Here is a 144,179-nt window from a genome sequence, read left to right as displayed (position 1 = left end):
GGGTATTTACATATTTTATTTTTTTGGTGATGTCGCCCAATCAGATACACATGTCTTTATATGCGTTTGTTTGCTCCTGAATTTAGTGCGTACTTGAACCCCAACACTTGATGACACTTGAGAGGAAATACCTGAACTACTCTCCTGGTCATCCTCTGACTCAGCTTCACGTTCACATAGTTTGTCAGCTTCATTGCCACTGGATCCTGTGCTCAATTATTTATATATATGAATTGAAAAATGCAAGTATCAAAGCTCCATGCACACGTACTTAAACCGGTAGAAAAATGCTCAGCAAGGTCAAGCCGAAAACCTTGCTGCGCATGCTGCACCACCCCGCGAAAGTCTCCATCAACACGGTAGAAAAATCTTATAATAATACTTTTCTTGAAATATAATAACACTTTTTCCGTTCATAATTAAGTTTTTCCTTTGATGTGATTGTTTGTAACTTTTCAATTTATATTACGTGGCAATAACATCCTTTGGCTCAATTCAATCTTTTTTAAGTTTAAAAATTTTAACTCACAAAAATAAGATTTGCAACCTTACTGGCACGTACGCTGAAATGATCCTCACAACAGAAAGCTGTTGATAATTTCGAGATAGAATTTACATCTCTTCTGCAGGCTCTCAACCATTTTAATCTCTTCTTCGAATCTTTTGGGACATAAATGAAAACCTTCTTCGGCGTGGAATTTGAGGTATTTGAGCAACAGGGCACGACACAAGATTTGTAAAACTTTCTCTCTTTTTTCTCGTTTACATCCATTATGCTTGTTATGCTTGAATGAAATAATCAATTAAGATTAGTGAAAATCACTAATTAAGAAGCAAAAGCAATAATTTACTCGAAATGCCGTTCCATCATTCATCCACTTACTTTCTTGTCAAAATATAAACAATGGTCTCTAGCGATATCGTTCTGTGACGTCACGCGTCCATTGCCCCATGACGCAGTGTTTTCAGGCTGCCGAGAAAGAATTATTTTTAAAGAGTGATATCCCAGTAAAAAACCGCAGGTCACCTGTGAAATTTTTACCAAATCCATTTTAGATAGTGGTCTTCCGATTCATCTGGTTATAAAAAATTGTGCATGTTCCCCATTGTTAAGAGTTTTTGTACTCGAGTCCCTATACTTACACCCATGCTTGCGACCGCCCCTGCCGCGAGATCGGAATCTGGATTAAGAGAGGGAGTAAAATCCTAAATTTTCCCGCCAACGTACGAGAAAAAAGAAATTCCGGCCGGAAACAATGAAAAGGAAGCGGGAAGGAAATGACTATGGGGAATGTGGCGGGGAGACAGACCCTTTCTTCGAGTCGAGTTTGCTCCAGTAGCGAACGGAACGGGAAAAATTCTTCGATGAAGGGGGGTAGGAACGAGGAAAGAAATGATAAATCACCCGCAACGAAATTTGGGAAGCGTGCGACGAGGGGAGGGAAGATGAAAAATAAAAAAAGACGATCGCATTCCGAACACCGGAATGTGAACTGCACTTCAAATGAGGATTTTTTCTCTATACCCCCGTACGTCGCTGAACAGGATTGAGGGGGGGGAAGTTGACTCCACTGGGAAGGGCATGCATGTATTGGGTAGGGAGCGTTGGAGGGAAGATGTTCTTACATACAAAAGGATGCCCCTTTTCGCAAGGGGATATAAGGCATTCAAAAGAGTCCACAAACTCCTCCACAACTCCCATCACTAGATATTCGCGTTCGAAGCTGAAGAGGACAATCGGTGATTTTTCCTCTCACATACCTGCATCAACTTGTGCACGAAAGAGGAGAAAATATAAACAGTAGACTCAGTTTTTATTAGGCGAAATTTGTCCGTCGTGATGATATAAGAAAACATTAATTGCTGTAATTTTCCACGCTTGAATCAAACAAACACCGACTTGCGTTTCAAAGGGTAACCGCCATTCTCATGGCAGATAATATCGGTTACTCGTTCAGAATTACGAGAAAAGAAGAAGAAAATAATTATAGAATAATGTCATAATAGATAATAAAGAACTGAAAGGTATGAATGAAATTTTATTTGGAAAACAACAGATATCAACAGAAATACGTAGGTACCAACGCTGCAGCCGCAGGCAAAACAAGTTTTGGAACGACTTTTCGCCTCCTGTTAATTCACATCGCCAAAAAGTTAATTTTATTAGCAAATAATTCATGGAAAACAATTAAAAATTAAATATTATCGAAAATACATTCTACGAATATCAAAAATTCTGCTTCGAGGCCTTACTGACTTTTCATTGGCTCTATATCTACTTTATATTCACATTTAGCTGACAAAAAATTAGTTTTACAATAAAAGTTATGACAACATTACCCAGCTCATACACCCATGGCTCATAGCCCTCACCGACCCATACCGACATTCGGGTTAAATCACTGATTGTGAGTGAAGTAATATTCATCAGCAGTTGCCCGTCAATTAGATTTTGCTCTACCCGCAACATTTCGGTAAACATTTTGAAAAAATTTCCAATGACAATCATTGCCGGTGCGCACAAAACATAACACCTGTTCCCCATGCATTACATGAGGTAGCCGCCAGGAAACAACCCTAGTATCAACACCCAGGCAACCAATACGGCAAGGACTAATGTAGCTAGTCGACAAGGGCGCGTGGCACAGCGCCAAAATACCACTTCGATCCTCCTCTCTTACGGAACAACCCCATTCCCATCTCAAGAAAAGGATCTCATCTATTGGTACATGTACCACATCAGTGCGGGGGGGGGGGGGGGCAGAACAATAAAACTCGTCAAGCACACACAACCAAGTGGTACAGAAAGAAAACCTCGCCGAATTAAACCTCAGGAATAGAGGTAGATTAAAACATACTCGCAATTTCCCGTAGATACTTTGATTTCACTCCACTACGGGTTTCAATAAAATACAGATATAAGATAAAAATGCATTGAAACCGCCCTCGAAGTTAAAGTATCAGTGGAAATAATAGCCAGTGGCTATTAATTTTCTAATATATCAAAATTCCATCAGATTAAGTATGAAAAAACTTTCTCAAGAACAGAGTATCGATTGCTACGAATCTGCGTCTGGTACTTATTCCATCCTCTCAGCTTCATTACCATATGTTTTACACCGTTATTCTAATAAAATATCCGCCTATGTAAACATGGCGAGGAATTATGCTCATCAGGATGATTTTTTTTAGCCAATCCATACTTTTAACAAAATGGCAAGGGTAAGTTCAACAGATTCAGGCTTCAATTGGTGGAAGTTAGACATATTTAAGTAAATGAAAGATCTTTCATTTACTTAAAAAAATGGCAAGGGTTCGGCTACTCCAACCACTGGGCAGTTCTGGCAAAATTTACAACTAACACAGGTATACAAATAATAAGAAACACGGACAGGTAAGTTAAAAATGATAATAAGCTCTTATAAACCAAGCGACGAAATTTGAATATGATTTTTTTTCACATAGGTTTAGGGGTAGGAAGTAGTGAATTCATCTCCCACATTATCGACAATTCATACACAACTCCATCATTCACCATGGTATACGTGTGAACTCTCTCTCCACATACAATTCATGAAAATTGGAACTGATAAAATGGCAAAAAATACAATGTGGAAAAAAATTAATCGTAAAAATTGGTGGAGTGCAAGAATAAAATTTGAAAATAAATTATATTTACACTCGTACTTCAATCCTGAACGAAAAATTACACAATAATAATACTGAAATGAAAAGAAAGCTTTTCCTGGTACAATGCCATGATCACTGATAGGAGTGCTAGTCATGCAATGCGACATTATGTTAATAAAAAAATTAATTTATGGTAGAACTTATTGCGAAATAAACTCTCGACGCGACTCAATTATTCCATTTGGTCAACTCGATTACTGTCAATTTTACCTGGGGAAATGTTAAAGTGTTATACAAAAATTCTTCCTAAATATAATAATAAACAAAATGTTTGAAACAGATAATAGGTTATTAAAAAACTGCAAGTGAAAAATTTCTGAGCATCCCAATCATTGCCAGAAAAACCACTCATGCAATCCGACATTATATTAATGAACAAAAAGAAATTTAAGTTATAACTTACAGCTAAATAGACATACAGTCAACTCGATTATTGGCGATTTCTAATATTCACATAACAGTTTCAATAATTTCATTTATTTTTATTGGAACAATTTCTGTGTCACATAGAAATTGTTCCAACAACAATACCGTGTTACAATTTCTGTGTAACAATTTTTGAGTTACACATAAATTATTCCAATAACAATAAATTAAATGATTGAAACTGTAAAGAAAATATTAGAAATATAAAAGTGGATTATTAATGAGAATTTCAATCCTTGCCACTATGACACAAGGTCAGTCAAAAATAAGGGAGGGTCATGAAAGCACGAGGCTAGGAATTGCAGGGGCATTTGAGGGAAACATGGAAACGAGACATAAATCACTTTCTCTTTAAACATCTCCCTTGCACTTCATCTGCCTTCCACACCCAAACAAGTCCTTCCCCCTCCCATTGTGTACCATCCTCCCCCTCTCCCCTCGGTCGGAAACTCATGAAGACACCCCTTCCACCCTTGCCCCCCGGCGCCAAAACCAACCCTTATGCGCGATCCCCCGGCCGCACTTTTCACCCCGACTGTATCTCACCACTCTTCTTCCTACCCCTCTGCCTCGCAAGTGGAAAGAAGGGTGCAAAGTTTCACCGCCAACCCCCGGGGGGCGAAGCAAGAGGTAGACTGCTGGGGAGATAGGGAAAAAGGAGACGCGATTCAAAAACCCCATTGACTTCCCTCTCTCTTTTTCAACCCCCTCATATCCCTTATCTCTGTTTCCTGATGGGTGGCATGGAATGAGACAAAGCAGGACAAGGGCGAGACGGTGAGGATTATTATGTTTGAAAACATCACCGAAGCACGCGAACCGATAAGTGAACGGTAGCCGTGAAGCGATACAGTTTTCAAAATATAAAATAATCTCCTGTTGGCGCAGTTCGTAACAGACTGCTCGATTCGTTAAGTATCGTTCGACACGACACTCGTCCGTGAATTGAAAATCGAGCCGATTTCGGAATTATTCTAAAAAAAAGAAAGGTCAGAAAGCCTGAAACGCTCAATCGTCGCAGCGTCAAGGACCTTTAAGATTCCAATTCAAAGGAGTGAAAAGGGGTATTACAAAAGTACTTATTTCTCACCCAATTCGACCAATTGTGTACGAGTGAATCATTTTGGGAAAATAATAGCGGTAGAGCCATAATCATGAACGATTTTCGTGGACACACGAATATTGACATCTGAAAAATCGGGTTATGAAATAAAATAACGACGGAAGCGTAACTGAATCTAGTGGATGGGAGGAATGATAGGAAGCAGTCAACCAGTCGGAACGCTTGCTATGCAGATTATACACCATCCTACCAATACAATACGTGATAAACCCGTGCTATCAGTCGTAAATTCGAATCCTTTTATATAATTTTAAGGTGCCGATTTTAATTTTCAATAAAATACAATTCTCTACTTCATTGGAGTTTGGCATGAACTGCCAACAGTGGACAAAGGAAACGAAGTCATCCGACCTTGGGAGGTTAGACCTCAGGGGTCGGGTTTAAAAATCACTCACCTTCTCAACCTGTCCCCAGCATGGGCTGGATTCTGAGATTTATGCATTAAAAGAGAGTATCATCTGATGTGATCGCATAACTAGAATGGGTTTGGAAGATTATGGATCGGAAATTCTCGCACCGCCATCGAGGCGAGTAGAGCTAGTAGTGAAGCCTAGAATTTACTGAACGCGAGATAAAATACAGATTTCCCACAAGTGAAGAATAGATCATCCATTTTTTTCTCGATAGAAAAACCACCAAGTTGGCACAGGCAATAGTTCACTTGACCCAAATTCGCTAACAGAATCAGAAAAAATGAGAAAAGATCTTTCGAGTCTCTAAAACGCCGCTGGTCATTCGCTTGCAGAAGTATCATGGAGTTCAGTCCACATGAAAATTGCAAAAGAGAATACAGTCGGCATATGCTTGCTTGTCACCCACCGCGCATTTAAATGGGTTGCAAAATTCGCCACTCACGTCGCTGACGGACAATGTGATCCGATTTCACGGAGAAATTAGCCACAAATAGAGCTGTCTTAATTAAGAACCGAGCCGAAGGAAGATGTCAGTTTTTACGACAATCCAATGCTATTCCTTACGATTTCAAATATTATGGAGCAGGAGCAAATATAATATAATCCAGCTACATGAGATGCACAAAATAGTGATAGAGGAAAAAGCATGGGATGAATTTGGGAAGGACATAATGAAACCATATTTTGTGGGAAAAAACGATCATCAGTTGAATTTAAAAGGACGATGACAGAGGACAAATGTAAAGCAGTGCCTACTCCTTGAACAGGACCATACTGGACTGGTACGAACTACCAGCAAAAATATTTGAGCCTTTCTTGAAAAAACTCGGTATTTTTAAATTGGCTAAAGAAGTAGGGTTTTTTAGAACGTTTTCAATCGTTTTGCTCGCAAGTTCATATTATCACCAGGCCAATGGCCCACTAGTAACAATTTAACTACAATAATTATAAATAGAAAATGTAGAGAATCGAGGGATCGCAATCGATTCATCGTCGTGCCGCGGAAAGTTTTGAAAATCAATTAGAATGCCCTCAAAGTGACAGGTTTGTTATAGCGATGTCATCGGCGGATCTAAGGGGGGTCACGGTGGCACATGCCCCCCCCCAGACTCTTAAAAAATATGCAAGATTTTTAATATGGTCTCGTTATCATTGCGTTCGTTTTGTATTATGGGGTATCCTAGTGTCCCCCCAGAAAGAAATCCTGGGTCCGCCCCTGAGCGATGTCAATAGTTTTAGTCGAAAATTCATAATTAATTTTTTTCCTTCTTATCTTGACCTCGTTTAATTCATGGTAAAAAATAAAATAAATATGTACAAAGCTAAGCCCTGATGATAGTTTAAAATAAACAGAAACGTTGGCTGAAACTTTTTTGCATCACATACATTGACCTATACTCCGAGAACTATTTTTACCTCGAAAATTCATGTTGCCACCAGTCCAGAGGCCCACTCGTAACAATTGAACTATAATAATTGCAGAGCAAATGTAGAAAAAGAAGGGGTCGCAGTCATTTCACTATCGCGCCGCGGACATATTTGAAAACCAATTAAAATGCCTCCGAAGTGGGGGGCATAAATTAAGCTCAACGAGAAGAACTGGGGCCTCCTCTGCGTAGACCCCCCTTGCCATTTGCACTCACGAAGCTAAAGAACAAGCTGGAGTAGTAGCTACAGGGAACCGTCTTGCTGTGTTTTCCTATCCGAAGAGTGGGGTGGCGGGCGATAGTAATCACTGCAGGTTTGTTTGCAGACGCACCTGTCAAGGACAGTCGGTTCGAGAGAGAGAGAAGGTTTATTGCACCGACGACGAAGGGAGGCGTCGCACTGAAGGCTCGAATGACGCCGACGACTTTCAAGATGCCCGGAGAAGTGGGATCCGACTCCGGAACTCCTACCAGATCCCCTCGACCTTCCCGTGCGGTAATATTTACCGACTCTGCCGTCGACTGACGAAACTTACTCGACTTCCTCGCAGGAAAATCTCGAGGGAACTTCGGCAAAGGTGGGAATGTGGTGCGTCGCCTGACTTCGAGAAGAGTCTTCGCGAGGAAACCACGAGGATTCTCTCCGACTCCCTCCCTCCGTCGAGAAGTTCACTCCATTCCCTCATCCACACAGGTCACAATATATACTGTAAAACCCACTTCCTTCCAGTGACTAAGTGACTGACTGATTCACACAAATGTTTGGGTTGAACGAGACGAGATACGACAAAAAGTCATTGAATGAGCCCCCTCCAAAATCGGCTGCAACCCTGGGAAAAATTTTCGGACACTAAATTTTCTATCAATTACAGTGTTGCCAAATGCCTATATGCTTCTCCCTTTTGGGGATCGAAATATTTCAAAAATGCCATTTTTTCGATTCTTGACAACGTGATATGTCGAAAAACAAATTTTCAGACCGATCGGAGTACTTATAATTTTGGACAAATCGTTCAACTCCACTATTTAGTGAATTATTATCTCAACAACAACGTACGGTGTTGTGTCAATAGGTTAAATAAAAATTGTAAAAACTAGCAGAGTGACCAAAAAAGGCTACAGATCTTTTATCTAGTAAATTTTCATCCATTTCAGACTTGTTAAAAGTTTCTGCTTACTAAGTGAGGTTATTCGTTTACAGGTCTCGCTTGCATAGAGCGATGAATACTTGGTGGGATCTCACACCACCTTCATGAACTTGCACGTATCCTTTTTATCATCATGTTAGCTTTTTTTTTAATGACCGTGCTGTGTGCATGCGTATATCCTGTTGCATGCTGCATGATGGTAATTATTCACCCCCTGCTAGACACCACAGCGGCGGCTTGCACAGTATAATGTAAATGTAGATTCCGGCGTGATTGATGCAGTGGAGGATACCTATAGAAATTCATGATAGAAGTAAATTTCCAACGTAATATGACATTTACGAAATTAGATCCGCTTTTGGCGTAAGAAAAAACTGTGGTTAAATAGTGGACTTGAATGATTAACACTTATTGATATGGAATGCGTTATCCTGAGAATACTTTCCTCTCGGTTAAGGGACTAACTAGAAACTTTAAAGTGTTGATATAACTCACGTTTGAGCGTTTAGGTTTATGCGGAAGTTCAAGAATATTAGCATAAAAATTAAATGCTTTACCGTGAGAATGATGACTAAAAATTATACTTTCTAAGAAGATTGGGAGAAAGGAAATTCTTCTGAGAACCCGAAGAAAAAAGGGGAGCAAAAGGATAATCCATATCATAAGACACGCCCGTCTTACGATGATAATCTTCGACGGAAAGAATGAAAAAGGATGGCTTCGTATGAGAAACATAGGCAAGTAATGAAGGATAAAAAGAAAAACGAACAATACATAGGGCAAATAGTCATGGAAAGATTAGATGAGAGAAGAGTTTAATAAGGTGACTTTTATTACACTTCCAGCAAATTTACCAAATATAATGAATTGAAATACAAATGGTTTTTCCGATGCCCTGTTTGACCCTGTCCAGTGGCGTAGCCATGGGGAGTCCGGGGGGTCCTGACCCATCCCCCCCATCCCCCGAAATATAAAAAAACAATTAGTTTCCTTCATAAAGGAAAACAAAATATTGAAAAATCCTGAATTAACAAAATATTTTTTTAACAAATGAAGTTTTTCGATTATGAAAAGTGTTAAAATTAGTTACTTAGTACCCTGTTTTAAGAAAATTTCCCCCTTATTTTGGATCCACCCCGCGAACGAAATTCCTGGCTACACCACTGCCCCTGTCCAGGTTCCGAACGTAGATCATACCCTGTAAGAGGCTGCTGTATTTTGTGGAAGTCACAAGTGAGTGGGAAGGTAGCGTGCGGGTGGATTACTGGAGGAGTGGTTTAAGAGTAGAGATGGTGCATATGCACACACACATACGAGCACAACATGGATTCGTCGGAGAGAGGCAACGTGCCCACTGGCGATGGCTCCGCTGTGGCGTGAAACCCATCGCCGCAGCGCGCGGAACGTCCGGCATCATCTCGCACCGTGAGACCGCGGCTATTCCACGAGTGGTTCACGAGCTGCACATTCCAAACCGCGCCAAACTCTGCACATTCCTGGGGATTCACCCTCGCGGAGAAGAGGGAAAATTCGGTGAAAAGCAACGCAAGCGCGGAATCCAGGCTGGAGAAGTACTCTGTCGTGTCTTCAATTCTTAGAAAACTTCTATTCCCGCAAGCAGATTTATGAAACCTTTGACGAATCATTGCAATTTAATAAGATTTTCTTAGGTGAAAAAAAATTTATAAGACAAAATAAATTCTACTAAAATTGACTACTGTTCTATATCGCACTAAAGCCATTTCCGCCTGAATTTTAAGGTTAAGCCTGAATAATACTTTCATTTATTCTGTTCCTCTGAGGGATAGCTTCAGGGATAGCTTTTTAGGGACAAATGAAGTGATCACTCGACCTACTTATCATTATCCGAATCACACGGAAAATAGTAATAACAATATGCTATGAAAGTTGCAATGGTTTTTCTGATAGGTTAAAGAATTTAATGACAATTTAAATTAAATTAAAGAACACAAGCGAATTACTCCGAATATAATCTAATTATATAAAGTTACACATCATAAGATATTTTATAGCATCACTCAACTGCAATATTACAGTATATTGTTTACACAAATTAAGCCGAGAAATGCTCAATGAGGTGGGCTAAATTTGTATGCACATTTCCTTTGGTAGGCACCCGACTTGCATTATGAGAAAGCTAATCGTGCTGATTTCTCATAAAACGGACCACGGGTGTGTCCCAAAGGAAATAATATATGGCCCACCCCATTTAACACTGCATAATATAATTGACAAAAACCATTAACAAAGAACCGCAAGGATCATTACGTTCACGACCATAGATAAATTTACATTTTTTTAGGCATCCGCAAGCGAGTCGCTGGGACAAAAAAAAAGAACAATGATACAAAAACGTCCCCATGACGGAAAAGGCGTAGGAAGAAAAACAAATGAAATCCACCAAAACTCGTCCCAAAAAAAAATTAAAATCCCTCGTTATAACCCGTAAGAAGGGAGAATTCGTCACAGTGCCCATGAGCCACACGATTCCAACCATTGAGGGACGAAACACACAACTTCCCCAACCAGCCCCAATCACATCTCCCACCCCTCTCTTCCCCCCACCCCCGTCTCCCGATACCCAACCTTCCAAGTGAGCAAGAAGGGAAGTTTTTTATCGTCACCCTCCCCCTCCTACTACTACGGCAGCCACCGAAGCCTGAGACCTCGCCCTTTTTTTTAATGGCTTCGACAAAGATGAATGCATCCCTTGAGGGGAAGTCACGCGGTCGCAGGCGGAAGGGGAGGGGGATGGAATGGGAGGGAGGAGAGGGGAAAAGGGGTGGAGGAGCACAAGGGAAGAAAACGAACTTTGGTGGTGCTTTTGGGGGCGAATCTCCCAAGGCGGTGAGAAGATAGGAGACCTAGGACCAAAACATGGACGCACTGTGCGATGATGAGAGTCTAAGGATGGTCCAAAGAGCCTACAGAGCAGACGTAAAGGTAATAGACAAGGGGATTGCATAAAGGAGGCCCAAATCCACCACGTAGAAGGCTGATTTTGTTACCACTTCGAATGCATTTGAATCGGCTTTCAAAAATGTCCGCGGCGCGGTGATGAGCGCAATGCGATCCACTTTTTTCCAATATTTTCCTTTAGAATGTTTTTAATTACGAGGAAAAGCATTGACATTTTATGAAATTGATTGATCACATCATCATGTTTTTATATTACGCTTAAAACCGCTAATTCTACCGGTTCTACCTGATTTCACCGTGACGCACGGATCATTTTGTCCGTCAGCGACGCGAGTGGCGGCTTTTGTAAACCCATTTAAATGCGTGGTGGTTGACAACACATTTAGAGGCCGACTTTAAAATCCTCTTCTGTAATATTTGAGGTAATAGAATTTGTGGGTTATATAGAATGGTTAAAAACGAAACAACAAGGGGGGAGCTGCGAAAAGAACTCGACGGGACATCTTTCATCAGCAAAAATGTCTGTATCTTCAACATGACTCAGAATCCCTCAAAAAATGCCGAAAAATTTTCATTCCACAACAGGACGATTATCGAAAGGAACCAGTTACCTGCAGATTTGTATACATTTGTACTAAAAATGCATTTTAAAATATGATAAATAGATCCACAGTAGTAGACACTGATGATTAACATTTACGCAATTTTATCGGAGATAAAAACATCTATGTTTAGGTTTCTCGGTGTTCTTCATTTCCAATGATTGTGTTTATGCACAAAACGACTTTTAAATTTGAGATGAAAAGAAAGAAAAAAAACTGATTTTGTTTATTACACAACTCAAATGGTATCTGCGGAGGTAACCGTATATTGCCACTTAACTCAAATCAAAAAATCTGGCCAAAACTCGAAAACTCCTTCCTTCAGTCTCACCTTTATGAAACCTGGCACCTTACGCATTATTAGATGCACATCGAGCGCGTTTTTCTTTCGTTTGATTCGTGTTATAAATGATAAGCAGTGACTAAAATCAGAACGCATTATATTAAAATCTTACGTTACCGATTTTTTGTCAAATGCTCGAAGTTCAAACGCGGTGACCGTAATTTTCATCGAAGCTTAATAAAGGAAATGCAAACAAATATTTTTACACGGCATAAATTTGATTCCATAGTAATTGACAAAAATATGTACCCTTGACGCAAATTGATGGGACGCGTAACAAGTGGTGTGGTTTTCAGAGATCCTGGGTATGAGGGCCATTACTCTGTCCATCTCCTCATGGTGTGACGCTATTCCTCATACATATTTTGCTCTAACAGCGCACGCAACCTTGAATACTCGAAGATAAAGTCAAAATCTATCGCACGGCCCTTTTTTTTTCTTAAGAGACGCTAAGATCAATCCGGCGAGTTCACTCCTTCGAGAATTCGATACATGTATTAATTGCAAGAGCATCAATACTTTTATTTTGACATTCGATGATGAACATTATAACAAACTGATGAATGTAAACTTATGGTTGACGATAGCTTCAGTAGCTCCAAAGATAGACAAGTTATTTCTAATAAGGGTAGGGTGAGAGAGACTTGATTTCTTGTGGCGTAATTCGGACTGGCAACATTTTTTAGTAAAACACGCTTCTAAGAAAACAAAGAAAGGCGAGCACATTTCGAACTAACTGGAAGAACCTAAGAGTTTTTCTCATAAAATCTTGACCCTCAATGTTTCAGAATAGCAATTTCCATTAATTAATAAAAATATCGACATTTTGACCAAATCCAAAGATTTCGTGACCTGCGATATTAATGACCATCGAAAGTAGACGAGATTCACTAAATTCCTGGTCACCCATCATCGAACACTGTGCTCTTCCACTGATTTCCACCGTCGAAAGTCGAAATCACCGATCGAAAAAAAGCCAACAGAAAATTATTCGCTGACGAACCCACCAAACGCGTTTGCAACTGCAGTATTCGAGGAATAGACGGACTATAGGGGATTGAAATAAAAAAAGTGAGAAGACGGTTGAATCAAAGAGAGATAGGTGGCGATAGACTTAAAGGGAGATGAAACTCCTTTCATCCCGGATCCCTTTTGGCTCCAGGATTTTCTGAAGGATTTATCTCTTCCCGTCTGCCCTTCCCCTTGAAGAATAAGAAAAAAATTAACGAGGCCTCCCCGTCTGGGGTTTCTCCAGACGACGCACGTGACCTACCACAGTCTTCGCGAATACTTTTTTAAGCGCATGCACAAGAAAAAATTACACACGCCATTCCCACGCACTATATATCTGAAGAATCCTTTCTGATATGGGTAACTCTGCGAGGTGAACTTACTTAAAAGAAATAAAACAAAAAGTCTTCAATCAAAATAAAAGTACACCAAGGAGCTCACTGCGAAAAAAATCCTTGACCTGATTAAGATCAGTATCAATACCTCTAGAACTTCGTGCAAACTGTACGTATTATTAGGTCCTAGCAGTCAGTTTCGATACGAACATCGGCACGCTCATAAAATCAAGAATTTTAAACATTGCATGAGGCTGTACATTTTTTTCCCTCCACATTACTCTACTGTAGCAGGCCTTAAACATATATTTGTTATGTTATGATCATAATGAGTCAAAGCTATTTTTACTAAAAAATACACCACGCATATATTTCTCAAGAAGTGATTAGGATACAGAATGCAGAAAACAGTCACAGGAAAGAAAAAAAATGCTACATAGGAGCGGAAATATGTCATGTCACTTCCATTTCTGCAATGGACCTAAAACGGCGATCATGTCGTAGATAACTTCGGCGATACCCTATCAGCAGCTAATAAATCTTGCAAGTACTTCTCCACCGCCAAATATTCACAGCAAACAAAAATTTATTGTCTTTTGGGGTTCATGGAGTGATGAGTACGTACTGAAGGCATAGAAAAATGCTAAATATCTATGCCTGCACAGTGCAGCATTAGGTGTAATAAATCATACGAAAATAGCAAACTACACGCTATGCATCATCCTTTAAGCCCAGTGACGTGTCATTAGTACCGTTTTATTATAAGCGGGGACCTACATAGTCTTCTAGTATACACATCATCAGTCTTCTCCTCATAGAACCGTGAAATAAAATCTACTTTTCATCCTTATACTCCTTATAATCGTAGTGGACTAAAAGAGCAAAAAATATCGCGAAATTATTCGCGAAAATTGTTCCCGGTTGTGGATCAAATTCACTTTCCGCCCCTACTGACAAGAAAGAACACGGGAAAGATATTTTTGGCACAAAGAATTCAATAATGACTCGGATTTCACCTAATTATCCCTTTCAGCGCTTCAGTAAGAGGGTAATGAATGAATGAATGATGATTCATCACCGTACCCTCACCAATACAACACACTCAGGGCAGCAGAGTACTTTGAAAGCCTTAACGCAACGTCTCGCAGAGAAAAAGGAAAGATGGAGCAGATGAATAGCGACCGCGTCAGGGCTCACAAGACAAATGGTAACGAAAGACACGAGCTCGTGGGTAAAGGGAGGAGAAGGCCGAAGATCCGCTCAATGGAGATCAATGGGGCAGAGAGGGAGTGAACGGTAAGGAGAATTATGTGAATGAACACCCACGAGGGAGATAATGAGGTCTACACATTTAGTACGCTCATCGCCCGTGTCCTTCACAAATGATGGCATTTCAACGAAATTTTATCAAACGAACGGAAAATTAAATCAAAAACGTAGCTACCGCAAATGCTGGGATAGCACTGGTTCCCAAGTTTGGACAATGACTAGCGGTAAGTTTAGTAAAAATGAAGCCGAGTCAAAAAAAAAGTACATTTTTACAACGATTTATGACATTCTAAGAAGAAAAATATGAAAAAAAAACGCCCGAATAAAATTTCATAGCCATAATTACATAGGAAACCGATAAGAAATCAATTATTGTTTAATACATCGATTAGTGTACGAAAGGTATGATATAAGTAGGTAGTTTCCTCCCAGGACCAATTTAAAAAACAAAGTAGTGAAATGACATATCTATTAAAATACTGACGCACGAAGAATCTCATATAATCGAAAAATGTGACTTGGCAGTTGGCACTTAAAGCAGTCGTCATAGTTTCATGTAAAATAACTCCGATAACCTTACCAAAATGATTAACAAGCCAAAATGATAAAAAAATTAAATGAAACTTCATTCTTTGATGAAAAGATGCATATATATTTGTCTTAGCAATATAAAAACGACGTTGTAACCGCATGCGCAGTAGATCGACAAAAAAATATAAACCGGATATAATAATATTCACCACACACACAGACTAGGTGAGACAAATATTCATTAATTGGCGTGAAATGGGATGGGTGAAAGGAAAAAATGTTGAGATGACGGATTAAATGCATTAAAAGGGTGGAATAATTGTCACTGATCACGATGAATGGTATCCAAAGGCTTTTTCATTAATGAGTAGGGCTTTATTTTCGATAATGCGTATTTCCGCGATATCATTATTGCTATAATTTTTTGAACGCAATGGCCAGGTCCAGTGACGCCATGGCAAGGTAACCATAACCGGAACGCACTTTCCTTAACTTTTTTTATAAGTGAAATTACACAGTCTGTCTTTTTTATTACAAGTTATTATTTACATTTTATTTAAAAAAATTTGTTTTGGTTACGAATGTATTTCTTTGAAATTTTGAGGCAACAAATATGATAAAAGTGTTATTTGACCATAATGTCTTTTGCTGACCAGTACCGGAGCGGCATTCCGGCACCATGACACCACTAGTCAGGTCTCATCATCATCCAAAATCGTGTACAAAATCGCAAATAACGCCAAGAACACAAAAAGCCGCGCAAAAAAATACGTAAGTAACTGCGAACATTTTTATTCGCGAAAATCAAAGATCCCTAATAATCAGTTGTAAATCTAAAACTACGGTAAGATTCTAAAAATACAACGAACAAAACAGTGATTTTCTTTCGTAGTTTTTCGCGGTGATACTCGTGATGACAGCAAGATTTCGGGGCCTCCTGCCGCGTGAGTGTGTTTTTCCAAACTGTGGTCCACTAGACTAACATATGCGGCTAGAGAACCCGGAATCTAGCAGAAACCGTGATTCCTCCCAAATCTAAAGTATGGAACTTATATCAAGCACATCGATGCTAAAATGCTCCAATAATGACTCGTAAATGAGATAACAAGATTTCAACTTTAATGCGAATATATAAATGGATATATTTAGGCGGAATATTTCCCCATTCAGGCAAGGGAATAAGGTCAATTTATTAAAACAAATTCTTTGGCGGTACATCACGTCTTTTTTCCTCAACCGACTAAACTTTTCTTCTGACAATGGGTATGCAAAGACGTGAACTTGGATGCATTTAGGCAAGCGAATAAATCTAAACAACTTTAAGCTTTGTGACTTCGACGTAAAATTTATTCTCTAGAGCTATGGTTACGACGTCAGGTCATCATGATCAAGGGCTTAACACAGAAATTGTGCGTGTAAACAAAGTGATTTCTTTCGCACTCTACGTAAACAAACATGATTTCAGCACGTATAAAATCGTTTCACGCTTGACTTGGTGGAAATGCGATATATCCATGATAAAATATGAGCAGCAAAATGGTATTTTTCACACTTGAATATAAAACTACACTGCCGACCGTGGTCTCCACATTCTTTGACATTTTCAATTAAGAACGTTGACTCGCATGAAAAAGTATGATGGTAAATTTCTACGGCGAAAGATATTTTTCAGCAGTTGTACGAGAAAGAAACAAAGGATACAGAGTCACTTTAAAAATGACATCGAATGTCGAAACCATAGTCGGTAGTGGTGTTTTATACTAAAGTTTGGAAATTGCCATTCGTAGTTTTTACCATGGATGATTTCAGCTATTCGAATTTCATAGTATGTACTTATTTTTGCTATGTTATCATAGGCGTACCCAGCGGGGGGAAGGGGGGGGACTGTCCTACCCACCTAATAGCGAAAATAAATTTAGTTCAAAACAAAAGTTATGAACAACTTTTATTTTGAAGTTAAATGATATTAGTATGAGATATGGAACTAAAATAAAAATCATTACTTGTTCAAGGAAATAATTATAAAAACTAATAATGCAGTCATAATTTCCTTAAAATTTTTGTTCCATTAACCTTTTCTGTGCAAAGAAGTTCAAACTTGAACGACCACAGCTAGTTTTGATTCTGGGTACGCCCATGTGTGTTATGCCTCTGATAATGATGACATGACGTCGAAACCATGTTCCTAGAGCAATAAATTTTATGTTTGAATTACAAAGCTTGAAGAAAAACAAATGAAAATTACGTAAATAATGTCACATTGCATATGAAAACCTCTCCCAAGTACCTACTGCGTGGAAGAGGGTCCATCCACTAAACTCGTCACGATGTTTTAAAACCCCAAAATTAAAGCATCCATTCGAGCTCAAAGTTTGCAGCGAGAATGATTCCGGAGGGTGCACACGTAAGCCCCCCCCCCTCGCCCCCTCCCCGTGTTATAATCCGTGCACGCGTGAGCGACTCCTCTCTCTCTCTTCAACCCCATCCGTGAATTGGCTGCCTGCGTCGCGTGCTCCAATTCGCCCTCCCGACCGAAGCGCCCGTGTTTGCATTCCCTGGGCAAACAGGGCGCTCCCAGAGAGAGAGAGCACTTCGGGAGCGCAATCCTTCTTTTTATTTAATTTTAATCACTTTAAGAGGGGGGGACACCACCCACGGCGAGCGTCCCGGCTTCTCTACAGGGGTCACGTGCCTCTCTGATACAGCAGGGAATGTGCCTCCGTCGTAAACACAACAACAAAAACGACAACTAAGCCCAGCGATATCGATCTCGAATACGCAGGTAGTCCCACTGTTGCAATCAATCCATTTCATTCATCAGCACCCTCGGAGTTCAATTTGAGCCTATACCTTGCATGGAAGATAACAGGAAGTCGCACTACGGCAATGGAAGCGGGTCACACGCACAATCTAACTCATGCATTAACTTAAATTTTCGGAGCTGATATTATACGTTTAGGGTAAGTATTAAAATAAAATAGAGATGGCACTTTTCCACAGGTTTATTTAAAGTACGATGCGTTTCAACCGTTACGATGGTATCATTGTACTTGATAATGACCTAACGGTTGAAACGCGTCGTACTTAAAATAAACCTGTTGAAAAGTGCCATCTTTATTTTCTTTTAATACATATAGGATGTCATTCCACTACACTTCGCCTGCTTCTGTTACTTTTATGTCTCGGGTATCCTGCCGGGTAGGTTTATTGTGTCTATTTTGGTTGATGACAGTTTCGCGAACACTGCTGCTCGTATCTACCGTTCGAAGACGAATGTATATCATATTAGTACACCTCTAGACCTGAAGACGCGAGTAGCAGTGCTCGCGGAACTGTCATCAACTTAAAAAAGCAACGCGGAAGTAAACCCAAAAATGGAGTCGGTAATCGGGCTCCATGAAAGCCTCCACTCTTTTGCCAATTTCAGTGATTTTTTAAACCCCTATCCCAACCCCACGTTCATCGAAAACCGGGCCTCATCCTCTCCAACATGAGACTTCGCCCATACGAATTAAACTTTTTCAAATTTAACCTTATATCATCCTGAATGAGAATTGCTGAGGGAGTTTACTTTCACGAATAGGTAGAGATAAGATAATTAAAACAACCGAAACAGACTATTACATTATAAATATAATCTGAGGTTTCAGGCGGGATGGAGTGGAAACGGAACATAATGAAGAAGCAGGAGCAATTTCCACAATTTTAAATTTATTGGTTACTATCGGTATCGCTTACAGCATCATCAGGTGACAAGCGAAACCGGTAGTACCAAAAAATTTAAAATTGGAAATTGCTCCTGCTTCTTTATTATTACATTATAATGGGAACAATAAATATATTTTTACATTGTATACACCAAACATAAATCACTGAGCGTTAAAGAAATATGCAATCATTTCTGACGGTTTTAGAGACATTAGTTTTGAATAATTACGTGAAAGTGGGAGCTAAAGGTCAAACAAGCACCAAAGTTTATCTAATTATGCAGTAATGTCAACGCGATTTTGTGTATAAACTAAGGCTAATTTCCAGAATTTCAATGGCAATGCTGAACTAAAGAAGAGTAGATAGAGAAGTCCAGTGAACTTCGGTGACGAGTGTATCTTTGGTGCGATGATTAAATATTTTAAGTTGCAACCAGGATAGTGGGGTCCTCAATTCTCCATGTAACTACATGTGATAAAAATATTTATTTCACATCTTTAAATTACCGCCTACTTCCCAAAACCGAAAAAAATCCTCGACTCCATTCCGAAAACGCAAAAATCGTCACCTTATCAGCAAAACTGTACCAATTACTCAAGCCATCAATTTCGCACTACCATGATAATTGAATTCGGCATCAATAAAATGGAGGATTTTTTTTTTAATCGTTCCGAAGAGAAGAAAAATTCGTGCCTACCCTTTTCACACTATGTTGTCTTTTTTTCCGTACAACCCTTTTCGCACCCCACAGCAATCTCTCCGCTAGCGATCACGTGATGATGCTTATCACCAGGGCTACAGTTTTTAGGAACAAAATAGTATCATAAAAATCTTTATACTTCAAATGGGGACTTATCGGGGTAACCAAGAATGATGTAAGTGATGGATGAAACGAGTAAGAACGCTTAATCCAACCTCCTCAACACCCTATACCAAATGAAATATCTTCGAAGCAAACAACTCGATTGATAGGTACCTACTAATAGGAAGGAACAACGTAACAGGATATATTTACTTTCTGATGAGCCTCCTTCAAACAGGAAAAACGCCTATTTTACCAGCAGACGAAAAATAATGATGTCAAAACATGCAAAATCAAAACAAGACGTATTCGAATTCGTATTGACCGCTGTGGGAGGCAAGATGACTGATATGAAACAATCGATGTTCAACATAATAAAAATAATTTTAAGATATATTCTCTATTCAAAAGTTAAAATAATTATTTTTGATTGTATACTCGTTTTAAAATGGTCCAAATTTCATTCATAGATGACCAAGTGTACCTTCAAAATCGATGTTTACTTGAGCTTGCAAGTTTCGAACGTATTCACGGCAATACAACTACTGAACGTCAAGTGGAAATTAAGGTCATTGTCTCTCATAGATTCAGATCCCAGGCATGGAAAGGAGAGACCGAGATTTTGACAATACTTAATTTAATATTATACAAAAAAAACATTCCATCTAGTTAGCGTTAGGCAGATTTGAGTGACGCCCACCCGTGCAAGCCAACGGACCCCAAAATCAAAACAAGGCTCGTAGCACCCATTTCCTCCGACAAGATCTTTGCGGTACGGTTACCATAATCATAGAAATAATGGTATGACCCTAAAATGGTTATGATAGCCAGCAATCCGCCTCATATATATGCGAAATGAAGGGATCGCCAACGTTGAAACCCCCTGTCGGCAGTGAGGAATTGGTGCCTCAGCCGTATCTCGTGGAGAGCGAAGCCGATATAACAGCATCCGATTTCACTTTCTTCCGAAAACAAGGCGGAGCAAGCAAACGATTCGGATGGAGATAAAAAGGGAATCGTCTGCCTACCTTTTGAGCCTTGCACATGGCGTTGATGGCCTGGACATCGTGACTCGTGTGGCGGCTTTCATGCTGACACAGGGGGCAGACTGCCGTCTTGCACACCATGCAGTAGAGGGACAGCGGTTCGTCGGCATGCTCCGAGCACCGCGGCTCCTTTGACCCTCCGCCGCCCCCACTAGCGCCGGCGGCGGCCGCCGAAGCGCCGCCCGCCGAAGGACTACCACAGGGCCCGCCCCCGTTGCGGGACTTGCCCTTGGCTCCCGCCTGCCCATGTCGGGGGTCGACCAACGCGTGCTGGGCCAGGGGACCCCTAGCGGGATGCCACCTCTCACGGCAGGCCTCGCAATAGAACACCTCGCACTGCTCGCAGAGGACAACGGCGGGTCGGGGTGGAGCGTCCCCTTCGCATAGCTGACACCTCGGGGGCAACCTCCTGCCCTCGCCGTACTTCTCGACGATCACCTGCATTGCACGGTATTTGGGAAGGTTAGATCTGGCCCCGCCCTCGTCGAAGTACACCACCTTCATGCAAGCAGGGCATGCCAGGGAGAGAACGACTCCGCCTCCGGGCTGAAGTAATGGCGGTGGAAAAGCCAGAAGGCCCTGCATATTCGGTGTGCCGACATAGCTATTGGGTCTGCTGTTGCAAACGACGCCAGAGTCGGTCTCCGAGAGGATGGAAAGCTTGTCGACGTCTGGGAAATCTGCGGAGGCCTCGCCGAGGGAGTCCCCCGCGGCAGCCTCCGACGAGGAGCAGGATGAAGTTGAGGGTGCAGCGGGTGTGGGAGGAGGCGGAGGCGGTGGCGGAGGGGGCGGCGGCTGTGTAGAGGCCGGCTGCTGCAGTTGCACCGCACAATTGAGACACAACGCGTGATAACACGGTAATAACACTGGGTTGTTGTAAAACTGCTTACACGCAGGACAACGCAACTCTTCCTCCATCGTCGCTCACTCCTCGGAGTACACTGAGGTTTGTTTGGGATTCCGTCGACCGCTGGCGCGGCTGGCGCTTTCAGCGGAGAAACTCGCATCTAGCCTCACACGACGGGAGTAGCGACGGTAATTCTGTATTCAATGCCAATTCTTTATTTTAGATCACTTTGAGGTTTATCAAAAAATTATCATTTCCCCTAAAGTATTTTAATATCATTTTTATAACGGGTTAATTCATTAAATATGTTTATATAAGGATGATATATAACAATTTACGGCATTTCATTGCTTTTTTGTCTTTTAGCCGAAAGTTGTCGAGCCTATCCTAATTTGCTACTGCTATGATTTGTTTACATAATAAAACAGACAGGTTTTCAGCTGGATGAGGGTCTATGGCAACGTGTGACTCAAATTTATCGAAATATGAGCCGTAAGAGTCTATTTGGAAACCATATCACCCAATCAGGCTCATCATTTTCCATGATACCTAGTAGTTACGAATAGATTAGCTATGTATTCCTTCTTACGAAAAAGTATAAATTGCCTATGTTGCCTCTTAGTTCAATTCCACTGTCCTGAAATTCTTTCACTGTATAATATAAAAGATACCATACTTAAAGAGATATAATTAGGTCGCCGCTCTAACCGCGATTACGCAGAGCAAAGGTTGCTTGAGAGTCCTTCTTTTGTTTCCCAAAACGTGATGGTCCAGCTGGTTCAGATGCTACATTAGGAGATTTGGACCCTGGCATGGCAACTACTGGTTATTTTGTTCAGTCGTTTCGGTCGGCGTATAAATCTCATGGACGCATTCTTGATACCATTAGGGTGACGAAGAAGTTCACAGTTCGCAACTTATCCTCAGTGTAAGTACTATCTGAAACGCCTCGAGAATTTTGGGGATTTGCTGTTTGACCTTCAAAACACCTGTTACGTAACCTTCCTAAGTACTTGGGGTTTTGTATCAATGTTAAGTACTATTTTTAAGCCGGGTAGTGTGATAACTATTTCATTTGCAGTAAAAATGAAGCCTGCTATGACATCGTTGTTGTTGGAGGAGGAATCGTCGGTATGGCCACTGCAAGGGAACTTAAAATTCGATATCCCTCTTTCAAAATGGCAGTTGTTGAAAAGGAGAAAGAGCTAGGTGATACTAATGAATTAATGCTTGAACGATTCTCCTGATAATCTTTTAGCAATCATAGTTCACTTCTAATAAACAGTGGTAATGTATATCTTTCAATAAACTCCATGCAGGTGTTCATCAAAGTGGACACAACAGTGGTGTTATACATGCTGGTATATATTACAAGCCTGGTTCCCTCAAAGCGAAACTGTGTGTTGAGGGTCTACATCTAGCCTACAAATTTCTGGACGAAAAGGGTATTCCATACAAGAAGTGTGGAAAGTTAATTGTGGCCACCAATGAATTGGAAGTTAGTAGACTAATGGATCTCTATGACCGTGCACAGAAGAATAATTGCCCCGATGTAAAACTCATTGAGGGGAAGGACATAAAGAAACATGAGCCACATTGTGAAGTATGTAACCAAATTGAGAAACTTGAGTCCATTGAGTTCATATTGAGATAAACTTTTACGATAATCGCTATTTCCTTGTACAAAAACAATATCGTACAATCTGTGGGTTTATTCAGTACTACTTTAATCATTATGCAATGATTTTATAGGGCATTAAAGCTATCTGGTCTCCACACACTGGTATTGTGGATTGGGGTCTAGTCACTCAAGAATATGGAAAAGATTTCCAGGAAAGAGGTGGAGCAATCCACACTTCTTTTCCAGTTGATAATTTCTTGGAAGATTCGGGTGCATCTAGTGACAATGAGTATCCTATCCGTGTGATAGGGAATAATAATCAGGTAGGTGGAGATTATCTGTGAATCATTTTGTAGCCCCTCATTCACTGTTTCGTCAATGATCCTATTCATTTATTTTCAGTCTGTGAGAGCCAAATATGTTCTTACATGTGGAGGACTACACGCCGACCGACTGGCGGAGAAATGTGGTTGCAGCAAGGACCCAAGGATTATTCCATTTCGGGGAGAATATTTACTCTTGAATCCTGAGAAGTGCAATTTGATTAATGGAAATATATATCCTGTAAGGACATTTTTGTTTTCGGAGTGTTGTTCTAGAACTTAGCTGCTGTTCGATTTGTAATTACTTTTTGATCATCGACTTAAAAATCAATTGCTCTTAATGGTCAAGTTGAGTTTCAACGTGTATGCATATTATGCCAATCATGCTGTGGTAAACATAGTTCATTTTTACTTCTGTCACCTTATATCTATGGCCACACCACCATTGGAAGCATTTGTTATGATGATGAATATTCTGTATGGATGATCTGTGCATTCTATTCGGGTTTTCACCGCGTCCGTTGTGTTTTGATGACAAGTTTCGCTGACTGCAATGTCAGCGAATGATGATGTCTGACTGCAATGTCAGCGAAACTGTTGTCGTCAAAACACAACGGACGGGGTGAAAACCCGAATAGAATGCAGAGATCATCTAATCAACGCCGCGAAAATCTTCGAACCTACATTCTGTATGGATATATTGATCTTATTATGAATTTTATGTAGATGGAATTTTGTTATGAACAATATTTCTAATTGGTGAAGATAATTTTGCAAAAGTTTGGGTGAATTCAATCTGTAACATCCATTCAGGGGTGGTTCAGCATCAAAATTGGGGGGGGGGGTCATGATCTGGGTCCAGGGAGTAAGGGATACTCCCCAGGAGAGGGTTCTCCTTTGAAATTTTTTGTATAGAGAGCTAAGTAAACTCTTTGATAAATACAACTCAAACTTCTCCCACGTCTCTAGTAGCCGTATATTTGCGCACACACTACCTTTACAAGGTTACAAAAATTGTTAAACTTATAAAACTTGAAAGTACCTCTTAAAATATGGGGGAGTCATGACACCCCCATAAGCCCTCCCCTGCATCCATTAAGACTGTTATCCTCTAATACCTGTGGTTTATCTGATACCGTTATAGGTCCCAGATCCACGATTCCCATTTTTGGGAGTGCACTTCACACCCAGGATGGATGGCAGTGTCTGGCTGGGCCCTAATGCAATTCTTGCATTCAAAAGAGAAGGTTACAGGTATGTGCATGTTAGAGTGTTTCTTAACCACACTAGCTAAAATTCCACAGAGAAAAAGACAGGATTCGAACCAGGATCTCCCAATTTCTGGCAATTGCTTTAGCCAGTTTAGAGCTATTAAGCCCCCCTCTGTAGAAATTTGTGGAAATGTGTGTACAGTCCATAAATTTCCACGGAGGGAAAAGATGCCTCGAAAGCTTTTCTGGCTGAACCACACGATAAGAAATCAGGAGATCTGGGTTCGAATCCTGGTCTAGGCAAATGATTTTTTCTCAGAGGAATTTTTCCATAGTTTGGGCATTTCGGATGACTCCATAAAGTTTTCGCTGTGGCTAGACCTGATGTACTTAAATTAGTGACTTACTAGTTGACATATGAATTTAAATGACGATAGAGTGGTTATGTTGTTCATCTTTGATTAACGGGAAAGTAATTTGTTACATACATATTTGTTACATTTCGATAAAGAATTAATCATTCCATCATTACTCTCTCGTCTCTGGATTAAAATTATGTCAAAAATCTCTCCCATCTGTGATTTCTTGCCAGGTTTGGGTGGTGTATAGTCTTCATTGATATGCATCTCTTCATAACAATTCCATAATTATTTATCTATTAAACAACAGGTCCACTGTCAGTTATTCAAAACTCTAGAGACAACTTGTGTGTTGAGTTTCAGAAGAGAGGTGGCTCCTCACGAGCAACATTGCTAAATAAAAAGTTGTGTCGCCTTGTTAAAGAACCTTGCTTTAAGCTCAAAATGTATGCATCTATCTATCATGGGAGATTTTGTTGGAAGTGAAGCCCCACGGAATGGACCACCTTGCCCAGAAAGGTATTCTCTTCCCAAATGGACCTGAAATTTCCTTCTGGCTATCGTCTTACTATCAAAAACAAATCAGTTTATTGCCAATATTGATGGAAAGAAGTATATATTTAATGGTTTGTGAGTTTACTTTATGGAAACTTGAGTTAATGGATTAATATGTAGAAAAGCTTAGTAAGGTTACAAACTTTTTACTGGTTCACCGTAACTGGTTTCAACACAATGGTATTAAAGGAAAAATTAACAGGATGAGGGATTTCCCTTGATGATGACATGGGTGTGTTGAAACTGGTTAGAAATGTATCAATATAGTTGTATGGAATTTTACTAAGTTCACACGTTTCCTGCTGCTGATTTTTAGAAGAATTCACCCATTGTTCCAAAGTGTCTTTTTCCTTTTGCTTTAAATCTGGGATCCTTTCCATTTGAGTTTTTGTGTGCATTTGGCTTCATGCACCATGTGGGTTACATCATATACATGCCACTGAAGTAGCTGTGACCAACAGTGTGCTATCTGAAGTCAAAAAAGCGACTCTTTCTTTGGTCATTATGACCGAAGCAGCAGTGAACGTATTAATCATGAAAAAAAATTAGATTTACTTTAATTTCTTATAAGGGAGTGAAGAAATTTGACAAGAAACCCTGATGGTACCTTGAGCTAATACTACTCATCTAACTTAAACTTCACATTTATCTTTTCCAGGTATAGGGACATTGATTTCTCCGATCTCTTTGATGCCTTGAAGTATCCAGGTTTCCAAAAGCTAGCGGTCAAATATGCTGTATTTGGATCAGGGGAGATCATAAGGTCTGCATTTATCAGTCTACAGCTCAAAGAACTGAGGAAATATATTCCTAACATCTCTGCCAAAGACATCAAAAGGCAAGTTTTAATCGAATTTTTGAATGATGAAAATTGAATGAAGGAAAAGTAATCAGCAATAATCTGCTTTCCCTTTCAATGAGACTAAAAGCTATCAGGATAGCCTTTGGACCAGGAACTGAATAGTAGGTGATGTTTCATTCACCCTGAAGACTGGTTTTTGTGAAATATCGTAATGTCAGCTACTGTTAATTTACTGACCCAATGGCAATTCAGAGAGCTTCTTACCATACAAAATAATTACTTAACCATTACAGTTCAATCATCAAGACTAATAATTTATTTCTAAAATATATAAAAGCTAGGAGATTGGTGAAAATTAACTAAATTTGTAGGTCTTATGATATTTTGTGCATTTTATTGACCAAAGAGCCATTGACAATGTAACCATTTCACGATCAATTCTTGTCATGAGGGGGATCATAAATGAGTGGCCCAATTTCCGAGGAGTGGTACTTAGGTCTTGCTAAGCTGGGTTTTAGGCAGGTCCTGAATACCTCGGACCATTGCTACCTCAGCGGTCACATCCTTTCCCCCGCATCAGCTCTCGCCTACATCTGTTTGTGTTAAAAATCCACACTTGTGCTAGCCGACATTGATTTTTTTTTTAGTTAAAAACCCACGCTGGCTAGAGCCGACACTACCTAATTCTTTTGCATATGAAAATGCTCGTCGGCCACATCCGACTTTCATCACGAAATGGTTAAGACTTGACTGTATCACCCTTGTAATCATTTATGCTATCACTCCCAGGATTTCTAATAAGGAACGGGATATGGAGAAAGTAACCTCTTTCCAGCAAGTTTTTCACCTGTGACGGTTCCTTTCCTTGATTGCAGGGGGCCTTCTGGAGTCCGTGCTCAAGCTGTGGCAGCAGATGGTACTCTTGTCGATGACTTTGTATTTGATGCTGGTGGAAAAGGTCTTCTTTCAAAGAGGGTCCTTCACTGTCGCAATGCTCCATCCCCAGGTGCTACGTCGTCTCTTTCAATAGCAAAAATGATATCTGACAAAATGGCTAAGCAAATGAATTTGTGAGCATGTAAATCGATTTTGCTATGATAGTGCTGGCACATATCTTCACATCACAATCCTACCCATATTTCTTGTAGGAGAAATGTAAAGGCATTCCATAGTCCTCATTTGGAGTGTAGAGAATAATGTTCTATATCATACCAATCCCAGAAAATTTAGCCAACTTGAAAAGTGGTAATGGTGCTCTTAATATTAAGGTTAGCTTCCAGAAGCAAGTTATTTGTTGTAAATATGTTATATGTTTTGACAGAGTTTTATCTATCTCGTATAAATACTGGCTTGTTGATTATATGACTGTTTTCGTTGGAGTGAAAATTTTTATCATGTTTATATGCACCTATTGAAAAATTTTATAGAGGATCTTTGACGATATTGTATGTTATTACAAATGCTTTGTACTAATCTACCTCAATGGCACTTACTCTTAGTACAAAAAAGTGTTCTCTTAGTTTTGGTGTGGATGCTGCCCCATTGTGTAACTAAAACGATCTCATCTTTAAGCAAAATTTCATCATTCCATTCTTTGCTTCTTTTTGTATTACAGTCACAGAGTACATACATTTGTTACTTTTGAAGTGCCCTCAACAAATGACAGTTTGTAGCTGTGAATCCTTCCTCAGGGAGCTAGGTTAATATTTTATATCATCTGATAAAAACTTGTAATTATGTGACTGGTAGTTAATTTTGTCATTTAAATATCTTTAATATAAAACATCTCTCATTTTTTAATGCCCTAGCCTTGTAAATCAAGCAAATAATTATTGGATTAGATACTTCAATCGTAACAACAGCCATTCCTTTGTGTTCATTTTCATTGCTATGTAATTTTTTAGAGAACTGTCCATTTTAAATCAACTTATTTTCCTACCTTGCGAGGCTTAATTTTGATAACTTTTTAACACACATCAATATAATGCAGCAAGCACTGGTCACTAAGTTTTGCAATTTGCGCTGTGGAAAACTTATTCATAACAAATGTTTAAAACAATTAGTGGGGTGGTATATGGACAATAAATTGTAGCAACTCATCTGTAATAATTGATACTGAGTGTGTAGAAGCTCTCGAAGGATGAATGTGCTTGAGATATTATTGCTCACAGCTCAAATAAAAAGAAGTTAACTATTTTCTGATTGTTCATTTTGATTAATAATTACGTATATATATATATATTGTTACATAAATACCTTCCTCAATGCAAAATGCTTTGATGTGGATGAAAGACCAACACATTTCAATGACTCCTTATGTAATAAAAACTTGTGCAGTCATAATTCCCCCTTACTCAGGAGCATATACCAGATGATGCTGCCATCATCTAAAGAAATCCAGAGGTAAGCATTGATGAGGGAAAAGTCAAGATAAAGAAAAAAAATGGTGATGAAACCAAGGATTTGAAATGGGAAATTGATGAAGGGAGAGAGGTATTTACTATGCAGCATATATGAAAAACATCGAAAGTAGGCACTGTGCTAAGTGAAGGGGAATGAGAGATAATAATTGGAGACATTTAAGCAGTTATTTTTCCATGGCAGTAGCAACATTAACCTTTTAACGCCCGGGGTGCCCATATGGGCGCAGGAAAAAGCTCCACTTGGTGCCTGCAGTGCCCGTACCGGCACTTGAAGGGCAAATTAATCTGGCAGTGAATGCCAACAACTAGGAATTGAAATCCAGCAGCTGAAGGTTACGGGAAGCAAAAGCAGAAGGTAACTAAATTAGGCACATGATACAATTATGCAGTCAAGTTGAAAGCAATTGCAGCAAATTCCCATGAGCTCTCAAAGGAAGGTATTAAAAAAATGAAGTGTAGTACCTATCTTAGTGGTGACAATCTCAAAGACTGCAGCCTAATGTATTTCATGACCTACGAAACACCTACTTAATACGAAACAAAGTAGTTTTTACAAAGAAGGAAGAGGTTCATCCACAAAAACATACCTAATAAGTTTTCATTTTTAGCACAATTAACAACTTGATACAACCTGTGCCATTACTTTCAAATTATTGGCTATGACTAGTTAATACTTGGGTGACAGTCAACTTTAAAATTAGAATGTTAATTGTTGATAACTTTCCTACTCTAAGTACTCACAGGATATGTTGAATTCGTGCCAGTCTATCGGTTGGTATTTCTGAATTTTTCTCCTGGAGCTGTCTCCTGAGGGTAACTGAAAAAAATGTTTTCAACCGTTTACAATCACTAAGTTTCCAAACACATCTCATTTTAACCACCATAAATGCTTGTGTCACAGTCTATGACACACATTAAACTAAAGTCATATTTTATACATGAATTGTGCATCAGTATATTGACAGTAAAACCATAAAATCTATTTTTGAAACAGACATTTCAAGCATATTTATCTCCCCCTCCTCAATTATTAGATTTTTTGTGCTACTAATGGTCAGGCCAATCAAGTTATAATTTGATTACTTATGTTGCTGTTTTCCAATTCAAATATCTAGGATTCCCTGAAGTCCATAATCCATGGAGGTGATGCCAGAAAAAATAGAATAACAAAAAATCAGTCAGCATTCACCCACGAGAATGAAAAATGGACCTGCAATAATTATCTAATGGAAGAGAATCCTAGCGAAATATGACATTAGTGTAAATAAGAGAATAGAAAAATATCTTATATGGGGAGACCACCTACCTTGCTCTGCCTTTTTCAATGCCGTATTTTTTATGGCATTCGGAATTCCAAACACATCTCGGAACTTGTAATGGTTCCATTGAATGGCCCTTAGTTTGGATGTAATTATTGAATTTTCATGGGGTACTTTTAACAAACCTTATATAATTCCAAAATAAGTCGCCTACATGCAGACCGGTCAATTGGTGCCGTGGATAGCGTATTTGACCCTCACCACGAGGGCCAGGGTTCGGGACTTCATCATGGCAGTACATTTTGCAGTCTTCATTTTGATCATATGGCGACTAGTTTATAATTACTTTTATTTTCAGAAAATATGGGCATGTCATTACGTATTTAGGCAGTGTCATTTCGAACGCAGAGATATGAAGACTACCCTTGCTACCCTCCTCAATAACATGACGAAAGATATACGGGCAGCAATAACAGGGGCTTTTTTTTCAAAGAAATGACACTTGGCTCTCTGGTTATTATGCACGAAGGGGTACGGAAGATTTAGGGAAGCAGCGAGCACAAGACACATTTGGCGTAATTGTTGATTTTGAATGATCAGCTTTTATTTCATTATATTTTTTAATTGAAATAATATTTTGGAATGGTTCCTTAAGGACATGATAGGCACTTTGTAAGTACACTCCCTTTGGAGTAATGTGAATTACAAGTGTTCGAGAGGTATGGCAATTTATATTCGTTAGGTACTCTTCTTAATTACATCTGCACGGATATTGCTGCTTGCCGCAAGCCTTAACCCTTAGAGGACCAAGGGAGGGCTAAAAAATGTCCACCTTTTTATTTTTTCAATATTTTAAGTACTCATTCACCCAATAAAGATCTATAACTTCGTTATATTGTCAAATATAGGTTTAAAAAGATAAATACATCTTGATGTATATGGAAAATTTTGTTCATACATCGTTATGAGAGCGTAAATACGCGGTGGACACAAAGTAACCCTCCCTTGGTCCAACCTGTGACATATTTTTCGACCGGATGGAATCGTGTAATGGGATAAATAGTTTTGTTTGGGACTATCATTTATAACTTAATTAGTTTAAATTAAGTATTAACGTTTATTGTAATTCAAAAATAGGCTCCATATTGAATTTATGTATTTCACTATAGGATGTAATTACTTTGATTTTATTTCACAAATTTTTACTTTACATAGTTTCAATTATTTTTCTATTCTAAGAAATCAGAATTCGTAAAAATAGTTTTCAACGTATTTATCTTACATATTGATTAATTTTCTTTAAAAATTTTGAACTGTATGTTTAAAATAAATACTCTCTGTTTATATTCACTTTGCTTACTCTTATAGGATCTGCTTGACAGAATTATAAACTGATACATTATATAAAAAAAAAGCTTCTGAATACCCTTCTGAAATTTTGAATATTGAAGTCATTCCCTCTATAACACTTTCACAAGAACCTTTTTACTGTATTTATTTTATTCACTCATGAACAGGAAAGGGCGCAAAGAGCTCTATACAGCCATTCATGAAGCATCTTTTACAAAATGAATTTTTGCATACCCCCGAAACACTTTGGTTACCTATCTAATCAGACTCGCAAGAATTTGAAGTATTTTACCTTCATGTCAAACTGGAATGCCATTGATACGAAAATATGAGTGCAACAAGAACTAGCCCACTTTCTTACCGTGATATTAGTGTTTTTAAATTTATGACACACCGGCTAATTTACTCAATACCTTCACCCTCACCCTCAGCTGCTGCGTGATTTGAACTCTCGCCATTCAAGATGCAATCTGTATACAATATAATGCAATTTATACAATCAGGATACAATCCCAAAATTACCTATCATACGGTGAGCATTTACGATGCATGGCATGCTGTCGGCAAAGCTCCTGTGAAATTTTGGTCCTCATGTTGACATCTAGAGCTAATATGCGGTGGCTTTTGAGTGAAAAGGTTTATATCTTTGAAAAGTTTTCCTATCTGCTTATCTACTTGACTGAGAGTGACGTGTAATGAGAATTGGAAATTACAAGTGACACAGAATAAATCAGTAATGAAGAATTGAGTGAAACTGTAGTCCATGTTAGTGAAATCAGTTCAAATAATGAAGTAAGGCAGGTGAAGGAAGTGGCTTTTGTAGGAAAAAAGGCAGCTAGGAAAATATCGAGTACGTTGCAAAAATGGCAAGGAAAAACCTGAGTGATCCTCCTCGCGTGACTAGGCGAACCATTCAAAATATATTGCGGAAAAAGCAATGTTTACTACCTGCTGGTAAGGAATAGAATATGCGCAAGGCATTTGAAAAAATTTCAACCCTGAAATTCTTGACATGATTTTACGGCATACAAATGAAGAAGCAGAACGAGCTCGAAGTCTAAAAATGATACGGTAAAACTAAAATCCTTCGTAGGAGTTTTGATATTGTTCGGTGCAAACAGTGATAGCAAGTTAGAATTGCATGATTCGTGGTTACATAGATTTGGAAGATCCTCCTATATTGCTGCAAAGAGTTGAAACTGATTTCAGGAACTATTGCCTTATTTGATGAAAAGTCTACTCGGCGAAAGACAAAGATGAAAAGACAAAGTTGCGCTTATTTTTCGGTATTCCAAATGGTCAATGGGATATCAACCAAATATTACATTTGTGAACCCGATATGTTATGTGATGAAATGTTATCATTGTTTAGGGGAAGGTATAGATTTATGGTATCCATGAAACAATAACCAGGGTAGTATGGGATACTTATAAGAATGTTCACCAACTGTTATGAGAGGTATGTGCTCAACATGGAAATTGTTGCCTCAGAAAATAATGAACCATCAACAAGCAGAGGTTCAAACGTGTGAACGCCTGGTGGTCCCAATCAAGAATTACGGGAGAAATATGTCAATGGGTAGATACTATAATTCTGTGGAGCCAGCACAAGAACTTTATGGATTGACTATGGTTGGAAATATGCAGGATAACACAAAACGTATTCCTGAACAATCGAAGGGAACAGCTAGTCAGAAGATTTTTTCAAGTTTGTTTGAATTTACAGACCCGAGATCTGGGAGTCCACCGGTGACTCTTATCATTCATCACCAAAGAGAAGCATAAGAAATATATCGTTTCTCTATCCATACAGCATATAGAAATCTATTCATATCCGATATAAATGTCAGTAATTGTTTCAAAAATAAATGTGACGTTTTGCTCTACTACAACACCAAAGGAGGAGTTGATGTTATTGATCAGATGCTATGCAAGTATTCCACCAAAAGATCTACAAGAAGTTGGCCAATCTGTCTTCTTTGCACTAATCGACATTGCTGCCCTAAATGGATTCTCTCTTTTTATACTCATTTTCCATTCATTATACTCATAACCACATTTTATTGATGATGGAAGGGGTCGCGGATAGAAAAATACAGCCGTCATATGTTCATGTCAAAGTAATTGGCACAGGAAGTTTCCACGTGTGCAGCAACGCACTCACATCAAAAAGAGAGAAACCAAACAAATTATAAAAAAAACTATGATTATATGTACTATATGTAACAGTTATATTTTCGGTAAACATGGCATAAAAACTAACGTATACAATACAGGCAATAATGCTGCCTTATCAGAAGATTCGAGTTGATTATTCATTAGTGATTGCTAATGTTCATAATTTTATAACTTTATCGGAATGATATGATTATTGATAAATAAATGCTACGAACAATATAGAACATATTTTTTTAAATTAGGAGACGTATTATGATTTATCATGTACTTTTAAATTAGGTATTAACTGAAAACGGAGTGGAAAATTTTAGGTTTATTTTAAATAATTATAAAATTGTTTCCCTGGAGTACGGTTGCTGAAAATTGACTTAAATTTGAAATACTATGCCTTATTGTTATTTTAGATGCACAGTTATCGGTGATTTTGAAACTTAATTTTCAAATAAGAGCATGAAATCCGGAACCTCTGTGAAGAAGTTTTATCATAATTTCGTTTATGATCAGTTTAAAAAGATTAGAAAATTTCAATATTGTTATTGCGATTTTATGACTTTCAGCTGGATAAAAAACTTTGAAAATGTTTTAACAACGTAAAAACACAATTGTTGAAGATATATTCTGTTTCATGATTAGTTAAAACGAAAAAATGTAAGTGGACATTTTTTGACCCTCCCTTGGGCCACGGTGTAACCGGAAAAAGGTTGGTCCTTTAAGGGTTAATGCCATGTTCTCTCGCAAGAAATGGTTTTTATTTTTAATTTGGAAGTTGTTCAGTATAAGCAATACAAAAAATTAACATTTTAGTGCACACCAACCCACATAGCTGTCATTATGCCCTTATGATGATAAAAAAGTCTTCTCATGCCTATACTACTTGCTGAAAACAAAATTAATTATTAATTTGTCACCAAATGATAAAAATGAAGACTACAAATATAATAAATAAACAAAATATACTGTCGTGACGGAACCCCGGCACCCTAGGAGAGAGTCGAACACAATAGTTTTTCAAAGGAATGAATGCTACAGATGCAGAGAAAGCATGAAAAGGCAGGATTGGATGCTTTCTCAGTGAGCAATGGTTTCTCCTTTGGGCTTACGACTGGGTTAGGCTTTGCATGTCTGCACATTTCAATGGCACACTTCTCCATCAGAATCAATATTGGCCTTAAGCCAATAATTAAACCCTAAGAAGAAGACAGAACAACTTAATCAGCCACATGAGGAGGAATGATGGGCTGATGAAGACAGTTGTTCAAGGACAAGAAGGCAGAGGATGGCCCCAAATTAACTACCTACATAGCACAAGCTAACAAGGGTGTAGAAGGGAAGAAACAAGGAAATGTGTTCAGCTGAACAGAGAGCAAATTAGAGGGCAGTATCTAAACTATACACAATCATTGACTTGTGATATTGATTTGTGAATGAGAAACTTTGCTGTTTCTACAATTTGGAACTTTATTTTCCTGACTAGTTTCGATACACTGTCAGTGACTAAAGACTTTTAGAGTGACAAAAGATTTCTAATTAGCCAGGAAAATAAAGTTCCAAATTGTAGAAACAGCAAAGTTTTTCATTCACAAATCAGTAAGATGGATTTCTACAACGTGAAGGCCTCTACTATTCAGTGCATTGTGATATTGACTTGGTATCATCCTAACAGCTGCTTGAAGCTGGGTGTTCACTTGACTAGTTAAGCTGTATACAATCACAGGTGGTAGTGGTTGGTGGAGCAAAATGGATTATGGAAGGAGAATTATCTTTATGGACATCACCAATCACAGCCAACTAAGATAGTATTTAAACCCGACACATGAACACGTGGAGTCAGCAAGCCCAGAGGACAACAGAGAAATATTCCATTGAGAGATGGCAGTCACCAAGAGAACCCAGATGGAAACCATAAAAGATTTCATTGTATGACAAGGAGAGCAAAATTAGGATAACTTAGGGAAAAAATCCCGTATTCACTTCAAGTATCTGACAGATATTCTCACAAAGGCAAAAAGAAAATATATGAGACTAAAGGTGCTAAAAGAGGTAAAATCTTGGACACTGCATTCAGCACAACTCAAGACTCCCTGCAATTACAAAAAAAATCTGGAGAGAGGTCAACCATTTAGTGTATCCATTAAAAAAAATAATTTATTTTTTACTCTAACAGAGCACAACTTCTCCATAGCAGAAATTTTCATACAGCACACATTGCACTTGTTAAAGTGGTCATACAGCATCAACTTTTAACACCAAACTGATTGTGTTAACAAAGAAATACAATTTAAAATCAATTTGAAAAACATAAAGTTATGATTTTGACTTTCTTAAATACTTCAAGGCCAACACTCTTTTAAGTAATGGGGTCTTTTAATACTTATGGACCAGTCCTCCAAAGCAAAATGCTACGAAAACCTCTCAGGTACACAGCTAGTTCTTTTATACGCAGTAACTATGGGAAAGCTGATATTTGGTATGTTCAGAAGATGAATGTATAGCCAAAAATACATAAAAATGGTCAGAAAATAAGAATTTAAAAGAACAGTACATAAACCAATTCCATTTCAAAGTAACAGTTACTTTTTAATTAAATATTTAAAAATCAAATTCTCCAAAAAATATCACCCACATTTGGAAAACTTGATAAACTGCTTGTTAAAAATTTAATGAAAACTAATTTAATAAATAGCAGTTAACAATCATAGATATATATATTAGAAAATTATACAAAAATGAACTATGTACAAAATGACAATTTGCAATGACTAAAAAAATAACAGTAAGTAAACTAAACCTATTCAGGATTGAATATAATGAACAAACAATTTTAACAGTTGAAATGTGCAAAAAGATGGTTCATGATTATAAAAATAAATGGTACCATATTTTATGGCTCATGAGAAACATTTCTCCCTTAAAATATCCATAAAAATTACCTTAACTATTTTAGTTTGCATTTGGCTTTATTACAACCAGCAATTGCCCTTTGGAAAAGTGCAGCTGTTAAAAAACTTTAATTTACATTAGAAATTAAAATCAATTATTCTCCAGGAATTAGGTGCTGAGACTGACACTTCAATCTATTCAAAAACAAAATCTACCTGTTAACTTGAAATCATTATTTGATGAGAACGGAATAATATGTAGATGACAAAGTCACATCTTTAATAAAAGCAGACAACTGACTTTCCATAAACAATTCTAAAGATAATTAAGAGTACCTTTATTTAAAAAACAACCCCAAAAGTTCTGAAGAGTTTAGGAATGCAACTCCATGAATCTTACAAGCCGAAAAATATGGTAACTATAATTCAGTCAAGCCTTCGAAAACAGTATACAAAACAGCAAACTAATAATATTGCTGTGCTTAAATAATTTAACATCTAACCACGATCAAGGAAGACAAAAGAGGAATGATTCATCACCGACACATTGACATCTCACAAGCTTATCAAGCACATTAATGCGCGATTTGTGTGATGCGTCCACTCCGAATGCTCAAAACCATTTGCTGACTCATATTAACATTTAAGTACATTGTATACACAACTTATACAAAGCTGCGGAAATGCATGAAAACAAATTATAACGTTGAATATCACAGGCTGCTTGCAAAACTTACTCTATAAGAGCAATACTGGTATTCACACAATGTAAGAAATGAGCTTCTCAAAAAATTAATCAGCTCGGAGGACTGCTGAACAAATATGTATACAATTCGGGCTCACTCATTTTAATCATATATTTTTGGGTCATCTCCTGTATCTTCAGCCTTCTTCTCACGTGAGGTGGGTGATACCTGACAACATGATAATAAAAACAAAATAAATATTCATTAGGGATAAAACCATTACATTCAAAAGCAATTTTATGATACAGTATTTAAACAGCTATTTAGACAATGGGAATTGACTAACGGGAGAATAGGAACACTCAGGGATTTCAATGCCTATATGAATAAGGTTTTTCAGATAATTTGCAAGAATGCAGCGCATACTTAAATATTTAAATGCTAAACAATACCTGTTTTATACACAGATGATTTCACATAGTTCATGATTTCAAAATAAAGAACTTTTGAAATAGGGAAATGATATAAATAATTTTTCTTTAAATATCCATCAGAGAAGTTATATGCAACAATATTTCACCACATGAAGAATTCACTTGGCAGTAGGCTATTCTGTAGAATATAATCTTTGACTTGCAACCAGAGTGCTACGAATAACAAGCAACTTAGTGCGTTATAATGCACATGAAAACTTATTTGCACCCAGGAAGAAATCCACCACAACAAAATCATTCCAATTATTCCATACATATCCTCCAGGATGAATTTTATTCATAGGTTACACCATAATTGTTAGCCAGACACCAGAGGAAAAAATGTTTCAAACTTTAGAGATAGACAATTATTAATAATAATTGACTTACGCGTCATTCTCCAAACGTCGCCTTCTGCACATATTTAAAGAAGTCTGCCTCACCAATGTACCCAAAACTCTTCTACTAACTACCATGCCATCTACCAGAGGAGTGGCAAGTGTCATCCTGTTTCATGAAAGAAAGTAAGCATGACGTGAAAACCAGCAAAACAAACATCAATGAAAATATATTACATATGTATCACTTGAGGCTCAACTTGGCGGAAGTTGCAAATGCTCATATGTGGTGAAGTTATGCATAACCCAATAATGAAATTATGAATCTTACTTTTTTAGTATTATTATTATTATGAAAATCTACTTTTTAAATCCACAATTCGTTTTCAAAACTACTGTTTTAACCCTTTTATTGCCACCAGGCCGAGATATTACCCCTCGCTGGTTGAGCGAAAAATGCCTTTTTCACTTTATTTTCGTTATTTCTTTCACTTTTTCACAATTATTTCACTTTTTTTTTTCGTGATTGTGGCCTTTTCAACGGCTGTAATTTATGTAAACCCCCATAATCTATATAGGGTCATAAGATGTAAATTTATCTTAAGAATTGGGAAAAAAATCTAGACATATTTCAAAATATTAAGTAGCTGAAAAATTTTTAAATCTGAAACGTTGCCAATTCCAGAAAATAGCCTTGGCAGTCTTCGTACATCCCACCTGAAATGGGCTGGTAGTAAAAGGGTTAATCCACACTTATAATTTTCAAAACCAACTCAGGATTCAACACAGTTGTGTGACATCCTCTGAGTAACATTTTTGTGTGATTATGTGATGGATGTGACCTGAATGGTTGATTTCTTCTTGTTGGGTTTGGCATCACCCAAAACGCATGCACTACATCTATCCTACTCTCAGCACATATCTTCCTTTCATTTCATTTCCTCTTCTGCTTGGTGGCAGGAACCATGGCCTGTGCCCTCTCTTGACCAACTCATTGGGTTACGTGTGGTGGGAATAGGTTGCTTAAATCCCCTGCCAAAAACACTGGTAATTACAGTAACTTCGGTAGACTAGCAGGTATGCTACTTACTTACTTACAAAAAATATTGGGAGGGGCCCGAACTGGGGATCTTGCCCAGAGAAATTTTATAGGTAGTGAGTTTTAAGTTTTTGAAGCATTTTAGAAGAGTCATACGATCAACATTAGAACCTTGATATCTCGAATCTTGATACATATCTGGACACTCCGGGGAAAATCGACAAGCCTGGCACATTTTATCCTCACACCCATAATGAATTTTTGAGGGGGCTTAGGCCCCCTCAGGTCCCATGGAGTCGGTGCCACTATAGCCTAGTAGTCAGAGCTCAGAAAGCATAAGGTCCATAGTCACACTAACAAAGAGACATCGAAAAATCCGGGATCTGAATGCCAATGTAATTGTCTGAAACTATATTGTTAAGGTAGAAAAAGTGTCATGACTTTCTTTCTTCCACATAGGCCAGGGTTTGAGAGGCATTTGCATGTAAAGATTAGATTTCCCACATATATTTCCTCCACAAACCACTCACTGTCTTCCCAACAAATCTTGATCCTCACAACGTAATGGAGACATGGTGAATGGAATGATATTTTTTTCCCAGTTCCATCCCAACAACCCTCCCTCCACAGCTGACCCTCGCTAATTCCTGAATGAGACAACAAAGCCCAACTGTGTGTAAGTGGGTGCGAAAGATAGACAAAGAAGCCTTTGAGAATGGCTAGAGTAGGCTGCTGGAACACAGGGTCATTGTACTTGACGGGTCAAAAAGGGCAGGAGGGGAAACTCGCTAGGGTCAGTAACAGAATGTGAGGATAGCCAATGGTGTTCATTTGGTGAGAAGAAAGAGTTGAGATTATAAAGATATGAAGAGGCTACGGGAGCAATGGCTGGGGCAAGGATGAGCACAAAACCCGGAAATTCACGTGCAAGTACTTCCTCAAATTCACATGGTAAGGCACAATTTGGAGTTCCGTTTAAAATCCATAAACTAATATGAAAATAAAAAATCGTAACTAAATAACTAAATCAAGTCGTATATAACTAAATCGTAACTAAGTAACTAAATTAAACAAATGGGGATGAGTTGTAAGAGTGATTTCTAAAATTATATAAGAGAAAAAAAAATTAGTCTACACTGGGACTCTAACCCGGGACACGCACGGCAAGAGACACCAGAAGAGCGCCTCTATCCACTCAGACACCGCAGTGGATGAGAGGGAGTGATTACTTAAGGGAAGTCATGGTGCGCAAAATCATTACAAGCGAATATCCCTCGAACAAAGGCCTATGTGGAAGAAAACCATGACACTTTTTCTACCTTACCTATATAGTTTCAGAAAATTACATCGGCTTTCAGATCCCGAACATCACTCTAGCAATGTCTCCTAGTAAGACAGGAAATCCAAATGCCAATTAAAGTTTGAAGGAAAGTATCTCTGAAACAGGTTTTTTGATTGTCTTAGGCACTCATAAACAGGAAGGAGAACAAGAGGTAATAGTGTTAAAAATGTTCTACTCTCTCTTGGCCTAGAACTAGGAAGGTTAACACCTATTCTTCTCTCCATTAGTGATTCCCTAAGACTATTGAAAAACCAGTTTTCAAGATATTATTCCTCAATTTAATTGTCATTTGGATATCCAATCTTCAGACTTCTTCAAAAAGGAAAAATAAATAAATCTCGTTACTGATACAAATGCTAACTAGATGATAACACTACTGTTTGAAACCCAGGTCAGTTTTGAAAATTACAAGTTTTGCTTTTGAACAAATTTTATTCCATAATGAATCTATAAAATATGTAATTAAAACAGAAGACCAAATACTTCTCAAGCATACTCACCGCCCAGAAGGACCTTGAAGTTTAACTCTAAGAAGGCCAGTCTGCAACGCATGAAGGAATATCACAAAAGACTCTCGTTCACTGGGCCGGGTCCCACCCTCCAGCCCTGTGGCCATCGAGTTCAGCAAATCACCTACATAAACAAATGTATTTGTTAGAAGCTAGAGAGCCAAAAGTTAGGCAACCGGTACCATCAAAATTATGCTAAGACAATACATAACTATTACACTAGCCTAATTTTTCATGTACGCAATGCATGCTTTTGCATATTTCATCACCATAATTACTTACAATGGAAAAACAAAAAAAGTTTGATAAAAGAAAACGCAAAAGTAACTGCCCACTTTTCATGAGTATGTGATGTCATTAGAGTCCTACTTCGTAAACTTGTTCAGGGAGAATCACTCACAACAGTGTAAACAACAATGGACCACAAGCAACCGATTTGCTAGGCCAAGCAGTAGCTAGGCATGACGCGATAAACTTTAATATGAAAGCCTCAAGGTTCGGTATGAATAGCTTAAGAAGTAAACAACTGATTGAGAAACGTAAAAATATGGTAGTTTTTATTTTTCAAACTGTCACAATCCACAATTTAAATAAATTGATGAACGAGCCTATAGCAGTGAGATGTGCCAATTTCTTTGTTTGTTTGAGTCAAAACTGTTGATCAAAACCAGAATAGACAGCCCAAATAAAAACGTAGTCAACGATGGGAAAACCTCAATTTCAACTGCAAGATGGTGGATAAAAAGACTATCAATAAGTATCATACCAATTGGAACATTAATCCAGTCTTCAAAACTCTCCAGCCAAACCACCAGAACCTTGGTGTCACCCCCAGATGAGTGGAGCGAACCAGGCCCTTGCCGCCCCAGCCTCTTCTGACGAGTCGGAGGTGGTGGTGCAGGGGGCATGATTTCATTGGCCATGTTCGAAGAACTGGCACCTGCAGACCCATCCTGCTGAGCAAGTTGTTGCTGCCTCTCCAAATCGAGTGAAAATGTCCTCATGGGCTTTTCAGGAGGCACAGGAGTCGGAGGTAAGTACCCCCTGTCTGAGAAACTTCGATCAAATGATGCTGTGAACAAAAAGAAATAGGATAAGATTGCATATCAAAATTATTTACATTTACAATTGATTTGGGAAATCATTTTTTATAAGTTAGCACCAAAACATTTTTTTCCTTGGTCAAAGGCTTACGTTTGTTACCATTTGAATTTGAGACCTACCCAATTGTTTTTTTTTTTCATTTAGGACCTCCAGAAAAATAAATTTCACCTCAACATCAATATTTGAACATTACTTAACGGAATATTTACAGCAAAGAACAGCATTTAAAGTCTAATATTCTTGAATTCATATACATATTACTACTTTTTTTACTACTTTTCAATAAGCAGTCCTTTTTTTTCCTTTAGTACAGTGACTCCTCGTTTAACGTCACTTACCGTTCCTGAAAAATGTGACGATAAACGAAATAACGTTAATCGAAACACAATATCCCATAAGAAACAATGTAAAAAGTGAATATCGGCTCCTAGACCTCACAATTCCTACGCAAAAAAATTTTAGCGTATCATATCTGGGGCATTTTTTACGATGGGAATGCCAAGCTATGGCATAAGTACGAGTTCCTGTCTTCATCGGCGACAATAGCAGCACTGACGTAAATCCTTCTCCATTTTTGTATCTTCCCGCATTTGCTTTTCGGCTTCGCTATGGTGGTCGCCCGGGCGAGCGTCGCATGGGCATCATCATCGCTTATACATCGTCGCAGTTACAGGAACCAAAATTATTGTGAACACGGCGAAAAAAGTGACGACAAAAGCTCCGAGTTCTACACGGAAAAATTCCTTGAAATCACTTTTTAGGTTCCTGAAAACCATTATATCAAGTAAAACCTTGCGCACCTACCTAAGAATTAATTTTGCAGAAAATTTGCTTAAACCGTAATCACAATTAACAATAAACACACCGTTTTACACTTCGTTTAGACTGACTGTATTACCGCCCACAAAACGAACAACCCGCAACGCCCACCGCTTCGCGTTTTTTTCTCGCGCGAAATTTAAAAGCCTTGACGTTATCGCGAAGCAAAGGTGCGATAAACGAGTAACGGTCTCAAAATTTTCGTGATGTTATCGCGAAATGACGATAAACGGGGTGACGTAGAACGAGGACTCACTGTATAGTCTAGTATTCGGAGGAGGTGACCGATGGCTGAGGTCATTTGCACCAGGATGGAAGGGTATGGAAGGAAGGGTGGAGAGAAACTCGGCATGGAATTAGCTTGTTCTTAAAGAAAGGGACCAAGGTGACCACGGCTTAACGTTCCATCTGACAGACTGGGTGTTGCACTTGAAATGTCTTCCACAAAACACTCATGCAGGGATCAACCGTTCTCAGTAAATTCTCAGCCACCATTGGGATTTGAAATTCAGGAAAGCAGAATAATGCTTCAAAGTGCACTTGAACTTTCAAATGGAAACTCACCAGGACCGGATGAGAGTTCTCCACTCGTCAAAGAACCATCAGTAGAAATTGTATCCATAAACTTCTGAGATTTCAAGGTAGGTACAACAAATGCAATTTCCGAGTTGACATCTGCCCAGTACAGCACCTTATTTTCACCATTGTATAAAGACCCACCATGGTCAGAGACTGGTAAGTCAACTGTAAAAAGAAACAATATTAGTCCTGAGTGAAAAGACTTCAAGCAAAATCATTATGAAAAAACTTCAATTGATGAATTGTAAATGAAAAATAGATTTACATAAAAATAGCCATTCATTGTGCAACACAGCATGAACTTCGTATAATGTAATAACCTATTTTGAAGGTCTAAAATGCTGAAAACAAACTTGGACAAAACTTCACATTTTCACCGAAGAAGTGCACGATAAAAATTGATCCCCATAAAAAAATGATAATTATGTTCACTTACAGCCAGATGAAGATTCAGTCACCCTCCAACTAGTAGATACATGGCCACTCCAACCAGGGTGTTTATGTACACTAACAGGCCATCCCAAGGAAGAAAGAAACTCAAGGAAATGAGGATTTACAGTGGATGATGAGTTCTGCCAAAAGAAAAAAATGATAAATTAAATCAAGATTTTTCTCTGATAACAGTCGATTTTGAAGTGCCTTACTTAAAGTTCACTTACCACATTTGATAAAATTTCATCAGCAGTTTTCTGTCTTGCCCTGACATAAAACAGATGAACCGTGTCACATGTTCTACAGCTTATTCCATCCAAAGTTTCGAGATCATGGCTGAATCCTGGCTGGTTAATATCTAACGCCATCAACGGTGCAATTGGTGAATTTAATGGTTCCTAAAATGATGATCAAAGGCAAAAAAATGAAAATAAGTTCATACATAGTGAGTCAATAGCAGAACCACAGAGAAAAATGTTGAAATACACAGAAAAGCACAAATGTGCAAGAAGAACTGGATTAATGGTGGTTTTCCAAGACTGTACATTCAGCCGATGGAAAACTAATGGCAAACTATTGCAACATCACCTCTGGTAAACACTGAATCATCAATTAAAAAATTGAACTATGCAACCACTTACGTTTTTAGTAATTGAATAGCTACAATACTTCAGAAAGTTCAACCTTCTTCCTCTTGAGAATCCCAGCAAAGATGGAAACATCATTTTCGAACTAGATTAAATGTATCAGAGCTCAATTTAATAAATTCAGCGAAATGCCATCAAGAGGCTTTGGTGATTTTTTTTTTTTTTAAACTGACCAATTTTCAAAAATTTTAAAATTTAAAGTTAAGTATTATCACTAACAGCATCAGTAAAATTTTCATTATTACATATTATTATAATTATACCTTGAGAGATTCCGAGGAGAGGAAGCCAAAATGAGAAAGGAAGAGGCGAGCTGTTTGGAACTCGTGGCACACTGGCGGAGGCGTGCATTCCACTTGACCTCCAGAATCCCGAATCTGTTCCAACAAGGCTTTCGACTTTTGCATGGCAGCTGCCTCAGCTGCAACCTGACGCTCCATGAGTCTAGCCAAATGTGCATGCTCCATGCTTGACTTCTCATCTTCAACAAACGTTGATTCCAAAGAAGGGATGGAATGATCACTGAAATATGCAATGTCATTACCTCAATGATTTACTGTAACAATGAAAATTTTTACAACACCAATCTTCAAGCCATGGAATCTAGACTCCTACAAACCACAAATATAAATTTAAAGATAAAGATTTCAGTATCTAAGAATCATTGGCTATTAAACTAACTACAGTGGAACTTGCTTAGTACCTTCTTCTTTAGCACATTTTCCTCCTTAACAAGGCGATTTGTCCTGGTACCATCCAATCACAGGTAAAACTATTTGGTTAGTACATTGTAAATAATGGTGATTTCCTGGGTAGTATGCTCAATTACTTTCCATGATGCAACCCACAAGTCATTTTTGGTAAGATAATTGAAAAAGTCATTAAATTTCAGCTCTACAATCATTTTCACGATAATAATCTATTTACACCCTCTCAATATGGCTTTCGTCAAGGTCGTTCTACATCTTCTGCCATCAAATATGTGGTCGATAACTTACTGGAAGCTTTTGAAAATAGATCCTCTCTTGTTCTAACAGCTTGTGACCTTTCTAAAGCTTTTGATTGTGTTCCCATCCACTACTCCTTCGAAAATTACAATATTATGGTATCAATAATACTGAATTAAAACTCATGGAGTCCTACATAACAAACCGCTCGCAATGTGTTCAAGTGAATAATTCACTGTCTGCCCCTCTTAACGTAACACATGGTGTACCACAAGGATCAGTCCTCGGTCCTCTTTTATTTTTAATTTTGATAAATGATCTCCCACACCATCTTCCTTGCACGTCAGTTTTATATGCTGACGACACTACTCTGATACATGATCTAAATGACCCCACCTATCCTTCGGATGTTATCCTTTCAGTGGCCGAAGAATGGTTCTCAGCAAACAGCTCACTTTGCATATTCAACCACTTACCTCAAGAGGCAAGAAATTGTACTTTAAGAAAGTTTAAAGGTGTTCTTCACTCGTGGATAGTGACTCAAGCTTTCTATTCACTCAAAGAATTTCTGGAGAGCAATACTCTAGTATAATTGTATATTCTAGCTTTAGTTTTTCTTTGACGAAGACTATTACATTGTATTATGTTTAATGTTGAATAAATTATGATTATGATTTCCTAGTATCTTCTGAAGGTGTTTAAACCATCGAATTCATCAGTTGTATTACTTTTATCAGCCATTGGCCTTCTTACTTTCATTCCACACCTGTCTTTCTACAACCCTAATGCATCCAATTGGATTTCTCAATACGAGGGGTACGTGCCTCATTACTATACAAGTGTCGCGGGAGCAGATGATGCGTTAGATCTCCACGTAAAGCCTAATGCAAAAATACTTGATCTCGGCACAAGAAATAGAATTAGACTATATTGGACAATTTTTTAAAAGTGAATTTAAACTGTAAAATATAAAAATGCGCTTCTATTAATCTTTAAGTGTGTTATTAATCGTCATATCAATATAGTTTCATTCCAAGTAAGGCGGCTGCCAGGAGTTATGGTAAATTAAGTTTTGCCAATATTTATGATGTTTTAAAACAACCATATGATATGCTCGTCAGTTATTGTCATATTTTCCGGGTAAGCTCTGAGAAAGAAGAAATAACTAAGCTTAACTTATCCTCTTAAAACATAAAAATGACAAATCACGGGAGAATAATGCCAGTTTTACATAATTGTTTCAGGGAAATCTATAAAACATTGTGATTTTTATTCACATGGTACTGTTTTTGCAATGCAGTGCTCATTTTCATGATTTTCAATGTGGAAAGAGTTCAGGAAGGTGATCCTACGAGAACTTCCAAAAGTAATAATAATTATGACGACTTTTCCATGGAGTGCAATTAGCCCGATTGCTATTATCTACTTGCCAGGTTAGCACGTTTTCCTGGATACCACGTTCTTTTTTGTGGTCCCGTCAGAAACGTACTAAACAAGTTCTACTGCATTAGTAGTTTATCTTTTTCATTATTATTCAAATTGTCATCATACCACACACTGAATGTATCAATCATGTAATTTTTATTCATATTATCTGTTAAGGAATACCTAGTTCAAGCAATTCAATTTATTGCAACAGAATGAGATTAATTCATAAATTGTGGCTATCTTTTCTTGCAAAATTCAATTTCAATTATTTAAATCACCAAATTCCATGCATGGCGAAATTTCCCAAAACATGTTTCAGGGAACCAGTCAACAATATTTTTTTAATGAAAGGCACATAACTTACCAAATTTTTATGTACCTAAGGAAGATTCACCAGACTACTAGGCCAATCCAAGAAAATTACACCATTAATATATTCACTGCTTTTATAGTGAAAGATGTTGACCACCTTTAAATTACACCATTCACTCATAACCAAAAATTATAAAATTAAATAAAAGCAACAACACTTACACTTTGCAAAGAGGAATTCGGTCCACACTTTCAGGAAAGTATCGGGGCTTAAAATCGGGTCGAACAGACGTCTCTCCCATTGGAATAGGTCTGCCAGGATTTGGAGCATGATATTTGCTCCCAGACTTGTGTCGAGGGAGATGTCTGAGCTGCATTGACCACGCATGACGTCCAAAAGGACCTCTAATGAGTAAGGTCACCGTAGGCTGAGAATCTGAGAAGAAAATTCAAAGGCTTGGTAACAGTTATGCATACAGAGTATACACATGGGATGATCCCTAAACATTTACATATTTTCAAAAGAAAGAACTATTCCTACTTTACTGAAAAAAGGACCTAGTTTACTACACTAGCTATAACTACTTCAAGCAAATCCATTGACAAGTCAATTCAGAAAACATCTGATGTCTCACACTCATACTTTATCGTGAACATTTGTATAAACAAGGTTTGGTCAATGGCAAACGTTAATATGCCCATTATCTCAATATCCTCAACGGAAGCAAGTTGACTCAGTGGGTAGAGCATTTGGCTTAAAATTGATGGGTTCTAGATTCAGTTTTCGGGTAAAGCCATAGAAAAAAATCACACCGATACTTCACTTAGGGAAAGGAACAGGTCTCCCTAACACTGAATTAGTAAAACTCATGCACCTATGACTTAGGCTAGGCTGAGCTCTATCCAAACCAACTTTCATTAATATAAGACACGGTCTCCGGCATTATTTTGTGGAACTGCTTCATCATACGATAAAAATACTTTGTTCTACAACTTTCATTACTTTCAACGACTTTGGGGAATGTGTTTACAACATATAATTTTTAACGGCATAATCTTATTAAAGTATTGTTGCCACTCATAATTTTCTGACAGAAATGGTAGTAGAATGATTACTTTAGCTTCCGGAAAATCACAGTTCTATACAGTGGGTGATTTCTCACAGCTTTCTCTCTATAGAGATTCTACTGTATTCCTATGGGATAACATTACATGCCGGAGTTTAAGAAAACTGATAACCCATCATTAAATTTTATAAATTCTAATCATTTTAAGGGCATAATAATTGACTAATTGGCACATAATGAGAAAGATGATAACTGCTAATGCACAAAGAATGCATGATGAGAATAAAATAAAGCCTTTCAGCAAAATGATTAACTCACCTTGTTCATCAGACACGCCTAACGGCTCTTCCAGAAGAGCCAACATGGTTGAATTCTCAATGACGAAATAACGAAAATGGTGGAGGGGAGATGACCCTTTGTACTGCTCACTATAAAAGGAATTACTACAATTTCGATGGAATGGTGGAGTCAATGATGACGGAGATCGACAATGTCGGAGCAAGGCAGCTTCATCCAATAATGATGATAGAGACTCAGCTCCACAAGGTGATGGAAAATACCCAACCTACAAAACATAGAAATAATTTCATAAATATGAGGCCCAATCACACCTTACAGAAATTGGGTAATCAAAAATCATTGCAAGTGACTAGGATAAGACCTAAACCATTTAAACCACTAACTGTTTGTACTTCATTACCCATTACACGATGTAAAACAATGTTGGAACCACCACTGAAAAAAGGAGACAAAAAACTCAAAACTGTAACATCAATCACATGTAACAGCCTTTCAACAATTTTTTTGTTCCTTTAATAAGTAAAACAGAATTATTTTCCTCAAGAGTAGCCCTCCATCTCTTTCAAACAATTCCCTCCGCCAAATTAAACAAAACCTTGGCAACACAGCATACACAAGTAGCATGCATGCCTTCAAATGCAACCCCACCAATACCTCGAGCACATCAACTTAACACATTGACCATCATGCAGTCATAGTGACCAGAAATGAAACTGTCCACCTCGCCATGCTGGTCATAGAGACTGGCCACAAAGCGACTGAATACTAGAGTACTTCTTACGCCAAGAGTTGCACGCATTAACATTATTTTGGCATGGACCGTATCTGAAGTGGTCATTATGGCCCAATTACCTCAAAATAAAGTAAAATTAATTTTAGATTCATAACAATGATATATCTATGAGCCATTTCTTATTTATTTACTCCTGTGAGCTATTATTGTAGTGAATGAGTTGAAACTCTCACGCAGTAAAAAAAATTAGGTGGGGCTGCTAATAGGCTGAAATGAAAATTTAGAAGTGTATGCCCTAAAGCATATTAAAATAGTCATTTCTTTATTCCTTTACCATCGAAGACAGCACCAATGGTCTTTTACTCAAGGGTTTTTAACTCATCAATCAAACGTACACAAGCAACCATGCCCTGGATGATATGGGTTACCCGTGAGCTCTTATGTGGCAGGCAAGGGCTTAATCCCGCCGCTGCCACCGAGGCTGGCATAAATCAATAATATGTTATTGATGAAAAAAAAACTGATGGCATCACAGGAAATATACACTAAAGCACTATGGCGGGCAGCATGTTAAAAGAGCATTTAGTAGACAATAAAAAATAAATTATAATTCCATAAGAAAGTTGAAGCAGACCTACGTCACCGGAAAAATATTTGAAATACCAATAAATGATTTCAGGTGTTCCCAGTGAATTAAAGGCAAAAAGATTTATCAGGCTTCACATAGGGTGATGTTTTACAATGATGCTGGCATTTCAACAAATGACTTTTCCATTTTAGCAATAACGCTTCATGTCTTGCAAATAAGGAGCCCTTCCACCATGTTCAAGCTTCTAGTTTCAATTTGACTTGTCTATCATCTTCCAGATTTGTAATATTTCGAAGCCTGTCATATGAATGGCTGTGAAATATACATCAATTGCCGTGATCAAAACTTCCCCTGGATTGGGAATCACACCAAGGACCTTTGGCTTTCTGGGCCATTGTGCAGACCACTGAGCTAACCACGTTCCTCAATTCCCAAATGCAATTGTATTTCCTGAATTTCCATCCTCCAGATGTTTTGTCATTGCTGTGTCATAATTCACACCTTATCCAGTCATCAAAAAAACATTATTCAACACCAAACCCAGGAAAATTTTTGTTTTAAACATTATCATAATGTTTAAAAATTTATACCAGAGGATAACAGATTTCACCTCAGCATCACACACTGAAGACTTAATTTCTACGCACTTCATTTCCAACTTCGTTCCTACACTTACTTGTTCAAGAATCACAGTTAGCAATGCCTCAGCTGCATCCCTCACTCTCATCGATGCAGGCTTCAGCTCCTTCTCCTCCTTCATTTTGATTGGTTCACCAGGCTTACCCTGAAAATTACCAGATTTAAGAGATAATTTAGAAAGACAGTCATTTTTTGCTCTACAAATCTTTCAATTGATTATGCATCCATGCATTTTCCATTTATTCACCATTCACCACCATTTCACTCCCTCCTGATTATACCCACTCCCTGAAGAGAGATTTAAAGCTTTCCTAGCAAATTGACTGCGTGAGGAGTTCTCGGCATTGATTCCGCATCAGGAACTGCATTACTGCCAATGTTTCGACGTCTGTCTCGGCCATCGTCCTCAGGGCAATGAGTCAGTAGTACATAATTGTCACTCACAGCCCTGAAGATGATGGCCAAGTCAGGCATCAAAACGTCCGCAGTATTGCAGTTCCTGAACCGGTGGTGATCAGGAGAACTGTTCGTGCACACCCACTCCCTGATTAACGCACCAAATTCATACCATAACCATACCAAAACAGCTCTATTCCAGTAGCACAAGTTTTCTGACACTGTAGAAATTTTGTTAATTCTCTTTTGAAAATAATGTTGTTGTTATAATCCCTTCACAAATGATTGATAATCATTTATTATATTCTTTTTTTCATTCATATTTTAGATATTTCGCCAATAATAAATAATATCAAGTATTGAGCCATAGGCTTTACCAGAATCCATGTGAAGACACACGTTACATATCGTACAAGCACGTGTAAGAGCTGCACATGTGTAAGAGATGCACCCCTATTTTGAGCATTGAATCTAAAGAAAAAAAATTTGAAGATAAGAAGTTTATGTAAGAGACGCATCCTCACTCTCAGCTGCAATTTCTGAGAAAAAAGGTGCGCCTCTTGCATATGCTTATACGGTATTTTCATGCACACAATCGTACAACAACTTCAAACATTTAACATTCAATAGTGTTTTAAAATGCTTAAAAAAATATCAAAAGGCAAAAGGTTAATGGAGCACAGCATTTGCAGTTCACCATGGAATTTTCTACCGTGTTAATGCAAAACTGGAGAGTGCTAAACTGGAAAGGGACTCAAAATATAAACAGTGGTAATGCAGAACAGAACTAATCCCAGCATGCATATTTATGCTGCTAACAAGTTTCACCTAGAGTGGCCCTAACATTGGGCAACTGATTTAACGTCCCAGGTTCATATCCCACGCAAAGACTTCTTACAGCCCCCAAAAAACAACATATAATTCGAAGGTAGCCCAGGGAAAGGAACTAGCCTCCCTCCCACGAGTGTGCAGTATCACACACCTGTGGTTTAGTTGCTATCCTCACTTATTCAAACCAATATTCAGGATAAATAACAAAGTAATTGAGTGAACGATGAGGAAAATGTCAAAACACACCTGAGATTTAGTTCCAGAGATTCCAAGTTCTACAACTTCCAGAACAGTTGTGAGGCATTCCTTGTCATGAAGTAGGAATGGATGCGCAGATAGCCAGGTCGCAGCAGTCTGGAACGCTGCCACAATGGAGGAATGCAGATCTTTGGAGTGAGCGGGAGGGGGGCGCGAGCACTGCTGCGCAACGTAGTCACATAACCACTTCACAGCACGCTTGCATTCAAGATCATCTAAAGCATTGAGTAAAAAATTTCAAAATCTTTAAGTTCAGCACAATAATGTCCCAACGATATCAGATACACTTGGGGGAAGGATTCACATACAATCAATTCTTGGGGTTGGAAAATTGATCGAAATCTTAAGAATCCGTTGAATCGAGAATTGATTGAATCAATGGATTGGGGATTTAAATCATTAAAGCATCAATAAGCACATAAATACAGAGAAATGATTCCTACTGTTAACTTCACTTGAGGGTTGACCTTCATATGCAACAAGGATATTAATGAAAATAATGAAGTAACACCATACTCTTAATGACCAGTAATGAACATAAGCATTTATTATAGCCCACTGACCCCTTAATAACTATCAATATCCTAAATAAATAAATATATATAATATGATTTTAATTATAGGGGAATACTCTTTAATCAGCCCATCATCAGCAATATTTTTTCTTAAGTCCTGAATAAGCCTCCACTTATTTTCATGCCCTTGTATCATCCTCTTTGGGTCATTTTCTGAGACAGGAGAGGGTTCAAGAGACTACTGTCTCTTGGTCTTCAAGACCAACATTGAGTTGGAAGTAAGCATGAGGTGGTAGATGGGCACTTGCACTTAAGCCATACAGTCATTACGGAGTCTATGTTATGAACTCTAAAAATACGGGAAGTTGATAACCCCTCCCCAAGTGAAGCCAAGTTAATTGCATGTCTGGCCCTCTTCAGAAGAACGTCTAGAATCGCACCCAATCTAAATACATGGGAACCGGGCTACTTAGAATTTTTTTTCAGCTGAAAAAATTTGGATGAGATTGCGATTCGGAAAATAAAGTACTGCATGTATCAAGTGACTTTGTATGTAGTCACGCACACAGGGATGCTGGCTCACAAAAAATATTGGGGGGGCCCAAACCGGGGATCTTGCCCCGGGAAATTTGAGTTTGCCCCGAGAAATTTGAGAAAATGCCCCGAGAGGTAGTGAGTTTTAAGTTTTTTAAGCATTTTAGAAGAGTCATATGATCAACATTAGAACCCTGATAACTCGAATCTCGATATCTGGACATTCCGGGGAATTCCGACAACACACATTCCTGACACATTTTTTCCTCACACCCATAACGAATTTTTTAGGGGGCTCGGGCACCCTCAGGCCCCATGGAGTCAGCACCACTGCACACACAGGTGCAAAGTTATATGCACCAAGGATGAAGTTTGCCATGAAAAAATGTTTGCCTTAGCCAGGATCCAAACCCCAATCTCCTGATTGCTGGTCAGGCACACTAAGCCAATTACACCATCAACCCATCTCCTCACGCTAAACTTTTTAATGAATAAGGTGTTGACGTCATAAGTATCCACTGTGACACATGGGATAGAGGTAGTGATGGACTTAGTCGGTCATTCTCGTGATCCCAATCACGGTGACCATTCATTTGAGTGACTCTGTCATGAACGGGAGGTCATGATTAAATGGGTCATGATTGTGGAAAGTGGACGGCAATCACGACCGAGTAGGCAATCACGACCGCGTAGACAATCACGACCGAGGGGGCAATCACTACCCTGTTGTCATTCATGACCCGCTTATCGCTTTCTGCTTAAGGACAATATCTATGTAGCTTGTTAAACGAGAGGTGAGTTGTTATTATTATTAATCTATACAGTTTTTTCATTTATTAAAACCAGAAACTAGTTAATTTTTATCTTAATTACTTCCAAAACATTTACAAATACAGAATGTGCCTTAAATGTTGTTTATTACACTCCTTTTATTGTTTTTCAAGATACAGAATCAATGATAATTTCCAATCATTCGTGGGGCATAGGGTTAGTGATCAATGTTTTATTATGGAAAGTCAATATAAATAATGGAACTGATTGAAAGGCATGAGAGAAAACTGGGCTCTCTCAAGATTTTCGGCATACCTATCACCTGAGATACGAAGGCCATGGGTACCCTAAAATGTCGATTATAGAAAACTTTACAATTATTACGAACATTGCCCCTAAAAGTGATAGCAATACCATGCCATTCATCACCACGAGTGAAAGAGCAGTCAAAAACGGTCAATTCAGGTCGCGAGTGACGATTATCAACCGCAACATCTTCGAAGAATGATAGGGATTGGACTGTGTATGAGAATGACCTATGCACTGAACAATCACGAATGACCCAATGGCTGGCGATTGACGGAGAACGACCACGATCACGAATGACCTGCGTCTAGAACAATCATGAATGACCGACGATCGCGACTGATGGAGAACGTCCACGGTCACGAACGACCGACGGGAGGAAATGACCCTCTCGGTCATCTGAATGATCCCGTTCACCGATCAATCTCGGAGATGACCCTGGTCACATGATTCGATCGTTCATGACCGACCCATCACTAGATAGAGGTCATGCTTACTAAGCCACGATCAGAGAAATAAACCCCAACTTTCGTGTAATTAGCTAGGAAGCCTGTCCATCAATCAGGAGATGCAGCTTCGAATACTGGCTAAGCCAAATGTTTCTTTATGGCAAAATTCATCTTTGGTGCACGTAGCTTTCTCTCATGGAGTCCACATTCGAATCTTTGAATCCTCTAATCTTGAGCATTTGATGGATTAGGATGGGCTGGTGGATTCAATGACCCATCCCTATATAATATGGTTAATTGAGCTTATGTATACAATAAATGTTTGACTGAAATCATTTTCATTATTAACCTTAAGATTGCGGGAACGTTTTTATACATTCTGCATGCTGACTGCGGCATTTACCAACTATTTTTTTTGCTTCCTGGATATCTTGCACTTGGGCACTTTCCCTCACCATAAGGATCGCTAAGGGGCTTCTCTAACTCCACCAGACTAGCCCCATGGCAGGAGGTGCCTCCTTCACAGGGGCTGTCTTCTGCACTGGCTGGCAGCTAAAATCGTGAACTCCCGCAGCCAAAGGATTAAGAGTGTTCTCAGTCCCTCTGATTTCCCTCAAACTTTGCCACTGATTTTTATAGATGCTAACAAACAAAGTTACACAGTAGCAGCACCTAACATCTGACTGAATTTCACCAAAAGTTGACTTTGCCAAAATGCGATGTAATACTCAAGTCCTGGTCATGCAATTACATCACACTGATTATTGGTGAGCTGGTATTATCATCACCTATGGAATAGCTTGAAAATTACAGTACATACTCACAAAATACTTCACAAAGAAATTAGTACGTGGCGCTTTCAAAGTTTATTTTAACGTACTTCATTAAATACCTTGCATAATTTCTTTGAGGCAGCTCACGTCCCCAGTCTCAATAAGTTCTTAGCCACACATTCCGGCACATTTTTACACACTGAGTTCTCAGTTTATAGCAAAGTAAAGAGAATTATCGCCACTTGTTTTAGATTTCCAATTCACACAGGATTAAACTTTTGAAAAAGCATCAGAACACTTTCATTTTCTAAAAATATCAGGTATTTGATCAAAACCAAGAGACAGAATTTGTAAATATATCTGAATAAAAATAGGTATGTTTTTCTACTTTGATTTTGGGGAGTAACTTTATATGCAGCTTTAAAAGTAAATGCCACCATACCAAAAAAGCAAAATTGGAATAACTACACTAATTAATAAAAAAAATGACTATCACATCACAAACGGCACAGTACGATGGAAATACATATTATACAGAAAGGGTTTTTACTTACTATGGGTAACACAAAGTTCAATAAGATTTTAGGTTAGGTTTTAAATATGCCATTACACATTCAAATTGAAGAGACCAGCTACATACCTGTCAACTTTCGGGCTGCGCAGTCGCAAATGGATAAGATAAGGAAAGATTTATAAAATTCATTAAAATAATACCATAGAAATTGTCTTTCGTCAATGAAGAACAATAATTTTCACAGTATCACTTCTTTTAGAAAATGCAAGCTAAAAATATGCTCATTTAATAGTTACAAGTGAATTAAATGAACACTCTTCAAAAACACAAAAGCTGAATATACTTCTTTGCCAGAGGAATGGATGTATCATAGAAAGTAGTCAAGAAATTAACCATATTACTTGAATTTTGATAGAAGTAAGGCCAGGAAGAGCTTGAAAGTCAGAGAATTTTTAAACTCAATTACATGCAATCACAAGATTGGTCCATGCAATTGCCAGGACTCGTAAACAAATATGATATAGCAAATCCATGAAGTGTTACATGATATTCATTCAAAAATGTTTGTATTAGAGGTGCCAAAACTGCACCAGCAAATAAGGAAAGAAAGATGTGCAACAGAAATGCCAAGATAGGAAGGTAGGAAGAAGAATGCTAAATACTAAAAGAATAAGGAACCATCAAATAGTACAGATATACAGAGAGAGCATAGTGCACTGAAACCTATATCAATAGCATCAGATCAAAAAGAATCTACATATTATTAAGAATGTTTTACTGGCTCATTCAGAAAATCCTGTAAAACTCAAAGAGCTAAAAAAATGAAAACTCCTTCCACACCAAATGATCAAGATTTTGATTATACTCAATTTAAATGTCAATTATATAAACGGTATCAATTTGAAAGAGTCACTTAATTATCTGTAAAACAGCGATATCATGGAATCTTTCCATTTGTTTTTTTTTACTGTCTCATTGGATTCCTGGCATGTGATATTTTCTTTAATGATACAGCCTCCAACAGAAAATACTGACATCCTTACCCCACCATTTGATTTCCAGAACCAAAAATATAGTTTCAATATACTTTATTACTCTGAATACTATGCTCAAATGTAAATTTTTACACAATTCTCCCAGCAAGCAAAACATTCAGTAAGTTTGATGATATTTTTAATTTTTAAGCTATTATTTCATTTTGCAAGTGTGTCATTTTGTTCATAAAAACTTTGAAATACAATTGACAGTCACTACTCCCACGCTGTACTTCAGACAGCATAGTTCGGAGATCAAGCAATATATTGCAACCGGCTGGATGGCTGTTCAGAATAGCGAATCGCAACAACGTGACTGAAAATATTGAGAATAACAACTTACGGTGGAATTTCAGATGTGATTACTTCCTATAGAGCGTTCCACATTTAGTTGACAGTACGGGCCTTATGGATAACAGTGTTGCCAAGCTTCCGCTCCGCCGGCAGGCATCCTAACAGCGTATGCAACCACACATAAAGTGGTGCCAAAATGGTATAGTTCAAAAAGGAGTTAGGGATCGCACGAAAGACGGCGTATATTAAGGAATCTTTTAGCGTAAATTACAATAACTTTGATGCAATATAAAAGGAAAAGTCTTTTGTTATTTTATGTATGCACTTATTCAATGCACAAGCTGAATAATGAATATTCTGTAATGTAAAAAATAACAATAAATTGAAGGATAATAAAAATTATCATCATTCCTGAATGAGACAAATTTTCTGTTCCTTCCATATTATGCAATATTTTTTGGCTCTGGCTAGTATTACATGAAAGGCGATGTTGTATAAGGCATCATCAATCTTAAATTTTTCCAAATTTTCCCGTACTTGGTTTATTGTAAATTAAAGATCTCTTTTCAAGCTGACATCTTCGAAGCAACTTTCCTTAATGTTTTCTTTCCTCCACCGTGTATTAGGCTAGGATTCCAATTTCCTTGAGTAACAAGAGGCATGATCTACCACTATAATTGATCCTTCGGGTAAGTTTGCAAGAAGTGAGTGCTCAAACCATCTCTCTTAACACTCGCCACCCACTTCTTCATGCTCATCCATTGAGTTCTTTATGCACAGAAACGCATGCGATGCTCCTTTTATGAACCCATTTTCCGTTCCTGCGTGTATACTTGCAAATCGTCCTCCTCGGGAAGTGGGGGCCAAGCCCAGTATTTAGTCCAGCAAGGAAAGCTTGACGCGGATTTTCTAATTGTTTATTTCGCAAACTAATGTTCACTATTTGTCCAACATTGATCCAACTTTCGCCTGTGAATACACTCGTCCTGTGTTCGCGACGATATTTTTTTAGCTGCCTTAAACAATTAATTGTGCCTCCAAGGAATAATATCATCCCTTTCGATAAGGATGATTCTTTTCCCCCTGCGTTCGTACACGAAGCCTATGTCCAAAAGAAGACGATATAGTGTTTTCCTTTTGTGGGGGCGATAATCTGGGCGAATACTATCCATATTTACCGAGTTTAAGATGGATTTTAAAGTCGGAGGAATATTTTTCACGAAGGATTCATGTACCTTCCTTCTAATTCCCGATCTCACAAAATCGTCGAAAATCACTGCTCTCGAATTTTTGTAAGGCTGTCTTATTTCTTTAGTTTTTGAAGGAGTTACCAATGGACCACGGGAGCTTTCCTTTCTCACTCTGTAAACAGCGGACTCCGAGCACCCAGTAGCCTTCGAAGCTTCTCGGCAGGCCTCACTAATGCTGAGAGATTTCCTGAAGTACGAGAAGACTTTGAGCACCAACTGTCTTTCGTGGCTTATGAGCTTCTCACCTTTTCTCCTCTTCTTTGTATCGGACATATTGATTGGGCGTGTTACAGCAGAGATAAGTGTAAAACACACTTCACAATTCTCAAATTCAGCAGACCACACAACACTTGTTCACTCCAAAAAAATGCAATGACAACCTGAACACCTTAGTAAATTCTTCCCACGGCCCCTTTGGCTAGGGACGATTCTGGGGCAGGTTTTATGGTACCCTATGAAAGGAACTCAGAAAAAAACCCAAGCCCCCTTTTGTAAAAGGCGTGCTCTGGATGGGGTAGTGTTTTGCACAGATTATGAGATATTCTCTTTCTTTGTTTCTGCGGTGGGACCGAAACACCCAAGGCGAAAGCGTCTTATTTCCAAGCCGCTTGCCTACTTTCGTGTATCAATGTACTCAGATAAAAACACTGCTGTTACGACGTATGAGTATTCTCTGTTTAGGATATCAAACGAATAGATACATACATTTCATAGTATGCATTGACAAAAAACTCCTTTTCCGCCCGAGAATTTTCCCTCTGCGCGCAAGAAAAAGCAAGAAGCCTGGCCCAGCGGCGCCGTAATATTTTTTCTTGAGATCAAAACCTTGTAACTCGCTTCAGAATTGATGTAAGTCAATTATTTTTTCACCAAAAATAACTTTGTGGTTTTCTTCACATTTGATACGCAGCATATAGGGACCTGCGACGTAAGAAACGTAAGTTAGTAAGCGACTACTTTTAACCTTGCAAAAATCAAAATTTTCTTGTCCTAAAGGGTGTTACGTCGGCATAACAACATTTTAACTCAATATTTGTACAATTAGTGAATACCTTCAAAGAGAAAATAGTGTGAAGAATTTTGTGCAGAAGATGTAATTCAATACAGACAACGGTCAGGCAGAAATTGCAAGAAGAAGATAAAGTAAAAAAATACACGTTTCTGACGGAAATTTAAGGAAATGTTTTTTATAGCTTTCGATATAATTTTTATCAAAAAACTATTGGCACCAATGAATGCAGCATCTCTTTCTACATTAGAATGCAATTTTTAATCAGTGCATAACGCAACAATAATTTTTGTGCTGTTATTGACAACACCGCGCTCTTGGCCTTATGGAGATTAACATGGGAAACGATTCTCCATAAGAGCCCATACTGTCAACTAAATGTGGAACACTCTATAGAATACCGAACTCGACTGGGTCCTAATTGTGCTAAAGATTATGACTTTTCTTGCCATCTTGACCTCTTAAACATGGAGCACATTCCACTTATTTTAAAACATATTTACAATGACTACAAGAAAGAATATAATGGTAAATCATTTTGCCAACTCTGTACATCCTTTATTGGTTCTGTATTGGTAACTGTATTGGTTCAAAAATTAAGATCAGCCTCGACTAGTTATATTGGGAGTGGTTACACAATCACAAGTTATACTGACAAATGAGCATTCAGAATGTTACCACAACACCAGAACAACCCCAAAAAGTAACACATCACAACGCACCTGTTTTCCTTATATGGGTACGTGCCAAGCCTGCAAGAAGTTCCAATGCAGCGAGTGACACATTTAGGTCAGACTTCCATGAAGACATGAGGCGATGACAAACAAGATATGTCGCTTGAACAAACAAGGCATGCGCAGAATCTGCAAAGACAAACACTCTTTCAATATGGACTCCTTTACTGGTAATAATGCATTGTGCTTCTCCATAACCTAATATCTTAGTTTTATATGAAGTGATGTAAAAGGAAATTTAATGAGGAGAAGGAAATACCATACTCAGTCATGATTCAACAATCAACTCCATGCAAAATTCCCAAGAGATACTAAGCATCAATAGTAGGAGATTTTAAAATCTATAGGATGACGACAACAAACAGCTCATTATATTTCCTTATTTAAGTGAAAATGACTAAAATCATAGAGGAAGGAGATGTGGCTTCTCATTTGGCAGGAGGCTCGAAACAGAATTAATTTATCTCATGACTAAATGGCTGAAGTTTTAATATAAGATCAAGAGGATATATTTTATACAACCTGAAGAAAGATTCATTTATTCCAGGTTCTAGTTAAGTATAATATCTACCATATGTGAAAACAAGTGACCAGAACCCCAAATAAATGAATCCTTCCACACATGAATGATGTCACAGACATCTTTGCAGTAACATTTTTGAGTTTCCCATTTTAAAAAATGCAAAACCTACGTGGGCAGGAAATAAATATTCAATCATTTCTTTATCTTTCTGGATTTTTGATAGTCCCTTACTAGAGAACAATAGCCATTGGCATTACTGCTTTCTTATTAAAATACTTTGCTACTCTTATCTGCTAATATCTTTGCTACTCCTATAAAAATATTTAAAACAGCTAGTTTTACTTTTTAAGCGTCATCAGGTCATCACACCTGTCAATACTTTTATTGCAAAACTGATCGTAGTAAATACTTTAAGAGGAAGTTACCAATATTTTTTCAATGCATGCATCAGTTCCACACCATCTTGCCTTAAATCTGAAATTACGCCACCTACATACATAGAATTTAGTGGGAATAGTTATCAATTAGAAGGAATATTTTTTAAAAAGCCACTGAAACTTAGGATATTCAAAATAATACACCCAAAATGTGCACAATAGTCAATTTTCTTTAATAGCATTCACAGAAATGTGACACACAAAATTTTCTCCTAAGTTCAACAATGTATTCTATGGCTTATTTCCTTGATTTGAAAGATTATTACTTAATAACTTTTTAAAAATAATCAGGAATATGTTTAGAATAGAAAGTATGATAAAGAATCCATAAAGAGAAAGAAAAATAATAAATATGGGAGTTAATATTTCATGAATTAATACCGTTTTCACGCTTCGAAAATCAACTAAGTTAACCCTTTCAACAGAAAATAAAAAGACACCTAATTTTCTACACTTTTGAGCCCACGGAAAGTAACTGTAACAAGTCACTGGACAGAATAAAAAATATCCTCGCAAACTAATATTTTGAAAAGGAAACAAAAACCTAATTTTACTGCTTCATAGGAGAATATAACATTAATTTTTACAATTCCACCACCATTCCTTCATCTAGGAAACATCTTTTACAACAAATGCTGTGGTAAACAAAAAGTGTAACAACTGCGAGATTTCTAATTCTACACTTAATAAAAAAAAAAGATTAACTACAAAATATACAAAAATACAATGGTAATATAATCACCTTTACCTTGAAAAAGCAGCTTACAGATACCCTCAACCACTGAGTTAGTTTCAATGAACTTCTATCACCCTAATTAGTTCATGCTCCCAATCCACTCCCACCAAAATAGAGCTCCACACACACAGAATGTAATAGGAACACAATTGACAGATTGAAAGAAGAACAAGTCATTGATTTCAGGAAAAAAAATTACAGGAGCAGGAAATGATTTCAAGCATTGTGGAAACACCAAGCATTGGCCAGCAAGTCATAAATCTCACTTTCGAGATATTAATCTCATGATGACCACAGAGAAAGTTCCCATCACTATACTAGGTTATTCAAGGTTTCTCACTAGGTCACAGGAGTTAAACGGCTGTCTCTAAAATGCATCCATCAGATTATATATACCAATTCAAACAAGGGCACAGCATGCATTCTGGGTCTCACTTTAAAAAGGTTAGTGTTTACCAAACGTCAGGAATACTTTATGCATTCCCATCCACATTGTGAGAGAGTTGGTTCCTGTTGAAAATGAACAAAACGTGTTGCTCTGAATGTCACTGGCATCCAAATCGTTTTTTAAAAAAGTCAAAAACCAATACAATGAATTTCAATGAGATGTTCTTAAAGAGTAGGCACCAACTCCCAATGATGTGGATCTTAACCTATTCCAGAACACACTACTCATTCAAACACTGCACAATATTTCTACAATATCATCCCTAAAACTTTCAGAACACCAAAACACAAACAAAGTTAAGTAGTATGAGATTTAAAGAGATTTACTTTTGCTCAACCTGCACGGGTAGTCATAATACAAGTTACCGAAGGCGGCATCTCCCTCTTGTAATTCTGGCAGATCTTCTGTGAGGCTACGATAGTCACTGAGGCTGTGTGAACTCATAGTGTCTGATGCTATAGGGGAAACAGTACAAGAACATAAAGAAAAAAGGACTTTCACAATATAAAAACAGAACACAAGACCACAAAACAAAATTACAATGGACAGTATTTTTCACAAGGATCAACCCTCAGCCCTTCATACCACTCAGTATATAAGCTATGAGGTAAATCACAATAACAGGACGATAAGATTGTCACTCTCTCAGTATTCAAATATTTTCATCCAAACCCATTTAATCGATGATGGATACTTATGCATGAAGGTTATTTGAAGTTTATCTTCCAGACCACTATTCATCAGGCAATTATGTTAAACATCTATCATACTTCCTATTATAACTATAAAAACATATGCTTGACGACCTAATCTACATTTAATCTCAAAGCTATCATTCAATCTAAAACACATTTTAATCCTGTTACACACAATATTAAGGTATTGAAAATATACTGGAAATGTTTTAACATGCTTTTCTTGCAATACGAGATAACATTTTGATAGAATTTCTGACGCTTCTTTGAAAATGACCAAGTTTGTGCGACAAACGGACACTAGCTACAGCAACAAGAACTAAAAAGAATTATATAAAGGACCATAACTCCTAACACAAGAACCGACTCTAGAAAAACAAATCAACTGCACCACATCCAAAATATAAAAAATCCATAGTAGCATTACATTGAATAGAGTGTATCCAACTTTATCCAATCCTAATTAATAATAGTAGGTTGGGTTCTAATACAACCAACCTCATTACTTGCAAAAACTGAGAAAATTTTTACTGCAACTGTCAGCAATGATCTCTGGTCAGGTATAAACAGCACATCAAAACCACAGTTATCATTTCTCACTTCACCTACACTCTACAAAGTAAATGGCAAGGCTGAGGATTATTTATTTTCACAGACATAATACAGAGAAAGCAACAGTTTTTAACATAAATATGTACCAGCATTTGGTAGTATTCGATACACATGAGCAGGCAAGAAACTAATAAATAGCAAAAAAAGTCATTTTCATCAAAGAAAAGAAAAAAGAACATAGAGTTCTCAAAACCAATAGAGGAAACTCAAGCAGCCTAGAAAAAAATTAGCACAAGTTACACATCCAACAATGATGCAAGCATACAAACGTTAAGTTGTTACAAAAAATGTATCAGGCAAAATTAATTTATGGAATAACCTTTCTGCAATAGTATGGACATAACTAAAATCTATCATTTTTTCTTCCATCCACGATCTTCAGATTTCAAAAATAAAACACTATCAGCATAAATCACATCTTCCGCTGAATTGGGCAGCACTATCATGAGCTACAGACTGGTGTACGGCAAAACATGGATTGATTAAATGTTTCTTATGTTTCAGGTGTTAAGGATGGAATTATTTCCAAATCATTTACCAGCAACTGATCAAGATAACCAACAATGGTTCTTCAGGAATGTACTCCATGAACTATTTGATAAATATACTACATGAACTATTTGATATTATTTGTCTGAAATACAGGTGCAAGAAACAAAAAATTGAGGCCTCACTGTGAACAGAACAATATCTTAGGGCTGCCCATCCATTCTTCGTTCCTTTCACTGAATAATATTTCTTACATGCTCATGATGCTTCAAATGTTCAGACTTAATCAGGTCACTTGGAAAAATATTTATTTTCTGCGAGCATGAATATCACCGTGTACAGATTGTACCATAGCAGCTGATTTTATCTTCATAAAGCATCCATACAATCAGGTTTTGAAAGTTTCTCCATGTCTCTTCAAAATGAGTCTCCTCGCAATTTATTTGGGTCATTCTTCACCACTTCTTCAGGACTGGCATAAATTATAGCATATTCTCTAAGCCTTTAAGTGAATGAGAAAAATATGAAATGCTCTCTTCACAGCAAGATGGCTTTGTTGAAGCCACACACACTCTTCTAGAACTTGGTACTGCTATTGAATCACAGTTCACACAATCTTTTACCGTAAAACACAGTAAAACTTCAAACTTACTGGCATCCGTATGAATTATTGAACCCCTCCATTGCTTGGGGATTTTTTGGGTTTGCACAAAAGGGAAAGCTATGAATAAGAGCCCTGCAAAATTGCACCTGCACATAGCTTTAATCAGTCAGCTAATAGGGTAGTTTCCTTCATCAAAGAAAACGAAAGGCATTGACTGCGATTCGTTACCCACCACTAGTGTATTCATAATATACAAATTATTTCATTTTAGAAATACCGGTTTAGACGAAAGGCAATGGTCCATTTTTATCCTTATTTGAAAAGGGCCAGATTGGCGCCCATGCGATGCCACTCCACGTGACGTCACAGGGACCTAGTTTCTATACGAGAAGATAGGAGTTATACATCATCTGAGGTTACCATTGCATGCATGAGGCGCAGAGCTCAGGGAAACATGTCTTAATAATCACTTATTAAAACTGGCTAAGGTCGGAAAGTTTTCTACATTTGATAAGGTATTAATAATCCTTATTTAAGCCAAGCGCTACCAGCCAGCAGGGTACTCAGCTACCCGCTAGCAGCCTGCGTCGTATCAGCGCTAAGCCTCACCTCAAGGTCACCTCACAGGGCGGCAGCGGGAACCAGAAATACGTCACACGGAGAGATTTCCCGGCATTCATACTTACGCATCGCGTTTTCGCGCACTTGAAAATTTTCACTTTTCATTTAATCGCGAAAAATAGATATCGTCATTGAAAATTTTAAAGCTTGAAATACGTACTCTAGGAGTAATAATCTTTCGATTTAGGCAATAAAAAAAATAATAGGAAACCACCCTATTGCAAGCTGCCTCGGTAGTCTTTTAAATGGAGAAAAGGGTGGACACCCTATACTTGAGAAGAACTACCCTAAATCCTGAAATAGGTACACCCATTATTACAATTTGACAAAAATTCATGGTAGTATAAAATGTCACCATGAAACTAAAAAGGTTATTTGAGAGAAAAGACAAAAGTACTGCGTGAGCAAAAATTTTTCTTATATTTCTCATTTACAACCTACGTTTTGATGAATGAAGTAAGTCATCCCATAAATATATGCCTAATTTCTATCCAATTGCAATCTAAAAGCTAAATGAAAAACCCCAAGTATATTCACAGCATAAGATTAAAATGTGATGGCCTGAATTAACCTCACGACCCATACAATTTTTTATCCCAAGGAATCCATACCAGGGTGGTTTCCTGTTTTTTTTTATTGCCTAAATTGAAAGATTATTACTACTGGAGTAATTTCACGCTTTTAGATTTTTAAATGATGATACCTATTTTTTGCAATTAAATGAAAAGTGAAAATTTTCAAGTGTGCGAAAATGTGATGGCTAAGTATGAATGCTGGGAAAAGCCCATGTGTCATTATTTTGGTTCCGGCTGCTGCCATGTGATACAAGCACCTATACTATGCACGCTGCTAGCAGGTAGCAGAGTAACCAGCTAGCAGGTAGCGCTTGGCTTAAATAAGGATTATTAATACCCTATCAAACGAAGGAAACTTTCCGACCATAGGCAGTTTTAATATGTGATTATTAAGAGATATTTCCCCGAGCTCTGTGCCTCATGCATGCATTGGTAATCTCAGACGATGTAAAACTCCTGACTACTCGCATAGAATCTAGATTCCTGTGAAGTCACATGGAGTGGCATCGCAAGGGCGCCAATCTGGCCTTTTTCAAATAAGGTTAAAATTGACCATTGACATTCGTCTAAACTAGTATTTCTAAAACCAAATAATTTGTATATTATGAATACACTAATGGTGTATAACAAATCAAAATCAATGCCTTTCGTTTTATTTGATGAAGGAAACTTTCCTATTGTTTTATTAGAAACTGGCTGAAGCAGAGTCACTAACTCTATGTTAACTAGACAGTCACTCTATCAGCAGTCTACTTTGTTCATGATCTGTAGCTGACCAATAACTCAAGAGTAGATATACCTTGCCACCAGCAATCAAGAGAAAGCCATCAAACATGGAAGCCATTTTACAGGGCTCCAAACATGAAATTAGCGTCTTTCCTTCTCTGTAAAATAAGCTCCATTCAATGACACCATATATCAAATTAGCTGACCACCTCTTTAACGAATAGCACAACTTGAACCCAAAGATACTTTCATATTCACCTCCATGAATAGCATTTTGTTGGCTCACTGAAATACACAGGGGAACATCACAAATCACCAACTACAAGTGAGCACTTATGGACAACACTCAATGCAGAGAATAACAATAAACTTTATAGTCATAGAGAGAAGACAAATGCAGACAAGCAAGCACAAATTTACACTTATAAAATAACAAAAATAAAACATTACAATCAGCATTCAGGCACAAAAGCATGGATTAATCTTCTGAACTCCTAAAGACATTTACTGAAGAGGAAACACAACAACATGGACCCAAAAGCTTACCATGATTGGAAAAAAACCACTATGGAACTTACTTTTGGATTTAAAATACCATCCCAATGAACATCCTGATGAAAACGGACACAATTTAGAAAATTTCACACATTGTTGAACCCGCACAAGACAGTACAAGAAGAGGTTCCATAAAATAATTGAATTTTTGAGGAAATGACAGTGATGCACGCATATTTCCTATCACAGCTGATTCAAGGAAAATAAAAGTAAAGAATACCACACAGCTTTTCAATACTTATATGATGGGTCAATAAAAGCTAGTCCCACTGAGAACTAGTGTCAACCTAGGTATAGCAAAATTAAGTAGCCCAAGGGCTAGGATATGTAGAAGGGGTATGATGGCCAGCATGCTTGTACCATTTCGCATTAGACTGCCACACTAGTAAGTATCCTCCACTCGGCACTAGATCATGTATCATGCATAATAAACATTAACTAATAAGATAAAATGTACACAGCAAAACATTTGGTCACAAATATTGATAATCTCTATTATATACAGCGCTTGGGGTAACTGACTGACTGATGGATACAAATTCCCGACCACTTCCAGACGTGCTGGAGAGCTGAAATTTGGCACGCGTGCGGGGAGCCCGAAATGATTCGGAGGAAAAATCCGAAAACTGGAAGTTTCCGCCACGTGTCGTCGCTAGGACGACAAAATGGCCGACATCGGGCTTTTTTCGGGGACAGTCTTTCGGTTTTTATTTTACTGCGCGCAAATGGTGTGTGCCACACGGATCGCTAATGCATTTCCTGAAAGCTGATGAACGTGGGCACGTAATTATGTAATGCTGTTAATTTCTTTTTAAGAAAATTGCAGCCAAAATGGCGTCTAAAAATTCGTTTTTCTATTAAAATTTCATAACTTCCGCTCCCTTCGACTTAATTTAAGGTATAGGATAACGAAAATGATTATTACATATGCCTATAACATCGTCTACGAAATGTAGGTAACAATTTTCTTTCGTCGTCCTTGGTTACTCAGAAAAAAATTATAATATTCCGAAAATCACCGAAAATTACGATTTCCAAAAGATTAACATAGAATTTTGTCAACTTTTACCTCACCGATTTCTTTCAAACTTTGTAGTTACATACAGCTATACATTATCTTTCAGAAAACATACATATTATATAAATGATTTAATCGATATAACCGCGCAAAAATAAAAATAGCGGGCACTACTAATATTTTCCGGGGAGAGATTTACTTTTTATTGTATTACTCTCGAAATATGGATGTCATAGGGGCAACTTCTCTTAGATATGATAGTAAATGGATGTGACCATATAACATCGTCATCTTTAAACCCTCTGAAAACCCCTAAAAAATAAAAATTTGCATATAAGTAGACTTTTCGCGTAATTTTCGTCACAATTCCACCGCATTTCCAAGCCTTACCACTCATCGCTACGGAATTGATGTGGACGATTGATGACCCCTGGCTGTAAAAACCTACAAACCCCCGGTAAACCCACATACACCCCCCCAAAAAATAAAATTTTGCATATAAGTCTACTTTCTGTGTACTTTTGGTGACTATTCCACCGCTGGTTCTTACCCCAACGACTCATCCCCACGGAATATATGTGAACGGATGGTGACCGCCCGGAGTACACACATATAAACCCCAGGTATCCCCTGATATCCCCCAAGTGTAAAATGTGCCATTAACTCTCCTGTTTGGGAAGTTCTCGCAAACATTACGCCGCACTACCCGTCCTCTCTGAGCTCTAGATCCAGAATGGTTGGTGAAGGCGGGCCACCGTAAACCATTCGGGAAAAAATACCAGAAAACCCCCGATCACCTCCTGGAACCTCGCCGAAAAAAAATTTAAATTCGCCTTTCCGAGTAGTTTTCGTCACAATTTAGCCGGTGCCACTACTACTTATTAAAACCCCCGATAACCCCGTGAAAACTCCCAAAAAATGTCTAATAAATCGCCTCTCCGGGTAAAAGAATCGTCAGAGTTCCGCCTCTATTTCGAACCCCTAGGACTTATGATAACGAGTTCTGACCACTGGTTTAACACAAGTATAAAAACCCGGTATTCCGTTGGAACCCCCTGCGAAAAATGAATTACTTCCCATTAAGTCTTCTTTTATGCGTACTTGTCGCAACTATTACGCCGTATTGCAATACCCTTTACAATTATCGCTTCATAATCACTGTGGAAGATTGGTGACCGCATGTATAACACATTGAAACCCTGAATCCCCCTGGGCACCCCTCTCGGTGGAGAAGACCATTTATGAGGACTAAGCGGAGTAGCCGCGGGAGGCTCTTCATCCCGAAGGCGGAGAAGACGTTCCGAGGAGTAACTGGCTTAGGCGAGGGGGACTTTCAGTAACCCCCGGGGGGCGAAGCCACCCCGATGTTCAAGCGGCGAGGCCGCTGTTAGCTACAATACACCCCTGGGCGGCGAAGCCGCCCCTTAAACGAATAGCGGTGAAAAAGTTCCGAAATGCCCTCGCCCTCTGGGCGGCTACGCCGACCCCAGACGAGGAACGGCGAAGCCGTTCCGAGTATTAAGCGGGGTAGCCCCTGGGGGGAACACTCATCCCCTGGGCGGCGAAGCCGCCTCTGAACAAGAACGGCGAAGCCGTTTCGAGGAACGAGTAGGGCGCTTCCCTACCCCCTGGCCGGCGAAGCCGGCCCCTAGCTGAGGTGAGATTATTCCAAGTAAAATTCTTCAAACGATCACACTTGTAGACGGCGAAGCCCGAACCGGGGTTGTTAAGGGGCGGAGCCCCTTAACGAGCGCGCAGCGCAGCGAGGTACTCTATATGACCTTAGAGAGATATATAGCCTTAGATATTTAATATAACCTTACAAGGAGAAGTCGCCAAAGTGATGTTCGGGATCTGGATGCGGATGTTATTTTCTAAAACTATATAGGTAAGGTAGAAAAAGTGTCACGGCTTTCTTCCACATAGGCCCGAGTTCGAGAGATATTCGAATGTAAAGATTTCGCGCTGCATCAGGTCCCTTGAGTAAGCACTTCCTCTCAACTACGGCCGTGGCGGTGCGGTCTAGGGCGTTAGTCTTGTAATCTATAGTTGGTGTCCGGGTTCGAGATCCAGCGACGGCAATATTTTTTCTCTCTTCCAATTTTTGAAATCACCGTTACATTTTACCCCAATTCGTTTTAATTAGTTACTTCGCGGTTTTTTAAATTTAATATCAATTTATGGATTTTAAACGAAACTCCGAATTGTGCCTTACCACGCGAATTAGAGGACGTATATAAATACTTACGCGTGAATTTCCGGGGAATTTAATCATCCTCGCCCTAGCCATTGCTCCCACAGCCTCTTCGTATATTCGTAATCTCAAGTATTTCTTATCAACAAATAAAACCCATTACCTATCCTCACATTCAGTTACTGACCCTAGCTAGTTTCCTCTTCCACCCATCCAGCACAATGATCCTGCTTTCCAGCAGCCTACCCAAGCCGTTTTCGAGACCTTCTTTGTTTACCTTTCGCACCCGCTTTCACACAATTGGGCCTCGGCGCCTCATTCAGGGATTATCGAGGGTCAGTTGTGGACGCAGGGTTGTTGGGACGGAATATCTTTGAAGGACGCTAGAAGGCAGGTCATAAGGGACGTATGGTGAGTGGAAGGACATTTTGTTGTAAAGATCGAGATTCGTTGGGAAGACAGTGCGTGGGCAGTTAGAAATCTAATGGAGGGAATGCCTGGTGGAAATGAAATTTTGAATAAAAAAACGTTTAAGCTGGAAAATACTGGTGCTTCAGGAATGTAAAAAAGGCATTGAAAGTGGAGGCACACGCGTCAAAAACCGGGGTACGATTCACGAATGGATGTACAATCGGTTAATTGATGCGAGGTAAAGGTGTGCATCGGTGCACATGATGAGCACATTACACGGAAATTCACGCGCAAGTATTTATATACGTCCTCTAATTCGCGTGGTAAGGCACAATTCGGAGTTTCATTTAAAATCCATAAATTGATATTAAATTTAAAAAATCGCGAAGTAACTAATTAAAACGAATTGGGGTAAAATATAACAGTGTTTTCAAAAATTGGAAGAGAGAAAAAATATTGCCGACGCTGGGTCTCGAACCCGGGACACCAACTATAACTTACAAGACTAACGCCCTAGACCGCACCGCCACGGCCGTAGTTGAGAGGATGCGCTTACTCAAGCGACCTGATGCTGCGCGAAATCTTTACATGCGAATATCTCTCGAACCCGGGCTTATGTGGAAGAAAGCCGTGACACTTTTTCTACCTTACCTATATAGTTTTAGAAAATAACATCCGCATCCAGATCCTGAACATCACTTTGGCGACTTCTCCTTGTTAGAGAAGTGGTCAAACTTAGAAGTGCTACCTGGACGTGACCACAAGATTTATGAAAATGAACAAGAAATATTAGTTTAATTATAAATGGCAATGGATAATTCAATTACAGCAAAATATGAAATATAATCATCATATGATTCTTCCTCTGAAATGAAGAAGGAACAGTTCCCAGAAATTCCGGATTTACAGAAAATATTGCAACACAACCAATTCATCGCCAGACATTTTAAGGCTAAAAAATAGCCTTCAATACAATAGGCTTTGGGAGAAAAATCAATCAAAACACTTTAAAATGCTATCAATGATGTTTTTCATACATAGGTTTCCACGGCAATGCTCATGATGAATGAACGGTTATGGGTTCTCTAGCCACGTTTATTGTTCACCAGTGACAACAGTTTTGAATGAAATCAACTGATTTTGACGTGACTTGGTGGAACAATGAGATATTCATGGTAAAACAAAAACCCAGTACTGTTCCACAAACTTTAAATTTACTGTCGACTAGTTTCAACAGCTATAGCGTCATTATCAAGGCAAACAGCATGATTAAAAGCTTGTGGAACAGCACTGGGTTTTTGTTCACCATGAACAGTTTTGACAGCCATCCTGCTTTTGTCTTCAGGTTGAAGGCAAGAAGCCTTGATTCTTCACAGTCTCTCATAGCAATGGCCGTCCTTCCCCTGATTGGTCAGCACTCAGCAGAAAGACGGCGAGTGCTACAATAAGAGGCAAAAAAATCAAGGCTTCACCCTGAAGACAAAAGTAGGCCGCCTTCCAAACTGTTGTAACTCATAAACAATAAATGAGGCTCGAGAACACAGAAACGTCCATTATTATAATTTTTTTCATAGCTGGCCAGAGTCTCATTAAAATATCATTCAAAAACAACTCATTAGAGAAGAAAATCCAAATTCCAGCAGAAAGAAGGAAAATAATATCATTATTTACAGTAGTTATCAATGGATTCATGGGGTCAATTTACAATATAGTGGAATCTCTCTCCGTTAAAAAGAAAGTTCACCTATGAGTGAGAGGTGTCTGTAACTGATAAGGTGACTGAATACATACATTATTATTATGCTGGGGAAAAGAATTCAACCCATACATATGTGTAGTCTGCAAATAAGAAGTGCCCATAAGTAGAGGTTTCATCGTATAACCTAAGGAAATTTATACAAGAGTAAATATATTAATTACAAATTTAGATAGTGCCTGATAACATTGAAAATGCATCACATATACAGAATTGCCTGCTCTCACATGCCAAAATATTACTAATTAAGTAGTTACATAAAGATGTAAAGACTTCCGGTGCTTCTCTGAAATATAAACTTACAATTCCTTAAAAAAACCTTTCTATGAAAAGATATGATGAGCATGATAAATTTCATTTATAAAGCTAAAGCACATTCACAACAATAAAATGCAGCTCAAGGAACTGTGTGTGTCTCCATACATGAACAAGGATCTCTTGTATTTCATATTAATAATGGATTAATAATACCTTTTTATTGCACCAACCATCAAATTTACTTATCTAAGCTCGATTAAATAAAGCTCATCCATTAAAAATAAATGTTGTCAATTAGAATAAAACAGAAAAATTATAATGCATTAACTTCAACACTATGTAGTTTCATTTTCTGCTTCACTTCTGTGGTTAAACAACCCAAACACACCAACAAAATTTATTCCTTCCACTTGGTTATAATTAGGGATGGACAGATACCAAGACAAAGTATTGCCTGACATTTATGACAACCATATCATAGAATTCAACTAATATCACATCGGATACCGTCACATTTAATTTTCAACTTTCTGCCACGCATTAGGCAAAATAAGCATGGTCTACATTGGACTGCAAAAATGCTCTGGAACCTAAATGACTGGAGCCAGGCTAAAAATTATTTCAGTCCAATAATGACTTTACATCATACCCAGACCATAGTGATATCAGATTTTGCACCAGTAGAATATAGAGATGGATTGATAGGTATCATAAATTTCTGGTATCATAAATTTCTGGTATCATTCCATCCATAGTTATGAAGTATTAAATTGGATTTGAGTTGTGATGAAGACATTAATGATATAATATTACCTCTGATATATTAATATAGAAAAAACTAAGTAAGAATTGCTTGACTATAACAATCTTGCATTAGAATGTTGAGATTAATTTTAATTTGGCAGAATAAATCAAAATATTACAGATTAGCTAGCCAATACACATCATTTACCCGATTAAGAGTAAATTATTAATGACATTATTTAGCAAGAGAACAGGTCACTCACCTGATGACAGTAAATTTGAAGGAGTATCTGGCCCTTGATCAAGTTGAATGCCTTGTTCCATTTCCTCATAGGCAGCAGCATCCTGCACACTAAGGAGCAGACCACCTGGGATAATTCACAAAAAATTACAACTATAAATATATTTTTCCTTAAAATTATTACTTTTTCGTATATGCAGTCAGCCAAAAAGTATATATTTGTTTCAAACTATGTATATATAGGATATGAAATAAGAAGATGTAACAGGATGGAATTTTACGTATGAAATAGATTTTTTTTAATGGTGGAGCAGGAACGGGAACAACCAGAACACTCACATGATTGGAGTGATGGATATTTCAAACTAATGTGAAACATTAATAGGTGAATTTCAACAAAAACTTAATTTGGAATAAAACTATTTTCACTTCCACTAATTATATACCATTTATAATGTCCGAGAAGTACTCTTTAATCTCGAGTCGAGTTAAAACTACTCATGAGCATCAAGTAAAGTATGGTAATTTCTGAAACAGGCATTGAGTATATTGTGGTGATCGGAAGATACTCTGTGTGGCAGGAAAGGAGGCGTGACACTACTTTTCCCGCCCTGGGGTGCGTGGGTCCAAGGAGCATTTCTGAGAATTCGGACCATGCACTAGAGCTAACTACCCCCCTCCCGCTCCTACACCCCTTCCTGCCACCCGCACCCCCAGGAAGTAGATATATAGGGCAGAAATTCTGTCCTGCGCTGGACAGTGTCTAGGCAGTACAGTGAGTGCGGTGTGTTAGTGCCTGGTCGGGACGAGTTCGTCGTTCGACGACCATCAGCATCGCCTCTTCCTACTCGCCGCCACGTAAGTTTTATACCCAAGAATTCCACCTCCGTGCGTGCCAGCCTCAAATCCCCCCCCCCGTGCAAGTGTAAGGACTGAAGAGCAAAGAACAATAAAAGCTGAGTTAAGTAACTCCCGAAGAGCATTGGATTCGCTCTCCCTTCGGAACCTTATCCCCTAAGTACCAAGTAGGTAGAAGTCCTAGTAGGTAGCAGTTGTCGTCCCGTCACGACAATATTATTAGTCTCGCAAAGACAAATGAGAAAAAATGAAACACCTATGCAGTTGAAGAAATTATCAGAAAAAATAATTACCCCTCATTCTTCATAGTAAATTTGATCAGGCTTCAAAAGTTGCAACTATCCATGAACATAAGATAAGAGCTATTACGAAAAATCCAAAAGTAGCAATCAAAAATATGCAGTCGCAGGGGAAAACATTACTCATAGCAGTCCGATGTATCATTGAAACTGGGAAAAATAGTTAAAGAGTACTCACCAAGTAACATTTGAGTGTTTTGAGGATCAGATTCAACCTGCAGAGCATTAATCAGAAGATTCATGAGACGGGGTTTAAGTTGAATGAAAGTCAAAGGATTGTAGTTTTTTTCTGAGCCTGATGATAATTCCCTAATTGGCAGAGTCTGCAAAAAGAGAAATAACATAAGATTAGTCACAAATTTTGACTGCGGTTGGGATATAAAATTGAATTCCATTCGATCCTCACATAACAAGACTAATAATATAAGATTCCACTGAAAGCAAAAAATTATACCAAGCAGGATATTTTTGGTGCTTTGGCTCTAGATTTCAGCGATTACTAATATTACCTCTATTTATGAGAGCTATGCTCATAATTCTAGCATATTCATAGCTCCAAAACACATAACGTACTAGTTTACAGAACCCCAGATGATAAAGGGCAAACTTAAATCCTTGAAAGAACAACTTTACATTAATAACAGATAAATTCTTTCTCCTAGAACCAAGAGACATTTCCAGGGTTCCCGATCTAACTACATCATAAAATTCTCGGTTTTTTCCAAGTTTTCACGGTCTAAATGTCATCAAATTCACTGTTTGTAGATAAGGCATTTTAGGCAGAAATATTGATCACGTAACAATAATCAGCCACATATTAACTAAAAATGTAACAAATGCAAAAGATGCCTTGAATGCAAACGCAGCAATGAAAGTGCTATCTCTTATAACGTCACCTATAGTTAGCAAAATTCAGGTCCGGTTAAAGGGCGTGAGTGGGAAAATGGAGAGAGCAGGGTGGCAGGGAAGCGAAGAAGTGCCTGATTTTTTGCCAGGGTTAATGTCTTCCAATCGAAGGCTTAAGGTCAATGTGCTGTCATGGCTCACTGACCAATTAATAATTGCGCTTTGAATACACGTGTGCAGAAAAATGTGTGGACAGTATCTGCAAGTTACTAGGGATTGAAACATGATCGAAACATCCATTTTTCTTTTAATCTGTCTACCATAGTTCTACAATCAAGTTTGAGAGATTTCTAAGGTTTAATGACAAAATTCACGGCTATTTCCTGGTTTTTTCACGGCAGACGAAATTCACGGCTTATTCACGGTTTCAAGGTTTTCACAGTTGAGTGGGAACCCTGCTTTTCCTTTGACACCTTCATACAAATAATCATTAGCAATTAACAAAGATAAAATTAATTTAAATAGTCAATCAAAGGAAATATCTGAGAGCTTGAACATTATAACAACCTAACAGTCAGCTAAAAATAGTACATACCTGGAAATGTAGAGGTAGCACAAGCATCGAGAGCAGTAAATGTATGGAGGCTCTTCTCAGCTCTGTCTTGGACACATACTGAGATCTGGAAACAAAAAAATTGAAGGGATTGAAAAATCATAAAAACAGGTGAATAATCTGCTAACTCTAAATTTAGAATAATTCATATTAGACCGAGTCAAACTGACCAATTATGAAGTTCAACACCATTATCATTCATGGAAATTTAATTATAAAGAAATCCAAGCTGAAAGAATTAAGAAGAGCATAAAAAATACCAAAATGTTACTCACTTTGGTGATAATTCTTTATCGGGCAGGATGATTTCCAAAGCATCTAATACATATGGAACCAGAACTTGGACACCATCCAGATCTAGTCTAAATAAATCAGCTGAATTCAAAATAATACTGGATAATACTTCTCCACACACACGAGCCTGATAGGAGAAAAAGGGAAAAAACATTACTAAGCTATAAATTTAATAGCTTTAAATAAGTGCACAGTATATTCATTACACATTATATTTGCTACCTAGATTTAGAAGAGCAAGAACAGAATTTAAACTTACATCTCCACTCCTGTCTTCTGGAATTCTCAATCCCTGCTGAAGAGCTAGGTAAAATCTAGCCAAGTACACAGGCAGAATCTCTTCACCTGTCTTTTTAGCACAGAATATTCTGCAGAGAGCCCCTAGAGCCTCGGCTCTCCCAGATTCAAATTTCTCAATGGTAAGTGTGGGTGGCAGTTCGGTAGCATCATTTAGGGATGCCGGTTGCGATGATGCAGGAGAAAATGATGGACTAGCATTCACCACCATACCCTGGATCCCCAAGCTGTTCCCACTGCCAATACTCTTCCTCACTGAGCCATCCAACAACAGAGAACTTGGGCGTTTTGTGCTGGCTTCCCCTAGCCCTGCAAAATTCACCACATTCATGTATAATAGGGTGGTTTCCTATTATTTTTTTATTGCCTAAATCGAAAGATTATTACTCCTGGAGTACGTATTTCACGCTTTTAGATTTTTAAATGACGATATCTATTTTTCGCGATTAAATGAAAAGTGAAAATTTTCAAGTGCACGAAAACGCGACGCTTAAGTATGAATGTCGGGAAGTCTCTCCGCGTGACGTATTTCTGGTTCCCCTTCCCGCCCTGCGAGGTGACCTTGAGGCGAGGCTTAGCGCTGATACGACGCAGGCTGCTAGCGGCTAGCCTAGTACCCTGCTGGCTGGTAGCGCTTGGCTTAAATAAGGATTATTAATAACTTATCAAACGAGGAAAACTTTCCGACCTTAGCCAGTTTTAATAAGTGATTGTTAAGACATGTTTCCCTGAGCTCTGCGCCTCATGCATGCAATGGTAACCTCAGACGACGTATAACTCCCATCTTCTCGTATAGAAACTAGGTCCCTGTGACGTCACGTGGAGTGGCATCGCATGGGCGCCAATCTGGCCGTTTTCAAATGAGGATAAAAATGGACCATTGCCATTCGTCTAACCCGGTATTTCTAAAACAAAATAATTTGTATATTATGAATACACTAATGGTGGGTAACGAATCGCAATCAATGCCTTTCGTTTTCTTTGATGAAGGAAACCACCCTATTCCCGTAAATAACTAAACCAACTCTAAATTTATCCAAACGTTACATCATAAAAGCAACAAGTAAGAATGATATCTGGTGATTTTTCCCGGTATTCTTCCGCGTTTATTCATTTTGTAGGACAATGTGCCCTGATTGGTCAGGATCATTGAAGACCCTTTTCCACGCGCTGGTGAGATTGTAGCAGTCTTCACGGTTGAAGTTCTTTGTTGTTTTGGCGATTACAATTGCCTCCCTGATTATTCTCCGGTAGTGGCAGCCTTCTTTGTTCAAAAGAGAGGCATTGTCAAAGTCAATATTGTGTGTCGGTCCACTCCATTGGTGTTCTGCCACCGCTGACTGGGTGAAATGTCTATTTTTTACTGCCCTTCTGTGCTCTTGGACTCAGGAGTGTGTGCTCTCGCTATCCTACCTTACGTCGCCTGTACCACGGAAAAGATCTCGAGAGCCCTCCAGAAACACAACATCATGACCAGATTCAAATGCGTCACCAAGATGTCGAATATCCTCGTCAACACGAAAGATCACCACCCTAAAGACATCTGTGGAGGAGTACAGGCGGTCCCCGACTTTCGTACACAATGCGTTCCCGAAAACTTGTACGAAAGTCGAATTGTACGAAAGTCGAACCATTGACTTCCATACTAATTAGGGGTTACGTTCCAAAAGAGCGGAATTTACGTACTAAAACCTTTTTTTTCACGGAATTCATTTCAATTGACTTAATTTTAATAATATATTAATAAAACTCCTCAAATCATATAATTTATTTCGAAAATACGCAGAAAATGCAAATATAAGTTTAAAAAACAAGAACTCCGTTGGCTATCGAGTGAAACTTCCTCTTGGCGTTTAAGTTGACATTCCACTTATTACGTCCACTATAAATAAATGGACATATCAAGTAGCATAAAAAAATGTATTTGTTGAACCCGCACTCTGGATACCTTTTAATTTTTACACCAAAATTCGATGTTTGGCAGGTGACATTCGTGATCGCGTATATTCCGCATGTTATTCAAAAAAGACAAAAGACAAACGGAATTCGGGTGATATGTCGTGCAATATCGTTGCTGAAGGTTTACATGAATTAAACAGCACTCAAACGAAAAAACACAATTAGAAAGAAGGTCTTACTAGTTTTATTGAAAGCTATTCGATGATGTCTAGTCAACTTCTTTTGAAAAATATCTTCAATGTAGTCTTTCCTCTTCTCTTGATAAAGGAGCCTATAGCAGGCAGTCTCTCTCCCAAATAAATCACCTAGATCAGAGTCAATTACCAACAATTCCCTTCATTATATACGTTCATATTGTTTGCATATACTGCCGATACTGCAATTTGAAACAATTGAATGTTGGGATGCGCAATAAACATAGCGGGAATTTTAAAAAAATTACAGACCAGCGTCCGAAAGTCCGAATTTAGCGTACGAAAGTCGAGTAAAAGGTGTCAATTTTGAACGTACGAAAGTGCGAATTGTACGAAAGTCGAGTGTACGAAAGTCGAGGACCGCCTGTATATCAAATTAAATGCAGCTGCGGTGAGTCCTACATCAGCCAAACATCACGAGCACTGAAATGCTGAGTCCAAGAGCACAGAAGGGCAGTAAAAATAGACATTTCACCCAGTCAGTGGTGGCGAAACACCAATGGAGTGGACTGACACACAATAATGACTTTGACAACGCCTCTCTTTTGAACAAAGAAGGCCGCTACTACCCAAGAATAATCAGGGAGGCAATTGAAATCGCCAAAAGTGTATATAAGATGAACAACTTTCTGCATAGACACTTCAGTGGACCTGAGGAAGCCAACTGGAACGTTGGCGAAATATTGTCCTACAAAATGGATAAACGCGGAAGAATACCCGGAAAAATCACCAGATATCATCATAATCTCCGTGGAAGCCTACTAGGAAACAAGTAAGAATGTTTGTGTGCTAGTGCTATAAATAGCCTACATTCGTGAGTGCAAATTTTGCACAACATTTGTTGATATGCAGAGGCCAAGATTCTGCTTATTTCTCGATTCTAGGTCTAGGACTGAGAAATTTATGAACATTATGTGACATGACATCATAACATTGGCACACATTGTTAGGGAATAATAATAATTTCACCACGTTGCAGGGCCCCATAAAATTGAGTCCACCACAATACAGATATAGATTCTAGCTTGTGACTTTTTTTTTGATCGTACTGACATTGAACTCAAGCAGGATTAAGGCAGCATTTTTATCCTGCTTGAATCTTGAAAAGTCAATGCTCTCACAGCTCTAATGAGATATCATGATTTAACAAAAGAATTTCTTCTAGGAATTGCAGATTCTTTGAGACAAAAGTACCGTATAAGCGCGTGTAAGAGGCGCACCTTTTTTCCCAAACATTGCAGCCGAAAATGGGGGTGCGCCTCTTACACAAACTTCTTATCTTCCCCCCTTCCCCTACCCGGTCGCAAGTCCAAGGGGAACTGAGGGGCCTTGGTTTACAGCGTGAGTCAGTCATCTGAAACCCTGGGTCAAAATCAAGCGGCAGATAGGGGAGTTTCTCCCTTAGTGACGTATTTTTAAAATGCTCCTGTTTGAATTTCTTGTAAGCATCGCGCCGTCACGTCGGTATCCCAGAGGTGAACATTGAAAAGATCGCGCGGGGTGATTCGCTCCGGAGCGCGCGCTAAATTTACTGCCACGAGTGGGCATCCCGCGGCATTTATACTGCATATAGTAATCGCTTATCAAACGTAGGGATACGCGTGGTTTTGAAGGACATACCTGATTCGTCAACATCTGTCTTGCCGAGCAATTTCCATTACGCTGAGCACCTGAATTTTCAAAAATTATCTTCAGACGTTAATATGAGGATTTTTGCAACTGAAAATTATATTGGTGTCAAAACCTGCGGTTTAAAAAATTCGAACGAGTGTGTTTATTGTTGGACTAGCGCTGAAGGAGAGGTCGAGGGGAAGGAGCGCGCTCCATATTTCAAGCTACGAGGCTATGAGCGAAGGAGCAAGGGAAGAACAAGTCCGATCTTGCATGTGACGACGTTGCCTTTAAAGTGAAGAGGCGAAGGCACAGCAGTGTTATATACGCAGTTTGCATTGCCTGAAGTTTCCAGTCCGTCTCGTCTTGTTTGAATGCGCTTATGCTACGCTTGTTTCTTCCGAAATTGTGCTGTTAGGACTAAGTTGAATATTAGTAGCCTTGTTTCACCTATAAATCTTTGTGTCACTCAATTAGAGCTCAAAAAACTTAAATGCTGTCAGATATACGTCGCGTTAGGTCTAATTACTTTTTTTAACCTCGTGCGTGTCATACAATTGCTGAAAGATATCGAGATATATTTTCGAGCTCAGAAGGTGACTCACCTAGCATTTGACCTCCAGAAACTCGGAGAATTGAACCTGGTAGACCGAAAAAGGTCAGTTGGTGAGATGGGGTAGGGATGAAACGCGTTTCCATTGATCCCCTGTAACTTGATAATTTCCTATTTTCCTATGGAGTCCCGGAAAGGAAAAAAACCGCCCCTTGCACACACACCGAATTTGGACGGCCGGTAAAATATCGGCCGATATTTTACCGGCGAAGCGATGCTTGCACACACGCCGGATTTTTACCGGTCAAACGATAAGTTGCTATGTTTTTGAGCCGGCGACGGCGATCCACAGTGACAATGGCCGGCAGCTAACCAGCATTTAGCCTGTGCCGGCGCGTGTTCGGTACGTGTGCAAGCTCCAATGCTCTCCCATTGTTCACTATTGGAATGTGGACGGCCGATATTTTACCGGCCGTCGAAAAACGGTGTGTGTGCAAGGGGCCTTATATCTACGACGTGGTTATTATCCTAAGGCGCTGAGATTGCCCCGATTGTTGTCCTATCTCTTGGGAAGGTTCATGCTATGTGCCTGTCGTGTTTTGCCTTAAAATTTTCCACGGCTGCAATTCTATTGCAATACTCCTGCGAGAGCTTTTAAACAAAATTGTTCGTGAGTAGGACAAGCAACGTAGAGCGATGACGTATGCGAAGAGAGGATCGGAACTCTTTCTACTCCCTCTTATGCCGCTATTACCGCCGCAGTTATAAAAATTTCCTCTTTCAAATAGTACTGAAAGAGGAAATTTCGATAACTGTCGAAATTCCAGGCATACGTCTGCAACACCGCACGATAGGATAAAAAAAAATACCGTAAAATTTTTTTTCTTTATAGCTTCCTTCCTCAAAATAGGGGTGCGCCTCTTACACGTGTGCGCCTCTTACACAAGCTTATACGGTAAGTTTTAAAAAATCACCAAAATGAGTTGAATGAATTTTTGGGTTTAAGATAGAGATGGGTCGGTTCTAGTACCCGGTTCTCGGTATTGCCAGTTCTTGCCTGTGGAACTGGTATCGAGAACCGATCGCATAAAGTCAGTACTTAGGAACTGGCTCGGAACGGTGGTGAGGATTTGAATTTGTTGCCCAAACATATGATGTCATCAGAAGTTGGAGGAGTTTCACTATTGATTCGGATGCTATGCAGTACCTAAACTGTTCTACAAGCATATTTCGTGTGGCCTTCAAAATCAACATCAACCACTACTGTTTTCATTGAACGCCTGTTCAGTACTGCAGGCAATATTTATACCAAAAAAAGACTAAATAGGGTAAAAATGTTGAATTTTTAAAATTAAAACCTGAAGAACCAGGGCTGCCTGATATAATGTGACAAATCGGTCGATCATGTATTCTTTAACAACGTGGTATTTAAACTGTTTTATTTGGCAAATTAAATTATGGAGACGATATTAAGTGTTTTTTAAAGAGCTTTCCTCCTAATTTACATCTTTAGCGAAGTTTTGAACTAGCCACGGTGATAACTTTTACGGGAGTCACCCACAATATACAAATGGCATGAAAAATCCACAGAGAAAAAATACCTTTAGTGAAATTATTTTCATTCACTTCTTGAAATACGGAGGGGAAGGAGCGCGCTCCCTTCCCTCCGTATTTCAAGCTACGAGGCTATGAGCGAAGGAGCACGGGAAGAACACGTCTGATCTTGCATGTGACGTCGTTGCCTTCAAAGCGAAGGGGCGAAGGCGCAGCAATGTGAGATAAGCAGTTTGCGTTACCTAAAGTTTCCAGTCCGTCTCGTCTTGTTTGAATGCGCTTATGCTACGCTCGTTTCTTCCGAAATTGTCCTGTTTGGACTATTTTGAATATTAGTAGCCTTGTTGTAACTTTAAATCTTTGTGTCAAACAATTAGAGCTGAAAAAACTTAAATTCTGTCAGATATGCGTCGCGTTAGATCTCTTTCTTTTTTTGAACCTGGTGCGTGTCATACAATTATTGAAAGCTATCGAGATATCTTCGAGCTCAGTAAATGACTCACCTAGCATTTGGCCTCCATAAAATGGGAGATCGATCAAGGTCAGTTGGTGAGACGGGGTAGGGATGAAACACGTTTCTATTGTTCCCCTGTAACTTGATGTTTTCCTATTTTCCTGTGGGGTCTCGGAAAGGAAAAAAAACGGCAGAGGCATTGGCTGATGCAGGGCCGAGTGTGGTTCCGTTAAATCTACGACGTGGTTATTATCCTACGGCGCTGAGATTGCCCTGATTGTTGTCCAAGCTCTTGGGAAGGTTCATGCTATGTGCCTGTCGTGTTTTGCCTTAAAATTTTCCACGGCTGCAATTCTATTGCAATACTCCTGCGAGAGCATTTAAGCAAAATTCTTCGTGAATAGGACAAGCATCGTAGAGCAACGGCGTATGCGAAGAGAGGATCGGAACTCTTTCTACTCCCTCTTATGCCGCTATTACCGCCGCAGTTATCAAAATTTCGAAAATTCGATGACTGTCGAAATTCCAGGCGTACGTCTGCAACACCGCGCGATGGTATAAAAAAAAAATGCTGCAAAATTTTTTTTCTTCATAGCTCCGATGCTCAAAATAGGGGTGCGCCTCTTACACGTGTGCGCCTCTTACACACGCTTATATGGTATATAATACATGTATATAATATATGATGTATCACAGGTCACATTCAATACAACTCTAAATCTTACTAATATGCCAATACTTCCACATTCTATACAAAGGTTATGACAGAATAAATTCAAATCCCACAAGTCACACATTAATGCGCATACAATTAATCTGACAAAGATAGATACTTTTGGTAATATGAACAAATTAACATATGTATCAAACAAAAATAGAAAAACTTACTGGAGTTATCAGATATGTGAGTTGATCCATGACACCCAATATGGGCAGCTTCAAACAACCACTCTCCAAACATATGAAGAATACTATTGCATTTTGGTCTAGCTGGGGCCAAAGGTGGTCTAGTGTCTTGTCCTAAATTGGAAAGCACACCTGAAAAGCAACAGAAGTTTTAGTGAAGGTATAAGCATACTTCAGCAACAGTGAGATAGTGTCATATGGCCGAAGCTAATGCAGCATTCAGAGCTAAAAAGTTGCTACTCTGCTCCAAGAACATAAGAATAGATACACAGAAACAGCATATGCAATGGTAGTGGAACTCTTTAAGTACTAGCGACATATAAAGAAACACACCCCCAGCAGTAGAAGGTGATTTCGATAGAGCCATACAGAGTAAAAACCGAGAGAACAATGGCAAAAAATAGGAAAGCGGGTAGAAAAATCAAGAAGTCACCAAGAAAAACCATAAACCTGGAAGAGAATTTGAATAGTTTGAATAGTTGAATTTGGTTAGTTCCTCATTTGCCTTTCAAACGAATATCTGGGTTGATACACTGACCCTATTAATCCTAATTTTCCAGCCTTGAATTTTTTCAATTTTTTTTCATATTGAAGACTAACGTTGAAACTTCCCACCCTCTCATACACATATTTTCATGTTTCAGTATTCTTTTCATTTGATTTCTTAAATTCATTCTGAGCATTAACAGAAATTGGCCAGACAAGACTTGTCAATTATAATTTATATGAAACTAGAAAGAAATAGGCTTGTTTTCTATTTTGAATCAAGCCACAAAGCAATGATTGGCTAGGCTCAATTGTGAGGTCACCAATAGGCCAAAGAAATGACAGTGAAGTCTGTACGAAACTTATGGAAGCTTAAGGTTTCCTGAATATCAGTGTTTACATGTTATCATAAATATGAAGAGGGGAAATAGCACACAGCAAATAGAGAGAACTGGCACTTTTTAAAGAGATCCAATATTTTCAGAGCAGTTACCTGAATACTGCAATAACCAGGTAAACTTTATAAAATTAATTAAATACTTGGGATGTGCATTACTTTTTGGAGTGCTCAACAAGCTTCCCACACCTTTTAATCTTTTCAATTGATATGTAGTGATTGTTGTATTTATTCTTTTCCACATATCTCCATACCAATTCAAAAGGGATTCTTTCAATGAAATTATGTTTGATAATGATCATGAAGGATGTTATACATGCGACTTTATTCCGAGCCCTTTCATGAACTTTACTTGGCCTTCCAATCAAAGCATAGGTTTCACTACTATAAATAACTGGTATTTTATATTTCCTAAATGATGAAACTACCGAACCTGATGAATTCAGAAATCACAAACACAGATAGATGAAGTGATCCATTCATAAAAGAGAATCATTATTCATAAACAATATATCATTTCAACTCTATTCCATTGTGATGCACAAAGGTTAAGAAAACACTTAGCTGTTTCACAAAATAAAATATATTGCGACCGGTTTCAAAACCGGTCGCAATATATTTTATTTTGTGAAACAGCTAAGTGTTTTCTTAACCTTTGTGCATCATGAAGGAGTTTCACCATGTTACGCCAACCACCATCGCATCTATTCCATTGATCATCCTTTCTCTTAACTTGCCATAAAATGTCCAATTTTCCCATAAAATATTTATCAATTAAAACATTAATGCAAACAGAACTAAATAATTTTACAACTCTTTTCTCTGTCATGTTGGCCTTCAAATAACGTGCCAAAGAGATAATCAAAACCAGCTAAGCAGAATACTTTTTATACTCTCACACCTGAGGAGATGACTTAGCTAAAGGGAAAACATGCTATCTAGATTCTTAATTCCATCACTGAACATGGGAATAATACAGGCAATACATCTTCAGAAAATAGGTCAGAGATATACTTACTCGTTAGGCTTGATGTAGATGAGGGACCTGAGTTAGTTGTTGCTGTGCTGTGGCTTGTAGTGACGGTGCGTCCACTGGTCAAGCCTATGAGAGATGCTTTAGGCATACCTATTTTAATACAAAAGTAACTATTAATCTCACAAAACAGTAAAAATTCCTCAATATGACTCACTTAAAACGTTAAATTATTACTAAAGTCAAAAACTAAGCATTATTTGTGGCCTGTCTGCAAAAATTGCAAACAACAGAGCCACTGCATGCAATTAAATATTAAACTCAGGTTTATTGTATTTGATAAAAGATCGGTCATTGTGCATGCCTTCCACAGGTGTATAGTTTTCAACTCATCAAATGCCAATCATTTTAAATTGAACTCTCAAACATTCACAGGCTTAAGAGGCACAATTAAGGACTGCATTCCAGAACGTTACTCAAGTCTTGATCTTGATTCAAAAATGGCTTGGTTGGCACGCTTGCATTACACTTGAGTACCAAAGGTAGCTCACACTATACTTAACAGTTGATAAATTCAATGATCCCAACTCCAATTAAGTAACTAAGTGCTAAGATGTCCACCCCTATCATCTCATGTTTTTGAAATGTAATATTTCTCATAGAAATACTTCCACGTTTGATGTTGTACCCCAGTAATGTTAGTATTTGATGAGTGGGAGTCCATGAGTGACAATGGTTAACGTAAATGATTTCTTTGTAACTTTAGCGATTGATCGTTACCACAGTTACTTAAGCTCAAGTGAGTTTAGTTGAATTCGTATCGGAGACCCTTCCCCCTACCACACTGGTGGGGTGAGGAGGGTTGACGAGCATATTAATGACATCCACCTGCATGATGCATCCTGAAGGCCTCCAATACTGATGAATGTGAGCGAAAATTCCACAGAGAAAAAGATCATTTGCCAAAACCGGGACTTAAAACCCAGATCTCCCCATTTCTGGTCAAGCGCTTTAGCCAGATAAGCTACCGAGGCATCTTTCCCCTCTCTGGAAATTTGTGGACAATAACAGACATTTTTATTCTTTGCCTGTTGATGCATCCTGAAAGCCTCCAATACTGATGAATATTGCATGTCCAGTGTAGTCCACTAATTTCTACAGAGGGGAAAGACACCTCAGTAGCTTCACTGGCCAAAGCATGTGACCGGAAATTGGTAGATCCAGGTTCAAATCCCACTATAGAAGAATGTCTTTTCGTCTGTGGAATTTTCAGACAATTAGTGCATTGCGGGTGACCCCACAAAGTTTTCACCATATCCAGTCCTGGTATACTTAAAAAATCTGAAGAATCTCGCTGCAAGAGCCAACATTTTGAATATAGCCGATTTCCTAAATGCAAACTCTAATAGGGTGGTTCCCTTTATTTTTAATTGCAGAAATCGAAAGATTATTACTCCTGGAATACACATTTCGTGCTTTAAGATTTTAAAAATGAGGATATTTATTTTTTTAATATAAGTGAAAAGTGAAAATTTTCAAGCGCACGAAAATGCGACGGCTAAGTATGAATGCTAGGAAAAGCCCACGTGACATTATTCTTGTTCCAGATGCCACCGTGTGAGGTGACCTTGGTGAAAGGCTATGAGCATCTACAAGATGCAGGCTGCTAGCAGGTAGCAGAGTACCCTGCTAGCTGGTAGTGCTTAGCTTAAATAAGGATTATTATTACCCCATCAAACAAAGGAAACTTTCGGACCATAGGAAATTTTAATGGGTGATTATTAAGAGATGTTTCCCTGAGCTCTGAGCCTCATGCATGCATTGATAATCTCAGACGATGTATAACTCCCGTATATGATCTAAATAACTCTAATAAAATATATAATCTAAATAATCTAATAAAACTCCCTAACTCGTATATAATCTAGGTCCCTGTGACGTCATGTGGAGTGGCATCGCATGGCTGCCAATCTGGCCTTTTTCAAATGAGGTTAAAATTGACCATTAAAATTCGTCCAAACTGGGATTTCTAAAACCAAATAATTTATATATTATGAATACACTAATGTTGGGTAACGAATCGCAATCAATGCCTTTCATTTTCTATGATGAAGGAAACTATCCTATTTAAACACAACTTGTCTCTGAGATTTGAACCACTGAGGTAGAGTGGACTCGTGAAGACTCAAGATTGAGTCAAGTTCTGGAATACAGCCCTGAGGCTCCAATTGATAATCCTAAAAACAAAAAAGCACAGGGACATTTATTTGGACAGAGTTGGTTGATAAGAGGTGGTTGGGTACACTCCTACCCTTGATCGCTGAAGAGGGGGCCACACTAAAGCTTTTGGCAAGTCTGCGTTGCGGTGGAGGAGTGGGTGAATGGGTTGCTGAAGAAGGATGTGAGGAGGACTCTTTCTTCTCAGAGCTACCCTCATCCATGTAAGGCTGTGCAATACCTGGAACCATAATCCAACAGAGCTTTCACCACAGAAGTCAACCCGACACCCAAGGCAACTGTGCTTGAGGAATGGTGACTGATGAAACAAACCCACACACACAAAAACAAAACAGAAGTACAGCTATAGCAAAACATGGTAGCAGTCACACAGCCTATACTTGAGGAGCCTCATCTTGGAATCCAAAAAGGCCATGGAAAGCAGAGGTATTTAAGCCTAGTCTATTATTTAATTAGGGTAGAGCCACGTGTGATTACTTCAAAATCATAATATGGAAACCACATTCTTAACCAGAACACTACATATAATGTAGCAAGACAATATCAATCTCGTGTTAGCTTCAGCTGAATAATACATGACCAATGTAGGATTCCAAGTTCTCACAGCATGTTTGCAGACTAATGAGGGTTAAGGTGACGCCATTAACTAAATCATAGCACTGGCTTCTGTGAAAGACTACCTGGATACAGCTTAAACCATTTACCACTCGTATAAATTCATAAAATAATGGATTCATAAGCATGAATGATTTCTTTGCCTCTAAATCAGTCCTCGGTCCACGTATTCTAGAAGGCTTGTTTACACAACTGCCACCATGAATGCCATAACTCGACCAATGCCAAAACAACTATGAAGACAAAATACATGCTACAATACACAATATTTTAGCTCCAGACCCTCATGCCACAACAATCAATTCAACTTGAAAAGTGCAAGGCATGCTCTGTGAAATGATTACATTAAGTTATTGCACTGATAAGTGAAATAGTGGAAAGAGCAAATATCAACATAAAACAATGTAACCACAATATACAACACTATTCTACACCATACAAATCCTTGTCTAGGTGAATACAAATCAATCAATTCCGGTCTCAATAATTGGCTTGCCAAAGTTCTAATACACTAGTAATTCCCCACACTTTCAAAATCCCCGAAAAAATTAAACCAAATTGGAGCAATAACACTGAGAGCTAAGTAACAGTACATGTACACTAACACCAGTGGCAATATGAAATGAAAAAGATTTCCATAAATCTGTTATTAAATACATTTAACATTGACTATCAGTCACAAGACTCAATTACTAGAGCCAAGTATAAGAATTAAACATATTCACAACATCAAAGTATAATTTCACAAGTAAAATATTTTTCAATCTCACCCGGTGAAACCTAATGTCTTCTACAAGAATGAAATTTTAATGCATTTAGCCAACACACTTATACTACAGGTATTTCTCTGATTAAAGAGATAATAGTTTATATGTTTACATGAAATTTTTCATAACAAATAGAAGGAAGGACTTAAAAATTTTAATCTATCTTTAACAAAAATTTTAATCATCCTTCTGTTGACTACGGACCATTAAATTTCACCCTATTATGCCTTATTACTCCACATTTATCATGTTTAAATCCTTAGCCCAGACAAGTAGATTAAATTAATTATTAGGAACAAAGGCAGCAAACAAATGCAAGACATGAAGATAGTGAAAAACATTAAAACAAAATAATTTGTAATCATACAATGAATTAATTGAAGAAAAAATTTCTTTAGGGTCAACTAATCTAAATCTAGGTGCTTCTTCATATCACAGCTACATACATGTACAAGGCTATTTTGTATCATGAGGGCACAATATTCCACTGCTACTATGTATTTCCCTTCTGAAATAACACTTATTTTGATTATGCATATTGCACTGCATTACATTATTATGGTATACTTATTCCAATGGCGTAATATAATGCCTTAGTGATTTGTATTATCAGTACGAGAATTATCACAACGAAAATGCTACTAGTTGAGTAATCCAGATAAATGCCTCATTGAAATGTAACCATCAGAGGGAATAATGGCTAAAATATATTTTTTTAATTTTTTTTTGTCCATAAAAAGTTTATTGTAAAGCAAAAGTCAATTTAGGATATTTTTGTATTGTGTTGAACCAAGACGCAAGTTGAAAATCGAAAGCAATCCCATTGCATTGTAGGCAACACAAATCAAGCTCATCGAACATTAAAATACAACAAATGCATCAATAAAAAGGGTAAGGAAAGTTATGCATGCATATACATGCTTATAGGTGAAAAAGGGGAAATATCTACTGCTCATAAATTTTGCATTACATTCAAATGCAACAAAAACAAAGTTTATGCAGGTGTTTATTTGTATGTTCCTTATGCAGGCTTCCGCGGGTCGATGAGTATGAAGATACGTCTCTTTCGGGTAATACACCGCGTGGGTCCATTGTTCTCGGACGACAGTTTCGCCGGCGTTACAGTCGGCGAAACTGACGTCCGAGAACAATGGACCCACGCGGTGTATTACCCGAAAGAGACGTATCTTCATGTTTATTTGTATGGGCTTTGAAAAAACTGGGAACAGTAGGCCAATATTCTTTCACTACACGGGTAGCTCAAAACTTTGGAACAATGAAAAAGGCAATATAGCAAGTCCAACAATTGAAAGAGATGGTTAACATTAAAAATCATTGATCTAGCGCAGAAAGCCCGCCAACTCACAGTTCACAGGCAACCATTTCTTTTACTCTCTTAGATAAGATCTTTCAGCCACTGATCGTGAAGTGACAGACATATTCATATATGAAAATAAAATCTTCGCTGACCATTTTTGACAGTTAAAATAAACAACCATTGTGCAATTATTGTTACATAAACCTTTATAAAAATATTCTCTTAATGTGTTTAATAAATGTTTTTCTCATGTAAATTAACCTTTTCTGCCTTCTTGAGTGTGCATTTGAAAGACACTTTGGCATTTCAGTGACTACACCAGCTCTAATTGCTGGCTCAGGTATCTCTATATTCCCGAAGATACCAAAATAAAATGGAATAAAACCCTCTTCTAAAAATTTGAAAGGATTCGAGTTATATCTAACCACCCTCCTTTCCAACCAGAGCATTCACATTTCTTCACGACAAATTTTATACAAGATTTGTTCCAATAGTATCATTTGTGCCTTTCAGTGTATCTCGCAACAAGAACAATTCAGTGTGATGATCAGTGCAGTAGAAATGTACTGATAGGAGGCTACAATAGCTATAATGCCAATCAAATGCTGGCACAACTTTCGATGCAATCAAGTAAAATTTGCAAATAAAGCACCCTAAATTCAGGATATATACATTTTGCATGTTATTCAAAAATGACAAAAGACAAACGGAATTTGGATGATATTTCGTGCAATATTCTCATCCAACTTGCACCTTCACTATCGTAATTTTCCCCCTATTCCTCGCACCACTCGATGACTATTCTTTGTTATATATTTGTAAATACTGTTAAATATTTTTTGCTATTGTTGGTTACGTTGCTTAATATTATGAAATTGTTTCTCCAGTCCTCTGTAATTGGCCTCGTGCTGTTTTTGGATTAACTACATAAATAAATAAATTGTTGTAGAAGGTGTATATGTTGTACATGAATTAAACAGCACTCAAAAACACTTTTAGAAAGAAGCACTATAATTTATTAATTTTATTGAAAGCTGTGTGAGAAGGCATCTTTTCAACTTTTTTTTTAATCTCTCCAATGGAGACTGAACGACAGCTTTCTTCTTCTCTTGACAAAGGAGCCTATAGCAAGCAGTGTCCTCTCAAAAAAATCACCTTGATTAAAGTCAACACTGCCCTCGATAGCATCCGAATATATTGTCCGCATATACTTCCATATGAAACAGTTGAATGTTGTGATGCGCAGTAAGCATCCTGGGAATTTCAAAAAATTACATACAAGCATTCGAAAGTCCGAATTTAGTGCACAAAAGTCAAGTAAAAGGTGTCAATTTGTAACGTACAAAAGTGTGAATAGTGCGAAAATCGAGAACCGCCTATATTTAACATTGATTAATAAATCAAGAGGTAGATGGGAAGAATGCTGTAAACTAAGAAAGCGATCGCATTATGGAAAGGTTAAATGACAAAATGTAGATCAAGCACAAACAAAATTTACCCAAAAAGGAATCCACAAGGACAGCAATGCCTCTGATGGCTTTGGAGAATATTTTGGGCAGCTGAGTAAGACATGGATGCTGGTATGGATCCACGACATCTTCACTCGTTATGGCGTACTGCAGGAATTTCTGAGTTTGGCTTATAATTGCTGGATGGCAAAGATCGACAGGATCCCCGATGCAGTGCAAAAATCTGTACCACGCTTGTGCAATACAGTCATTGGTCATGCCACTGGGAATCAACTGAGCATCTTCTTCAGCTGGAAAAACAAAAACATACACATACATATGATGATATATGACAGTAAATATATACTTTGATTACCTTCAGAGTGTATAAGTATAGAATGAATATCAAACTTTCCTTTCTCACACCAAATTCAACCAAAAAGAACAGAAAGTTGACAGCATCCCAAGTTTCCCCATAATATATACAAAAATAATCCCACTTGAAGACAACTATTGTTTGGGGTTTTCAGGACATTAAGGCAAAAATTATGAAAATGATGATACATACATTCATTTTCACCCAGCAAGAATTACTCGAGGGAAATCTAACAAAATGGGAAAAATTAAAGCTGGTAACCATATTTTCCTGACTTAGATTGCATGCTCAACAACAAGGCAAAATCATTGAAAAAGTAAAACATTGCCATCATGATCCTCTTCTTCTGAAATTACTAAAAATATTTTTCATGAAGGAAGCAGCAATATTTACTTACAGACTTTCAATTCAGGAAAGGATGGACCATACATGAACTCAAGGAGCTTTGACGTGAGAACCAAATTCACTCTGTTCCACTGCTCAATGAGAGCCATTCGGTGACGCCAATTCATACACATCTCCCGAAAAGTTTTCCACAAAGGAGGTGATGGAAAGCAACGTGAGCAAGCAAGAAGCCACACTTCAAAGAGCACACTGAGGACACGCTCACAAAGCTGATCACCAACATCATCTGAAAAAGAATAAAATAATCAATACCGGCAACATTCAATTATGGTGAGCCAAAAGCTGATTTCTCGAAGCATATTCGAACAATAATGTGGGATTTTCCACAACATAGAATTTTAATTCCACCAAGCATAATTCTAATCAGTAAAATTACCTAGTCATTGGACATCTTTAACAACAGAGTAATTGAGGGTGGATGAATTTCTTTACTATCCATTAAATTACCTATTTTACCATCCAAATACTACAGTCATGGATTGAATTGTGATTTCCACTCACAGTAAATGATCCCAGTTGAAATTACACCTTACTCGGTGGACAAATACAGATACCAATTCCATATTTCAGGAAAGAAGGCAATTGGAATGGGCAGCATTGTTAAGTACATTCCGAGACAAACAATGCTCACTTATCAGATTTTCTACGGAGAAAGTTGAAAGTTACAATTATTAGACAGAGTGGATACTAACATCCAATGGCCGGAGTTGTTTGCTGAGCTTCGAAATTGAAATCCTATCTTGTATTTGGTAGGTTGAATAGATAGACACTTAGCGGTGAAAAAAATGTCCTTCATTACACTATTTACTGACTTTGTTTTAAATTAACAATTGAGAAAGATGCCACCCTCTTTTCATAAGTTGAAGACATCATTTGAGTTATGGATCATTTACGCATTTAGGAGCCATGCACTGAAGAAAGGAATTGCTCGCGGGACTGTTAAGAATGATGAATCACATGAAGCCCATGCACTAGATCTACGAGAGGCATGTTGGACATTATTTCATGATGTCATCAACTCATCTCCTAAAGGGTTAAGGTCATCAATTTTTCCCAGCAAATGGCTTGAGTAGCTGAAAAATTGAAAAATGGAAAAATATGAGCCTCTTTACTTTTCGAACTCTACCATAATTCCACATAAAAGAAAACTGCCATAACTCCACAGTAAAAGAAAACTGCCAATTGAGCACATTGGCCATTTCACTTACATAAAAATTGAAAATACAAGAAAGAAAGAGGACAACAGGTCAAAAGTTTTCTAGTAAAAAATTTGCATGAGTGATGACAACACACAGGGCCAACTAACATAAGGTGGTCCAATCATACCTTCAAGTCACTGATAAATGATAGTTAATGTACTTACTAAAGACATGTCTCTCCACAGAAATTAATATGCCATACTCTCCTCATGTTGTTCCATCAAATGTGATCAATGCAAATAGTTACATTTTGTGCTTTACATCATTTTATAACTATTATTTTAACCAGATGATTTACACCAGGATTTAAAGTCATTCAAAATAAGATTTAATTAATCAATCCTCAAGCCAATGGATATAATAATCATATGGGTTCAGAATACAGAGTGGTTTTCATCCTACCAACTTAACTGCAGTCGCCACTTAATAGGGTAGAAATCAAATAGTTAAGATAGGAGATGCGTGGGATATAGGATTCTTCTGTAGCAGGGATTGGTGGTTGAGGCAACCACTAAGAAGCCTACAGCTGAGAAAAATAGTAATATGCTCAGGAAAAATCTCCACAACCCTCAAGTCGGTTGGGCTTGAGAATCAAGGCATATCAAAAAATGTGACACCACCATCAAACACGTGCACATTACCTTTAACAGTTGGAGGTCCCAATAAAGTATCATTTATGGCCAACAAAAAAAGAAGTAGTGACTCCCATGTTTCTCTATTCATACGATTAGACACTTGGGCCAGAGTCTGAAGTGTTCTCAGGACACGGTGGCATAGTACAGCCTGTCGATTGATCACATCATGGCCTATATACAAAAAAATAAAAATAATTATTCAACATTTTATTTTATCATAAGCATTTAATGATGTTGACCACATCCATTATTCCCAATTGTCACACGACACACAAGGAAATGAACAAGATTGTAAGCACCGCCCATAACCTTCATTTTCATAATAAATACAGAGAGCTCATAAAAACTGCCCATTACTTTTCTGCCAAAGCCCAGTTGAAGGAATAACACGCTGTAACAGATTAAAAACAATGAGAAACGAGCAAAAATTGCAAATAATAACAGGCTAAGATAATGCTGCTAAGACAAGTCAATGGACTTTCTTAAGGAGTTTCTAATTACACTAATACATACACAGAAAAGACACATATAAGTTTATACTTCACAAACAAACATCAAACTTCATTTTTACTCCACTGACATAAATTGTAAGGAGCATAAGAGCATTCAGAACCTCTTTAAGATAGCAAACTACTTAAAACTTTGAAGCAGAACGAGAATACTAAAATACTTTGAACATGTATTGAACCAGTATCCATGTTAATCCAAAGAGAGCCCAGGGAGAAAAAAATGGAATTAATATGTATCCACATGAGTAACATATCCAAAGTATAACTGTACACGACCGCACATGGGCTACTCCCCTAGATATTACCGGACTACTGAAAACAAAAGGTGCTTCCATGAACAAGAGAGAGAATTTATACTAGAAGCACATACATGAACACAAATTAACCTCGGAGAACGGCGTAGCCACGCCCTTCTCAAATTGAAGAGTTGGATCATAAAATAAAACACACTTTGAAGCCCATATTAAATATAATTATAGTATCGTAACGACGTAAACGATATTGAGGTGTAAATGCTCTTAACACCTACATTGAATACAGACATGACCACATCATTAGCGATTAACTCATGACAATATATAAACATGAAAACTGTCAACCACAAAAATATATGAGTAAATAGGTCGCAGTTACCTATGTCCAAATAAAGAAATGGCCAGGCTTGAAAGAGAAACAAAATGTCATTAGGAATACACCCACGTATGAGGACAGCAAATATCAGATTCGCAGTTAAATAATAAAAACCACAGCCATATGGTTAGTAAATATCGAATGACCCAAATCGTACCTTCCCCTTTCCTGGGCACAAATAAATTGTGAAAATGGTTTATCATTTTCCTTGCATACAGGTTCGGATCTTCACATACTGGCTTTGGAACGCTTATCTTCGGTACAGGATGTAATGCCGAGAGCCACTCACAGTAAACAAAAACACAATCACGTATTGTGTCATGCTCGCTCAAAGGAAGACTGAGCCCAAAACAGACAACCTGTAAAGGAAGTTGGTTCTTCATATTCGACATTCTCGATCGCAACGCTTTAATTTTAAGTTACGGCTCTTTACCTCCATGCACCACAGAACCTCCCTGTCGGTAGTTAAAGGACTTGGCTCGGCTGCCTGAGAAATTCCCAAATTGCCGGCTAGGTGTTTGACAACGGATACCGCCACTGCCTTCCCTTCAACCATAGGAAATTTTCCCAAAACGCTAAAATTTTCTTCGTTCCCATTATGAATAAGTGAACTGAGTGATGCCCATTCAGAATACATCCCTAGGTCTTCTGGAATAAGAAAACACATCGATTAGTGACTTCATGAGAGTTTAGACGTCATTCATGATAGCTATCGAAGTAAATAACTTACCTGAAAAGAACCTTTAGACCCCTTGCTATGTCTATAAATGCTACCCAAAATGGGCAAATAAGAATATTGTTTGAGAAAAACAATATATCATGCCATTATAACGTTAGAGCACAGGTGTCAAGCAGTGCTAAAAACCTGCGGAATTCACACCATTGACCCACGACGCCATATTTTCCAAATTCCATTACGGAAGGCAATCATGCTACCACCCACAGAATTTTTCACCTACTTTCAAGGTACCAACGTAAAAAAGTTATATAATATATTTTAGTATGCTTTGCCCCACTTTGCCCGAACCCACCCGAACCATAAGTAACTGCATAAATTTTTATCGTGTTCACAAAATAATAAGGTAATATAAGGTGTATAAGTATAAGGTGTTCGCAAAATAATAAAGTGTTTAATAAAGGTCATGTCATTCAGGGAGGATGTGCACCCAGCTGGGTTCAGAAAAATGTCTGCTCGACGTACTTTTTTTTCTTTCCTTTCATATAATAAGAGGCCACCTTTTACGCCAATCATTCTAAGCAAAGATGCTCGCTCTCTAAAATTTTGAAAATGCGACCACAAAAACTAGATTTTCTTCATAGTACAGTGGGTACAGAGCATCAAAAAAGGTGTGCCGAGAGGGTGGGCATGAAAGGAGGAGTGGGATCCTTCTTTCATGAGTTGGGATCCAACAGGCTGAATCATGGCCTCCTTGAATGCATGAGACCTCTGAAACAAAATACCAAAGCCTTCTGAGGACCCTCAGATTGTTGGGAGCATTTAGGTTTAAAGAGCCCACACCCAACATCAAGTTTTGGCAAAAAAATTTTATAATAACACGATGACTCAAATTTCTTCAACATAAACCAGGGGTTGCTGTCTCAAATGTTTCAAGCAAGCCTTACCTCTCAGTCACTACCCTTAAGTGACCTGATTCAGGCACAGATAAACATTTTTGGGTTTCTCAAGAAAAACCCAGCTGCTGTTAGAAAATGAATGGTGCCAGCCTCTTCTATCTTAAACTCGGTGGTATAAGAAGCAGTTGGCCCTAAAAGGCACTAGGAGGAGGGAATACAAACAGAGGAGAATTGTATTGAACATAGAAAGAGAAGTAAAATTTAATACCACCGAAAAAAAAGGATTATAAGGAGGCTGAAATGACAATGGGAAAAGTAAAACCCCTACGTGTTATGTATCGTAGTGGAAACACTGAAGGCAGAAAAATATGAAATTCCAACACCTCAAAAAGGTACACAGAGGAACAGATTACATAAACTAATGGGAATTATAATATCTTGGAAATAATGCTAGTAAAATAATGGAGAATGATGAATGCGGCGGAATTGAATGTAGGCTCATCACACTATCCGCAGTGGAAAAATTTGTTAGGTGTTTAAGTAAGACAAATATGCGTACAGTTTGCATTATGGGTTTATTTTATTGTAGTGATATCCATTACAGATACATTCATGGAGCAAAGTGGTCTGAAATGCATGGATAGGAGTGTGGAGAGGACTGGAGTCACATGACAGCTGCCGCAACCATCTAACAATAAGTCAATGAGCGTCTCAAAGGAAGAACTTCTTATAGTGGGAACTACTTCACCAAATTTTACTCCCTTTTTTTCTGTCATTCCATATATTCCTCTCAGAGCATTGAAAAATGAGTGTCAGGGAAGAAGTTATGAGGACAGCATCTCTAGCGAGAACATCGTTCTAGCTGCTACATTGCCAAGGGTAAGAACTGCCATTAGGGAAAATCACTGCCACAAGTTCTGCAATACTTAGGCCCATTTCAGACAAGGTCACCTCAAGACTCCAGTGGAAGTAGTACTTTTGCAGCCCAAATAACAGGGGCCCTCCAAACAAGCAGCAGAATGAAGGGCTGCTGAGATCAAGGGACATCGCACATAGTTGATTGCTGGCACCGTGAGTACCCCAGGGGGTTTTCACATGCAATGCAAAAACTACTCTCGCAAAAAGGTGCAGGGAGCCCCCAGCCAAGCATTCTTAATCCCCCATTAACCACTGCTCGGGATCACATCATTAGAGATCTTCTATCAGTGGGGTGGCCGAGTCGCCTCTTCCTCATCACAATTTAACTTCCTCTACTTTGCCTGTCTCTGTCACTACCAGACCTTGGTGTCTCTCTTCCTCTTTGTTGTGTATGTTTACATTCAAACTTGCTTCAGTGAGCATTTTGTTTTTGGGCTGAGAGCCAGAAAGTGACGTGTACGGGTGGGGGGACTTGGATGCGAGCACGGATGGATGACAGACGCTAAGAGTTTAACTCATGTATATCCTATTGAAATACAAAAATCATTCTTCGTACTCGTGTTTAATCATTTTTTACTGACCAACATAAAACTCTTGCTCTTGCAAATGCTCTTTTTCTTGTCCTCTTCTTTCTTTCCGTTTCTTTGTTTTGAATATCCTTTTCACTTCACCTCATCCTCAACATGGGTTGTCTCTTCCGGGATTGTATGTCCACCTCGGTCATACTGCGATCTCTCTCCCTGCCCTATCTCATTCTCTTGGACACCACACAGAGGGGCAATACCTCACCAAGCTCTCTTGGCTCCAATTCAGCTCCACCCCATCAACAAACTCCGCTGGACCCAGAAGTAATATGAAGCCATAGTGGAAATAAAAAACCCCAGGGAAGAAGATGATAATAATGTATTTTAAGAAACAACTGTTCTTCGTGCCACCCCATCCTCCCACCCTTTTATCATCAAAGTTGACCATAGCCTTTCCTCACTCTTCTCTGCATTTCAATGACCAACAAACCACTCCTTGGGTTTTTCAACCCCACCCCAACTTTCGTAACTACCATTCCTTCATATAATTGTAAGTTATCTCAAGGAGTGCTCCCACATCCCATCCAATTAAATATGGTGTTTTGGGGAACTTATTTGGAGAGACAGCATTGGCCTCACACTGGTTAGTGAACTTAAAAACGCAACACATTCTACTGCATAATTGAATGAAGCACAAATTTTGATTTTGTACAGCCTACAATTGATTAACATCTTGTCTACAGGTGTTTCAAAGCTTTAGTTTCATCATCAGGTCCAGTCCTGTCACTCATCACTACACCTGATGATGAAGCAAAAGCTTTGACAGTCGAGATGTTAATAAATTGTTGACAGTACAAAATCAAAAGTTTTACTTTATTCAGCATGCTGTTCCACCATATCTCACCAAATACAGTATTGTTGAATACATTGTTCTTCCCAAAATTCTTTTTCCTCTAATTTTCCAACAGGAGAGAATAAATATTTATTTATATGAATATTATACAATTACCAAGATGTAACTGTTGCACACAAAAAAGTACCAGCGCATTCGGCTACAGTGAAATGTCTTCATAACGAACGCCAGTGTAATGAAATATTCAGTATAATGAAATTATTTTCCGCGCCGTATAACGAAACTTCCAGTATAACGTATCTCCGGTATAACGGAATTTCAGTTTAAAGAACGTATTTCGGCGGTCCGTAGGATTTCGTTAGAGACTGTATTTCTATTTTGCCATGGCACCTAATACGGTTGTCTCACGGATTCCCTTGCAGAAGCCTATAAGGTAGCACACACTTGGTCTATGTACTTAACTGACAATGCCATAACCAGTGAAACCCAGGTCACAAAGTTTTTTTTATTAATTGTAGATTTGAGACAAGTATTAATGATGTTGATGACGTATCACATCAAAACCTAGGTCTAAATTTTAATGAAATAATTAAGATAGCATTCATGACTCAGTGTTTTTTTCATTTTCATCAAATTTATTTTTTAGAATGTAGTTCTGCCACTGATTGCTTTTCTATCATAAAATACTAAATCTAAAATCTCTCTATCCTTGTCAATTTATAATCTTTAGCTCTCGGGAAAAAATGGTATTGACACAAGAGATCTTATGTGGATAACACACACCTTGACAGGAGAATCATCATCAGTATTTTAATTTTTTATAACAGACTGTTGCTATAAAAGGAACATTTTCCTTCACCGGGGGAAAGCGAATAACAGTTACAGTTAATAATATAATTACAGTAAATGATACTTCTTGCAACACATGGCACTTACACCATTACATTGGATATAGGCAACAGCTCGTTTGTCTTCTTTTATCTTTTTGACATATCATTAGCATTTTAGAGATATTGTGCAACAAAATAAATAAATGGGAAGAAGAGTTTCTAAAGTACCACTAAACTCTCTGTTGGGCACAATGGATCTGACAGGCACAGTGTGACTTTGTTTTTATTGTAATGTTTCACGAGGCAGCATAGACCCTTGGTGCTTATAGTTGCTGTTTGTTTTGAAACGCTCTATGCAGCCTTTCACTTTTCGCATTAATTCAGACAGATCAGTGGTGGATTATTCAGCACAATTAAGCAAAGTCATGGCACAATAAAGCAAAGTAAGTATGACTAGATAAATGAGATAGCAAAATAAAAAACATTCATCATATAGAATTCACATGGTAAAATACATTACATATAATAATACTAAATAGCATAAGAAGAGCGTTATATCGCACCTAGCTGGATTGGTCCAGGGCTGTATGAAGTTGTGTAAAGGGGTAAATACATAGCAAATAAGACATCATTTAAGTGTTTGTTTACACTAATAATGGTGCTTCAAACTTTAAAGGTGTACCACTGAGCCATGCTAAGAGTAAATAATGTTTTCCATATCCGTGCCTGTCAGGCACATTGTGCCTGAACTCAGCAATGCCAATATGGCACCTGACAAAAGGTTAATAGGGAAAAATAGTTTTCTGGGATATCACCAGTCTTCAATAAGGCAATAAGGATATATTTCAGTTTTTAGAGCCAAAAATAAATTAACAAATTGCATAAAAGGCATAATCTTCATTGTAATTCAATTAAATAAAATATAAAGATGTACAGAGTATATTTATAAAAAAAATAGACAGCATGGGAAGTGTTAATCATATAAAATCAAGAATAAAATACAAAAGTGACAGTTTATAAAAGAGTATAAATGCAGATCATCTAATTGAGAAACTAACTTAAAGCTGATACAAAATTCAATACTTCCTTGTACGTGTTAAGCAAATAATGCTCATCACATCTGACAGACTGAAATACTGATTGAACTTCTGTAGACCTGTAAAAAGGCAGAGAAAATATTTAACAGACTTGAAAAAAATATTTGTACATTAAGAGCCTATTACTACAAAATGAATTATTCAACTACCTACCCAATTTTACCAATCACATTTTTCACTTGGATATCCTCAGGTTTTACACCATCTTCATTCCAATTCAATAGATTCACTTTAACCTCAAACAGCAACATTTTTTCTTTGTTAAGAGCCAAGTATGAAAAGCTGTAAAAGAAGCCATTAAATTAGTAAAAACGGAATTAAAAATTGCTTATAATTAAAACAGCACGAAAATGATTTCTTGTCACGCTGACATATTCTTGGGATAATGATTATTTTCCCAACATAACATCATGTAAGCCCGTTGAATCTCAAATGGAAAAACAAAATCAAAGAATGTTGTGGTTCTGTTCAATTAAAACAAAAAAAATCAGGCCTTCCAGCACACTGAGATTTGTGGTGAAGAGTGCCTTAAGTATGGGGGGGGGATGATGAGGGGATAGATCCACCACCAAAGCCTCAGAGAAATAAAAATGTTAATTAAAAATACCTATTGTTTAGTTCTGAAATTTAATAACTGCATCTACTTAAAGTTTAATTTTTAGTGGCAAAATTATGTAAACGCAACATTCAGGCATGACAATGTGACTGCGTAGGTTTCCGTGGTGTCGAGGTTCCAAAATCTCCATTCTTTCGGTGCTACCACATCGTTTGTTTCTTGATGACAAAAATTTTCTCAGTTGCCTGGGGAAGGGGGGTCGCCACCTCCGGACATCCCATCCCCCCCAAAGCATATTCTTAGTCACGCCACTGATGGTAAAGCACCATACAGAACAATTTCAATGGAAGAATATTAAATCAAAAAAGGCCATTGTCGTTCAGTATATTGGGAAAAAGTGTAAGGCCTGATATTTTTGTTTTGATGATACAATAACTATAAAATTCCTTGATTTTGCCTGCCCAGGTGAGAATAAATGGGCTCTTCTTTGGTCATTGTAGGAAAAATTTCCATGACTGTTTTAAAAGCATTGAATTATGAACCTATGTCAACATTCTGACTTGCAAATGCTATATCCAAAAAATACGAATAGCGAATGAAAATACTAATTTCATAATTTCCTTATGGAACCCACTCAAGTAATAAATGAAAACCATCCAACCTTACTCAACCCAACACTGTTTCACTTCATTCATTGTGCACTCATCAGCATGCCAATTAGTCTAGGCACTTGCTCTTTTTAGGTGTACCCATAATTTCTGCTAGTATCAAATGAATACATAGGTAATTAAAAATTGCCTATCATACTGGGAGTTCGGTGGTTCTCTATAAAAAATTCATTCCAGAATAATTCTCAAGCTGAATTACTCATACAACAACACATTCTGAGCAACCATTTGGCACAAGCGTTTAGCCTCCCCGCACGGAAACTTGATGGGTTAGTGGAAGCAAGGACACCACAGCTAGTCAACAGTGAAAGGCAAAATTAGTTATCAAGTACAGTACACTCTATTATTATTATCCAGTCTTATGATGGGGAGAGAGGGCACGAATAATCGGAAAACATGGATAACCCAAACTTTCACTTAAATGCCTAGCAATGTTCATGATTTACCTAAAACAAACAATATATTATTACGTAAGCAGTTATTCTGTTATTTTAGGGTGTTTCCTGGACTCAATTAGAGCTTCCTTCGCCAGTTTGTGATCTTTTTAGCGGCAATAACATGGTAGTACTTGTATTATTAATGCTCCATGGAAGGCCTGGTTTCGAAAACCACACATCCGTGGCTTTGTGATCACAGATACAGAAAAGTGGTTTGCACAAATGCTTCAAAACCATTGCTCAACATTGGAAACTGCACTGTCAGGCACCATGCGACGTAGTCACGTCTGGCACAAGTTGCCTGGGTTCCAACTGCTGCGGGACATGTATCTGTGATCACAGAGCGTGGTTGTGCACTGTGACGTTTGGAAAACAGGAATACGGTGCTCCCGTGAATGCAGCTAGTGCGCGATTGATTCCGTTTTACCAAGGGGATTATAACGGAAATAATAAGCCCGGTTTATCCAAGCATTGATGCAGTAATTCTGGTGATTTTGCATCTGATTATATTTTTTTATAAAGATTACGGAAAATATTGAGCAAGAGTGAAAATCATGCTCGGATAATCTGCAGCACTGATAGACCGCAGCCGTATAATTGGGAGTCTGCTGTATGTATGTCATAATCACATGAAGTAGGCCAGTGAAAAATGAGTTATGTAGTTTAATATAGGTTTAGTCAGGCTGTCCATAAACATCAGAATCAGAAAGTACAACTGACATCTAGGGATATCAGTGGCAGTAAATTTTGGAAGTCGGTCAGGAAAATACTGACTTGAGAAATTTCCATACGAGAAATAGTGCAGTTAATGTAGGATCTTTTTTTGCGGTAATGACAAGGTGGAAATCACTTTGTACACAGCCATTAAGTTCATCAACGCTCCTAATTGATTTTGCTTTCAAGGCACATTCATACAGTGTTGGTCAAAGTAGTGAGAAAAAGTAACCGGGCTAAATTACACTGACTTTGTAAAAAACACTATTGATTATGAGCACAAATTAGGTACTGATTTTAAAAAGTAATCAGTAAAATATTAGTTAAAATTACAAGTACATACTTCTTGTAAGATTGTCCACTCCAGAGACCACCTGGCAACTGTCGAATTTCAGAGTAAAAATGTGGAATAATTGAGACATAGATATTGCTTAAGTTGCAATTTCACGTGCGATATGTACAATTATAACTGCTGTAATAACATAAGAGGCGTCATATTTTGTATCCATCAAAAGTAGTGTAAAACATAAGAGTGACTGAGCCTAATCAGGTGAGTTATGGTAAACACGGACTTGAAGTATCTGTAGGCCCAGGTACATCAGTGAAATGAGCAAAGTAATTGTTGATAGTGAGCAAGTAACAATGAAAACAAAAGTAACAATTCCTCTTCCACCATTAGGAGTAAATTGCAAACAAAAATTACATTTCGTAAAAAGTAATTGTTACAAGTAATCTGATAACTTTTACTCTATTAGTTACCACATCACTGCATACATACACACATCAATTTCAAGGAATAGGTAAAACAGGATATAAATTCTCCTGATTGATATATGAGCCACTTAATGCATGCTATGCATATCAAGATTTTAAAAATAAAAACGTACGTATTTACATTTAAATCAAGAAGAAACACTAATTTCATTATTGAATTTGTACAAAATATTTTCTTCCGATTCTCTGCAACTAGAAATAGTTTCATGAAAAATTTTTAAGGGAACTTATCAAAATATTAATATACTACCACTTTATGTCAATGATATCCTTACCTATCACTTTTCAACCTTACTGGTGAATTTCGCAATAGATCATATGCTTGGAGAAGCAGCTGATTCATCACAGAAAACTCTGTTTTGAGGAATTCAAAGAGACTAGGGAGATGTTCAGTAGACAAGCATTTTTCAGACAGCAAACCAGACGAAAGCCTATTCAACATTATATTCAATACAACTTGCAGGCATCTATCATAGTTATCTGAAAAGAGAAAATAATGCACTATAAAAAATACTGTACAATCTTGAATATACAAACAAATATGAAGATAAAAACCGATTTTGATAAAAACAATTGAGACACACACACACAAGCGAGTCAGGTCAATCCAACAATACATGTGAGGATATTTCATTCTTTTGAAACAGCCTAATTTCAAGAACAATGTATTCTTAACTGCTCGGATGTATAATCCAACAAATCTTACCTACCTACTGTCTGTAAAAAAAAGCAAGATACTCGAGTTTGAGGAGCTCTAGCGTCTAAACGAAGCAATCAATTTCAATGCAATAAAAAGCATACGAAAGAGAATTTAGTTCTACGTTATATCATGTACTTTAAAAATTCTTCGGCTCAATAGTATTTCCTGTACTTAATTTTTTCTCGAAAAAGTACCCGTTTTTTGCGCGTAAAATCAAGGTGACCAACTTTGAGCGCTTGGCATTCCCGTAGTTTTCGTTCCTATAACTTGCAATTTTGATATAAAGAAGCCACATCAATTACTAGCAGTTTGCCGAAAACAAATTGTTTATACTACAAAAATTAACGGAGTTGTTGTAAACAACGCAAACCTCTGCTAACTTCGAAACAAGTGAGTCAATTGAAAATTGATTAGCTTGATTGTTTTCAACAACTCCGTTAATTTTTGTAGTATAAACAATTTGTTTTCGGCAAACTGCTAGTAATTGATGTGGCTTCTTTATATCAAAATTGCAAGTTATAGGAACGAAAACTACGGGAATGCCAAGCGCTCAAAGTTGGGCACCTTGATTTTACGCGCAAAAAACGGGTACTTTTTCGAGAAAAAATTAAGTATGTACAGGAAATACTATTGAGCCGAAGAATTTTTAAAGTACATGATATAACGTAGAACTAAATTCTCTTTCGTACGCTTTTTATTGCATTGAAATCGATTGCTTCGTTTAGACGCTAGAGCTCCTCAAACTCGAGTATCTTGCTTTTTTTTACAGACAGTAATTGGGTGTCCAACCCAGGGGCGCAGCTAGGAATTAAGGCAGGCTGGGGGGGGGGGGTTTTAGGCACAACTAATACTTGGGTGTCTGGGAGTGTGGAATACCCGCCAGGGTAAGTGGGAGGAGCGGGGTCACTCCTTTAGAAAATTTTCAAGATAAAGGGTTCAAAATGGTGAGTTTTACGACTTTCGGAGGGATATTTTATTAATATTTACACTAATCTGTAAGTAATATTAATTCAATTAAGTAATATGGATTAAACTTTTAAAATTTTCTGAGCTCTGGGGGGGGGGGTTTATCCCCCAAAACCCCCCCCTCGCTGCGCCACTGGTCCAACCTATTCTAATTTTGAGCCCTCAAATTCAATGAGAATTGAATGAATGATGAAAGCAAATACCTAAACAGAAGGAAACAGCAAAAGTGAAAGGCAGCTGCTTTGAGTAAATTCCCTCACAAGAATGCTACTTTCACCAATAGCTTTGTGTTACAGTACTTCTTCACCATAGTATCGCTCAAGCCCAAAATCTGCCCAGGGGCCATCAACTTTTAACTGGACTGTAGTAGAAGTACTCATTGTATTGGAGTATATCTAATAAAAACAATTCATAATTACCCTACCTTTTTCTTAATTTAAAAGATGAATTGTAAAAGCTATAAAAGAAAGTTACCTTTAGAAGATGATTTCAATTTGACCTCTTCAACTGCTCTGTAAACTTCAAGATCTTCGCCCTCATTCATGGGCATCAATTTAACACTGAGGACAGCTGCACCATGAAATACACTAAAGGAATATTGGTTTTCCAGAAGCTCGTACTTTGCCCAAATACAGGATTCCCTGGGAATGAGGTGAAAAAATTAGACTTGCATAGAAATGGATTGAAAACAGAATCAACGCCTGTGAAACAAACTAAGAATAAGGAAAATAAATGTTCAGGGGTTGGATGTTTGAAAAAAAAAATACAAAAAGAAATACCTCAGTTCAAAGGCAGCTGGTAATACTCATACCATAAATAAAAAAAAATTAAGTAAAAAAATTTGCTAAAATGAAAATTCAGAGAAAGGAATGAGCATCAAGTTTTTTTCGTAAATGCTAGACATTAACTCTAAAAAGAATCTACCAATTACCTAAATAAGATTGAAATGAGCTTACATATAAACATTTAATCACAATAATGCACAAACCAAAATGAAAAGTAAGAGGTCTAAATATCTAGGGTATACTTTCCACAACCAATAATAAATTACTTATATATAGCAGACATCCAATTATCTGGCTGCTGTTTATCCGGATTGCCGATTATCTGTACATGAGTTCACGGTCCTTGGAAGTTTTCTGCGATCTTTATAAAATATAAAATCGGACACAAAAGTACCAAGATATTTGCATTTTTTAAATACAATGCTACAAAGGGCTAATTATTTCAACTAGAATCCCCTTCTTACAGTGGAATTATTTTATCTACTTGCAGGCAAGGAATGTTTACTTGGACGTCTGCTCTAGCATTGTAGACGACGATCAGAGGCAGGAAAAAACTCTTGATTAATTTTAGAAGATTCTTTAATGGTCAATCATTCGTAATTTCAGAGAAATTACACTTACGATCTTTAATTGTATATTTCATATCGCAAATGCGCAATTTTTGCCGTGGCCTTGCATACAGTTGAATACGGCCAAAGGGAACTAGAGATTTCATCACACTCAGGCATGTTTATGCCGTTACCAGTCAAGGCTGAACCGGGGAGTAGTGGAATAGTAGTAGACAATTGCCTGCATAGACAATTTGCCTCAAGTCCTGGTTTCCTATAATCGCTCCTGTGTAATGGTGTAATTGCACACTCGCTGCCTACACAGGAGTTCCGGGCTCCTCTCTTCCAAGCATCGCGGTGCAGGATCGGGCTCAGTGATTACAAATCTGCATCCCACAGCAGTTGCATCCCGGGCAACTTGTGCAAGACGTGATGACTACTCGGCATGGTGCATGTCAGGGTAGGGTCTGACGTCACGCAGTGGTTTTGAAGAATTCGTACAAACCACTTTTCTGAATCTGTGACCTCACAACCATGGGTGTGAGGTTTTTGGTAACCAGGTATTACACGTAGCGGTGGGAATACGAGTACAATCACTTTATCACTGCAAAAAATATTGCAGCCGGGCAGAGAGAGCTCTTAACGATTTCGGAAAGCAATCTAAAATAATAGACCATGTGCATGAGTAATAATAGATTGTTTGACTTATGTAAATTATGAAAATTACAAGAAATATAAGTGAAGTTTGGATTATCTGTGTTTTCCGATTATTACTGCCACCTCTCCCCATCATTAGCCCGGATAATCGGGAGTGTGCTGTAGTTTTGTCTGAACCAGTAAATGATAAAACGTTAAAAAATTCAATCAAAAGAAGAAGCTATGAAAAAATGACATTTCTTACATGAATATATACATATATCCCTTTCTCAAATCCCAAAGCTTCAACTATCTCCATTCTATTTCTAGAATATAAATAAAGCTGTTTGATGCCTAAGAGCGTGAACCATATCACAAAAAAGGGTATGGCATTATTGATGAAAGATGGCATTGCGTGCAAGTGGTTGATTCCATCACCTCTGCCTCAAATAGATCATTTATCTCAACTGTAAATTCATCCCATAATTTTCCTGCCATTATTCCAAGCATAAAATAAACTCTTGTGAGTGGAAGGTAACAGATCCAGTTGATACCACATAGGTAGCATGTATGCCATAGCTGTGAAAGCATAATAAGCAGCGTGGATGATGGCAGGCAGTGGCGTGGCCATGGAGGTGGTTTTCCAGATTAAATCCCTTCCCCCCCGCTTTGAGCCTTTAAAAGAGAACCCAAAAACTAGTAAGATGGCCACACTAAATAACTATTATGTAATAAATACTCAAACAAAATTCCTGCTTTTGAGTCCTAAAAATCATGTTTTTAACATCAAAAATCCCAAAATTTCCCAGGGAAGGACCCCTACTTGCCCTGAGGTGTTTTCCTTTCACCCCGGAAGGTCCCTGAAATCTACGGTAAACCTCCCCCATTTCAAAATCCTGGCTGTGCCATTGATGGCAGGAGATCAGCGGAGGAGAGGTAGTCAACAACCCAGGGTCCATATTTGTGTATAAGATGATGACCCAGCTGGCACAGATTTTTGGCTGGTAAAATTTCACTGTTGGAGCTCACCATAATACTTTATTAACATTACAATAAAAATGATCATGAAGCAAAAACCTAAGATACTTTCTGAAAGAATCAGTAGGTACGAGAGACAAAACACAAACAAATGTATACTTTAAAAATCTAACTAACCTGCTTGATTCTTCCTTAATCCAGTCTTCTATTAAGCTAACTGACTTGGAACCCTCTTTTTGCTCAGTAGCATCAAATTTTACATTTTCCAATGGGGATGAAGGAGGATCTGTTATAACTGATGTCGTTTCTACAGCCTTTTCCTCATTTGAAGGTTCACAGACTACTTGAACATCGCCTGAAAATGGCAATAAAAACATGGAGAGGTTAAAAATATGTCATTCCCAAAGTATTTCGTCAATTTGACAAAAATGAAACTGACGTAATTGATTCAGAGCTTACCAGAGCCAGGAGGAGGATCAGTCTTCATTTCAGCAGTCGATAGGACCAAACTGGATTCCAAAGCTTCATCATCACTCACGTCACTCATAGCCTCCATTATGCTTTCACCTGGAATTCTCTCATTCCCTCCATCATCTACCAGGGTCATAATGGTATCCTCTGGGTCATACGAGAGATTGTCATACCGTTCGTTTGCAAAACTCAATTCCTGAGTCGACAGATCAGCAGCTTTAACGTCACCATCATGAGCCTCATTGTAATCATCATGGAGAGTAGATAGATTTGTGGAATCAGTATTAATAGCAGTCCTCACATCAGCAGGTGCATTGATTGGAGAAGGTGGAACATCTATTTTTTCATCCACAACCACACTATTTTCACAGATCTCTTCACAAATTTCTGCACTAAATGTGGTATCAGTATCTTTGTTTTCTTCTTCATGCAAGTTAGAACAACTGATGTTGCTTGGGGAATGTTCACCACCAACAAAAGTTTTTTCACCCAACACCTCCTCAAGTTGTTGACCATCATTTTTGTCAGCCAAGGAAGTATTCAATTCTAATTCAGCACAGGGTGAGTTTTGCAATGTACTCTCAAGTCTAATTTCAAGCGATCTTCGAGTAGAAGTATCGTGAACAGAATTCTTGGATTTTGGTGTCTCTAGCCCCTTTACGGGAGTGTTACTTATCTCCATCAACTCACCTACACTGAGTGACGAGTCACTTAATTTTTGAAATTCATTCATATCCAAATTTGCATGAGGCAGTTCATTTTGACTGGGTTCAGAAAGAGATAACTCCATAGCCTCCTGTTGTGGAATGCATTCTTCCCCTTCTTGATATCCAACTTCTTCACCTTCTGCATCTTCTAGTTTTATATTAAGTGTCTCCTTAGAAAAGCTAGATCTTCCACCAACATCTCCACAGGAAGTTTCAACTTCTATATAGCTTTCCAAAGATTCATTGAGGACTGAATCACTACACTCAACCACATCTGATGCAATTAATGACACATTCAATCTGGCTTCATCCCCCTCCTGAATGCATTCGTCTTCATAAGCAGCTTTTTCCACAGCATCCACAGAGACATTGCCTAGCTCTCCAGCTTCCATTGGTCTGGCAGATAGGTCCTCATTAAAAGTTGTGCTATAGACATCAACAGCTTCACCATCATGCTCTGAATGAATGGTGACATTTAGCTCGACCACTGGCTTGCTTAAGTTAAATTCACCATCATCACACTCATTAACGACATTGTCAGCAGATGACTGATCCAAATCCACTTTCTCGTGAATATCTTCATCTTCTTGATTTTCACCTTCTGCAACATCAAAATTTTTATTCAGACCTTCAAATTTTTCAAATGAATTTTCAAATCCTTGCTGTTCAGCAGTCAAGATTCTTGGACTCTCTGCCTGACACTGCCAAATTTCACTGCCATTAAGATTACTTCCGTCATCCTTCACACCAATGGAGTGCCTCATTGACAGCCTCTTTTCACAATCTGTAGGAGCATCATTAGTGGTTTCCTGGATATCATCTGTCTCAATGATATATTTTTCTAAACTAACTTTCAATTCGCTTTCCTCAATATTTGTGTCGATGCAATCAGTCAAGTGCGCCTCACTCCTGAGAGATTGATGCATTGATTCCTGATCAGAAACAAGGTCCTCCTGCTTTTCATTTGCAACATCTGCTTCCTCTTCATGATTAATTTCTTCAGCACACTTAAGCATTGATGGTTCCACCTGCATTTCTTGGGATGGATCTTCATCATTTACACAGCTTTCCTCCAACTTGTTCAGAATTAAATCAGCATCGTCCCTCTCATTAGGTTCAGTCAATGTAATGGTTGATTCAACTCCCTCTACCTCTACGTTGCTGCTGCAGTCTTCAAAAGCTGTTTTATTGATGAAACTACCACTTAAACTACCTTTTGATGGACTCAATGACAACCTTTCTTCAGATATTCTATCCATGGTATCCATAGAATTACTCTGGCAATCAGTTTCCAGAGCATTACCCACACAATTGAGCTCCAAAATTTTCCTCCCATCATTATCTTTGCTACCATACAGGTCACCTCCCATGGCCTCAGAAAGAGAATGCTCCATTCTTTCTAGTTCAGGGATGCAGTTGACTTCCCCATCTGGTTGTTCGTTGTCAATATCTTCATTGAGAATCTTCAATGGAATCATTGATTCCGCCTGTTCATCCTTCCCATGGGTTGCAGCCTCTAATTCACAATTTGATGACTGATCAGGAATATTACTAAGATTCTCAGATTCAACTTGCATAGACAAGGAAACGTTCAATTCCATTCTCACTTCTTGCATATCGATTTCATTTTCAGAAATAGGTTTCGATGAGACGTCATCACTTTGTTCAAAATGTCTCCCATTTTCCTTCTCCGATGGAAGAGAGAGCTTCTCCTCCAATGATTTTGCATCAGTTGAACCCAAAGGTGCCACAAAATGTTCAGCTTGAGGATCATGGTCATTTGATCCTACCACCAACTCATTCATGCCAGATTCACTACTGCAGGTTTCAAATAAAATTTGGGGGCTATCATTTTCTGATAAAGAATTAGGAGTGTTTTCATCTCCAGAAATACATGAGAGTGAAAATAAATTCTCATTAATCGGTTGAGTACTCATTTCACATGAACTTTGAGGTTTTGATGGATACAGGGATCTTCTCTGCTTCAATCTACCCAGAGGAAGAGTCATTTCCATGCCCATTGTATCAGAGACAGTATCATCCAAACTTTGAGATAAAGTCACAGGACTATCTGACTGAGATGAATCCACATCTTTCATTTCTGAAGATTCAACAGCCATTGAATTAGGGGAGGCATCAGCCTCTGAGTTCCTATCTGCCATTGTTCCAATATCTTTCTCTACGCACGATAATCTATTCTCTTCTGCCAATTGGGAGGTTATCAGCAAGCACATAGCATTGTCCTTGGCGGTGTCTCCATCATTGTAGTCTTCTAAAATGGTGGTGGTTAGATTTACACTTTCTTCTTCTGCTAATGGGGCAGATGGCTCAGCTACCACGTCTACAGGACTCATGCAAATGGGAGCTTGAGCCTTTATCCAGTCTACGACTTCTGGATTTGAAACACTACACGTCTTTTGTTCATCCATAGAGGCATCGAAAAACCTCATCGAGTTCCCATCAAGTGTGGTTTCACTGATGACCTGGCTGACTGATAGCACCTCATCCATAATATTTTCATGGCTATGTTCCTTAATTCTTTCCAAAGGAATAGTAACTTCCATTTCTATTGCTTCAGGCAATGTTTCATCCACACTTGGTACATCAGTAGGGGTATGACCGCTTTCCATAGATTCATCTTTAGGTCTGCTGATGACCTGGCTGCTTGAGACTTCATTATTTACGTCAGACTCTGAAAATTTTCCCATAAATCCTTCAACAGGAACAGATAATTCCGTAACCTTTACCTCTGGCCTTGTTTCCTCCATAATTTTAAAATCATGTGGTTGGTTACCTTCTACAATACAATCTACATCACCAGCAATGATCTCGTTGTTTATGACCACATTGCTGATAGTACACTCAGGAATCCCTTCCCTAAATCTTCCTAGAGCAATAGTTAATTCCATTCCTGTTACATCAGCTGCTGTGACATCCATAACATGTGATTCAGTAGGAATGATTTCAGATTCCACAACTTCACATGAAGTCTCATTATTGAACAGGGGCTCAGAATTTGAGTCGCTAACTGAGCATTCATGGGTTCCTTCCTTAAATTTCCCCAGAGGCACAGTAAATTCCATACCCATAGGCTCAGGACTTGTTTCATTAATCGTTTCAGGTTCAAGAGGCATGCTGTTAATTTCCTCAGAATCATGATTAGTATCATTCATATCCTGGGTATCCAAAGGCACATAATCAGATTCATTAGTTTCTCCCTTGAATCTCCCTAAGGGTACAGTCATTTCCATACACACTGATCCAGAGATGATTGTGTCATCAATCAGTTGAGGTTGTGATAGTGGCTTAATGGGGCTCTCACAATTTCCTTCTTTCAATCTTTCTGATAGATGTGCTGACTTCAATTCTGGAGAAATAGGGAAGGTAGAATCAACTTCAAGAGATGGAAATTCAACCCTAGCATCTTCCGAATCTCTGAATTTATTTTCTTCAACATCTTTCATAGAGAGATCGATATCAATCCCAGAATATTCAGGGTTGATATGGTGATGTAAGGTTTCATCACTAAATTCCTGCTGAGCTGAGGTGCATTCTAAAGCAACAGGTTTGGATTCAGAAGCCATAATGATCTGAGAGTTGTCATCACAGGGAGGTCCACTCACTTGAGGGCTACAGTCAGTATAAGGGGTTTCTGTGTTTTTCTGCTCTTCAGATTTTTCATCTTCCACCACTGTGTCATAGTTTTCAACCTGTTTCTGGAGCAGATTAATTGACAAAGGAGCATTTTCACCACTGTTATGATGCATGATTTCATCAATTACTGAATTATCCATTTTTTCTCTTATCTTTCCCAATGGTACAGTCATATCCATTCCATGCATATCTGCACAAGTTTCATCCAAACCATCAGAGTTGCTGAAGAGGACTGTCTTTTCTGCAAAGGCCCCTATCTCTTTATAAAGATCTTTCTCGCTATTATTTCCCTCTGCTGTCAAAGGAAGTGGATCACTAAGTGCCACCTCAGAGCAATCAATAGGTTTGCAGCTGCTATCTTCTTCCAAATTATCTTCCAGTTTTGACACACTCATCTCACCAGATGGAACATCAGAGTCTTTGTTGGCCATATCAATACCAGCTTCATCAGGAATATAACTTGACTGACATGAATTCAAGCTTTCTTTCTCAAGGTTTTCCTCGGTAGCCAACTGACTACTTCTCATAGAGATTTCCAGATTAACATTGACTGCAAAATTTGAAATTTCATCTTCAAGACACTTCTCAGTAATTGAGGTGGATAGCTTAGACTTATCATCAGTAGCATCACTACCGGGGACATTCACTGATGAGGATATTGAGCTATTCATGACATTATTCTGCTTCCACTCATCTGCCACTTCGCAGGCATCCAGCTTCTTCTCTTGTCCATTCGGGCTATTTTGGGTTCCGTCTTCTTGGCATTCACCTGAGGTAGACAAATTCAATTCTTTCATTAATGGAGGAACTGTTAAAGACATTCTTGCTTCGAGATAACAAGTCCCATCTAAAGGATCCTCAGCTCTGGACTGAGCAGCATTTTCAGGAATAGGTGTATCTGGAAGCGTGACATCATGATTAGGGACAACGTCAGATGCTGAAGAGTCATTTAGTTTTTTTCTTTGAGCACAATCTTCATCCACTGACAGGGAGGCGTTCTCCACTGAGATGTTAGACAGAGGGTGTATACTTGCTTCAACATTTGAGAAACTCTCACCCATACCCAAATTACCTACAGTCACGGTGCAATCCATATTTATCCCATCTACAGACATATTCAGGGATTCGCCCTCATCAGCAACTTCCCCACACATATCCCTTTCATTTTTCAGCTCATGAGGATCCTCTTTGAGCAAAGTGTTATCCAACACACCACCAGCAGAATATTTCACCTCTAAAGAGTCTTCCTTCTCACTATGTTTCAATGTACTTTCCGAGAGGACTCCACTCGGTGAACCACTTTGGCTTTTAGTGAGACTGTCTCCAGAGTTATCTAAAACACTATCGATTAAGGTTCTAGTGATACTCAAACTTGAGTCCATGTTAGCATATGAGCACATGATTGGCTCTGTTAGGTTTAATTCATCAAAAAACATTTGTGTGTCCCCTTCCTCAGAAAAATCAGTCTTGGATGAGTCTAAGGACTTTCTGGGTTGTTTGACAGCTCTAGTGTCAGAAATCCTCTGTGGCGATTGAATTAAAATACTTGTTTCCGAGCTACTTGAATTCAATGAACGCTGAACAGTAGGCACTCTTTTCCTCTTGGGCTTTTTTTGTCCTTGGACAGCAGATGCCTCATCAAAGACATTGGCACTGGAAATTAATAAATTAGCATCAGCATTTACTTCACTATATAAAATAAGGTTTAACAACAGTCAAATAATGAATTTTATACTATGTACCTCATTGACTGATTTTCATCATTTCCATTGCTTTCAAGGGAGTCATCACTACTATTACTACACTTGGTTTTGTCAGCAAAGGAAGAATCACTTAGGCCTCTGAAATAAGGAATTTAAAAGGTTAAAAAAAAGGCAGGATCAATGCTTAATAATAATAATAAAGATAAATAAGCAAGCCTTGCAAGAGAAACATCAAAAAGTACATACAGAGGAGAAATTCATTAATTTACAGACTTACAAATTATTTTTTTTTTACAGATTATCGCTTAGTTAAAAAAAATGGAGGTAAAAGGAAGTCCAGTAACATCATAGTTATTACACAATAGGGTAGTTTCCTTCATCAAAGAAAACGAAAGGCATTCATTGCGATTAATTACCCACCATTAGTGTATTCATAATATATAAATTATTTCGTTTTAGAAATACCGGTTTAGACGAATGGCAATGGTCCATTTTTATCCTAATTTGAAAACGGCCAGATTGGCACCCATGCGATGCCACTCCACGTGACGTCACAGGGACCTAGTTTCTATACGAGTAGATAGGAGTTATACATCGTCTGAGATTACCAATGCATGCATGAGGTGCAGAGCTCAGGGATACATATCTTAATAATCACTTATTAAAACTGGCTAAGGTCGGAAAGTTATCTTCGTTTGATAAGGTATTAATAATCCTTATTTAAGCCAAGCGCTACCAGCCAGCAGGGTACTCAGCTACCCGCTAGCAGCCTGCGTCGTATCAGCGCTCAAGCCTCCCTCAAGGTCACCTCACAGGGTGGCAGCGGGAACGAGAAATACGTCACACGGAGAGATTTCCCGGCATTTATACTTACCCGTCGCGTTTTCCCGCGCTGGAAAATTTTCACTTTTCATTTAATCGCGCAAAATAGATATCGTCATTTAAAAATCTAAATGCCTGAATTACGTACTCCAGGAGTAATAATCTTTCGATTTAGGCAATAAAAAAATATTAGGAAACCACCCTATTATAGCGCCTCTAATTGTGCACCTATGTATACTGATATTGTATGTGAATTTAAGACTTTTTCTTCCAAAACTTTCTCAATATAGTGGAGCACCAAATATCAGTCATTTAATTAATAGCCAGTAGTAAACTGACTAGTCACTAGTTGGATTATCCATCAATCTTATCCTTAGCCAGTCCCTCCAATCCCTCCCCAACTCTCAGTATCTTAAACACCTCCCTATTCTCTCTTTCCAAGTCATCCTTCCCTAAAAATGAGAATTTCAATGCATTGGGTCCAAAAGAATAAGAGAAAGCATAGCATAAATAAAACAAAATCAAAATTAACACACATGCTGATGTTCAGTGTCAGATAATGTAACTTGGATGATCACAAAATTAAGCCTCTTCCCCATTACTACATGAGCATAATATTTATAATAAATACAAAAAATATGCAACCCAGACGATTAGAATAATTAAAATTTTTATGCTGGTTTCTTTTAATTGCTAAGAACATGAGTTTAAACAGTTAGTACCCTTCTTTGCGGATAACATTTTCAACATCATTTTAGAGTTCAGTAGCCAGCCAAGGGCTGAAATCTGAACCAAACTCTTACATTCTTCTCTCTTTACATTCATTTCTGCTTGAACTAGCTGACCCGGCGAACTTCGTACCGCCTAACAATCAATGAACTTACAGTTTACTTACACCATTTATAAATCAAGCGCGGCTGTATCGTTTTTAATCATGTTTAATTTATTATAATCAAATAAGGATACAAATTCAATAAAACTACGTAAATGAGTACCAAAATTGCTTGTCAGAAAGACATTTTCTTTATTGAATCTACATGGGGTGGATCGGAGCATGTTTACGCGGATTTTTTTCAACAAATTTTCTTACGTTTTGGCTTAAGAAATTTTGGGCATTGTGGTTTAATAAAGCAGTTTATGAAATAAAAATTATACGCATTCAGTTGTTGGCTATTTGCATTATTAGCTGTAAAAAAATGTTTTTAGGTCCAAGTCTGTTGCATACACTTGGCCCTTTCAGAGGGCAGGTTGACACAACCCCAGACCGACGCTTGACTGATTAAATTAAGAAAGAAGAACTTTGTACTTTCACATTAATATTTAATCACGACCATGGTTTGGTTTGGACCATCATCATCACCTGATGATGACGTCTAACGTTGAAACCATGGTCGTGATTAAATATTAATGTGAAAGTACAAAGTTCTTCTTTCTTAATTTAATTATGAATCGCTTTCACCAAGTTACGCCTCAAACAATTAAGCTTGACTGATGCTCAAAATCGTGCAAAAAAAGCCCCTATGAAGCAGCATTCGCATTAAATGACTTAAGGCGCGCCAGTTTTAGTATCTCTATCTGGAAAAAATGCACTGCGTAAATGTACTGCATGCGTAAACGCACCACGGTGAGCCCTACACATTCGGGTTTAATGTCTTGCGTCAACCACCTTCTGATAAACAACAGTTTTTGTTTTGTATCAGGCGCAAGATGAAGCGGATGAAGCTAAATAAATATAGCGAAGCAAAGCAGTGACGCAGCGAGGGGAGGCTTTGGGGGATAAACCCCCCCCTTCCCCCAAGAGCTTAGAGAATTTTTTAATGAAAGATTTTGTTATTAATATTAGGGGGACGGATGACTAACAAACAAAACATATTTAACTATTCACACAGCCACAAAATCCACTATTTTGAACCATTTATCTTAAAAAATGTCTGGGGGAAGTGCCCCCACACTTCCCGCTTACCTTAGCGAGTTTTCTATACCCTACAAACCCGTGGTATTAGCTGCGCCCAAAACCCCCTATCCTAGCTACGCACTTGAAGTGAAGGAAGAAATACAGAGGATGGTTTATCGACTCGTGAACATAGCACGCTAAATTGACCATGAAAAAATCATGGGTTTTCATTAGCACATGAGCACAAACAACACAAAAACTGAAAGAATGACCATGCGATTTTTTAATCGTTATCACGAATGCATAACGAAATTGAAATTGGATACGTTTAAGCTCAAAAGGGCATATGAGTTGAGATCATGGAATCTACGGAATGAGGACTTCCTAACCTTTGAATTTTCCTTTGAGTAAAGTTGCGTGAATCACATTCATCACCAATTTTTTAATGATCACACACGTTCCGTTGGATAGTTATGGTTGGTTTAGGCTTCGAAAGATCATGAGCACAGAAACTATATTTTTCTGTAAATCGTGCCTTGGTAAGCCAGGTACGTCCAAGGACTTAAAATATTCAGATAGATAGTTGGTGATTTCGTCTTCGTTTGTTACACATTTAAAAGATTCGAATCCATGCAGAGTACGAACCATTTGAATTTACCTCGTTTTAGCCATCCACATCTTCGTTCTTGCTCGCTAAATCAACCATCTTTGATTCGGAACACGGACATTACCGTTTGTCAACAATTGCTTGGAGATTTGTTTACAAACACGGTAGTGAAGTGTCAACTCGAGCTGGGCCACGGCTGGGCTTACAATCAGCTCGAATTAAATTTTAAAAATGTAATTTCAATTTAATTAATATTTTGAATATATTTAGTAATTAAAATGTTATATTGTTACAAAATTCAGTTATTAAAGTGGTAAAAACAAAACAAAGTATTTAATTTGTAGTTTTGACCGACTTATCAATAGGGTGGTTTCCTATTATTTTTTTATTGCCTAAATCGAAAGATTATTACTCCTGGAGTACGTATTTCACGCTTTTAGATTTTTAAATGACGATATCTATTTTTCGCGATCAAATGAAAAGTGAAAAATTTCAAGCGCGCGAAAACGCGACGGCTAAGTAGGAATGAAGGGAAAAAGTCCGTACGACGCATTTCTGGTTCCCCCTCCCGCCTGGTAGGTGACCTTGATCGAGGCTCTGAGCGCTGATAGGACGCAGGATGCTAACGGGTAGCTGAGTACCTTCCTGTCTGGTAGCGCATGGCTTAAAAAAGGTTTATTAATACCTTATCAAGCGAAGAAAACTTTCCGACCTTAGCCAGTTTTAATAGGTGATTATTAAGACATGTTTCCCTGAGCTCTGTGACTCATGCATGCATTGGTAGCCTCTGACGATGCATAACTCCTATCCTCTCGTGTAGAAACTAGGTCCCTGTGACGTCACGTGGAGTGGAATCGCATGGGCGCCAATCTGGCCTTTTTCAAATGAGGATAAAATTTGACCCTTGCCATTCGTCTAAACCGGTATTTCAAAAACCAAATAATTTGTGTATTATGAATACACTAATGGTGGGTAACGAATCGCCATCAATGCCTTTTGTTTTCTTTGATGAAGGAAACTACCCTATTGTTGTGTTACTATAACTCCTAAAAGCATGTCCATAGGAAAGAGATGAATTTTTTTTGTGAAATTATCCTTTTTTTAATGGCCTATATGTTAACCCCGCCTGAGACGAATCCAAAGAACCAAATCTCATTGAAATCGGTGCAGCCGTTCTCGAGTTATAAGTGTTCTAACTAACACGATTTTCGACTTTCTTTTATATATATAGATATTACATTACTCAGAGGGCGGGGAAAAACCAGGGGTGGACACTTTTGAAAAACAGGGCACTAAGCAGAGGGTTTTTTTAAACTAATTTTAACACTTTTTATAAGCAAAAAAACTTCATTTTACAAAGAAATCTTTTGTAAATTCAAAATATATTTCAATGTTTTGTTTTCTTTTATGAAGCAAAGTAATTATGTTCATCTATTACAGAGGGAAAGGTGGGCCCTCCAGACCCCTCCCATCGCTACACCACTGGATAGGATAGTTAACAAGGGTGGAAACAACAAGGAAGCCCAAAAGGATGATGCAAGGAGAGAATTCGCTAAGCAGTGGTGACCTACTTGGCAGGAGTGTATGACATCATTTGACTTATCAGAAAAAGAGTAAGCCCACTGATCTTTTGCCATTAATAGCTCTAGAAGTAGGTGACAGATTGAAAAACAGGAGAATAATTATTAATGTTTCTTAATTTTCAAAATTCCACCCCAATAGAAATTGAAAGAAAAATCTGTGAACAAGCCCATTGAAATTCACTTCATACATATAATTTATGGTATCCTTTCCGATGGAATGCAACCTAGTAAAAGTGGAGAGGCTTGTGAGCTTCTATATCCTTTACAGCAGCACAGGTGAGAGTAACATCAGAATTGAGAATCACACGCAACTATCATGCAAATGCCTTGAATAATAAATCCGAGAAAGGAGGATATATGGTGAAGAAGATGAAGAATAAGAAAGCAGCAATGAACGCCAGGAAAATGGAATGTTAAGATAATGCTCATGGTAGGTATGATAGCAAATTTCCAAATGGAAATGGAAAGAGGGAGAATAGAATTTTTTGGAATTAGTGAGGTGAGATGGAAGGAGAGGGAGACTAAGGGAATGATGGTTAGAGGGTGATATTTAGCTGAAAGTCAGTGAGGAGTAGATTTGCTTTTTAAAGCGAAACTGGGGATGAGGGCTGTAAGAGTAGTTAAAATATAAAAAATGAATTAAGAAAGTGTACATTAAAGCACAACCCACCACCATTGTGATATTTCTGGTTTATGCACACGATAGAAATCATAAAGAAGATGTAGATGGGGTATATGAACAGCTTGAGGAAAAAAATACTGAAATTCCAGGTAGCAGAAATCTAGTGGATATGTATATGCAGATGGTTGAAACATTGCTTTATGGGAAAGGAGGGATGGAAATTTGGATAAGGAACATAAGAAACAACCAGTGAGAGAGAGCAGAGATCAGGACACCAAGGTGGGTCCTCGTGAGTGAGAGATAGCGTGAGCGTGGAAGTGAGTTACCTCAGTTCATTCCATCCTCTAATCTTATTTCCAATTGGGCTTATGCTCCTGGAGTTTGACTCCACCTTCGGTAGCTACATAACGTCCGCCTCAGTCCTCGTCGGCTCTTGGTAGAATACGAGTGAGGGATGCAAGTCGCTTTATGTACCAACCTCACAAGTTTTCACCGACCCGGCCCCATCAGTTAAGTGGGACTACTGGGTGTCTATGCATACTTTTGAAAACGATAGTGCATCGTGAGTTGAAAGTTAAACTTTTTAGGTTAACGATATATTGGCACACATGCAGAGAATGCCCAAAGAATTCTTAAAGAGCAATTGCCAACACTTTTTTAACACCTCACTCCCTAAAATGACTTCTCTGACAACTATCCTAGACGTTGCATTTCCATTTCTTTACTTAAATAACGCCGACACAGGCATTCGAAAATCGTATTAATATGACAGATTCTTCGATTCAAAAAAGTAAAATCTAGAAATAAATGCAACTTAGAGAATAAACTATCGAGGTGAGGATGACAGAAGACAGCTTAGGAAAATGACAGCAGAAGACTAACACATAAGAAACAATATTATTACAAACGTCTAGACATTTTACGATGTTACATGCTTACCAGAGATGGTATCGTAAGCGTTATCTTTTCTGCATTAACTGTAGAATAACTTACTTGACTGTGCCTCCTCGTGAAAAACTGACTCTTCCGCTCACCATCTGGGTTATCTTCCCCTCGTTTTCTTCATCCATTTCTCGAAGAGGAGGCCTCGAAACTTCCGAACGCTTCACAACCTAGGAAGATATAATCAATGAGATTCCACTCAAACGTGCCATCATCCCATCATGATGCAAACTGTTCACATTGAAAATCAGAAATTAACCTACCGATGTCCTCTTTGGAATTCTGGACATCATTTTCAGTCAGCTGTAAACTCGATCAGCGGGTAAGGTCTTCGTATCAGCTTCGTACCTTTAACCTCAAAATTCAAAATAACAAACGGTTCAAAATTCAAATCCCGTCTCTTTTAAATTGGCGAGCTTAAGTCACGTGACTCGATTTTTCCCGTTGTTGATTGTGTTTTGTTAAAAATGAATATCAACTATGCGCTTTTATCGCATGCTCGGTATTCAAAGATTTCTGTAAAACGCGATCAAATGTATAAAGTTGGTCTCTGAGACAGAATTTTCTTAATTTTCTACAAAAGCAGCAAATCAAATTCCCAGTCCGCCAATCCTAATTTGGCAAGTGCCCAAGTAGTGAGCGCGCAAAATTCAAACTCTCACTTTCAGCGTGCACTTTCCTACCTTGAATTTAATTTCTATACCCCTCAAATATTAGGTACATAATTGATTATACCTAATACTATAATCTCATTAAACGATTTAAAATAATTCTTGTTTATGTAACATGCAATGACCTATTTCCTTTCAACCAATTTTGTATTTTGATGATAGTTTGCATGTCGAAGCCTTGTTTTCCTGAGAATTAAGGTTCAAGATAGGAAATGATTCCTCTGAGAATAAATAATGGCCCAACTACGTGGAAAGCCAAAGCCTGATATTACATTTTTGTGACCTTAAAAAGGAAAATTCTGCCCATTCACAATTGAAATTGGTTAAAATCTAAAAATTTCCTTGATTCTGACAAATTATAATGATGCATATCGACAGTATGAAAAAATATTATACCCTCTATGAGGTTTCATGCCCTACGTTTACCAATCTGACTCAGATATATTGATCAGAAAAGTAAACTGGCTTGCCCTATTGGGTTTAAAAAAAATATATTTCACATATTGATAATCGCCGCTTGTCGGTTTTATTGTCCTTCGATCTGTTCGCCTTCCACCTTTGAATTTATATTTGCAGCATATCTCTCTATCAAGTGTGGTTGATCCGGTTTCTTCATATGTATTTAGAGACAAAATAGCAACTTTGTTTTATCATATGCAGACACTGTTGATAGCAAATTTAAAACTATATTACATACTAGTGAATCAAAGGAGGGCATACTGGCATCGATAATATATGCTTTCGTTAGGGAATTCACTCAGTCAATATAAATCTAAGGATGAGATTCATCATTTGGCCTAGATCAAAAGGTTATTACTCCTAGAGTACGTATGTTTTTCACGCTTTCACATTTTTAAACGATGATATCTATTTTTTCGATTAAATGAAAAGTGAAATTTTTCAATCATGCTAATTAATGCAATGGCTAAGTATGAATGCTGGGAAAAGCCAGTGTGACGTCATACTGGTTCCGGCTGCTGCCGCGGGAGGCCACCTTGGTGCGAGGCTATGAGTGCCGATACGATGCAGGCTGCTAGCAGGTAGCGCTTGGCTTAAGTTAGGATTATTATTACCCTATCAAATGAAGGAAACTTTCCGACCATACAATTAAGTAAAATGGATTCAACTTAAAAATTTCTCTGAGCTCTGGGGGGTTTAACACCCAAACCCTCCCCCCCTGTGCCACTGCTCTGGAAAGTCATATATAGACAATTTTAATAGTTGATTATTAAGTGATGTTTCTCTGAGCTCTGTGCCTCATGCATGCATTGGTAATCTCAGACGATGTAAAACTCCTGACTACTCTTATAGAATTTAGGTCCCTGTGACATCACGTTGAGTGGCATCGCATGGGTGCCAGACTGGCCTTTTTCAAATGACATTAAAATTAACCAATAACATTGGTCTAAACTGGGATTTCTAAAACCAATTAATTTGTATTTTACAAATACACAAATTGTGTGTTACGAATCACAATCAATGCCTTTCGTTTTCTTTGATGAAGGAAACTACCCTATTGTATAACATTAGACTTATAGTTAACCAAAACTTTCAGCTACCACCTGGTAAGGTGAAAGGCTGTATCATCTTATGGTTTGTGCAAACCAGACATTGTAAAACTGGCTCTTAATAATGTGCTTCCTATGCCTATTGAGAGCTGAAATGGATAAAAATCATGCATCCCAAGATTATTAGTCAGAAGGAGGCAGGGGCGCAGCTAGGAATTAAGGCTGGGGGGGGTTCAGGCACAACTAATGCTTAAGAGTCTGGGGGTGTGGAATACCCACCAGGGTAAGCGGGATTGCAGGGGCACTCCTTTAGAAAATTTTCAAGATATGTAAAGGGTTCAAAATGGTGAGTTTTACGGCTTTCGGAGGGATATTTTATTAATATTTACACTAATCTGTAAGTAATATTAATTCAATTAAGTAAAATGGATGAAACTTTTAAAAACTTCTGAGCTCTGGGGGGGGGGTTATCCCCCAAAACCCCCCCTCACTGTGCCACTGGAAGAAGGTGCATCCTTCAATTCTCCTGTGATACTCGAACACTTCCTAAATATTCTAGAATGGTATCATCAATGCACAATCAACCCACCTGAAGAGCTTAAATCAGGTCCTAACTGAAAAAATGATCAAATTAATCACAAAAAATAGTGAAAATGAAAGTAAATTGGCAGGAGTTGCTTCACTTCATATGCTATAGTTACAGCAGAATCCTCCAAAACATGGAAATATATAAAGGCTTCACTTAGAGCTTCAGCAATTCAAATTCTATGCCACTGATGGTATCAAAAACAAAAATGAGATGTTTAACCGCTGAAAATTGATAAATAAAATAGATAGCAACATATGACTACAGCACACTTGACCAACTTTCGAGAGAGCATTGGAGCTGGCATCATTCCGCAAAAAGGGCCTTAAAAATGCTCAAAGGGACTCTCAGAATAGAATAGGGTAGTTTCCTTCATCAAAGAAAACGAAAGGCATTGATTGTGATTCGTTACCCACCATCATTAGTGTATTTAAAAAATACAAATTATTTGGTTTTAGAAATTCCAGTTTAGACGAATGGCAATGGTCAGTTTTAACCGCATTTGAAAAAGTCAAGATTGGCACCCATGCGATGCCACTCCACGTGACTTCACAGGGATCTAGTTTCTATACGAGTAGTCGGGAGTTTTACATCGTCTGAGATTACCAATGCATGCATGAGGCACAGAGCTCAGGGAAACATCTCTTAATAATCACCTATTAAAGCTGCCTAAGGTAGGAAAGTTTTCTTCATCTGATAGGGTATTAATAATCCTTATTTAAGCCAAGCGCTACCTGCTGCTAGCAGCCTGCATCGTATCAGCGCTCAAAGCCTGGCCCCAAGGTCACCTCACACGGCAACAGTGGGAACCAGAATGAAGTCAGACGGGGTTTTCCCAGCATTCATACTTAGCCGTCGCATTTTCACTTTTCATTTAATCGCAAAAAATAGATATCGTCATTTAAAAATCTAAAAGCGTGAAGTGCGTACCCCAGGAGTAATAATCTTTTGATTTAGGAAATTAAAAAATAACAGGAAACCACCCTGTTAAGTAATTTTTCCTGTAATTTCTCAACTCCAAAGAGCTTTTTTTGTATTATCATAGATTTTTATCTCCGTAGGGGGTGAGAGCATTATTTTCTCTGACTGTGTTTACTTATGGGCAATGCATTTTCCAATTGAAATTGTTAATAAATATTATGTAGCCTTAATTTGGCTTGTTTCCTCAGCAAAATATGATAGGAAAAAAACACATCAGCAGGCCAGCCTGAATGTCATTACATACTTGGCTGTCAAACATGATCTATTTCACCAAAAATATTTACAGGGAATAGTAGAGGGCACATGAACCTAATTCAACTAAGGGCATTTGCGAAAGCACCAATAATCAAGTTCACATGATTTTGAGTTCACTTGATGGACTAAGATCACCATTGACAATTTATGAACAATGTACCTTCAATGGAGGATACATGTAGTGGTCATTGCTGTTTTAAATAATCAGCATTGAACTTCTAATAGAACTTATAGTACCAAAGTCATTGACGGCATGACCGCTAAATGTCTCTTCCATTGGATGCAGTTTGTAATTGTCATAGGAGATTGTTGTCCAAAATCAAGTGAGCTCCAAACTTAAAAATTGGAGCTACATTTAATGTCAGGGAAAAATAATTCCCAGGACCAGGAATTGACCGAAGGACCTATGACTCTTTAATTCCAATTACCGTCACTTGGCAGGCTGGAAATATAGGTATGTATCACATTTATAAATGTGCACAGCTAGTTGGAGATTCTCAAGTAGTAGTGGCTGCCTGGAAGTTCAATCTCCTTTGCAATGCCATCTTAGATTAACTGCAAGGGCCTAAAACTTAGCATTAAGAACTTCAGTAAGATTGTCATAGGAATTAAGAAACTTGGACAAATATGTGACCAGCGCAGTGGCCTAGAAAACCAAAGGTTTTTGTTTTGATTCTTAGCCTAGGGGAATACATACATACTTTCCCATGGCAATGAATGTGAACTTAACTGCCCTTATCGTGGATGGTTTGAATAAATCACAAGCAGGAAGGTTGCTTATTTTTAGCAATTTCTCTGTAACTATGTAGCAAGAAACACCAAAAATCCAACCAAACACAGCGAGGACATAAATTTGCAAACTTATCTCACAATCAATATAACAAATCAATTTAACCAAATATTTCTATGAATTATGTATTTTCCTCAGCAATAAAATCAAATCCTAATAATAAGAAATCAATAATAACATATAAAATTACAAAAACTGTTATTACAGTGATTTCAAAGCAATTATTATACACAGATAAAATATATGAATAAAAACAGTCCAAAATGATGGAAAAATTACTAACTATCATTCAAGTTTCACTCAAATTCCAAGCAAAAATCTCTCAATATTCACAACAACTTACACAAAAATAGGACAGCACAAGAAGTTTTCTCATCGGAAATATTTCCAACATTTGCAAACAGTCAGAGGAAAAAAATCACGTACATATATTATCATTCTAAAATCTGCTCCAATGTAAATACAAAATTCATGACTTCATTGTGAAAATTTCGAAGATAGTGCTCATCACACCTCACAGTCTGTAAGATTGACTGGATTTCAGAAAGCCTATAAGGAAAAATTGAATTTAATTACTTTCCATTGAAATGAAAATTAAATTACGCACAGTATAATGCAATAACTCAATTAACTTCTTACCCCATTTTTCCATAGACATTTTTTACTTTCACATGATTTGGTTTGACACCATCTATTAGATCCCAGTTAAGCACGGATACTTTAACTTCAAATAACAATGATCGCTTCACACTTGGCACCATGAATGAAAACCTAGGGGTAAAAAAATTAGCCATTAGAAAGATCTTGCTTCCATAAGAAATATGTACTTGAACAATCGATAGAAGCTAACCTATGGAGCATACAATTTGAAAATAAATAAGAGAAAAAGATGGAAAACAATCACATACACGATTAATGAATAGAGAGTCAATCAACACTGCCAATGAAATTAGATCTTTAACAACCAAAGATAATTTTCAAAGTAAATAATTAAGACAATGAAGACTCATTCACAATTGACCTAAAAACAGTCCTACATTTATTGCAAGGTTATTTTAGAAGAAAGCAAAAAAGTACAATGATGAGAAGTGGACCACAACTCCCAATAGTAATAACCGCATAAAATAATGAATTCATGCTCCAGATTCATGGTTAGTCATTTTTGAAGACATCTTTGCAAAAACTAATAGATTTGTTCAAAATATTTTTACACTAAACAAAACATCTTTAATACTTGTGCTATTCTTGTGAATTGATAGTGGTAATTTAGTTTCATCAACCATATTAATTTGAAAAACTTTCTCCAGATTTTAATTAGATACTTAGGGAGTTAGAACACCAGTCCTGGCACAGAAATACATTTATTTGACACATAGTATTGTTCAGTTGCTGCTTTCTTATAAAGACTGACACCCAGATGCCACATTTACATTCAATGTGAGTATTTTATAAGCTGTAGACAACCTGAAAATAGCACCCACCACAATTCCACACACATAAGGCGTTAACTTTCACAAGGACTACACTCATGTTTAGGGAGAAGCTCAAACTACAAAAAAAAACAATATCAGCAAATTTTTCTGGTTATTTTTGCTGCCTCCCACCCAAAATATGCAAGTGCTCTATCAATGGATGCTCACACATAATATTGTTGAATGTCTATTGAAAAAAATTTATGGACATCAAAGCCACCTTATCGGAAAATTAAATACATCAACATTTTAGGCACTCATTTCATACCTTCGATGGGAATGAATGCTCATAAACACAAGTACAATGAAACCTCCCTTCATGACCACTCCTATTACGTGACCAGTCTCTTAAATAATGATACTTTACGGAATATAGAGCCAGAAGGTTCATGGTATTTGATTACTTACTAAAATTCATAGATTACCACTTTCAAGGAAATTTCCCTCTATTGAATGAATGAATTACTAGCTGCATTTTATAGACATTGTCGATAAAAAGAGCATCATTTATACATGCATTTGAAACTTTTGTTTAGCATTTCTGCAAATATGTCGGGCGTACATACTTGCCATCCTTATATATACATAAGCAATTCATTTCCAGTGTGACATATGCAATTTTATGCACTAGAGTGGAAAATATTGAGATAAATTATTACGCTGTACTCATAAAAATTTCAGTGAATTGGTAAAAATATAAACACAACTTTGTCCTTTAGGATCTTTTTAGTACTTTTAACGATTTGTGAGTTCAAGAGATTTTTTTCAAACACTAGCAAATGATTGTTTTAACATTTCAAAAGCGATTGAAAGGCAATGCCTTATATTAAAATTCATATTCATACTTACCCATCACATTTTTTGGCAATAGGACAAGTTTTTGACAGATTATACATCTGCTTGAGAAGAAGATTCATAGCCAAGAACTCTTCATTGAGGTATTCAAATAGCCTTGGTAACTGTTCCGAGGAAGAGCATTTAGAAAGGAGATGACTTGGAGAATATCTTTCTAGGATAACCTTCACAATAACCCTACAATACCAGGCACTTTCATCTGAAAAGAAAATTTGAGATTATGGCAGACAGAACACACTTGAAAATACCAGCTTCAAGGAAGAGGAGGGTTCAAAATCCTGGTACCAAAATTTAAACAAGCTTCTAAGACAAGCAGTCAATGAAGCGCTGCCGACAAATCATGGGTATCTTTGTATTTTTTACCAATTAGTTTAAACAATAAATTTCACATACAAAACAACAGTCCCACAGTAATCAGCAGTCAAATGCCTTACATCTTCGACTTCCACCTATATACAAGTTCATATCGTGATGTTGGTGGTTGTTTTCAGGAATTGCTGCGTGGGTAACATTTTCTTTGTCGACGTTTCACTCCTCCTACTGGGAGCGTTTTCAAATAAGTCAATAATTATTGAATTTTTTTATTCTCTTGAAAACGCTCCCAGTAGGAGGAGTGAAACGTCGCGCAAGAAAATGTTACCTACGCAGAAATTCCCGAAAACAACCACCAACATCGATAAAAGAAGCTGTGAAAATCTTCATACGAAAATTCATACCGTGATACAGATACATTTTCTAAAATATGTTGCCAAATCATTGAGCATAAATTCCAATAGCAAATATTGGCCAAAGCTAAAAAATCCTGAACCAGCATATGCCAATAAGAATACATATGTACTTTTATTACAAATCATGAACACATTTTTAAACTTACCTGTGATACAAGATTTCAACTCAACGCTCTCAACAGTCCTTGCATTTCTTGAATCTTGGCCGTCATAGAGTGGTACCAAGTTGACTACCAGTACAAGAGCTTCATGGAAAAACATAAATGAATACTGATTTTCAAGAAGCTTCCAGATGGCCCACTCACAAGAATCCCTGCAGAATTAATGAAAAAAATGGACTAGAGATACAAATTAATTCAGAAGAAACTGGAAGTAAATAAATTAACTGAAACCAAGTCAAATAATGTTAAAAAAAACTTCCTACACCTCACTCAAAGAATTAAATTTGTGACCAGATATTGACTTATTTGGACAAAAAATTCAGCTACACACCATAAAAATATCGTCTTCCTTTTTGTAGCGTATGAGTTAACTGGTTGACAATTGAGCAAAAATTTTCAAAATATCCTCAGGACAAAAATTATTTCAGCAGAAAGGGGTAAAAGCTTTGTGACCTTCCAACAACCCAAACAAAAATGAGAGTAAGAGGAAATAAAATTAGAGAGCACGCCAATCTGGTAGCTTGAGGAGTCAACAACACCGGGGAATTAAGGTGTTCTCAAGCATTTTGAAATAGCTAATGAAGTGATAGCAGAAAGAGTTCATTCATTTCAAAAAGGGCGAAAGGCACAGATGAGAATGAAACCCGGGAAATAGTAAGGACCCTTTTCATTGCAGTGACTGCAATCACCGACACCTAATTCTGAAACAGTAAATTCCACAGAAAAATCTCTCTTTGGATAGAAACTGTGTCTCCATAGAAGGGACCCTACCATGCGAAAAAAACCTCAGCCTTTGAAATGATAAACCGTTTCAAAGTAAATATGAATACATGGTTAAGTTTAGGCTAAGGCTCCAATATGAAAAAAATATTTTATCACCAATATATTCAGAAACACAAGTATTATTACTCATTAATAAATTAATTACTTAGATAAGCATACAAAAAATTACACTAACTTTTTTGTTTCCATCTTAATCCAGTCTTCAACTGAAGAAACAGGCTTCAGACTCTCTTCAGGATTAACAGCACTAATTTCTGTTGCTGCATTGACACAGGGTTTAACAACAAGTTTCTCTGATGACTCTCTAACATCAGCCCTATCATCAGTCTTTTGGCATTCTACACCCCCTTCCATTGGTTCAGAACCTGCAACAAAAAATTAAGATAGGAATGCTTAAGTTACATAAAGATTCCATGATGATGGCTACGAAAATTGAGACATTGTAAATTAAGGTAAACATGATTTGCCAATAAACTCCATCTATCGATTAAAGTAATTAGAAAAGTCAAGACATCAGCTTTATTCCCGTCTTTGATTACAAGTTTTCAAGTCATTGGCAGTTCATCTAATTAATTTTCTCAGGATTGGGTATGACCTTAAAGTTGAATGATGAGCTCTTTTTAATGCCTAGATCAATCTTAAAAACCAACAAAGAGCTTCAACTTAAAATAAACAAGATATTAAATAGTTTAAAGTATACCGGGACTAGCCGCGGTGATAACTTTTACGGGAGTCACCCGCAGTGCACAATCGTGCGAAAGATCCACAGAGAAAAAATCTTTCGCCTTGACCGGGATTCGAACCCGGATCCCCCGATTTCCGGTCGAGTGCTTTAGCCAGTTAAGCTACCGAGGCGTCATTCTTCCCTGAGGATATTCTCGGACACTACCGGACAAGATGTGACTGGACTGCTGAGCATATGATGCCGCAAGCAGTCCAAATCGTGCGCACAGCGCCACAGCCGGAGAGCAGGCCCGGACATAGAACACAAAGAGGTGTTCGCTCTAGACTAGTTTAAAGTATACCGGGACTAGCCGCGGTGATAACTTTTACGGGAGTCACCCGCAGTGCACAATCGTGCGAAAGATCCACTTTTACGGGAGTCACCTGTGGATCTTTCGCACGATTGTGCACTGCGGGTGACTCCCGTAAAAGTTATCACCGCGGCTAGTCCCGGTATACTTTAAACTAGTCTAGAGCGAACACCTCTTTGTGTTCTATGTCCGGGCCTGCTCTCCGGCTGTGGCGCTGTGCGCACGATTTGGACTGCTTGTGGCATCATATGCTCAGCAGTCCAGTCACATCTTGTCCGGTAGTGTCCGAGAATATCCTCAGGGAAGAATGACGCCTCGGTAGCTTAACTGGCTAAAGCACTCGACCGGAAATCGGGGGATCCGGGTTCGAATCCCGGTCAAGGCGAAAGATTTTTTCTCTGTGGATCTTTCGCAAGATATTAAATGTCTAGTACTTCATGTGAGTGCAAGTAATTCACAAGTCTAAATTACTCAAATGATGGAAGATAAAGCAGTATAAGCAGCAATGGCACTGCCATAAGGAAAGGCCTCTCAAAGGTTCTAATTTTGCACACTTTGAACTCCAACATAAAGTATAATGCAGCTATATAAAAGACATTTTTTTAGCATATTTATTGTGAAGTTCAGTCAAAGTGAATTTAATTAGAGTTGAGGGGAAAAGTATACACGGCGACAAAGTGTTAAGGGCTGGAGAGTATGCTAAAGATGTGGTATGTGAGACAAAGAAAGTTGATTACATAAGAGAAAGTAGAAGGTCATATGGAATACTAATGAGACAAGGCAAATAATATGGTTAGAAGATCAATAAAAAGAGAAGTATGACTATTGTTAGCTTATAAGTTAATTTCATCCCCTACTGTTAAAAATCTATTAGCCTTGAAGGCTTAGAGTTACAATATGAATTGATGATAAAACACACTGGACTACTTTAATAACCACCATGATATACACAAATTGAATAAATGGGATTTTAATCACTAAATAAAGCTATACCTGTGAGTATAATCGAGATGGAATAAGTTTTTTGAATTTTGGCACACTTGCTAACAATGTAACTTTATACTGTAATAAATGAGTGTCATCTTCCGGTAATGGTTTCCTAAGTTGGTGCGTTCTTTCTTTTCCTCCACGATGAGTCCACAGTTATCCACTGCCGATTTAATAATCACAACAATACCAACTGTGCAGCTCAATAATACCAAATTCATGCAAATATACATCAGCCATTCAAATAAAAATGAGTACTGTAATGGTTCAAGCCCCATTACAATACATTTTACTCGGCGCATTTTCTTCCCTACCTGTTTACCCGCTCGTTCCACGACCTTTCCAAAACCCCACCCCCAAACCATGGCCCGTGGAGGAAGGCGTGGGTTGAGTCAGAGGGGATGAATGTGTTTTTCGCCGATTTTTGTATAAATGTGTGTGAGTGTGTGTGTGTGTGTGTGTGTGTGTGGGAGGAGGGGAGCTCGGGTTTTCCCTGAATGAGTGGCGTATTACTCCTCCCTCCCTTCATTGTGCATTACCCCACCCCTAGTTGAGGTATGATAAAAAGGTGGTGCACGAAAGAGAACGAGAGAATTCCAAAGTGACTGTCGGGCGGAGCCTATGCCCAAAATCAGTGCGACGCACGGCAGGAGGAGACAAGGGGCCCAAGCGTTTCCAGAAAGATTGATCCGGAAGAATCCCCCCCCCCGTCCGAAGGAGCAAAGGACCAGCTGAAGAGGACGCATTATCTCCGTTCCGGATGCAGCTTCCTCCAACAAGGGAGAAAGGAGTGCAGTAAATGGAACGAGAGAGTGTTGGATCCGACCTGGTCGAGACTCGGACTACGACAAAGTAAGATTGCAGCTATTTCCCCCCCCCCCATTAACCCCGCTTGTGTCTCCTGCCAAGCCAAGTTAAGACAAACATTCACTGAACGCACCCGTTACATTAGTGAAAGTGAAATCAGTCACCACGTACAATTAACGTTCGCACCCCAAATTTATATTCGACGGGATGGACTATCATTTACCTCCCCAGTCAAGAAATCACTGAATTTGTATCATATTTACGTGTTCACCACCGAACTTTTATTTGTTATCATCATTCTCTATATTGATTTTCATCTAGAAACCAAGTTATATTGTTGTTTTTTTTTTTATTGTAATTTATCATCGATGTTTCATAAGTGGCTTTCACCAATTCATATTTCATTAGCGTATAAGAGGGTTCATTTTGTTTGTTTTGTCATATGCAATCTTATTTGTGTGAATTATATTTTGTTTAATTGAAAGTGTTTGAGAGAGTGTTTTTGTCCTGATTCCTCCACGGGTCACCCCATTGAAAATATCCTTCGTCCTTCCTTTCGCCCCGTCTGATTTCCTTCCCGTAAATGCGTGTTGGACGAGTGCATCAGCGCCCGAACGTCACCCATCAGTTTGAATCGGGAACCCCCCACCCGCAATCATCTTCACAGAAGGGGAATATTTTTTTTATTTTATGTGAATTACGAGAAGTGAGTGGCATAGTTTTGTCCCGTGGGTCCCATGCGGGAGGGATCTTCGCGGATTTGTATTTTCTTTATTTTTGTGCGACGTCTCCCCCCGTTTCTATTGTGGTATCCGGGCGAGTCGGGGGTGGGATGCCACAGTACATACTATAAATATACGTAAAATGATAGCGATTTCGTGAGTACTTAGCGCAAGTTCATGTTTTATCATGAGAGCGTTACATTTTTTTTTATTAGGCTACACTGCTTTATGATGCTTCCCTGAGGAACGAATTTGTGCTATATCGAAATTGCACTATGCGGGGCATGGGTGTATATGCATCCGAAGGTTGACCTCACCCTAAACGCTGAGATTTAATCAATCAAAATTCTTTGCGCTGTATACTTTGGTTTAATTTCTTTCACAAGCCTCTGCTCTGTCCCCAAATAAAATTATCCAATCAAATAGAAAGAAAACTCAATATGCAGTTGGTAAAATTATTTTAAAAAGTATAAACAATGCCTCCGAGAGGTAAAAATAATTAATAATACGTAAAAGTACTCAACAAACAGCTGGAAAAGACACGCTTCCGAGCCAGAGGACTTGGTGAACTCAAATTTACATTTTGATGACATAAACTATCGCATTCAAAACTTTCCAAAAGTATTCTTAGCAAGTGCAAACATTTTATCGCGAAAATAATGAGGATAATAGATCGCTCTGCTGTCATCTTCATGCTCTGGATATTTTTGGAAACTGATTTAAAAGCATGAAAGGTGGCAGCATAAAATTATCTTCTGAAGGATGGACTGAGACCTCCTCCTGTGTAGTTCCCTTACTGGGGTCAATGGGACCAAGTGGTCCTATCTTCTCTCACCCCAAATGATAATGATTTAAATGGAGGTTGATTATATTTAATCTGAGATCACAAACACATATTCAATTAACTGAGAAGAAGGGGGAGAGTGGTAGCCGAATGAGTTAAGTACTTGGCTGCATATCAAGGGGACACTTCCAAACAATAAGAAGGCCTCAAAGAGCAAGATGGCCCAAGGTAAGTAACAGGCTGGCTGAACCCTGAATGCATAAAATTCATATGCTGTCAGAGGTGAGTTTCATCTCACCAGTCCAAACTAACCTTTGAGAAGCTCTTAGGGAGTTAGAATGAGAAGAGAGACTTAGCAAATTAAATAGCATGAGGATAGTGGACGTACACAGACATTATTAGCAAGTACCAAACATGGTATTACGTTCCATGCAAAATACCTAATCTAGCTGCCATATCACCCGAACAGATAAATGTTCAATTAATAGCACTATCATAAAAATGGACATAAAAGATTACAACTCACCATCCTCTGAAGGGTGTACTGATGACATTTCACCATTTGATTTGACTGCAGCGAGTTCTCTTTCATCTTGGTCAGGCAAATGATCCATAAGTTCCAAACCAGCACCATCCTCCACAGGAGAATCTTTCTCAGAAACTTGCGCACATTCCATTGGAATTTCTTCAGATGGGAGAGGTGCTGGCTCTTCTGAAGTTGTGGTACTAGGCTTGGGGTCAATTATATCACCGCATTTGCTGTCTGTAAATGATTTTCCTACACCACGCTTTGCATTGACACTGACATTACCACATAAAGGAGCAGCATCCATGATTTTATTTGCCTCCTTTTGTTGCTTAAGTTTACCTAAAGCCACTGTAAATTCCATTCCTTCATCCATGTCTTCAGGTTCAGACTTCTTTGGTGGCGAGGAACATATATCCATTAATTCACCTCTGCCGAAGGTTGTTTCCACGACTGGATATTCAGTGTTAGCCCTGCATGTTGCCTCTGGCTCACCTTCCGTAACTTCAGATAGAGACTGCTCCATAGCCTCGTGTTCCAAATTTTTTTTCTCACGTGTCTGATACACAATTGTCTCACCTTCAATGCACTGATTTGTTTTTTCATTACAATGACCAAATTCTCTGTTTGATGGATGCAGTGCTTCTCCAGATCGAGTCTCAACCACATGAATACTTTCACTCTCTTCCATCATGACAGTACCTTTACCACATCCACCCTTTTGACCTCTTTCGGAAGCACTAACTGAAATTTCTGATGTGCCCTTCAATGTCTGCACTACGATACTGTCTTCAGGAATGGGTAAAGACAAATTATCTGCAACAATTTTCCTTTCCTCTTCATCACCTGCATAATGGAAAGGTTGCCTTTCCAACATTTCACTCATATTGTTCATTGCTTGAGACTTTTCCCCAGTTGAAGTGCTATTCTCATCCTCAATCTTTGGCTCATCAAAATTTGTCTCATTTATTTTCGATTCACAATCACTTTTGCTTCCTCTTATATTGTCAATGCTGGGGTACACACATTTTGGAGGTACAGACGTAACAAGAGAAGAAGTTGATCCCACGTCCTCTGCTTCAACATGAGTTTCATCAATCACTTTAGGTTCATTGAACTCTATCACATCACAGTCCTCAGGTTTAACTTTCTTCAACCTTCCTAATGGCACAGTCATTTCCATGCCGTCATCATCTGGACAGGTAAAGTTTGATTGCTGGATTTGTAGGATCAAATTTTCTGTAGGACTGACATTATCATGCCTTGATTCTAGCATTGGAATAAGTACATCCCTTCCATTAGCATCGAGGCTTGGGTCATCCATTATTTTGGATTTGCAAACGCCCTTACCATAAGCCTCTTCAACTGTTTGCAGGCCTCCTACTGCATCCATAGCAGGCAGCATGTTATCAATAGTTTCTTCAGCTTTTAAAGGTTTCAATTTTTTAACAGGAACAGTTAACTCCATGCCTGTTAGGTCACAATTAGTAATGCTCATAATTTGTGATTTCTCTGTTAAATTATCTGTGCATTCCTCAGCATAAACTTCTTTCATCCTCCCCAATGGAACAGTTAATTCCATACCGATAACCTCAGGATCATGTGTCTCGTCAACTATTTGAGGGTCTCCCACTTCATCCACCCTTTGTGAAGGAGTTTTGTCTTCCAATCCAACAGAACTAGTGGTGTCTACAGCAGAAGTTGGGAGTAGCATTTTATCAACAGTTTCTTCAGCCTTAAAAGGCTTCAATTTTTTAACAGGAACAGTTAACTCCATACCCGTTAACTCACAATTAGTAATGCTCATAACTTGTGATTTCTCTGTTAAATTATCCGTGCATTCCTCAGCATAAACTTCTTTCATCCTCCCCAATGGAACAGTTAATTCCATACCGATAACCTCAGGATCATGTGTCTCTTCAACTATTTGAGGGTCTCCCATTTCATCCACCCTTTGTGAAGGAGTCTTGTCTTCCAATCCAACAGAACTAGTGGTATCTACAGCAGAAGTTGGGAGTAGCATTTTATCAACAGTTTCTTCAGCCTTACAAGGCTTCAATTTTTTAACAGGAACAGTTAACTCCATGCCTGTTAGGTCACAATTAGTAATGCTCATAACTTGTGATTTCTCTGTTAAATTATCCGTGCATTCCTCAGCATAAACTTCTTTCATCCTCCCCAATGGAACAGTTAATTCCATACCGATAACCTCAGGATCATGTGTCTCGTCAACTATTTGAGGGTCTCCCACTTCATCCACCCTTTGTGAAGGAGTCTTGTCTTCCAATCCAACAGAACTAGTGGTATCTACAGCAGAAGTTGGGAGTAGCATTTTATCAACAGTTTCTTTAGCCTTACAAGGCTTCAATTTTTTAACAGGAACAGTTAACTCCATGCCTGTTAGGTCACAATTAGTAATGCTCATAACTTGTGATTTCTCTGTTAAATTATCTGTGCATTCCTCAGCATAAACTTCTTTCATCCTCCCCAATGGAACAGTAAATTCCATACCAATTCCCTCAGAATTAGTGTCATCCGCCAGTTGAATTTTAGGTAACACATTAGGAACAGAATCTTTACACTTATTTCCCAATAATCTGCCAATTGGGACCGTTAATTCCATTCCCATATCCAAGTTGACATCATCATCATCTCTTCTTTCTGGTGATAAATGACCTGGATGATTCACGTCCTTCTCCCCAGTAAATCCATCTATAGGTACATTAAATTCCATGCCCTTTGCCTCCAGTTTGTTGTCATGCACAGTTTGACTTGGCAAAAGTACATCGTTGGTCAAGTCGTGAGACTTGGGCAATGATGTGTTTTCGCGAGCCACTTTACCCAATGGAACAGTTAATTCCATACCCATTGCATCAGGTATGGTTTCATCCAGTAATTCAGAGCCTGGATGCTTATTATCATCACTAGGATTATATTTTCCTCCCTTCAACCCTCCCAATGGAACAGTTAATTCCATACCCATCCCATCAGGGTTGGTGTCTTCTGCCATATGAGACTCAACTGCTGGTTCAGGATGGTCCACATGTTCCACTCCCTTTAGGTTACCAAGAGGCACAGTAAACTCCATATCCAGTTCATGTGGATTCACACTCTCTGTCACACGTGACTCAGCCATCATGTTGATCAGGCTATCTTCACAATTTTCATTTGTAGCAGCCACGGATGCATCTTCCATTACGGAAGTCTGGAGATTGATAGAATCCACTGAATGAGATGACAATTCTCCATTTCCAGAAAGTTCATGCACTTCTCTCCTCAACTTTCCCACAGGAACAGTGAAGTCCATACCCATGGCATCAGGGCTAGTGGCATTCAAATCTTCACGATGGGCTGAAGAATGTTCAACAGAAAAACTACATTTGTCTTTCAAGGGAACAGTCATATCCATTCCTACACCCAAAAGGTTAGTTTTATTGCCTAAGGAGGAGCAAGATAATGAATTTTCAACAATATTTTCTTTATTCTTAATTCCCTGGGATGAATAGACACATCCATTTTCCAAATTTTCTTGAGTGGCTATGCCACCGTTAGTCATGGACAATTCCATATCAGAGCTTACGGTATTGTCCACAACCTTCTCTTCTGTGCTGCCCTTACTGGCATTCAATATGTCCATAAGTGACTTTGGTTTATCGTCATCAATACCACGATGGTTTACAGCTTCAGAGGGCAATGCTGAATTATTCTGCTCCAAAATTTGTCCCCAAGTCCCAGTCATTTCAAGGTCTTCTGCCTGCTCTCTTTTTTCTTTTGCCTGCTTTATTATTTGAGCGTGATTATTTCCATAGTTTGAGCCATGCAAGTGCATATCACTTAGTATAAGAGGGTTAGTGAGCTCCATACTTATTTGAAGAGAGTTGTTCTGGTCCAAAAGCTCATCATTATCAGCAGAGTAAACGTCATTCTTAGATACAGATGATGATGGTAGTAAATCTAAGATATTACTTTTAGTCTCGTTAAAACTTGAAGGTCCTCCAACACTTACAAATTTATTCTCATCATTACGTTTAGGGAGATAATTGCTGGTATTCCCCTCCTTAGAGCCGCTAAACTGTTGATTTGAAAGTTTCTCCATCACAACATAACTTTCTACAACTTCAATTTTTCCAGGAGCCAAAGTGCAATCCATATTCATGCTATCCATCAATGTGTTCTTGGTTTCATATTTTGCAGCTGCATTTTCGTCAGCATGTATAATAACGGGATCTTTCATTTGACATCCATCTTTTAGGACATTTTCTGACAAACTTTGTGGAAATAACTCTGATTTTCCTCTACAAATATCCCCATCTGAAGTATCCAACATACTGTCCATTATCGTCCTAGTTATGTTAGAACTTGATTCAATATGTGAGTATGAAGATTTTAAGGGCTCAGAGAGGTTCAACTCATCAAAAAATATGGTTGTGTCTCCTTCCTCCACAAATTCTGTTTTAAAGCAGTCCAGGGATTTCCTAGGTTGTTTCACTGCTCTTGCACCGGATTTCTGCAGCATTGATGCATTGGAATCGGAAGGTAGCCCACCATTTGTTTCATCATTGTTTGGGTTCAAGGAAAGTTGTAAAGTGGATGTCCTTTTCCTTTTGTAAACTTTCTGACTTTGGACACAAGACAGTCCCTCAAACACATTTGCACTGGAAACAAAAATGTTCCACATGAAAACTGAGACCATTAAAAAATATTGACATGTAAATTACGAAACAGAAAAGTACCTCTTTCCTTGATTTTCATCACCTTCCATGCTTTCGAGTGACTCTTCATAGCTCTGATGCCAATTTGTCATGTAACCAATAGAAGGATCAAATTCTCTGTAGAAACAAGTAAATTTTGAGGGTTAGTTAAACATACCGAGTGTTAATTATGTAAATGGAATGCAAAGGAAAAGAGATTAATAATAGTAGAAAGGGTTATTCATTTCTTTTTCTTTATAATAATTAACGACTAAATTGGACATCTCACAAATTCGTACTACGGTAATAAATAACAAATGACGTCAATTGGAGTACATAGTATTATTAGTTAGACTGTACTAGGAGTCAGTAAAGCAGAAAATTATTAAAATCTAGCGATGCCCTTTAGGGAAACCCACACCATGGTGTAAACATATATGCATTAACCTTGGATACTTTGAGATGTCACACATTGTGGGATACACCACCTGAGGACATGATATTGACATGACTAACATATCATTTTGAGAGAAAAACATTTTCAAACAGGAATAACTAGGGAGGCCCTCAAAATAAGGATCAACACAATTTTATGACGACAACAAGATGAGCTCACAAACAGCATCGAATGGGGCACACAAAAAATTAGTGGTCTTAATTTGGACAGCTTGGATCAGGATGATTTCATTGCCTTCGGGGAGGCATAATGTAGATAAAAAATAAATCTGCAAAAAAGCATAAATCTGTCAAATTAAAAACACATTCGATGATCAAGATGTATCATTCTACCCAAAAATACACAACTGATTTTATTGACAACAACTAGAATGGATTTATAGAGTGTACTTTTGCAGCATATTTTGATACATTCAGGGTGCATCATTCATTGCTTGATGATGCACCCCACAATGGTCGCAAAAGCTCGCTTGGCAAAGCATTATACACAGCTGCTCCTAAAAGCCTCCAATACACAAGAATCTCACTGCAAAAGCCTACATTTCTGAGATCAAGCTTGTGTAATGATATAAAATGATAAATAAATGTAATGATATAAAGAGATTTTCAAGGTACAATTACTAAATGAAAATGATCTTTGCTTGCAAAATGCAGCAATATCACAAGATCTTCTTGAAAATCCACAAGAAATACTCATTTTTATTTTCATTCCTTCCTCACCAAAATTTAAGCTCCTTAAACTAAGAAAATAAAAGCTTTTAAAGTAATACATTTTTGATTTCTAAATAATACCCATTCCCATAGACTGCAGTCCCCCCACCAAGTTCCATGATAGAAAAGATTTAATAAAAAATAAACTATATAATAATTAATCAATATTATAATTAGAATAAAGTTAGCCGTGCTATATGGCTGCATATGCAGCTGTTTTGTCCTGAAAACTTTGCAACTGACAGCAGTAATCAACAAGCTGTGTGAAAATACCAAAAATATTTTTTTGAATCCAGTGCATAGCAACAGAATCCTATTCTGTTCTGTTTCAGTAGCATGTAAGTGGTTGAAATGGAGTAACAGCTGTTACCAATGTTCACAACGAGGTGTTTTAGGAAATTGTTTGGCCATGCAACTTCTACGGTTGATACACAGTTACAAAGTAACAGTTGTGTCCTTTACGAGCCATCACTGATTGAAAGTGATGTTATGAATTCAGATATCAAGAGCATTCAATATTTTTATGACATCAAAATCCTTAAAATATCTAACCAACATCTACCTTTACGATAACCCTTATGTACTTTGATTTTTGTTAAGAAGCATATTTAAACTTTCCCATAGAATTAGAGGGAAAATACTTCCTTGCAAGAGCAATGACGATTTGAATTGATTTTACTATAGTTGTACCTTTATGACATCACTAAACCATAAATTATAAAATACCAGTTAATGACTAGATACATGAATTAGAGAAAAACTGTGGCATTTTTAAGTATCCCCTCCTACGAAATTTTCCCTCGAAATCTAACCTCTGCAGAAATCTTACACTGCAAACTCACACGCAGGACCTTAACGCTAAGGACGATATCGCAAAGACCTTCGACTCAAATGCCAGAGAATAATGCTCGGTACTCTTATGTCTAGGTAATGTCTCCCGTACAAATGATAAATGGTTTCTGTGCAACACTTTTGAAACGAGATATGCGAAACATACTGAATTCAGGCTTGGAAGTCACTTTTATAACAATTCTTGATAACAACAAGTGATAATGAATATACTAACTTAAGTTTACCAGTGATATCTTTACCAATACCTCAGTCTACAAATGAAATTATAGAAATATTGAAAAACAATGCCAGGTTCAACATACTTGATTTGACTGGTTCTCGAAAAGCTAACTCTGCGGCTGGTAGGCTGCGTGAGAGTTCCATCTTCGTCGCTATCGAGGTCCTGAAGAGGAGCCCTGACGACCTGCTTTGGTGGCTTTAATATCTGCGAAAATATTAAAAATTAGGAATGCACACGACAAAGATGACACAATGCCTGCTTATGAATTAAAACACCTACAGATGATCTCCTTGGCTTTCTGGGCATCATTATTTAGCACAAAACCTAACCATGGAAGTGTGTTTGATCATAGAGGTAAACCAACACCACTTTGTAATAGAACAATAAACACGAGCAACACGAAGCAACACTAATGAAGACCGCGGATACACAATTCCACTGGACTCCAAATTTCAAATACACTTGGATCTCTCAAATCATTGGTCGAAGGGGATCATGTGACTTAATTCGTTCGTCTTTTGTTTTCCCTATTTGTAATTGGGCGGTTGTTTCGGATAGATCGATTAATTGGTGTCGTTGACATGTTTATTACATACATGCATAGGCCCCGTCAAATAAAGAAAAAAGTTAAACTAAAATAAAATGGCAGCACATATTAAAAAAAATTCAACAGCATACAGAAATAT

The 144,179-nt window shown here is 38.1% G+C and overlaps 4 protein-coding genes across 12 annotated transcripts; 1 reads left to right on the top strand and 3 right to left on the bottom strand.

The window, feature by feature from the left end:
• The first annotated feature begins 22,101 nt into the window (after positions 1–22,101).
• Positions 22,102–28,728, top strand: LOC124157401 (L-2-hydroxyglutarate dehydrogenase, mitochondrial). The gene is made up of 8 exons (XM_046532085.1): positions 22,102–22,589; positions 22,743–22,870; positions 22,981–23,264; positions 23,414–23,605; positions 23,685–23,846; positions 24,750–24,859; positions 26,389–26,568; positions 27,408–28,728. The coding sequence occupies exons 1-8, from the start codon at positions 22,474–22,476 to the stop codon at positions 27,604–27,606; spliced, it is 1,371 nt and encodes a 456-aa protein (XP_046388041.1). The 5' UTR covers positions 22,102–22,473; the 3' UTR covers positions 27,607–28,728.
• Positions 28,729–35,860: 7,132 nt separating this feature from the next.
• LOC124157399 (ral GTPase-activating protein subunit beta) lies at positions 35,861–97,264 on the bottom strand. Of its 9 annotated transcripts, none has more exons than XM_046532076.1 (30): positions 97,080–97,264; positions 96,783–96,997; positions 96,507–96,708; positions 96,353–96,379; positions 95,217–95,381; positions 93,369–93,602; positions 92,646–92,906; positions 88,521–88,667; positions 86,255–86,362; positions 84,336–84,485; positions 77,085–77,431; positions 76,807–76,952; positions 76,514–76,598; positions 75,251–75,395; positions 73,938–74,042; positions 62,743–62,871; positions 60,261–60,401; positions 56,078–56,092; positions 52,078–52,304; positions 50,642–50,749; positions 48,662–48,908; positions 47,499–47,712; positions 44,853–45,111; positions 44,170–44,340; positions 43,947–44,082; positions 43,496–43,675; positions 41,775–42,080; positions 41,000–41,132; positions 38,171–38,287; positions 35,861–37,535 (listed from the first exon to the last, which is right to left on the bottom strand). In XM_046532076.1, the coding sequence occupies exons 2-30, from the start codon at positions 96,984–96,986 to the stop codon at positions 37,418–37,420; spliced, it is 4,827 nt and encodes a 1,608-aa protein (XP_046388032.1). In that variant the 5' UTR covers positions 96,987–96,997; positions 97,080–97,264; the 3' UTR covers positions 35,861–37,417. The 9 variants fall into 9 exon arrangements, with proteins under 9 accessions (XP_046388032.1, XP_046388033.1, XP_046388034.1 ...); XM_046532077.1 differs by having other exon boundaries at positions 96,783–96,994; XM_046532078.1 differs by lacking the exon at positions 56,078–56,092.
• A 4,667-nt stretch (positions 97,265–101,931) lies between these two features.
• Positions 101,932–123,263, bottom strand: LOC124157398 (serine-rich adhesin for platelets-like). The gene is made up of 9 exons (XM_046532075.1): positions 123,177–123,263; positions 122,965–123,083; positions 116,483–116,581; positions 110,368–116,393; positions 110,086–110,263; positions 107,436–107,602; positions 105,571–105,775; positions 102,300–102,428; positions 101,932–102,205 (listed from the first exon to the last, which is right to left on the bottom strand). Exons 1-9 carry the CDS (start codon positions 123,204–123,206, stop codon positions 102,103–102,105), a joined length of 7,056 nt encoding a protein of 2,351 aa, XP_046388031.1. The 5' UTR covers positions 123,207–123,263; the 3' UTR covers positions 101,932–102,102.
• Positions 123,264–127,815: 4,552 nt separating this feature from the next.
• Positions 127,816–143,944, bottom strand: LOC124157397. The gene is made up of 9 exons (XM_046532073.1): positions 143,773–143,944; positions 143,576–143,697; positions 141,297–141,392; positions 136,564–141,218; positions 131,879–132,068; positions 130,906–131,072; positions 130,026–130,230; positions 128,344–128,475; positions 127,816–128,253 (listed from the first exon to the last, which is right to left on the bottom strand). The coding sequence occupies exons 1-9, from the start codon at positions 143,800–143,802 to the stop codon at positions 128,139–128,141; spliced, it is 5,712 nt and encodes a 1,903-aa protein (XP_046388029.1). The 5' UTR covers positions 143,803–143,944; the 3' UTR covers positions 127,816–128,138.
• Positions 143,945–144,179: the final 235 nt, after the last annotated feature.

This window comes from Ischnura elegans, chromosome 4 (genome assembly GCF_921293095.1).
Source record: "Ischnura elegans chromosome 4, ioIscEleg1.1, whole genome shotgun sequence".
NCBI classification, from domain to species: domain Eukaryota; kingdom Metazoa; phylum Arthropoda; class Insecta; order Odonata; family Coenagrionidae; genus Ischnura; species Ischnura elegans.
The sequence above is the reverse complement of the archived record's forward strand: the minus strand, read 5'-3'. Positions and strand labels throughout refer to the sequence as shown.

Bases quoted from the DNA above. Each gene is read 5' to 3' on its own strand.
- LOC124157397 (XM_046532073.1), bottom strand. From the start codon at position 143,802: ATGATGCCCAGAAAGCCAAGGAGATCATCT. The intron at 128,476-130,025 runs GTAAGTATGAAT...TTTTACCCCTAG, and splicing joins ATTGCCAAAAAATGTGATGG to GTTTTCATTCATGGTGCCAA. The intron at 128,254-128,343 runs GTAAGAAGTTAA...TTTTCCTTATAG, and splicing joins AATGTCTATGGAAAAATGGG to GCTTTCTGAAATCCAGTCAA.
- LOC124157401 (XM_046532085.1), top strand. From the start codon at position 22,474: ATGGCAACTACTGGTTATTTTGTTCAGTCGTTTCGGTCGGCGTATAAA. The intron at 24,860-26,388 runs GTATGTGCATGT...TATCTTTTCCAG, and splicing joins TTCAAAAGAGAAGGTTACAG to GTATAGGGACATTGATTTCT. The intron at 26,569-27,407 runs GCAAGTTTTAAT...CCTTGATTGCAG, and splicing joins TCTGCCAAAGACATCAAAAG to GGGGCCTTCTGGAGTCCGTG.
- LOC124157398 (XM_046532075.1), bottom strand. From the start codon at position 123,206: ATGATGTCCAGAATTCCAAAGAGGACATCG. The intron at 107,603-110,085 runs GTTAGTTAGATT...CCTCATTCCCAG, and splicing joins ATTAAGGAAGAATCAAGCAG to GGAATCCTGTATTTGGGCAA. The intron at 102,429-105,570 runs GTAAGGATATCA...CTTCTTTTACAG, and splicing joins GTAAGGTTGAAAAGTGATAG to CTTTTCATACTTGGCTCTTA.
- LOC124157399 (XM_046532076.1), bottom strand. From the start codon at position 96,986: ATGTATTCTGAATGGGCATCACTCAGTTCACTTATTCATAATGGGAAC. The intron at 77,432-84,335 runs GTAAGTTTTTCT...TGAATTTTGCAG, and splicing joins TCACATATCTGATAACTCCA to GGCTAGGGGAAGCCAGCACA. The intron at 42,081-43,495 runs GTGAGTTTCCAT...TTTTGTTCACAG, and splicing joins AGAACTCTCATCCGGTCCTG to CATCATTTGATCGAAGTTTC.